Raw genomic sequence first — 116,595 nt, forward strand, 5'->3', positions numbered from 1 at the left:
CCGTTCAAATAATACGGTAAACAAAGAGACATTAATTAAAGGTGCATAATGGTCACAGAGATATAAACCAATTATGCTTCAAAAAGGATATTAAAATGAAGCGACATAAAGTTCGAGTTCCTTCAATGTGGTCGCAAGTCGCATCTCATTAATCAATAAAGCCACCCTTTTATCACATCTTTGCTCACATTTTTCCAGCGTCGCAAAATTTTTGTCGTTGCCTTTGCACCATTCATAGAAGACACTATATACATACATGCAAAAAAGCGGACAGTCAGATAATGACGAGACAAGACAAAATAAGACAAGATCTTATATATTATGTAAGATATGTAAGATATGCGGCTGTCATGTCAAAATACATTTTCAGTCATCTACCTTTTGCGTGCTAGCTGTTTTCAAAAGCAGGTGTCAATTGCTTAAACAACAAAAAAATTATTGCCTTACATATGATATGTACTACGGTCGCGAATAAGTTTATTAAGAAATTTATATCAATAATTGCTAGCTTTTACAAGACTTACGCCTGTATTCAAAAAGCTCACTCACACTCATACTCATCGAGTGTGACATATAAATTTCGTTAAAGCTGATCAATGAGAAAGTTTTTTCTGAATAGATGGAAAGATATAAAGTAAATCACTGAAAATCAAGCCCCTGTTCGGCTGGAAATACCGCCATTGAAACTTTATGAAAAGTTTAAGATCTCCCACTCAATGAGTTTGAGTGTGAGTGAGCTTTTAGAATACAGGCGTTAGTTTCTTCGAATCCAATTTAAACTTTTTCTAGCTAAGTTTGTGATTCGTTGCCTACAGCCCATTTAGCCTGATAACAAAACAAACCCACATTACGGTAAATAAAAGAGCAATAGTTAAAGGCGCATAATGCTTTATAGTACTTAAATATGATGTATTGTATAGTAACGCTAACAAACCCTTCTCCAACTTGAGGCTGGACATCCTCTGGATACATCATTATTCTATAAACTCTATAGCGGAGTTAAAATGAGGGAGAAATATGCCCAAACAGCATGGAATTACTTACAAAGTATGAACAACAAACTTCATTACTCCAAACTTAATCTAACTTTCCATATATACTGAATATGTATTATACCAAGTACAAACCAAAACACGTCTGTGCCAAACGCTATCATTTTTTTTTTCTTTTGCACGTGTACCAAATCTGCCAGCAGCCTGGGCCAGCAGCCTGCACCCCATATTCGCTATTCATGGTTTCATATCCCCATTTAAACAACATACAAATAAATAACATAAATAAGTCACTATAGAAAATAATAAAGTGGTAAAAAGCAATTGTGGATATGCCAATATAATTCCAACGCTATAAATTATGCATAGCCACTGCCTAACTTCAAACATTTTTTAAGTAAATCATGTTGAATCTTGTCACAATTTATTCAATTCTAAAATAACCTTTCTTTTAATTTCCTTTATTTTAAACTTTAAATTTCTTAAAATACATGCTGAGCGCTGTCCCTTTAAAACAAGAACGAAAAAGGTTTCATTTACTGATACAGCTAATATGTATACTTGCCTCTATTATATACGTTTTACTGCATGGGAAGAGAGCTTTTTCTAGTCAAGTCCATAAAACACTAATTAATCGATCCGCAATTAAGGTATATAAAAGCGTAAAGAAACAATAATTTATACTAGAAGTCTACTTAAAGGAAATGTAGCTACAGTCGAAATATTGGCGAACGATTTGTTTACAATTAACGTTGAACATCTGTTCAGGATGCTCCCTGGAGAAGCCAGCGATTGGTCAAAATATCAACTTAATTTAGAACAACCCTTGCATGAATGATGAGAATTAAAACAGCAAAAAAAATCAACTCCCCGATAAAGAGTATGCAGGATGGTTTCAGTATAATTCCACGAAGGTGTTCTTATAATTCTAAAGAATGAAGTTGAACCAGGCGCCCAATTCTATATCGGCCAATTCGCTAAAGATATGGCAAGGAAGAGCGGCAAATTGCTGCGCAGATAAACATGCATGCGTGGCAAGTTCGAGAAAAAGCATATTTTTTCCCAGGATTTGATATAATAGCATGCTTTCCGTGCGATGCATCATTATCACGAATTGGTGTATGCAGCCGCGCAGTGCAAGTCTTTTCTTTCGTACTTTTTTCCGCAAAATGGTCTAAGTGATATACATATACCGTATAATTATACCAATAAGGGTTTTTTTTCACTTTTCAAAAGTTAATAGTTATATTTCAAAAGTTATTAGTTAAAAGTTAATAATTATTTTGTATCTGCACCATATCTACCACAGGAGAGTAGATATGGAAGAGCGGCAAATTGCTGCGCAAATACGCATGCATGCGTGACAATTAAGTTGGAGAAAAAGCATATTTTTCCAAGGATTTGATATAATATCATGCTTTCTGTGCGATGCACTATTAATGAATTGGTGTTATATCTTTTTTTTCCATACTTTCCCCCGCAAAATGGTCTGAGTGCATGATATATCCTACAAGTGAAAGTTATGTTTTTCACTTTTCAAGAGTTATGATTGGACCAACCGAACGTATCCGCCCAAACGCTAATTTCATTCTTTAATTTTTATGCATGTGCACCATATTCACCAACACGGCTGGAAGAGTAGAGTTTTATTATATATATTTCACTCCAAAAAAATATAATTTAACTCGCCGATAAAGAGTATGCATGCAGGAGAGCTTGAATAACTCACAAAAGTGTTATTAATTAATTACAACCGCTCTGAAGAATAGAGTAAAGCGGGCAAACGGTTTTAACTCCATAATTATATTTATATTCTCTAATACAACGAAACTGGAGTTGCATACATGGTATGAACAACAAACATGGATTGACGACAGTGATTATATTTGTATCGGCCAATTCGCTAAAGATACGGCTATGAAGAGCGGCACTTTGCTGTGCAGAAACACTTACATGAGAAGTTTGGTTCAAAGCATCTTTGTCCTCCAGATTTGATATAATATCATGCTTTCCGTGCGATGCACGATGAGTGAACTCAGATGCATGCACAAACGCTCGTTCCAAATAAATCTTCTTTTTCTGCACTTTTCCTTTTTTCGCAGATCTTTCCAAAAATCTAGTAATTCGATTTTTCACTTCCAAAGATTATGATGCTACGAATCAAAGCGTTTATTCATTTCCATGCATGTGTACCAAATTTGCCAGCAGCCTATAATAAGGGACGTATATTCGTAATTAACAGTTTAACATCCATATATAAATCAACATGCAAATATAAAATAATTCACTGTAAATGCAAAAAAAGGTTCACGCGTTTTTAAAGTGGATCATGTTAAATCATGTCACAATTTATTCAATTTTAAATGTAACCTTTGTTCTAATAATCTTCAGTAATCAAAAGCTATATATAGACCGGAATTCACATATCTTAACTTAGGGTACTAATGTTTTCGCCTCTAAGAGCTTTTAAGCTAACTTTAGCCAAACTTGAAAATCCTCATGTATTTTCAAAACAAACTTAGCTATAGCTACATACTAATAAGGTGCATCCTTACATTGTATACTGCACTGTTTTACTTCATAGCCTATATAGATCTGACGCAGAGGAAATATTCCAGACTTGTCGTTTTGGTTAAATATACTGACGAGAATATTTATCTTTATCCATTGCTTACGTATATCTTTAAACAGTATAGGTATATACGACAATTTGGATACGATCCATAAAAATATGTAATTCTATAAAAACCCATTTGTTTCAGTTTACTGGGTGTTAATTATAAATCATTTTCTGGGCCTCCAATATGTGTGCTTCCGCTTTTGTACACAGTATATTTTGGTCTAGAATGTCAATAAGATTAGACCGCTCTTACTTCTTTCCAAAAGTACAAAACTGTCGCACCTAGCTTTAGTGTGTGCTTATATAAATTATAGAATTTACTAAGAATACAGGCATGCAAAATCCTCAACGCCTACTTTAGCAACTATGTACATATATTTCAACGGAAAAAGGTTATTTCGAGATGCAACTCACTTTCTGAATTCAGCACAGCTATTTTAGTTTTTGCTCATGCAGTATTTTTATTTTTATGCTAGTATAACTAAATTAGATATACGAATTCCTAGTCATACAGCTTAAAAAAAAATCATTTAACATTTGCGGATGGGAGATGTATATGAGCGGAAGTGACTATACAGCGCACCATGCGTATTGGTCATGAATTTTGCAAGTCATGAATTTCGCGCGACATCGGGCGTAATTAAAATCTTAGGCAGAATTAAAGCCCTCAACCGGCGTTTCCGCTCGGGATATAGCGATAAGAGAGCTGTTGTATAGAGCCCAATGGAATCGCGATTGAGTTAGAAATAATAAGTTTTGAATGCATTTCATGCATGCTTGCCCTTGAAGTCATATTGATGTGATATAATTATGAACCACTAAAATATCCTGTGTAATTACTCAAAAAGGCAATACATTAAGATCCCGACATTGATTAATTATTTTTCAATTAGGCCTCCTTGTGCTCATTAATTACACGCTCTCGCTTTTGATACCTATACCAGGTTTCCCAAATATGATAGATATAGCCTATTTTTGTAGTTCTGGTGAATGGATATCAGCATCTTGAGCTTAAACAACTGTATTAGCTACTTTAAAAGTGAGCCTAACTGGAAATCATGGTTCAACTGACAAAGCGAGTTTTATTAAACCCTTTTTTGTGTAATCACAAGAGAATTTCCATGGAGATCGATATATAGTTGGTATATTCAGTGTATTGTTACCGATAATCATTTTCCGTTTTTTTGATTCTGATAGAATCCAAAATGACAGAGAATCTCTTTGTTTTTTTATATTATATTTTATGACACCACCAATTATCATACAAATAATTAGCTTCTAGCTTATAACAATTACTAATATGTTGATGATAGTTTTTCCAGCAACGCAATTTGTAGTTTTACAAAAATTCTGATCAAACTACATATTTCCAAGGTATTTCGCCGTGATGGATTAGAGCATGCAAAAATATACGCTTTTCCTTACGTTTTTATCACACGCGTAGCTAAGGCGGGGCCGGAACGAATGAATCAAATTGATGTTATTCTGTCGCAAAAAAACTGTAGGTGATATTGTCGATCAAAATTAGCCATCATTAATGGAACAGAATTCTGTACATAATGTTTTGCACAAATTTTAAATATGTCTCAAGTAACACCGGCGACTTGGAACGCCTAGATTTTTGCAGACCAGACCTCTTTTTAATAAATCCTGGCGCTTCTCGTCATTTTGTCTTAAAATTAGAAATTAAACGATCTGCCTGTGAAATGCGACGATATACCAGAAAGGTTGAATCTGTTCCAAAATTGTGTCACAGTGAAAACTACTCAATCAAAGTAAGGTATTTCTATGTTACAATTGTATTTCCTAAACAACGATGGAATATGGAGATTCAATGTCGCAGAAAGATGTCGCGTTCATTGGACTAACTTTGAAGACATTTCGTTAAGCATTATACCAATAGAAACCCCGACCATGTTTATCAGTGTTACTGGTATGTCTTTAAAAGGTGTTTGTGACTTGGCTAATGACATGCAATCGTGTGATTTTGGAAAAATGAACAATGTTATTGTATATAGCTCGTACATGTTTATTAGAGCATACTAGTCTAACACAAATACTAAAATATGTCAAATATGTCATGCATATACGTATCATGCAATGGAAAAAATAAACTAGCAGTAAAAATTTTTTATCATTTTTAATGAAATTGGTCAATCACTAGTGGTAGCAAAGGATGGGGTCGGAATAAATTTGGGGCTGTCTTAATTAAATTCATTATCAAAAGAAGTGAATCCTTGTTGTGTAGCTTCACGAAGTCATGGATTAATTGCTGCCTGAAAACCAAATTATGTGAAAGATTACATTCACTGCTGAAGACCTAGAAATTACAGTGCAAGCGGTAAACTACATATCATAATTGTCCTTGTACTATATTTCGAATAAAAAAAATTTCGAGTAAAAAAAATAGAATTAAACAATCTCACTTGGGAGAAGGTACGAACTAATTTTAAAAATTCACCAAGTGCATGGTGGACAGTTTAATTTTCGTACCCTTGAAATTTCCGACTATTTGATCTTCCGAAGTCGTAAAGCACACCGTGGGGTTGATAAGTTATGGCTTTTATCAAGCTGGTTTTTCCTGCATGATATATGACGTTTCTGGTAAAATATTTTGATCCGTCTCAAATCTTATAATCGTCTTCGATATGCTGAAAAAAAAAGTTACAGATGCTTTTCGCAACACTAGAAAATTCAAGATGATACAACACCATAAATGAAATGGGACAGCGAACAACCATTATTGCAAGAATGAAATGGAGTTTCAATCCAAAACGTTTTACGCCCACAATCTGAAAGAATCGGGAAAACCTTTTTTTAGATTTGAAAATGCCTTGCATCAGTTACCCCATGTCGGGAAAAAAATTGCAAATATTCTGGCCTCAAAAATAACAAATTCCGTTTGAAAGGCCCAACTCTTTTACCTTCCGAAGTCATAAAACATACCATGGCGTTGATTAAAGCATGGCTTTCCTCATGCTCGGCTTGTCGTGGTATAAGAGAGTAATTTCCGTAAAATATTTTGATGCATTTTAATATTGCCATAATTTTCTTTGACATGCTGAAAAAGTAGTTAACATTCTTTTCGTAAAACTAGAATATTCAGGATGATACCACACCATAAATGAAGTGGGATAACGAACAATGAAACATCATTGCCTGGGTGAATTGGAGTTTCATTCCAAACTTTTTATCTCTTCAATCTAAGAGATTCGCTAACACTTTTTTGATTTGAAAATACCAGGCGTCAGTAAGTTTATAGCGTGAAAAAAAAATGGGAAATGTTCTTTCCTCAAAAATATAAATTCCGCTTGAAAGTTCCAACTATTTGATCTTCCGAAGTTGTAGAACACCCTGTGATTTTGATTAAAGCATGTATTTTTTCATTCTTGGCGTTTTGTTATAAATGAGGGTCCCGGTAATTTTTTTATGCTTTTCAAAGGCTTATAATGTCGATTTGTCCCGCTATATGCTAATATTTTAGTGTTCACTGACTGTGAAAACAATAGATTTCTAAAGACATGAATAATTATATATATAACTCGAAATTTACATAGCGGGACAAAATCGTCAGGCTGACTACGCCACTGCTTATAATCGTCTTCGATATGCTGAAAAAATGGTGAATGATTCTTTTCGCAACACTAGAATACTCATGATGATACAAAATTTTAATGAAATGGGACAGCGAACAACCATATTGATTTTATATTGCTTATCATCACCGGAGGAATCCGATTTATCGAGGTTGGGCCAAGATCATCAAATCAATAACCTTAGGTTTAACCGGATCTAGAGCCTACAGGTATTGCTGTATCCGAACATAACGTGTGTACTAAGCGAACATACTCTCGAATATTCGAGCTGGAAAACACGGAGTCTGTGTTAAAAGCAATTGACTTGTAAACGCCAGAGATTCGCAATTATATTTTAAGGTTGGTAATTACATCGACCGATCGCTCTCATTCGATTAAATAAAAGTAGATTAAATAATATAAGATACAGCAATCATCTGTGCGACAAAACTTTGGTAAAACGCAGAAAAAAAGGTAAAACGCGGAAAAGCGCTGATTTTTACAATTACTTTTAACACTGCATCAGCCTTTTCCACAGACCCCCCGGCACGATAGAAAATGCAGAGTCTAGTGCACACTCCGTAAGATTCCGTAATAAGACTCCATGCCAAATTAAATGTGGGTTTTCACGTGTATATGAATATAGGTATGAATATTTAAAATATTTGGAACTTTAAAAAACACTCGAACGAATCTCTGCTAAATGAAACCAATATCGAAAAGTATTTACATCAAATTAGTTTTGACAGCATCAAAACACGTTTCTACGTTGGCTCGCGTACAAGCAAACTTTGCGTATGCGATATTCTGTATTAATTTCTGGTTATCATCTGTAACCAACCTGATCCTTGCGCTAATTAATTTAATCGTTTGCACGTCAAAGAGTATAAGCAAATATACTATGAATTCCCTTGTGTTTAGTTTAACAAAAAATATGTATTCAGTAGCTGAAACACAACCAAACTGAAAAGGTGACCGATGACATTGACAATGCTTTATTATCGAAGGCAGGCCAAATATTTAATATTCGTTTACATCCAGGCATGGTTTACAGCCGTGTTAATAAAACGGATGCATGTTATGTTAACGTTTACGCTTTAATAACTCATACCTTCATTTTGTCGGGTAAGGGTAAAACGCAGAAGTGGAATGGCGGAAGCGATATGACGGAAGCGGAAAAAGGGGTAAAACGTGGAAGTGGAAAGAGGGTAAAACGCAGAAAAGAGGGTAAAACGTGGAAAAAAGGGTAAAACGCAAAAAAATCTGAAACGCGGAAAAAAAAGAGGGTAAAACGCGGAAAAGAGGGTAAAACGCGGAAGAAAGGGTAAAACGCGGAAAAGCGTTTGCCGGGCGTGAACCTTAATTAAGCCTAGTTTCCACAGACGCCAACGTGGGAAAAGTATTAATGTCGGTGATCATTGTCTTTTATTGATGAGTGAAATCTTTTGTCTTAAGCTGAAATCATTTTCTCCTTGGATGATTATAGACAATGAGTCGGCGACAGGTCGGCGTCATATGGAAACCAGGCTTTAATTAAACAAGGTTCGAAATATATCGAGAATTACAGATATAGCTAATTTACATGCTACAAATGCGAGGTAGCTGAGTAATGTGCTATTACCGATACATATTGGCCAGCTAAGGCGAAGCATACAGACATATACTAGTATGTTTCAATTTTGTAGAGGAGGCACACTATATTTTGAGCCCATCGTATGGAATTAACTTGCTGGAATCTGGATTGCTTGTCTCACGTGTGTGCTCTTTTTATATGTGGTAAACCAGGTAGAGTCCCGGTAGATGAAGTTTTAATCAAAGTCACCATAAACTTCATAAGTTTTAAGCATATAGTTTGCATTTTCTGGACAAACACTCTGCTTCCATCAGGTGTTACTATCACTTTATCTTATTTTATGGGCATTGATGTTTATCAATGTCATGTAACATTGCTGTTATTCACCATATGACCCTTATGAATTGCTGAACTGGGTAGCATTTGGTAGCATTATCTTTATAGGATAAGATATTTCATTACGACTTTACCTACAAACAAACTATATATTTTTATTTTTATTTTTACTCCCGAAGGCTGTATTGATATCAGTAGATTACATTGTTTGTCTCAATAGACTGCACTGTATGTAGCTGCATATGGCTATTAATGTAATACCTATGTGGTAAATATTTGTAAATTGTGCTCACTCTATCAACCATTAAGTGACAGTGTATTCAAATCAGGTTCTGGCTACTACCAATTATCACAATAACTCAATAAGCTGATCTTTTTGTGTGCCACCTGGCACCCGTAGTATGTGTTGTGTCTTGAGCGCTCTACCTGGTCTACCACAAATAGGAAGAGCACACACGTGAGACAGGCAATCCAGATTCCAGCAGGTTAATTCCATACGACGGGCTCAAAATATAGTGTGCCTCCTCTACAAAATTGAAACATACTAATATATGTCTGTATGCTTCGCCTTAGCAGGCCAATATGTATCGGTAATAGCACATTATTACTCAGCTACATCGCATTTGTAGCATGTAAATTAGCTATATCTGTAATTCTCGATATATTTCAAACCTTGTTTAATTAAAGTCTGGTTTCCATATGACGCCGACCTGTCGCCGACTCATTGTCTATAATCATCCAACTGAGAAAATGATTTCAGAAAGCTTAAGACAAAATATTTCACTCATCAATAAAAAACAATAATCACCGACAATAATACTTTGCCCACGTTGGCGTCTATGGAAACCAGGCTTAAGGTTCGCGCACGCCGCACGGCAAGCGCTTTCCTGCGTTTTATCCTTTTCCCCGCGCTTTACCCTTTTTTCCGCGTTTTACCCTTTTTTCCGCGTTTTACCCTTTTTTCCGCGTTTTACCCTTTTTTCCGCGTTTTACCCTCTTTTCCGCGTTTTACCCTTTTTTCCGCATCTTACTCTTTTTTCAGCGTTTTACCCTCTTTTGCGCGTTTTACTCTTTTTTCCGCGTTTTACCCTCTTTTCCGCGTTTCACCCATTTTTCCGCGTTTTACCCTTTTTTCCGCTTCCGCCTTTCCACTCCCATCATTCCCCTTCCGCCACACCGCTTCCGCGTTATACCCTTACCCATTTCGTCTGTGGAGGCTTAAGGCTTTCTAACGCCTAACCCGAATCTTTTCGCAAAACGCATTTTATTTATAAAATGTATATATAATGCATATAAAATAATGTGACTTAGGTAGCTAATAATTTATTTCGCGTCAATCATATCATGACAAATTCATTGAAATAAACGTTCAATCAGAAGCGTTCGAACGATTTACGTTTATGAACGGATTTAACGAATTAGTCTACTTGATGCGCGTGATATGATTGACGCAAATAAAATTATTAGCTCTATATACTACCTAAATCACATTATTTTATACTTTTTATGCACTATATATACATTTGCGTTTTGCGACAAGATTCGGGTTAGAAAGCCTTTAGCCTCCACAGACAAATTGAATATATGAGTGGTTAAAGCCGTAAACATAGACGTAAACATGCATCCGTTTTATTAACACGGTTGTAAACCAGGCCTGGCTGTAAACGAAGATTGAAATAAATGGCCTGTCTTCGTCTCTTCGATAATAAAGCATAGGTAATGTCATCGGTCACCGTTTCAGTTTCGTGGAGTTTCAGCTACTTGGTACCTATTTTATGTTAAACTAAACACAAGAGATTCCATTGTACACTTTTGGTTATGTACTCTTTGACGCACAAACGATTAAATTAATTAAAGCAAGGATCAAGTTGTTACAGATGATAACCAGACATTATAATACAGAATATCGCACATGCACGCATGCAAAGTTCGTTTGTATGCGAACCAGCGTAAAAACGTGTTTTCTTGCTGTCCAAACTAACTTGTTATAAAAACTACTAGTTTGTTTTGATGTTCGTCTCATTTGGCAACGATTCGTTCAAGTGTTTATTAAAGTTTCAAGTATTTTAATTATTCACACTTATATTTATATATACACGTGAAAATTCACACTTAATTTGAATCCCAGTAATGTATTGCGCAGTAATATTTAAATAAAACATTTGATATATTCGAGGGGATATTCATATTCACCTAGTGCACACATTATATACAGCAATACCTGTAGCCTCTAGCCGCGTTCAAGCCTAAGGGCATTACCTTAAGAATATTTCAAAATTTTGTTTAAATATATTTGTCTATGGGTTGCACTGCGGTTAAAATAAAATGATGCATTGCAAGCTTAGGTCGCGGACACCTAGCGTAAAAACAACGCTTATTATACCCTGGTTTATACATATATAGACCAAATCCACTTGATTTTGTGGCATGATCGAAACAACCGTCGTGCTATATAGTGTATTCATTTTAAGTGGATAAAAATCTAAACCTCAACTATATATAATAACATCATTAGGCTAGGGCTATGAAATTTCATATATATAGCATAAAATTTTAAACTGATCGTTATGTTGATTGCATACACCATCGCCATATTTTCTTCGCAAAGCTAAAGCTGCAATATCGCTATTCCTGCCCCTATACTTTTCCATATAAGTTATATATTTTGTGAGCATACGACCACATATGCATGGGTTATGAGGTTTAACGAGTACCACAAGTCATTTACTATTCGCTAATTAATACTTGTGATATTAAATTGACTAAATTCTTGGTGGTCACTATATTCCTTAGGAAATATTTTATGTCATTCCATATGTTAGAGCAAATAACTACATAGTCAATTGTGTAAAATTGCCTAAGCTAACAAAACGCATAAATTCGTGGGGTAATTTTCGTAATCTTCATTTGAAATGACCGGCAATCCGCAAGTTCCGAATTTCCATCCTGTAAAGCAACTTAATCACTCAACCCCGGCAGCAAGAGTGCACAGTATTTTCACTAAAGCATATAGCAATAGCGTAATTATGGCCCATATAGAAACCGGATTTTTAAATCACGAAGAGTGCAAATGAATTTTTTTGCAAAGCATAATAGCAGTGCTGACACCCATATGGAAACGACAATGCCAAATGCATGCACAGGGAGTTTATACTCACCATTTTAAGAAAAAGCCCAATCCTCAACATCTTCGAGACATCTACTTAGGACACAATTTGTGCCTCCTCCTTGTAGTAAAATTAACCATATAACCGAGATTTCCCCAGACAGATCCATGATTAACACATGCATGAAAACGTTAATCCATTTTGTCTAGCAAAATCTTTTTCTTGTTGTGCCTGTGCTATCAAATAATGATATCTATTTCTAGGTAGCATCTACCCACAGTTTTGAAAAATGTCAGCAAAGTTTGTAAACAATTGTTGTTTCAATGTAAGTAAATGCATCCTATTAAATTGTGATCACCAAGCTAACAACTACTCCAATATCATCCCAAGCCATTTTGAAGGACTCGGGCAACCTTTCATCTCATGTTTTTTCACATTGAACTTGGCCCAACTAATAAGCCATATATTATCTATTTTACTCACGTTGACGTATACATTAAATGCAAGAAAAGTGTAAATGATAACAGATAATCATAAAGTATTATATACTGAATGAATTCCGCCGTATATAGTTAATTAGTGATCATACCTTTAGGCACGTGGGATAGTGCTTCGCCGCAAAATTATTGGTAAAGATCTTCATCCGCGCGCTTATGTATTTTATTGGCTTCATTTCATATTTGTTCACTTCGCCGCGCTAGCTGGCACTGGCAGCCTTCAAAATGCAATGTTCATGCATGATTACAATTTAATATTGGGAATGTTAATCAAAATTAGTGAATATTTACCTGTTGTGAAAGCAACTGTGAAATATAAATTCTAATATAACAATTCATAGAGTTTATTTTCGCCGCCATAAATGTGTTTTTTCTCCGACTCTGAGCGCATTTTAGATCAGCGGGCTAAAATATATTTCAGCCCGTCAAATTTATCATTTCAATCCGCAAAATGCACCATTTTCTGATGAATTAATGACATTCCTTAAAAAAGTGAAGATCTGTACAATGCGGCACTAGCAATATATAACGAAAAATCCGAGGGGTCAAACTTAATTGTTGGTAATTATAACCGTCAAATATTGCATTAAACTTATGCTGTGTTGCGCAACAGTATGTCAGCTTGGCAGCTTGCCCTTTGGAGAGTTTTGGCTTGTGCCAGTTGTGCGGAAGGACTGCACGCACTTGGTTAAAGCATAACGCTCAAACTCAACCTCATAAAACACGGAATTTCTAGACGATGTCTTTGATTGTTTATGCTAGATTGCTTAATATCTACAAAACCTAAATGGCATAATATTAATATATTATACAGTAATATCTGGTTTGTTATTTGTCACACGGCCCTAATTATGTTCAACAGATGGTAGGTTTTGTGTTTTCTGCATTATCAAAGTCTAGCCAGGCTAAATTTCAGCGAGTAATATTATGATGTTCATTGCACGACTTTGTGGTTTTATTAGTTTCATTACTCTGATACAATCTCTATAGTTTTTAAATTCGACCCTTTCCGCGTTCCGCGTTTCGGATTCGAGGAGCTAGTCGAGGGAAATCAAATTATAACCAAACAAGACGCCTACTCAGCCTCTCGTTACTCGGCATGCAGCGAAATATAATGCAGTGAGGTAGAATGTTGCCTCTAAAGCAAAGTTCTCATAAGTGGTTTAGACACATGCCCGGAAGACGAACGGCGACACAAGAGGAGATTTCCTTTTAATTTTATGAATATAATTCTGAAAAATCAAAGATTTACAAATATTATGTGTTTCACATTCCGATCATATTTTTACATTTATATACATTATACCCCAAAAAAATGTTCAAATCATGCTAAATCAAACAAACGAAACCGAAATAAAATAACAAGTCATTGCGCGCGCAATCATGCAACCTATGTCTTTTCCAGTACCTGAAGGGTGGATCTCCTCCGGTCGAACTGTCTAAGCGTTGTTTTTTTTCTATGACTACAGCAACTCAAACACTGTCGCGCTACTAAATTACTGTGATAGGTTTTAAATTACGCTCGCGCTTTGATAATTTGTCAAGTGACGTCATGCTCAGTAAAATTATGTGTAGTAAAATTATAGGTTAATATCCTAAACAACCCTCTGGGGCACCGGTAAGGCACGAGCTCCTTTAAGCCCGTTTTCCACTAGGCGAATTTGTTCGCGCGAACTGATAAAAAGTAGGAAACGATTCTACTTTTTCGCGGCGAATTTTTTTGCAAACTAATCACATCACTGGATTACAGATATCGCTTCGCGTCGCGCGAATAAATTCGCCTAGTAAAAAACGGGCTTTACTCCGATTCCAGGAGAACACAACACTTTTTAACTGATCGCTTCAGCTCGCCGTTTTCTCACAATCCCATCTTTGTCTGGAAAGACTTTGACAACCCGATCGAGATTCCATTTTCCTCGGCATAGTTCTTAGTTTACAAATCGCAATCATATGCGATGCCCATTGAATACAGAGAAAACAAATCAAGATATTCACGCATAATCTCCCTTTCCTTAGATCATATTGTACTAAAATGTGCATACATCAATATATATGAAGTAAATTTTGTGAATTGAAAGTCTAAATCAATTTCATGCCAGATCAAGACTTTTTTTATAAAACTTATATGGTTTACAAGTAAGATAATATCAGGCCTGATAATGATATGTAATACGCAAAATTCCTCAATTCATTTCAATATCGGGTTTTGTCTGTTTTCATACATTCAGAGGCTTCCGACAATTATGCAATTTAATTAGCACCTTCCCAAGGCATATTGCTCGTAATGCTCAATATAATTATGTAGCTTTCGACGTTGTTTGTGCGCGTGGTTAACTTTAGCTTTATGGAAGCTACAGAAGTATTAAAGTACAGATTGTAATCATTGCATCACCGGCATGAATAAAAACGATACATTTTTGAAAGAAAGCTTTTTGAGTTTTGACGTGAAATTTGACGTTAATGAAATAATGGCATGCATGCGCTGAATAGTGACAATATGATAATGGTTATAAACAACTGCAATATAACGGCATCAAATCTTACCCAAACTATGCATACTCTTCGAAGCCGGCGATAAAATTACCGGCGCCCGTTTCGACGGTTTCGCAATGGTAAGCCAATTGTAGCTAAGTGTCTTGCACTAGAAAAAACATTTGCATGGTTCCCGTACCTGTGCCAAATTTATTATTATTGTATTCAGAATCTTCACACACTACATGACATCTGTAATAATATATCAGTTAGCTGGATCACAGAAAATTATAGTTCGCTAGCGAAATATTTGCATTGATTCTTTAGAATTTTACTAGCAGAAATAAATGAGTCCAACATAACTGTTCTAAATTCAAAAGAAAATATGCAAATATTTCGCTCGCGAACTATTTATTTGTAAGTGGAAACCCACTCTTATCCTATGTTGAAGTAGAGTCGAGACGGCGCCTTCGCAAGAGTACTCGTCAAATAAATGAAACTAGGAAGCTCTTGGCATGTGTTAGGATGCTTAAGTTCATGCACTTGCTTTTGATTCGGAAAATGATAAGTTTCTTCACTTTTGTCTCATGCCTTATCACCAATGCGTTATGTTCTGCTACTTTAGAAGAAATGCATGATATATGACCGCGCGCATGCTGAAAGGAAATGCTCATTCAGCGAATCAATATCCGGCAAAGCTGACAAACGGACTCAAATGATGCAACCATTTTTGAAGTTTGAATAATCAGAAAGGCATGTGCAACAGGCGTATGAGGACGATATAATTTGCCGTTTAGAGTTGATGATAACTGCGAATGGGGAAGTTGGAAAAAGTAATATCAACAACTTATACAATATTAATATTATTATAGCATGGCTTTGAGGAGTCAGTAGAAAATAAACGGCTGTTATAAAGTTGCCCGATAAAAGTACAAGCAAGCCAATTTATCAGTTTGAATATATATAGGTAAGCGTGTTGCAAAATATGTATAATTTGAAAATATGTATATTCTGTGTGATTTCATGCATCGCCTTTCTAAATTCATTTCTGTGCAAATGGAGGATTATTAAAAGGATCATTGGAACACATCAGTACTTCAAAGGTGCTTTTGCGCTATTATATACACGATAAATAAATAAAACTTTACCTTTTAAATTAAAATTTCTCGGTGACATCAACAACTTTTTTCCATACAGGTCATTTAAAGAAATGTTTTAAAATATATCACAATATAGTATATAGCTATATTTTTCGATATAATATACTATATATTTAAGTTCTATATATTCTATGGTCTTGTTCAATCAGGTGAAGAACTGTTTTTAGAATAAATCATTTGCCATGAGGCTAATCCTTTTGTTCAAATATCAATCTATATAATATGATTTATGTGTTTAATCGATTAATGTTAGGATGGTTGCTTCATTTCTATTAATTGTGAACGAAGCACATCACATATAGACCGGAAAGAAGCACGACCAAGCGTGCCTGCTCTAGGTACAGCACACTATTAATATAGACTTTCCCAGTGGTTGTGGTCTGACAATGTCAATGCATGGGTGTATAATGGTCCAGTATATGAAAAGTACTCTGTCAAACAATTACTTTCCCACCGGGCAACGGTCGCACTGTCTAGCACAAAAATAACCCTATTTTCAATTGTCGGCCTTTATGGGGGTGTGAGAGGTTTCCTATGTTAATCTGCCACGACATTAATTTTTCCTGTGAATTTTTACTAAAGGAATACTAAACGGTTTTCCGTGCAGGATTGCGTGATACTACACGTGGGAAATCCTGCACGCTTCCCAAAAGTCGAGCAATTTTCCAAGAGCAATATCACGCAACCCTGCACCGAAAACAATTCAGTAGGCCTATTTTCTTTATGAAATAAATACAATGAAACGACGGTCAAATTTCCCGCGCAAAGCGGCATTATAAACTTTCCGTGTTGGATTGCCTCATACTGCACGCCCATACCAAACAATCAAATTGCGCGTGTTTCATTGTAGTTATCCCCGAGCGGGTGTGAAGCACCGGGCGAGGGTACTAATTTCGCCCGGGGGTTTTAATTACGCCCGGGAATGCAAATTCGAAATCAAAGTTGTTCGCCATTATGTCATGGACGTTGGGCTTTTTGTCAGTTATGCGCATGCGTGAGTATAAGACGAGTTAAAACTGGTAACTAGCAAACGTTTGCAAGCGTGCGATTGGCTAAATTAAAATTTTGGTTCGCGTCAGCATAGCTGATATTTTGAATTAAAATTTATAAAACTTGTTTAAAAATATTTTTCATTCAAATGATTTCGAAAATATACGAAAAATTCATGCGTAAAATTGATTAAATATATGATGTTTTCGGATAGAAAAACTTTGATTCAAATAGATGGTTAAAAATCTACGATTTTAAAGTATTTTTGAACTATATTTGAACAGGTAAATGGATAGATTTTGTATTTTATTAAAGCATGCAATCATTTTGTAAATTTAACTTGTGGATATATCAACAAACTTACGACACATCTTTGAATTTATTCGTCAATTTCGTTAACTGAATGATTTTGATTGGGAAAGCGTTTATTTTTAAACGTGAATCTGTTTAAAAAGGAATTGAAATTTTGCTAAAAATATTAGTACAGTATTTAAAACTGTTCGTAACACAATTAATGAATTATGGTTATAGTTGAATGTGATAGCTCGAGAATCGACTTAATAATTGTACTTGATATAGGATTTTACCTATACGACTTCAATCATTCAGCAGAAACAAGTATTATAGAATTTCAGTGATGGAAATATATGTTTATTGGTTCAGGCGAGGGGATTTTGCATGCATGTATTTCTACTTATATAATAAATTCAATTACTCCATATACTATAGCACTAAACCACGATACCCGTTACCCGTCGTTACATATTTTATTTTTAACAAAATGGAGTTATGTGACTTAATTTGAATCTTTCAAAGATTGGATTAACTTGAACACAAAAGTCATCTAACTCTAAGACATTTTGCAACTAAAAATTTGAATTAGTGGGATTGATGTACGATTCGGGTATGTCAGATGTTACTGGAAGTTCGCCTGCCAATATTTGTCCAATCGTACTAAAAATGAGTCAAATGAGTTCGAAATCTCGTTTGGATCTTCAGTAATGTTTCCATTAATGTTAAGCCTTGGGATGGAAGTTGTTTTTGATTTCTTATTGGTTATTTTCTTGATCACTTTCCACATGACCTTCGGGTTATTCTTAATCTCACTCATGAAATCTCTTTGTAAAATAATCCTTTTTTTATCCCTTATTAAATTATTCAACTGATTTCTTGTGTTTTTTTTCAACGTTTTCATTTAAAATTCCATTTACTATTCCACAAATGCGACATGCTTTGTTCCTCTTTGCTTTACCGGCAAAAGTCGAAAATATCGAGACAATAAGCGAAGCTTTAGCTTTCAGTGTATTAATTTTGTTTGTTTTGGCCTTTAAACTTTTAAAAGCTTTCATTTTCCTGGGATTCTAGGGGAAAACTTTCGTGCGTGCGTCACACGAACACCACATAGTACACGCACTTACTTGTTCGCGCGTGCTCCGACAAAATTCCCACCTCCTCAGGAGATGAATGACAATAGGAATTTCACACTTGTTGGATGCTCGGGCGGTGGTCGCAGTACCCTCGTAAAGCGCTCATACAGTAATGTCTTCCACGCGTTTTGAAATTTCGTTTTATAGGCCCATATTCAGGCCTAACTATCTCTGCGAGGGCGCGACTACCGTTAACAGAGATTATTTCTTATCCCTGTTTCGTTTTGAGCCACCTGGAAAAATCTGAAGATAACTTACTTTTTTTCAAACAAGCTTCACAAACACAAGAGTAAGTACACCGAAGATTAGAAAACACGCTTTTAAATACTGCTATAATATTAAATGAAGGCATTTAACATAATTTTGAAACAATCTAAACAAAATAACACTAATTTTAAACGGCATTTAAACAGCCAAAATAATGACAATCACACACCCAGTCTTAAAAGTTTGTCGAAATTTGCATCAGTCGACCGAATTTTGACGACCACAATTCATGTAAAAATAAAAAGTTTATAGAATACGACTCTTTTAAAGTCAAGTTAGAACCGCAATCACGTCTTGTGTGATGAGCCAGGATAAAATGTTTAAGCATTTTCTGTGAAAGCTGAAAAAATATATACTCACTTACCCGTAGTTTTCCGAAGAAATCTTCTTGCTCCATAGCTGTCCTAAAAATATTTTTAACAAGCGTTTTTTCTGGCTATCTTTGATCCAGATGAAACCGTTTAACAATGCAATTTCGCGTGTCTAAATTTCAAAAAAAATTGTCTGTTGAAAACAAATTTCGGCAAAAAGTCTTTGACTTGCCACTATGAAAACAGCAAAAACCACTTCGAACGTAAAAATTGTAAAAAGAAATTTAGGCCGGATTTCCATTTAGTGCAAAATGACACAAAATGTCAGTGCAAAATTTCGATCGATTTTGCAGCGCTTTCTTTTGAAATGCGTTCATTCAAGTTCATCTAATTTGATTAGTTCCGATTGTCTGTTTGTATTTCAAAATTGCTGCTCTGACTGGAAAGCCGCCTTTACACCCGCATTTTTTTGACCAGCTCAGACAAAATTCCCACTTCTTCAGGAGAGGTCATTTCTCGCCTATAGTAGCAGCCACTGCCCGCGTGTGTTATAGTGATAGTGAATTTTTTTATCTTTCCCACAAAGAGGCTTTTCAAAGATAATTACAAAATCGATATAGTATGTTATAAAAATTATAAACTAGGCTATATTTACATTAAATAATATATTTGATCTGCTAAAAGGTCAGTTAGAAGTTTCTTTGAAGGCTTTTCTTTAAACTGGATACGTTGGGGCAAAGTTTGAAATGTGCCTCTAAAGAGTTCCGCAAGCATACAGTTCTTTGGTCAGTAGCAGTTTTAAATAGTGGAATGTTTTGTTTCTGGGAATTCCTAGCATTTCTCTGACTAATGTCACCACGTTTAACAAATTGGTCTGATAAATAATCTGGAGCATTGCCAGTCATGCATTTAAACCCCAAAGTAGCATTTCTCAAATACAACTCACTAGTTACCGGTATCCACATCAGCTTCTTTAATGCTGGTGTGATATGATGGAATTTTCATACACTATATACATACTATTCTACATGCAAAGTTTTGTATTAATAATTATTGCAGTTTCTCGATGTTGAATTTTATGAGGTGTTACTCCAGACAATAGAGCAATAATAAAGTCTATTGTTAACCATGCAGACTGTTTTTAATAATAAGAAGTGTGCATTTGTCAAAAGCATGCTTCACACGATTGATTTGCCCTAGCCAAACAAAAGCCCTAGCTTCGTTGCCAAGATACAATATATTCGTCTTATTTGCCCGTTTCATCGAAGCACGGTTTAGTATTGAAGTGCTGTATGTTTCCGAAGCATTTTACTTTGAATACACTCGTAATATTTAACGATCTTAATATGCTTTCAACAGTGTTTATGGCGATCTGCGAATTGCGCTAGTTAATTAACGTTTCAAGTGTGAACATGCCAGGAAGTATGGCCTCAAAATACGCAGGAATTCGATGCTCGTAAAATATATTATTTATTTGTTGTTTGATGCAGAAGACTGTCTATTTACGAAGGTCAAGGTTTCATATTAAAAGTCAGCAATTGTAGCCTTTGTAGTTATGAGTTTAACAGATATATAATATAGCTATATTTACAAGCATTAAAAATATGTTAGGCTTCATCTTCGTACTCGTATTTATATTGCTCAGAAAAAACAATGATTTGTAGACAATCCCGATTTTCGTGTTTAAAAAACCGAAGAAAGTAAGAAATTTCGCTGCGTGCTTGGCATTTTTGCGAAACAAAACATCATGGTCAATGGATGCCCGCTTGAAAGTTTTGACCTCTGCTGATGCTAGTTTTTTTCAGCCATTTTTGATTGCTAAAAAAACTGACGCACAGGTTTTTCATCTCAATAGTATACGTGCGTACAAAAACGCGACAGTGGAAACAGCCCTTACACAGGATCGGCCCTCCATGTTCTGCGATTTTTACGTAAAATTCGCTCATGTGAAAATTTGCTCTGCGCTCCCTTTAGATTTGCCACCCGTGTGTTTGGCTTCAACTAAAACTGTGTGTACGTACGGGAACATGCTCGCTTGTAGCTTCTCGACTCCCGACGGTGTGATAGTCCAGCGAGATATCACTGTTCCCTCATGGTTGCGATTCTATTGTTTTATTTCCATACCAGCTGCACCTTTCGATTTACTCATTTAGTTTCTTTAAATATGTCTTTATATAAGCATTTAGACTTTTAAATGTACGTGTGTGTATGGAGAACGATACAGTGGAAACAACTTTTTTCCTCACCCAGTGGCAGCTCCAGGGTAGGTCACAATAAATGACCCAGCCTAATTTCCAATTCAAAATACGTTAATAAAACAACGCTATTTAGTACTTATTTCTAAAGAATAATTTTACATAAAAATCTACCAATATGATTGCAAGTTACAGCTTTGGTAATTTATTCTGACCTACACCCCGGATCCGACACTGCATGTCCCCATTGAACAGAGTCGCTCCTTGTTCCAAGTGAACATGCACGAATTCAATGAGTTGCTAAAATAGGATACTTATATAGGATACCATACATGTATTACCCTGTATGGTTCATGTAAACATTTCAGTAGATAACCCCCCCCCCATATAGCTAGCAAAGGATGCCGACACAATAGGTTCACGTGAACAAAAATCACGATTCACGTGGACAAAGACCATGCGTTTGCACGTGGGCATGGGTCATGGATCATGTGAACAAAGAAGTCATGATTCACGTGGACAATGACCATGAGGTACATGTGAACAGGGATCATAGATCATGTGGGATGGAGATTTTCCATCACGTGAATAGGGATCATTGAACATGTGTACAGTAGGATGCATTTAGAGTGTAAATGAGATCATTCTTAATTATTTTAATATGTTATAAAATTTAAAGATAATTCACAAATTTCTTCTGCTTTTGCCTCGTTCACGGAGATCTATACCACCCAAGAAGTATTTATATTTTTAATATAGTATAAACCATTTTTTAAAAAAACCCGACTATTCTTACATGGAATATTTCGGTTCACAAACACAAAAAATATAGTCCAAGAAATACTCCAAACATTTTGCTAAATTAGTTCCTTTCTGCCTAGAGTATACGTCCGTCAATTGCAAGTATGGCAGCGCGAATATTAGTTCAAATTCTGTTTTGTGGGTTTGCTGTACTTTAGCACATCATATGCTTCGCCAACTGCTTGCCAAAGCCTAGTTTTGTTTTCCTCTGCTTTTGCCTCGTTTACGCAGATCCACCAACCAAGCGATCTGGGTTCCTTCTGCTGATTTTTTCAATTTTAATTTCCTCTGTATGAACTTTATTAATGTTAGCCATAATCTCATCTCTGGCTAAGGTTTTCACTGTTGTTAAATCGGCACCGTACATTTGTTTAAATGAATGAGTCATTTTAGAATGAGTACATTGGTGCTTAAGAAATGTAAATGAAGAGATTTCGCACGGTTGCACACATCAAGTCAGATCCTGTTTACACTGTACCCGATTCGCATGGTCACGACATCTGTTTAAGTTGTTTTACCGTATATTTGTCCCCCAGAACTTTTTTCATTTGTCAGATCATGCTAAAGTAACCATGCTACCAAACGTTTGGAGGTGAGACTCTCGTTGACATGATTAATTTTGATGTCGTGACCATGCGAATCGGGACGCTTGCGAAATTAAATGCGTGGGAAGAGCACGTTGTGGATGTAAATGAGGCCGGCTAGCAAAATGATATGCATGGAGAGAGCACGTTGTGGATGTAAATGAGGGGCGTGCGAAATTAGACAAACGTGGGTATGCTAAAGGGGAATGTTAGACCACATGAACAGAGTGTGCAAGTGGTGTGATTAACACGTCGTCCACGCAAATAAATAATCCTTGAAAGTAATATGGGTTACAATGTTGTGGAATGAGCTGATGAGCACATGCGCATAACTGCTCATAATTGCTCGTAACTGCTCATAACTGCGCATGAGAACATGCTCAACCGCTCGTAGATATTTTTAATACCAAACTATTAAGTAATATTAATATCAGATTTAGGTAGATTTTGAAGGCAAAATGGGTTGCAATTTGGCGCAATGAGCGTAGGAGCATGTGCTCATAACTGCTCATAACTGCTCGTGGACACATGCTCATAGCTGCTCATAGCCGCTCATAGCTGCTCATAGTTGCTCATAGCCGCTCATAGCTGCTCATGGCCGCTCATAGCCGCTCATAGCTGCTCATAGCCGCTCATAGCTGCTCATGGCCGCTCATAGCCGCTCATAGCTGCTCATAGCCGCTCATAGCTGCTCATAGCTGCTCATAGCTGCTCATAGCTGCTCATAGCTGCTCATAGCTGCTCATAGCTGCTCATATTAGCTGCTCATAGCTGCTCATAGCTACTCATAGCTGCTCATAGCTGCTCATATTAGCTGCTCATAGCTGCTCATAGCGGCTCATAGCTGCTCATAGCTGCTCATGAGTTAATCGGCTTCTGTGCTCATAAAATTCAGTTACTGCTCAATAACAAACCATTTTTACACAATAAGTCCTAAGGGAATGAGCTGCCAGTTTTGCGGGAAACACTTTAGACGCGCTTACAATTTGCGCAGACACGAACGGGAATATTGTCGACTAAAACAGCAAGAAAGAGGCATGTCTCGAAGAGACTCGGACAGTCAAGAAAGGGATTTGCAGGACGATGTCTCGACCACTTCATCTGTAAAGTCTGAAAGTTCGATGACGACTGACTCAGAAACTGAAGAAAAAATGGATCCATGGATACCCCTAATAGAAGAAGCAAAGCAAGAAAGTAATACGGATTTTGAAGAAATGAAAGAAAGCCTTATAAACACTGGCCTGGATGAGCAATCTGCCAAGGAGAAAGCTTACTCGAATATTATGCCTATACTCCAGAAAGAATTGGAAAATATTTATTTGGAACGTCTTCTGTGGATGAGACAACTAAAGAAAGATCCAGTACATAAGAAAATAATGCACACAAAAGATGCGTTTGTTGAAAATGACGATTTTGATCCAAAAGAGGCAATAGAAGCTGCTGTTGATAAGAGAAAGTTTCTTATTAAAAGGCTTTTAAACAATCACCAGGTTGAGGATGAAGAAGAAAATACAGATAGTGATGATGATGATTAGAAATAATGATATACTAAACCATTCTTATAAAGAAACCATGAAAAACGAACAAAAAGAGATAAAAAACAATTTAGAAGACATTATTATAACAGAAAAATAAATGTTAAAATCGTTATTCCAATGATTGTCTTTGTTATTTCATTCAACCAGTATGTTACTTTTCTGGCCTAATACTAGTGATAGTTTAATTTCGACTATTAAAAATTGGCAATGCGAAGTTGAGCAAAATGAGCTATGAACAGCTATGAGCAGCTAATATGAGCAGCTATGAGCAGCTATGAGCAGCTATGAGCAGCTATGAGCGGCTATGAGCGGCCATGAGCAGCTATGAGCAACTATGAGCGGCTATGAGCAGCTATGAGCAACTATGAGCAGCTATGAGCGGCTATGAGCAACTATGAGCAGCTATGAGCATGTGTCCACGAGCAGTTATGAGCAGTTATGAGCACATGCTCCTACGCTCATTGCGCCAAATTGCAACCCATTTTGCCTTCAAAATCTACCTAAATCTGATATTAATATTACTTAATAGTTTGGTATTAAAAATATCTACGAGCGGTTGAGCATGTTCTCATGCACAGTTATGAGCAGTTACGAGCAATTATGAGCAGTTATGCGCATGTGCTCATCAGCTCATTCCACAACATTGTAACCCATATTACTTTCAAGGATTATTTATTTGCGTGGACGACGTGTTAATCACACCACTTGCACACTCTGTTCATGTGGTCTAACATTCCCCTTTAGCATACCCACGTTTGTCTAATTTCGCACGCCCCTCATTTACATCCACAACGTGCTCTCTCCATGCATATCATTTTGCTAGCCGGCCTCATTTACATCCACAACGTGCTCTTCCCACGCATTTAATTTCGCAAGCGTCCCGATTCGCATGGTCACGACATCAAAATTAATCATGTCAACGGGAGTCTCACCTCCAAACGTTTGGTAGCATGGTTACTTTAGCATGATCTGACAAATGAAAAAAGTTCTGGGGGACAAATATACGGTAAAACAACTTAAACTGATGTCGTGACCATGCGAATCGGGTACAGTGTAAACAGGATCTGACTTGATGTGTGCAACCGTGCGAAATCTTTTCATTTACATTTCTTAAGCACCAATGTACTCATTCTAAAATGACTCATTCATTTAAACAAATGTACGGTGCCGATTTAACAACAGTGAAAACCTTAGCCAGAGATGAGATTATGGCTAACATTAATAAAGTTCATACAGAGGAAATTAAAATTGAAAAAATCAGCAGAAGGAACCCAGATCGCTTGGTTGGTGGATCTGCGTAAACGAGGCAAAAGCAGAGGAAAACAAAACTAGGCTTTGGCAAGCAGTTGGCGAAGCATATGATGTGCTAAAGTACAGCAAACCCACAAAACAGAATTTGAACTAATATTCGCGCTGCCATACTTGCAATTGACGGACGTATACTCTAGGCAGAAAGGAACTAATTTAGCAAAATGTTTGGAGTATTTCTTGGACTATATTTTTTGTGTTTGTGAACCGAAATATTCCATGTAAGAATAGTCGGGTTTTTTTAAAAAATGGTTTATACTATATTAAAAATATAAATACTTCTTGGCTGGTATAGATCTCCGTGAACGAGGCAAAAGTAGAAGAAATTTGTGAATTATCTTTAAATTTTATAACATATTAAAATAATTAAGAATGATCTCATTTACACTCTAAATGCATCCTACTGTACACATGTTCAATGATCCCTATTCACGTGATGGAAAATCTCCATCCCACATGATCTATGATCCCTGTTCACATGTACCTCATGGTCATTGTCCACGTGAATCATGACTTCTTTGTTCACATGATCCATGACCCATGCCCACGTGCAAACGCATGGTCTTTGTCCACGTGAAACGAGATTTTTGTTCACGTGAACCTATTGTGTCGGCACCCTTTGCTAGCTATATGGGGGGGGGTTATCTACTCATTTCCTTATCGTAGAGATTTGTTTTTGTCGCCCGCACGCGGGGAGAAAATATGCATGCACTCGTGCACAAAACCATTCAACATGTTGAATTTTTGGTAAAATTAAGCTCACCGCACACCGGAAAAATAGTCACAATTTCTATTCTGTACCAAATTGAAATATTTTGTAATTATTTCTCAATTTTACGACACGAATAACAGAATAACCCAGCTATCATTGGAGAAGCCATCTAGAAACGGTCATCGAGAGTATCCCAACTCAATTAAAATTCACGAATGACTTTTTTGTTCAGCGAGTAGCCCATAAAGTTTTAATATGTCACTCTCGGCATGATATTGTTAAATGGTTTTTATTCTTTCTACGCGAGGTTGGAGATCTTTTTCAATTGATTAACTAATGTTCTCTAATGTTCTTTTCTTGCTTGGCTCTTCTCTTCAAATATTCGTTGTTGCTGTTCTTGCCTTTGGTCGTTGGTTCGGTAATGTTGAGCTTCTCCAACGTTTCATACAGTACTATTGTTTTGGAGGAAATCCAATGGGTTGTTACCTCATGACAGGAAAAGTAATTTTGTGATTCTAAAGGGTCATAATAATATTTACTTTACACGTCATTTTATTTGACATGTTCCCCAAGTAATTTCTTCATATATATTGACCTTTTATTTTTTTCATTGCTAAATTACATTATATATGCGCATTTCGTTACAATATATATGAGAGCAAGAATTCTCCGGCACGAAAGTACACCATAAATATTATATTGTCGTATACATTATTGCGCTTAATTTCACAGTTCAATGTAACAGATTCCTGCTTTGTTTTTTAAAACTTCCTCACGGACATTCTGTCATATGATAAATAACATGATTGTAGATAACGCGTCTTCTAATTGGTCGAAGCCTGGGTTTGGATAAGGCTATGGAAACACTGAAACCATAAAGTACCTGTTCAATATTTCACTCTAATATTTTCTCTTTTTCTATTAACCAGATCTGTTTAGTCTAAAAATGGAGATTACAAATTTGAAGACATTTGTGTTCTACGCTTTTCTTCTCCGCCATTTTCTTACCGGCGTCGATGTATTCATCATTGCACCGACTGCTTGGTACTACGTGAAATCGCTTGGACAAAATATGACTTTCTTCGGAATTGTTATGTGTGCATTCCAACTGGGCTCTCTTTGGTCCAGCCCTATCATTGGGGGATTGGCGGATAAATTTGGACATTTTAAATGCATTATCGTCGTCAGTATGTTTTTGAAGGTCATCTCCTATGTTATATATTCAATCCCAGTCTCGGCCTATTTTCCTTTGGCAGGCAGGTTTTTAGATGGTCTTACTACTGGATCTGTTGGGGTAATTTTTGGGCAAATAACATTGTATACACCAAAAGAATACCGCGCGCAAATTTTTATAATGTTGGATGGATTATTAACCTTGGGAACTCTTTTTGGTCCAACAATCGGCGTATTTTTTACCTTTAATGTCAATATTCTTGGTTGGAAAATCGATGCTGGTAATTCCCCAGGAATTGTTTGTGGTATATTATGGTTTGGAATGTTTGTAATTTCACTTTATCTTCCTGAAGAGTTTGGGACAATGAAAGTGGCAGATGATAACGATGATGATGTTCTTGAAACTCAAGATTCCAATAAAGAACCGAAATTTCGTTCTTATTCTGAAATTTTCTTGATATTTTACCTTGTAATTTTAAGCCTCTTCTACTCAAACACGACAACAATTTATGCCCCCTTGCTTGCACAAGACCACTTCCATCTTCAATTCATTCATGTGAAAATGTTATTCCTCGTGTGTTCTTTATTTTCAATGGTTCTTTTCATCGTGTTCTACATTGCTGCGAAATATTACCATGAAACGCAATTGCTAATTTGTTCCATGCTAATCCAGTTAACTGCGATATCGTTATTAAGCTTTATTGCGTTCAGTTGGGACAGCGCGTTCGGTGTTTACGGTGGTTATATTCTCTTTCCTTATATCTGTCTTGGAATGCCATTCTTTTCATTTTCTTTGGGTTGTTCTCTCTTGTCTAAAATAACACATCCAAAAGACGCAGCTTTTTACCAGTCTTCGTCAGTTGCCGCACTTCAACTAGGATATTTGCTAGGGCGTTTAACCGCATCCAACATTTTTGCCAAGACATCACTTTTGTGGTTTTGTTTGGTGCAGTTTTTATGCTGGGCACTTGGTGCTGTCTGGTTTACTTTAGAGTATCCCCACTTACGAACAGCAGGAGCGGATATATCTTAACACAGTTTGATCGACACACTTCTATAGCGTTGCTTTCAACGATATGGGACCAGTACTGAGATAAAAATGGCGATGACGGAGCTCGTTTTTGAAATTACAACAAAACTTGCCGTATTACGTAATTATTATGTTGTAGCTATTGATTCTCTCTTCTCTTATATAAGTTTTATGACGATGAAATTTGTGAAAGAGACGACTTTTGCGTGACTAAACGGCCGTTATCTAATTATACGTGTCATTTAATTCACATAATAAAATTTACAGTCTTAATCTGTGTCTTGTTTGAATTATATTTTGATTCTCAAGATGTCTTGTTTATTCGGAATTTGCTTTTTACTTAACTTTTTTGAATTTCAGCTGGTCATGGTTTCTAATTGACATAATGTGTATTAAAGTGAATAACTGTGCAGATATAGCTATTATCGTATTTTTATGAACCAATCAGTGGCGTAGCCAGCCTGACGATTTTGTCTTGCTATGTAAATTTCGAGTTATTATAATTATTCATGTCTTTAGAAGTCTATTGTTTTCACAATCAGTGAACACCAAAATATTAGCATGGCGGGACAAATTAACAGGCTGGCTACGTTACTGGAACCAATTGAACATGTTATTAACCTTGACTTGAAAAATGTGTTAATTAGAAGATTTTTATTGGTTTATCTGTTCAAAATACAATGGACATATTATGAGGAAAGCACCAGTTTTTGAATAAATCTACCTCAACGTAGTTAATGAGTTGTATTGCAGTTTTATGTGGTCTCCACACCATTTGGCCTGATTGACCTACATTTAGGAATATTTACACCGCATAATAATCTACTAAGCTTTGAAAAGAGAGTACAAGATGAGGAACACTACTAGACAGAATCAGGCTAGGATTGCCAGATTAATAAATAAATTAGCCAAATTTTATCACCATAATCATTGCTTCCATTGCTTGAAACAAAGAAATCAAAGGGCTGAATAAAACAATGTTTGGCTTTTTTTTTTCAGTAATCTGGCAACCCAAGACAGAATATGTGACCTTCCACAGGAAAACATACGTTAACGCTATTTCGTTCGTTTTAAAATATCGTTCGTTATCCGTTCGTTTGCCGTTCAAACGCTTGAAGCGTTCGTTGAAACGATTTTCGAGATCGTTCATCGTTCGAAAATGCCCGTTCGAACGCTTGGGAAAAAACGTTTGAAAATTGGTCCAAAAGCGTTCAACCGTTTGATTTACCGTTCGTTGAAACGTTTGCCGGAATTTCGTTCAATCGCATTGGATTTGGTTCAACATATTAGATTAAACATTTGCAATGTTACAACTTTGTAGAAGAAGCGCAGAATGTGCTACACAGAAATACTCCCAGAAACGTATTCAGTTCCTTAGTAGAAGGCTTGTAAAGGAAATAGTGAGGTTATATCGTTTTAGCCTAATCGAATGCTATTTTGTGCGCTTCATGTTATAGTTAATGCTTAGCGTCATGCAGACATGAAGACTATTAACATTCAGTGCATGCAATTATTTCATTCGCGTCAAATTTCACGTCGTAAGCTTTCTTTTAAAAATTTATCGTTTTTTGAATTTCGGTAATGCACTAAATGGTTCTTTACTATACTTCTGTAGCTTCCATAAGCCAAATTTCACCGCGCGCACAAACAACCTCTCAAGCCATATATTAGCATTACGAGCCATATAAATATGCCTTGGCAAGGTGCTAATTAAGTTGCATAATTGTCGGAAGTCTCTAAATGTATGTAAACAGACAAAACCAGATTTTAAAATGAATTGAGGGGTTTTGCGTTTTACATATTAATATCGTACTTGTAAACCATGTGTATATAGCTAATTTATTTACATCTGATAAACTTATCTAGCTGGGCCTCCGTACGAAGCAGCTACTGATTAAAATCTATTCAAAATTAAGGACCACATCCTAGGACGGACATTTCAGCTTGAAATTCGTTGTTTTTAATGCAGTCTGACATAGCTACAAATTATACAACAATTGAAATACCCTAGCTAATATTTGAAGACATAAATACAGTGACCTAACGCGCGTTCGGTAGGGTTACAACGAGAACTAAGAGATCCCCATTTATTGGGGGCCAGGATAGATAACGAAACATCATAGTATAAGTAAAACGTGATTTATGACAAACAGCGAATTAAGGGACCCCGCAGTACCAAGTATACCTCAAGACCCCATCCTCAGCTCTGTTCGTTACGCCACTGCATGAATATCATAGCAATTCAAATATGTACGTGCATCTAGTCTAAAACTGGAGCCGGAGCAACAAGATCCTCAGTGCCCCGCTTACAAAATTGTCTTATTTCCTTGAAAAGGTATCTTTGTCTCCCCAGATCTAAGCCATCTGGCTCGATCGTTGCTTGCATGCTGAAAGGTGGCAATTGCATAAATATTACTCATAAATATTATGGCATAAATATAACTCATGCATTGTAAATATTTATTTAGACTCTTAATTCACAAAAAATACTTCATATATATTGATATATGCACATTTCAGCACAATTCACTCCCCATGTATATTTTGGTTGTAATTTAATTTCTCTCGACTTGCTCCTCGAATCGGAAACGTGGAACGCGGAAAAGGCTCAAATAGTATAAATGGTAGAGACTGTATGAAAGTAATGAACCTATATCAATGATGTTCATTGTGTGACATTGTTTATTACAAAAAAAATTCCGTGTTTTGTGAGGTTGAGTTTTGCGCTATGTTTTAAAGTGCGTGCAGTCCTTCCTTGCGCACAACTGGGCTGACACAAGCCCAAAGGGCAAGTTGCCAAGCTAACGTTTACAAACATTTAAGCTTAACCTTTCAGATATTTTGCTACATATATTTCGCTATATATAATTCATCAGAAAAGGAGCATTGGAATTTATCTTGCTTGGACAACATATCAGCTGTTGAGCAACAGGAAAATTTTCTCTAATTTTGATTTGGGCTCCCTTGATTAGAAATTACTTTCCGGATATTAAGTTGCAATTATGCATGGTCATTGCACCTTGAAGCCTGCCAGCTAGAGCGGCAAAATGAGCAAATTTGAAATGGCGCCTATCAACTGTTTATGCGTGCATGAGCGCACGGGTAAAGATCTTTACCAATAATTTCACGAAGACTGTCCCAAATATTTGCTGGATATTAGCATCTATGGAGAAGTCAAGGCGTTTTAACGCGTGCAAATATAAAGGCTAATACCAGGTATGAACACTAAATGAAACATTAGCTATGATATAAGGAAAGTCATGACTGGGCCACTTTATCAGGCGCGCTTGCAATTATTTTCCTCCAAGCATTAAAATCAGGCTTATCGATGAGATCATCAACATAATTCGTATAACGGTTGGCTCGATTTAAACTAAAGTTTTTTCTCTTGAGTGTATTTGCTTGGCTAAACTGTAGCTCTCTATTGACCATGCATATATCGAAATATGACACGCATTCGAAGTAAGATTTCATATAGATGATCATGCAATTGTATATAACAAGACGTTCTCAATTGCATTTTATGTATATGTTGACGCGAGTAAAATGGATTCGGATATAAATGCGCACTGCAATATAACCCTTTAGATTGCTTATCATGGCCGGTGAAATCAAGTTGGGCCACGATCATCCAATCATTCCGAATAAACATGACATGAAAGGTTGCCATGCAGACCGTGAAAATGGCTTGGCTGAGGTTAGAAAAGTTGTTAGCTTGGGCCGTGGTGGTTACAATTTATAGGATGCATTTACTTACATTGAAACAACAATTGTTTATAAACTTTGCTGACATTTTTCATAAAAAAAAAGGGTAGATGCTGCCTCGAAATATATATAATTATATGATATAAAAAGATTTCGCCAGACAAAATGGATTAATGCTTTCATGCATGTCTTATAATCTTGATTAGTTAATTTTACTGTAAGCAGGAGGCACAAATTGTGTCACAAGTAGATGTCTCGAAGATGTTGAGGATCGTTTGTTTCTTAAAATGGTGAGTATAAACTCCCCTGTGCATGCATTTGGCATTGTCGTTTCTATATGGGCGTCTGCTATTGCTATATGCTTTAGTGAAAATACTGTGCAATCTCTTCTTGCTGCCGGGGTTGAGTATTAAGTTGTTTTGCAGGGCGGAACTGAATTCGGACCTTCGAGATTTCGGATTGCCGCGGTCGTTTGAAATGAAGATTTCAAAAATTATCCCATTAATTTACGCGTTCTATTTCTTTAGGTCACTATTGTTAGGCTCATGCAGGTAGCATAGGTATCTACAAAGTTAACTATGTAGAAGGTCGAATATTTGGGGGGAAATAAAATATTTCCTGATGAATATAGTGACCACCAAGAATTTAGTTAGCTAATTTAATATCACAAGTATTATCGATATATTGGTTCATAAGTCATAACACATGCATATGTGATCGTATGGTCACAAAACATATCACTTACAAAACATATCACTTAGCTTTGCGAAGAAAATATGGCGATGGTGCATGCAGTCGATAAAATAGATTATTATCATAATATTCTTAAGGTATAATGATGCCCTTAGTTGCTACTAACAGTACTGTGTATAGGCGACATTCCGCGAAAAGCTTGACCGCAGCTAGAGGCTATTGCCACACGGAACATATTGTGTGCACTAGGTAAATATCCAAGCTTGTATTTTAAATATTCTATTACCGCGCAATGCATTGCTGAAATTTAAATGGGGATTTTCACGTGCATAAATGGTTTTAAGACATTTAATGCAGTAGGCTATTTATACCAAATAAGTTTTGACAGCATGCAAGCATACGTTACTACGCTGGTTCGCATACAAACGAACTTTGCGTATGCGATATTCTGTATAACTGTTATTAATGTCTGGTTATCATCTGTAAACAACTTGACCTTGCGCTAATTAATTTAGTCGTTTGCGCATCAAAGAGTATAAGCAATAGTGTAAAATAGAATCTCTTGTGTTTAGCTTAACATAAAATATGTATCCAGACTAATCCAGTAGCTGAAACTCAACTAAACTGAGACGGTGACCAATGACATTGCCTATGATATTATTATCGAAGCCAGGCCATTTATTGCAATCTTCGTTTACTCTCGGTTTAGAGCCGTGTTAATAAAACGGATGCATGCATGATGTGTTTATATGTCCTTAACCACCCATACATATAGTTTGTCCGTGGAGAGATTTACAACATGTGTAACGTTGTTGCAAATAAACACGCGCTGAATATTTTGATGGGTATAGTTGCAGATGATGCATTGATTAATTTGACATAACGATGATAATTTGTACTAATAACTGAAGGCTTTCTAACGAATAAACCCGAATTTTGATACAAAATGCAAATGTATATATGTATATAAAGTATAAAATAATGTGATTTAGGTAGTTTAGCTAATAAATTTAGTTAAACATTCAAATGAAGGTATAGCTATTTATATGTACACGCATACTTGCGCCAACACATGTTACGTGTTTGAAAATATTTCCTATTAGTCAATAATATCTTGCGTCAATCATACGCGCAACAGGCGTTCAGACTAATTCGTTAAAACCGTTCATAAACATATATCGTTCAAACGGCTTCAGATTGAACGTTTATTTATCCGTTCGTATTTTCGACTTTAAACGTTCACATTTTTAGCTGAATTCGTCAAAACGTTTTTTGGGTTCGTTGAAACGTTATGACAGATCGTTCACTACCCGTTCGTTATCCGTTCGTTTAGCCGTTTCAACGAAATATCGTTAACGTACGTTTTCCCGTGGAAGGTCACATATTATCTAGTCTATAATATTAGGTAAATAATTATACGGTCTATTAATGTTGCAGACGTGATTTAACATAGCTAAACATGGTTTTTATTAATTACTTGAGACAGTGCATATTAAGGACATAAATTCGAAAGCTTACTCAAATTTGATTGGGCGATGCCTGCATGGTGCTTAGAGTCACAATTTCTATTCACCATAAAAATCAGCTCTTTGTTCTATAGGTAAAAATAAAGACTGTGGAACAGAACGAGTATTTCATAAAAGTATTAAAAGTTAAAAGTTCATTCCTTAACTGTTGTACTCGACCAAGGTCGTACGGTGTTAGCCGGGTTTTTTAAAAAAAAGAATCGAGGGTATTCAGGGCCTATATTACCCTAATCCATCTCAACAGAAAGACCAATGACTGGTAACGTCTGCGATGAATTAGAGAATTTTGATATGGACACATTTCAGTACGACTCGTATGTATACTTGATTTTGCCAAACGAAGAATTGTTCTAAATAATTATATAGTAGTTGACATCTTCGACTCGATTTTGTCCGTTAGTGTTTTTGTTATTCCTATAACAATAAAGAGCTCTGATATTCATGTGGAATTACCCATTATATTTCACTATTTTCTTCAATAAAGGCTGCACATTTCCAATCGGCTTTCCATCCTTTCTTCAGTTATTAACTCCAAGCATCATTATATAAATGAGTTATGCTTGACTTAATTCCTGACCTGAAAAATAAAGGCTTAGGAAGTTAGTGGACGACCTCCACCCTAATTCAATGCGTTGAAGGGAGGAATGTATTTCGCCCTCTCCCGACCGAGGTGTGCGAACGAGCTGGGTTTGGGTGTGCCATGAGATATTAACCACGTTTCCAACTAACAACGTATCCATCCTCGTACAGGAAATATGTTTTTTTACTTTTTGGAGACGTAACCTGATTAATATAAACAATTAAAAACCTTAAGACATCTAAATTATACCTAGGTTTTTCAACATTGGTTGGGGTAACGCCACGCGAAATTTTCATAGAAGCATAATTTAATTTGAGAGATATGGGTACCAAAATAGTTTACATCGAAAGGCTTACATCAAATAAAAAAATTCAAGGTAATTTGAGGTAGCCTCCTGTTGAATTGGCGCTGTTTTTACAGGTTTTGATACTTGACGTTCAACGAATTCTTTGCAAAACATGACCAACGACATCGCTATTCAGTAACATTTACCCAAAAACGTAAGAAACACCTACGCACAGGGGCGCAACTAGAACGAAAATTTCAATTATTCATAAATTATAATAATTATTTACTTTTGACCGACGGATTCCATTGTGAGCTATCGCACTTACAAAAGAAATCCGTGGGACAGAACTGCATGAATATATTAATATTAAAAATGGACCTTTTGTATAATTGACCAGCTTATGATTTAGATAACAAGAAGGAGGTACAGGTACAGGTACAAAGAAGCACAGGTACAGCTAAAAAGAGCATACCTTATTTAAAATAATTGCGAAGTTTGGCTGGAAAATGTTGTGAAGTATGGAAAATATACACTTGCGAAGCTGGCAATTTTGTATATATTTATTACGGCCGGGAGCGTGTAACTAATTTAATTACACATTTCCCGCCGTAGTTAAAAAGTGTACGATATTGCCAACTTCACATGGCTATATTTTCCATGCATACTTTACAACATTTCGCAGCCAAACTTGGCATTTTTTCTAAGTTTAGTATACACTTTTAGGAAATTTCCTTTTTGCTGCCTGAATCAAAAGTTGGTCTATTATGCAAAAGAGGTCCATTATCCTTCCATTCACGCCACTGCATGAATGCATGCCTACTGTGCAAATCCCTAGGCCTTTACCTTCAATCAATCTTCTTATAAGCCTCTGATTTGAATTTTATTGGTTTCAGGTAAAGAATATTCTTATATATACAGTATGAAACATCACAGTACTAGTTTAAGTAAGGAATTAGAGTATAGTAATTGATTTAGTGTTAATCGATATCTGTTTATTTCATTCTGACTAACCCAGGATCAGCTATATATATGCTGCTATATATGTCACACTGTATGCACTCATGAACAACTTCAGTGTTTCGTTGTCTCATTGTTAAATAGACACTTTTTTATGTAGAAAAATGAAAATACCAAACGTAATTAACTTTACTATAATAATATAGATCGAGTGCTTTTGTCAAAACTGCGATGACGTCCCTCAAGCAATATTATACATGTCGATCAAGCAATTTCAGGATATTAAAATCTACCGAGTAACATCAAAATACTTTAAGAGACTTTCATCAGGATTTAATTGCAAATTTTGGCAAAATTAAGCAATCAACGCCATCGCATTCAAAAATGCAAAATTCTCGCCATATTGTTTAAAAATCTGTATAATGATAATCAACATAAGAGCTTAATTTCAAATCATTTCTAGGGAAAGCCGGGTTTTTTTGCTTATATCTGTACATGCATTCATCAATCTGTTTAAACCTGTGTTAGGTTGTGTGTCATTATTGTATAATGTTAATTTAAAATCACGAAAATCAATAAGCTAATCAAAAAAGTTAATAAATTAAAAAAGTACCGATATATATATATTTAAAAAATAGAGTCGCTTCCGTCAAAAGAGGTTTACTATCAAGTATGCGTGTCGCCGAAAATGAAGCGTTTCAATCAAAGAGATTTCTCGTTCGTAAAATTTCGTACCGTTTTGTTTTTCACACTTTTTGCTAAAACGGATGCAGAATACTGCGGGCCAGAACATGCAATAAATAATGGAATTCCTTTTCGCTTGTTGAAAAAAGGTATATAGCTCTATTATTTCTTAAACATGAGTATGCTAGCTCTAATTTTGATATAATTTTAATTGATATATATGTCACCGAGATAAATCGTACACTCGGGCACTGTAAAAATATCAAACACATGTTGATAAGATTAAGTGATCGGCCAGTGATTTGGGTGTTTATTTAAAAGTTCTTATGAACTGAAAAAATATGGACAATATTCACCTAAATTAAAGTGAGAAGAAATTGATGCTTATAAGTTGAGTTTTTGTTAAAAAAACAAAAACAAAACAAGATACACGAAAAGAAATACATCACCGAACGTCATGGTTCCGTGAATTTGTGGTTTTGGTAACATTTGTATTGCTCAAGTTCTATTGCTATATATTTCAATGAGTATATATAAAATTATTGTTTCTGAAATATACGTTAAAAATATTAAATTTATCCTGCGTGTTAAGAATGATAATTATTGAGTGAGCTGATATTTAAATGCTGAGAAATCCTGAACCAATTTCACGGCTCTGAGGCAAGGTCAATATCATATAATAGATTATATTGTAGTGCATGTAGTGTAAAATAAAAAAATTCATCCCTTACGAAGGCTGTGAAAAATACGGAAAAGAAGCCAGAAACCAAGGCCTATAATTTTATGCCCTTTCCGTATGCGCATCAAATTAAAATACAATTAAGCCAAATTACGACTTACCTTAATGAAATGGCATTGAAGATTTTGTAATGAAAATTTTAATTGCTCATATGGAGACCAACTAATTGAGTCGGTAGAATCTCGAATCAATCAGTGTCAACTGGCTTCTGTATTATGTTCAAAGATATATAACTCCATCACGGCATGCAGCTATACACATACACCACGCAGGTCCAACTTAGCTAAGTTTCTCCCACTCGTGCAGGCTCATATTGTCAGCGGACAACTTACACAAAATTGAGAGCAAGGCGTAAAACGAAAAGCTTTTAATTTTTCATGCGAAGACCGCTGGAAAACTGAGCCCTCTTTACCGGGAGAAAATTTGCCGAATATGACCAACGTGCACGTGCTACATGCTCCATCTATAGTATAAAAATAATAGCAGGCAGGCAGGCAAGCATTTACGACAGGCAGGCAGGCAAGCATATACGGCACAACGCAACGTGGGATGGGCGGCAGAGGATAATTTCAAAAAGCACATTCATTTTTAATCTACGATTGAAATTATTAATAATAGATAATATATGTTAATATTTTTTAAATGGAATTGCAAATGTTTATGTCGATTGACTAACAATGTCGTACAGACATCAATCAATGAGTGTAAACTTGTCTAAGAGGTGCATTTATCCAAAAATAAAACAGTCAACTATAATGTATTACCCGTTATAAAAAAATTATTCTTAATCTCTAAAACTCGTTAAGAGTAGCATGCATGCATGCATGGTAAAGTTTTTTTTATAGATAGGTAGGTAGATATATTCAATTTATTTAAAAACGATAGAATCCTCAGCATTTTACTAAATTATCTGAACTTACTTACAATACTGATTTACAAGATTGCCGTTTGGTTGCTGTATTTTTTTATACTTCTATTAAGGTGACTCCCTACAGTTGCTCGAAATTTTTAGATGAACATTTCAAACGGGGATATTCAGTATCCAAACGTTTGACTGGAAGAATAAAATTTATATACCTTTCTAGCAACATACCTAGAGCCAAAATCTACTCATAACTTGTGCCTGGCATTGGTTGCTATAGCAACAGAGACGTTTCAAAATTGCCGCTAAAAAGCATTTAATCATGTTTATATCGCAAACGAGTTCAGTGACCCCCAATTTTTTCCTCATCAAAATTTTACACTATTAATAGATGGTTTATCATCATGTAAAGTTTTGAAAAATTTTTGTCTAGTGCCATTTTTTTTTCTAATGCAAAAAAAGTTTTTTCAGCCCTTTGAAAAATCGCACTTGACAGAATTTTTTTAAACTTTACTATCGCTAAAGAATAAATAGTGCAACATATTGATGAAAAAAAATTGGGGTCATCGAACTCGTTTTCGATATAAACTCAATTAAATGCTTTTTAAGCGCCATTTTGAAACGTCTTTATTGCTAAAGAAACGACTGCCAGGCACAAATTCTTAATAGATTTCGGCTCTTGGTATGTTGCCAGAAAATTTTAGTCTTCTAGTCAAACGTTTAGATGCTGAATGTCCCTGTTGAAAATGTGCATTTTAAAATTTCGAGAAACTGTAGGGAGCGACTGTTTGGGTGAGATTTGCAAGGTGTATAAAAAAACTGCAACCGCCTAATATTCGTATATGCATGTTCGCTTCTATTCAATAACAAAAGACCTTAGGCCCCTGCATGGGAATTTATTAGGGCTGCAGGTTTTTTATACGCCCTGTAGTTACCAGTGTAATTATCAATCCGCGGTATCTTAATTTGAGATTGATTGTAATCAATCTTGCAATCGTGAGTGCTCCTCATAGTCGCGGCGATCACTTAAGGCCCACACAGACAGTACACGAATTGGCAACGCGGCGCGAATTTTCAGCGTTTTATATTTTTCAAAAGCAAATAAATTTTAACTTATCAAAATTTTCTTGTAAATGGCATTAAAATAATAAATTTTGATTGGTCTAGCGTCCATAGATTCTAAATTTTAATCCCAGAATTTAATTTATATGCTTCTGAAAACTGAAAATTTGCGCCGCGTTGCCGCTTCGCGTCCGGTCTGTGTCGGCCTTAATAAGCCTGTTTTCCGGATGGCAGAACATTTCGCGCGAAGCCGAAATTTTCTTTGTCTTTCTAACATCGTTGTTTTATGATTCTTAAAAGTCTATTCTTAACTATATGCAATTGGGACTCTAAAAAAACAGCTTGTTATTGATTAATAGTTTACCGTAGTATTTATTCTTTGATTTTAGATGCTTGCTCAATACCAACCAGTTTTCGTATATCTGAAACGACGTACAATTTGTCAGGAAACTGCGCTCAGAAATGTTTGCAGGAACCCTTTTGTACTGGATATAACTTTAAAAATATACTCCAGAAAAAAAGCTTTAACTGTCAGTTAACACACGCACTCACGTATAACATGAGCAACGGTAACAAAGACGACAAAGGCTGGGTGTTTTATCATTTGCTTGGTCGTAGAAAGGTAATCACAGGTGATTTATTTTACGCTGTGATGGTTTATGTATATATTATCCATAATACTTTTTATATATGTAGACGTTTATGTAGTAAACGAGTTTCGCTATTCTGTGCTAACCTGTATAGTATTGAGAAATCAAGAATTCCTGAGGAATTTAATTTTCCTCGTAACACTTGATCTAAACAAAGAAGTTTTTGCAATTCAGAATGTTCTTTTTTTACCTATTGACTGACCGCACTTACAGAGAGAAGCTCAGTCTTATATAGTAGAAGGTGAATCACCAGTGCTATATATGTTGGCTAAGGGCATGCATGAGGCTATCCCAAATTTGATCCCTCCACAAGCAAAGAGGAAAGGGTTCCACCATCCCACAAAAAATATGGGAGATCACATCGCTCTGAAAATGAAATATAAAGCAAGAAAAAATGTAAATCAGACTTGGATTATGACTGATGTGATTGCTTCGCATATTCTCACTGAAACACGACTATTGTGGAATATAGCTTCTAGTATAACACACGCCAATTTTGATAGGTCCCCTGCAATAAGATAAAAAATTGTAAAAATGGTGGAAAAACAGTCATTCATCTGAATGATGGACCTGGATCAGATCCCTACAAGTGTAAATGTCCAAAGCAATACGAAGGAGAATTTTGTGAAAAACGTGAGTAAAATACATGACTTTGATGCATGACAAAAAAAATTCAATAGCCATGTTAATGTTATAGACAAAAAGTGCATGTAATGAGTGGGTGTATGCACCTCGCTAAGACCCGTCCGCGCTATGCCGGATAAACACGGTCACGACATGGGTCTCTGTCCCCAAACATTTAGTTGAGCATGTCGAGGGAAACATGGTATAATTGTACTTTTAGGATAAAACTGGCTTTGACATACCTATTTTTTTCTCGCGGCTGTGCATGCTCACCCAGTATAGTCTAAGCATGCAGGGCCTAACATACACCATCTAAATGGTATTAGAGATAATTAAAATAAGAATAAACTGCATGTGTAGGTAATTCGCGGGAAATTTGAGTTTAATTTTATCTGGATATTTTTCATAAAGAATATAGAGTGGAAGTCAAATGTGTCCAATGTACACAATGTGTTCAATATACAATGTGTACTATGTGTTCATCAAAATTAAAAAAAAATGGACACAAATTTTGTATAATATAAGAAATTGTTTTTTAATTTCATCAATTTTTCAGTTCCAAATCCTTTCTCTAAGTCAAAAATATTATCTGGAGAAGTTTACGAGCATCAACAATTGTTACAAACATGGATCGTGGGAAGTGATTCCGCAGAGCTTTGTTGGCGAGCAAGTAGAGACGGATGGGATGCAGCTACCTTCCACACAAGATGTGATAACAAGAAACCAACTGTGACTTTCATAAAAGTTGGTCAATATGTCTTTGGTTTCTACGTTACCGAGTCCTGGGATGGTAATATTGCATGCAAAACTGTCAAATAGTAATGCTATATTATTATTATTGGAGTTATCAAGTTTATATCGAAAAACTTTTAGAAAGATAATAATCGAATTGTAGAAGCGTTTGAATATTTTTAATATTTTAATTTACAGGAAGTGGCTACAAACAAGCTCCGGGTTCTTTTATTTTCTCTTTACGCAACAAGGAGAGCCTAGCGGCTTTTAAAGCTCCATTGAAATACGAAAATAGTAAAAACGCAATGTATCCTTTTTACATGTATGGACCAGCAGTAGGAGGAGGCCATGATATTTACATCGCCGACAACGCTCATTCTTCTACCTCTTCGTACACTAACTTCGGGAGCAGTTATGAACCTCCACACTACGTCAATGACAGAAAGACCATCCTGGCAGGAGCCCGCAAATTCTCTCCTTCTGAAGTGGAAGTGTTTTATCTTCCATGAAACCGAATTATATTATCACAAACGGCATTTAATACATGCACGTAAGTTATTATTGGGCTAATCATATAGAAAAATTTTGACAAAAAGGCCTCGCCGCAGACGTTTTTCAAAAGTCATGCAGTAAATATGTGTAATAGCAGTAAATATTGTGTCCGTGAAAACTTAATGTTAAGGCATTTCGCCCTTCTTGGTACTTTGAGAATATAATTAGTAATTATAGGTAAGAATATAGTTATAACGTTGGGTACAGTCCTAAATTAAATAGAAAGTTTAATCGGGAAGCCATGCATATTATATTGCTCTCTAAAAAGTTATTTCCTGCTATGGTATTTTACAATGTTAGAAAAGAAAGGCCACTGAGTATAAAAATTCTTTTGTGAAGTAAAACATACCTACGGTGTTTAGAAAAAACTTGCAAACACCATATTGATGATTGCCCAAGTGCATTCATTAATAGCTATTCTATTGAAATTGGTGATCAGCAAGTGTATGATCTCTCGCACCAGGTATAGAGACACGATAACAACCGTAATACATTAATGCAAGTTTTCACACTGAGATACAACTGAAATTTATTTACACTATTATTTTCATTTCCTCATTTTCAATTATTTTCCCATTTTAACTAGATATGAAATATATGTGCGTCATTACTGTACATTGGAATATATAAAAAAGTATCGTTGAATTACATGGAATTCGTTTTAACTGAATTAATTAGTCTGCATTTGACTACGCGTTTTTTTCAGTTTCTCAATATTGGCAAATTTATTCAAAATTTATTCAATTATCAATCAAATCAATGTTGTCGTCTGATCCGCGTTTATATGTTATTATTATATGACAAGCGTCACTTCCGGTGAAATGGAGCTATGTTATTGGCTGAGAAGAATCTTCACCGGTCCATTACTTTTAGGCGGCGTTAACGGCGATCCATCACGAGGTGAAAAACATGCAGAGAAATTCCGATAAAACTTATGGCTAACAAGATAGGTTCGTATTACGCGGGGTTATATCTCTCTCAAATTACCGCAAAATATGGCCAAATTTTGTAGTTTTTTGCCTTTCTTCTTTTATACGTGACCGGTCATAGCCAGGAGGATTTCGCATATTAAAAGATACTATAGACCACGTTTTGAAATGTAATTTTGCGGCATACAGACGCATTTGAAGTCCGTCATTTTTAGTTGTTTTGTGTCAGTTGCGCAACATTTTACTATGCGTGGTTTGTTTATACTAACGCGTCGCGCTTATGTTTGGGAAATTGAACGCTTGACCGAAATGTGCATGTCAGTGTAATTGGGGACAGCAAAGAGTTATATATCTTTAAGGATTGGAATAATTTATCGCGTTCTACAGGAGAAATTGATAGTTTCTCTGCTTTTAAACGTAGTATTAGTTCTCAATTGAATTGTTGAAAACTGTTTTTATATTTATAACTATTGCTAGCATATACTGTGATTCTCAATGTAATATACTGTACGTAATGTATTATTGTAATTATAGTTCAACAGGACCTCCCTGAAAACCACTTATGTGATGGGAGCTTCCTCTGTAAATATTACTCTAATAATAAAAAAATAATAATAAATTCGTTGCTGCCGGTGTAAGTCAAAAACCGATATAGAACCTCAAAATGAACGACTGGATCCGGAATACAATTTCAATTCCAGGTACATGACCAACGATGCTTTTCGTTATGTGAATTTCAAAAGGAAGTCTAATTTATAATATTCAAGACAAATGTACCAATGGAAATATTTTAAAAGCTTGTGATCATTATGTTAATCTATCCAAATTTGAGCTGTCATAATGTATATAAACTAGTATTTTAAGCACTGTGTAGACATTGTTGATAACTTTCATCGCACATTGATCCAGTGATGCAGCAAAGTGTATAGTCTTTCAGGCATTTCATCTGGAAAAATATGTAAAATAAAATGTATTGTAATATAAAATGTACTGATTACATTTATGATACTTATCATGCGGATAATTATTTAAACGAAAATACTAAAAATATTCATCTTAATTCTTTCGAAGAGACTTCGCGCATGTTCCGAAATTCAAGCAATAATTTGGGAGCGGTGTAAATATTCATTTTTTTCTGTTCTGGCCGACAGATTTCTGAAAAAACGCGTATACGTACGAATTAAGGAAATCCATGTTCGAACGGCATACGGCATAATTATGGTTCAAAATGGCTAAATTTATAAATTTGCGTGTCGAGTGGGAGTATTTAATTTCATCCTTTATGCATGGCGTAGTTTAACTAGATCTAGTTAGAAGATAAGAGCTAAGCAATTTCAGTTCCCAATATTTCCAGAAAATTATAAAATTTTGGAAAGAATAAAGCATGCATGCAATGTAATAAAGCAGAGAGTGTTTTTCTTTTGCAAATTATCGCGATGAAAATGATATTTCAATTACGTCACCGTTTTCAACTCACCGTTTTCAGGAGGTTATTGTGGAAAGAATCCAGTGCAAGTTTTTCTTTTTCTCCTGGAGCTAAATCATAATAAAAAGGAGTGTATAAAATTCACGATATAGTAATTATCAACATGCATTAATGACATTAACCAAGTTGCTTTTTCATCTGTAAAAACTCTCGAACTCTCTTTAGTTGATAGAAACCCAAAGTTAATAATTCAGTATTCTTTATATAGCATGCAAATTAAGTAATGTCTAAAGGTTTGATAAATCACAGAAGATTTTTACCTGGACACGGATTGGAAGGAACGTGTGCTCCAATTATTGTACAGCGTATTTCATTTCGTGCCATGCAATAATATTTCCCATTATTCGCTTGTCCAAATTTTGGAATAACCAATTCACATATCTTTTCTGGACTTCCCGATGAAGGTGGGCAGTTTTGGACAGGCACGTGATTTTCGTTGAAAAAGAAAAAAATAACGGTGGGGTTCAGAAGAGCAGGGTTATACAGTTTTGAGTTTAAAACTGGTGCAGTAGCCTTGCACCGCACCGTCACATGGGAGCCGTTGTTTTGCGGATAACTGTCCTTGGTTATAACCTCCAACTCAATATTAGGGTGGAAATCTGAAATTGTATATTAATTGCTTATTATTCAATAAATTCAGTGGCGTCGCCAGCATTGATAAGTGGGGTGAGCATACTCATATATTCATGTTCACAGACCGTTAAAACAATCAATTTGAAAAAAATGAATATTGTAAAACACGAATATATGAATAAATCTCCCCCACTTATCAAACTGGCGACGTCACTGGATAAATTGAGAAAACATGGCCTAAAAATATCAACAGAAAAGAATGCAAAGCAATGTTCATTTACAACAATACAATTAGTTACCCTATTATTTTGCTTTTTATACACCTATATTGCATACGCGAATGCACCTCGGTAAAATGTATAATGACAGTACTGTCCAGAAATAACCTAACAAAAACCGCGGTTAACCCAGGTCAAACTTCGGTCTGATCACGGTTGAACCGAGGTCAGATCAAGGTCGAACCGCGGTGAGACGGAGGTTTAACCACGGCTTAACTTTGTTTGACAGACATTTCTTAAGATGTCCTCCATATGATTATTGTGTTGTCCTCAGCTGTTTATAATAGGGAGGTTAAGATCTACTTCAACTACCAGTACAGATACAAAAATACATGACGTATTACTGTTTGGCAGCGCAGAAACTTTAAAGCGTTAAGATTGTGACTTCCGTAAGAAGTAAATAAACACGGCGGAGTATAGCGGCTATATTCACATCAAAAACTCTAATCACAATCCTTAAGTCTCAACAAACAAAGCAGAAACATTACACAACTAAAGACTAAATAATATTATTAGAAAAAACTGCAGGAAATGACAATAATACAGTAAATATAATTCGGTACTTCGCCTACCTATCCACTTCCATTTTCAGCCCCAAAACGGTACTCGCGACTTCCGGTGTTATCACATTTTGGACGATTGTTACGTCTGCGCATGCGCGTGACTGAATATTGGTATCAGTACTCGTAACGGAAGTCGATCTTAACCTCCCTAATATTCCGTTCGGAAGTGAACGGTAACCGCGATCGTATTTTTCCCTTGCGGTCGTCTGTGTATTGGTCGACCGCAATCGAACCACGACCGAACCTCAACCTAACCGCAATCGCAGTGTTTAAGTTATTTCTGGACAGTACTGCATGTTATTATGGAATAATTTAATTCTATCTGTGATATTTCTTCATTCTGTTGAATAGAATATTATGCATTTAAACAAAATTAATTACACATCATCTGAAAGAGAAATACCTCCAGGCTTAGGATTTTCCTTTAAACACTGCTTCCCTGTAGCCATGCTGTATAGAAGTCCCAACAATATAGAGTATTTTATTAACATCGTCGCAAGAGCTAAAAAATAAGATAATTGCTACAATGCATTCTACTTATAATTAAGGTTTCCATAATCAATATAGTTTTTAAAATCGCTATCATTTTTGCAGCTATTTAGGTAACGTTATCGGTTTTTCTGAAAAATTTTCTAGGCGATGCATTTTTTTTTAGAAAACAATCTTCTCTAGTTCACCATACCAAGTTGACGCCGAACGAATACGCAAATTTGTGTGTATGTGGCAGGGAGTGCCACACCCTTAGTTTCCATGGTTTAACACAAAGTTTGTGGGTAATAGGGCGCTCTAGCGTAAGTAACATAGGTACTAACCCCTCTCATCCCCAAAATTAATATAATCACGTTACGCATGTGCCCTCTAGTGAATAAGTATCGTTTACGACACGAGCGGCCGTGTTGTATTGCATATAATACTATCACGAGCACGCTGCGCGAGATAACTTGTGAAATGAGTTTGTAGCAAATAAGATTTTGATAGATATTTTTAATAAATATCAGTTTTAAACACTGTTGGTTTTATTTTTTCGATACCTTATACTGTTACAATGAAACGATTATCATGAATTTCACAAAGTACATTACCGAGAGAGATGTTTTATAGACAAGTATGATCTACATTTGCAATCGTAACTATATCGTCTATATGTATACATATACTTCTAGAAATAAAATCTTTTCAATCTTTGAAGGTTTAATTTTACCTTTTACAAACGATTTATTCGTCATAATTTGTCTAAATCAGCATTGCAAATATAATGATGTATTAATTTTACCATTAATTGCTCCAAGGTCATGAGGTGAAATACGACTTTTCGTCCACGTTATGATGTAATTGCGTGCGCGAGAAATGTCCTAGTTATATATGACTAGTTCTTGTTATATTGGGCTTGTATGGTTTGATTAAATACCTCCCCCCTTCCTTTAAGAGGGAATACATTTTCGCGAGTATTGCAGCAAGGTGTAGTCCTCCGAGGTGCAAAATTGGTGCACGCAAATGATAATTCGAGCCGCCTAAATATCATACAATCTAAATACACAAAAAGATTAAATTTACTGTTACATACTATTTTTCTCATCGGTCTTTTCCCATCGAACAAAGTCCTTTTGTTAACTTGATTTAGGTACTCGGAAGAAATATTTTTAATGGAATAATATTTATGCTAATTCTTTGGTCTTAATTATCTCCCATAGACTGCGACTGCCTGCTGCAATGCCGACATATGTGACAATGTGCTTAACTCGGAAAATTGTAAAACGGCATGCAAAGCACGTATTCAAGGTTCAAATTAAAACATCATTATGAATGTACAAACCTGATGCGAGACAAGATGAACGTGTATCGTTCATGTTATATACGTTGGTAACACGATATACAGGTCGGGCAATTTACAGCCCTATTATGAACCTAGTTCCCCGCAGTCGTTCGACGTTATGATTATATCAAATTTGTTTATGCTCTAGTATACTAAAATATATGTCTAATACTGACATTGCCGATGACTACAAGTCTGTGGCGGCAGAAATTAAAGGTTTTGTTCCTTTGATCTATCCTAAAGAAATTTTAACTTTTCTTTCAACCAAAGTGCTAAGGCATGGATCGGGCCTTGATGTATAACATTCCGTACAAAACATAACACTCGACTGGAAAACAATATTTGTAAACTTTTTTACTGTGTGCCGAATTATATAAGCCAGATTATACGATTTGGATACAACGTTCGTGCCTGATACGCAGAACATTGAAACACTTTTTCACACAATCGCTTTGGAAAGACCCTTTCATTTAATGTATCAAAAAGAAGGTTCTAGATTGTGTCAGGATGACAATGACCTTCTGCATGCCCCTCCTTAAACGATGGATAAAGGTTTTTAGTATTGCTCACAAAAATGTAGTCAAAATCGGTATTTATCTAAGGTTTCAATATACGTATTTAAGCGTAAATAGGCCGCGGTAAAATGCACAAATATCTTACAGTTATCGTTTCATTTCGTAGTGGCCCATTTTGATGTCCTGTTTTTCTATTTTTATAGCAAACACGGTTGAAACATGCAGTAACTGGCGAAAAAGCTTGCACGTTATCCTGAATTATAACAGTTAGTCTGTTTATGAAATAACTGACAGAATCTGTTATAACAGAACTTGTTCACTTACCTCTTGTATGCCACAGGTCGGTTATATCAATATTTTTAGGATTGATCTGTAGGCGAATACCACGCTTTATGACGATTTTAAGAATGTTACTGCCCTTAAAAATGCACGACAAGATATAATATAAATTTAGTTCTTACAAGTACTTAAACCTCTTTAGATGTTTTTTGTTCATCCTACACAAAATCCTTTGTAATATTAAGTAAAAACCACCCACATCAAAATTTAAAATACTTAATGTATAGGCTGCATGGGCGTTCTTTCTTTAAACAATTCAGATTTCCGCCATAAATTATCAGGTTTTATAAATAATTTTTTTGCCAGTATGCATTTCAAAAAATTTGAATTATGAGTAAATCAAATGCGATCTTCTAGGTGCAATACTTTGACGTAAACAGCAACAAGGTGGGAAAACTGTGACGTAAAAGACTCACTTGTTACGTGCATGCATGCAATTAATACAAGTACATAAATGATACTCGAGGATCCTCCGCCGGGTAGTAGTAGACAAATAAAGACTATATATAAAAATCTTTGTCTTATCCATAACATTAAAGTACCCTTTCATGCGTGAAAAGGCTTCTTTTAGATAAACAGGCCTCCCTAAAACTTATAGTAAACATTAATTGAAAAGCAATTCCTAAGTTCATAACAAAACTCAAGAAGTCATGTCAACTATTTACATGTGTTTACTGAATTGCTGCATGCATTATAAGGTCAAAACTTTATTTGCGCATGTATTTGATACAATATCAGGCATTCAATAATCAAATTTGGTCAGAAAATATGTTCAATGTTTTTAAATATGTGTAAAAGAGAGCGAACATACCTAAAAGTAATTGAGCAAGATATCGAGAAACGGCAATTCACTTCACAATATAAAGGTTTAATGACTATTATTATACACAATTATTACTTTTTTCTCACCGAATTCAAAATAAATCTTTATGCAAGTTTCTAAGATTTTAAGAGGGTTCTTCCCTTCTCCCACGTCGTTGTGCCGACAGTTGTTGAAGTTTTCGCCCAATGTTCTGATGAACAATAGCATTTTTAAATTTTAACGGACCAGACTTGAAAGATAAACTTGCAGTATTTTAGAGCAAATAAAGCTAGAAGGCGTGGTTGATATTGGAATTGCTTTTTATTAAACTATTTTGTGTCGAGCTGGTAAATAATTTTTCATAATTTAGCTCAAAGGTGTTCCGTAATTTCAAATGATGTTTTCTTATTGGTCATTTAATTGCTATTTCATATTTAATTTGTTATTTTATTTAAGTAAAGTTTTTTTATATTAAATAAATGTTATTGGAAGTAGGTAACTACGTTAGAGCATATAGCATGGGAAAAATTTAACTGATAGCGTAATAGACAAAACACTTCTCGACGTTTCGACCTGAGGGCCTTCGTCAGGAGAGTTAGTGTTTTGTCTATTTAGGCAGTTGTTATATACCACCTTTGATGCTAAGTTGTTTAAAGACGCTGCCACGCTGCTCCCTGGTTATATTGATAATATAATAATAAAGATATGGCAATTCTTCTAAAGAATAACAATATTCTAAGTGAAATAATATTAGCTAGATGGATGAATACACGAGTAATATTACAACAATAAAACATTCAAATAAAATACAATTAATGGCAATATAAAGTAAATATAAGCAGTTGAAATAATTAAAATAAAGATGTTTATTTAACGAAGTAAAATCTGAACCAAGCGAGACCAATAAATATTTTATTTGCACCAATTGTAGGCTGGAAATTACTATAGTGATAATTTCGAGGTATTCAAATTTGGATTCTTCAACTCCCTCCGTTTAATAATACTGCATGTTATGCGAAATTCTGGTAGTAACTAACTTAAACATATTGATTCATCGCAATAGTTGGTATGGGAACTTTATAGCTCTACATAAATAAGGGATGTGAATTATATTGAAATAAATATTTGAATATTTGAAATAAATTCTCTCCATCACCATGGAGCACGCTGGTAAACACACTACGGCTTAATTGCATGTTAGGCAAAATTAATCACTCAGGAAGTTCAATTGAAGATGGCTTTTTGGCGTGTTCAAGTTTAATTGAGGGGGCATGGCTTTTTAGCGCATTCAAGGTTTATACCTAATAAATCATAATCCGACGCCGTATACTTTAATAAGTGTTGATTTTCACGAGGGGGCGTGTGAATAATACAAAAAGTTGAGAATAGAATAATATTCACTATATATAGATTAAAGATAAAAGATAAATATGAAGAACTAGGCATGCATGTTAATTATTTTACACAACAAGTTAGATGAAAACTGGCGATACAACGCTTAAAGTGGCTAACTGAAGCAGCTTTTTTGGCTTCTGTCGGAAGACTATTCCACAGACTTGACGCACTGTGATTGAAACTCCGTTTTGAAATATCAAAGGCCAGCTTCTCATTAAAATCAAACTCAAATGCTAAAATCTCCAAGCAAAAGACACCTGATTCAACTACAGGAAGCGCAGTAATCACCTCAAAGCGGGTGCGAGCGCTATGCGAGGGGGGAGCTAATTCCGCCTGGTGATTTTATAACTACCCCTGATACTTATACGGAATTCGAATAAAATTAATAGCAAATCCAAAGTTATCCAAATTCTTATCTAAAACGCAAACTTAGAAACAAATTTCTCTTAAAGTAATGTAACCTAATACAACCCAACGTCGTATACTTTAATATGAGAGTTGATTTACACGAGGGGGCGTGTGGATAATGCAAAAAGTTGTGAATAGAATAATATTTACTAGATAAAAGATAAATATGAAGAACTAGGCATGCACGCGTTAATCATTTTATAATACAAGTTAGAAGAAAAGCTTGCGATACAACGCTTAAAGTCGCTAACTGAAGTAGCTTTTTTGGCTTTGTCGGAAGACTTGACGCACTGTGATTGAAACTCCGCTTTGAAATATCAAAAGCCAGCTTCTCATTAAGATCAACCCACAAACATTTTTTGGAGGTAACAGATGTCAGAATTTTATTATTTCAAGTGACGCTTGAGCGTAAATTGCCAACTTTAGAATTCAGGTTGGTTCTATAGAACCTATAACCATAAGTTTGGTTTTAGATGACCGCATTTTGCATTTCTATATATACATGCAATTGCCATTTGCTGGTATAAAGCATCGTTTCTCGCAGTATTGAGGAATATGAATATGTTATTTTTGCCAGATTGGAGGTCCGTATAGGGAAATATTTCCCAAGTTCTCAAAAACAGCCCGAGACCAAAGGCCGAGGGACGTTTTTCAGACCGAAGGAAATATCTCCCTATATAGCTACGGACCGAATAAATTGGTAAATGCCTATGCTTTTAAATCTCGCGCTGTTTGTACGGTTTCATACGGACCGCTCGCGTTGCCAGTCAGATTACAGGAGTCACTAAAATATGAATTTGGACCGCAAGAAAAATAAATAAATACATGTTATTTATACAAGATCCGAGGTCCTTATAGGGAAATATTTCCCTATACGGACCGACTAAACTGGTAAATACTAGATTTTCTTTTTTTTTAATTACCGTTTAAATTTGTTTTTAAAAAATCTCGCGCGGTCCGTACGGCCTCATCCGGACCGCTCGCGTAGTCAATCAGATTGCAGGAAACGCTAAAATATGAATTCGAACAGCAATAAAAAAATAAATAGCGTTATTTATTATTTTTTGGTTAGGCCACCGAGTTTGAGTTGGGCGTATTAGTCTTCAATAGCTATAGTATCATTCACTCGTTTTATCTTTATTGGATTTTATGAGTGGCAAAGTAATAACGTTGATTTTTAGCACCTCAATCGATGTAGGCAAATTCTAGAGGTTTAAAGGGTCTAAGTTCCGAGCGGAATAATACACACCTCAAATTCAATCCAGGAATAGTTGATGGGAAAATTAATGAGTCAACAGTAGGTCCAGGAATCGAGCCTACGCTTTTGCTATGCCGGTGCAATGCTCTTGCTACTGAGCTTCAGAGGTAGCTGACATGCAAGAGCAGGCGTGGTTAATGTGTATAGGATGGTAATAACGGAAATAGGCGAGGGTAAATTGATTGTGATTTTTTCCTATACACATGCATTAACCACGCTTGCTCTTTTCAGCTACCTCTGTAGTTCAGTGGCAAGAGCATTGCACCGGCATCGCAATTTTTAGCCCGGAATAAGAAGAAAAGTTTCAAAGCACTATAAATTCAGTGCAATCAACGTTGTCCTTTCTATACCTACATTTCGTATAATCCCCGAGCCGTTGCGGAGCACCGTGCGAGGGTACTAATTCCGCTCGGATATTTACACCTGCGATAGGCAAATGAGAAATCAAAGTCGTCCGCTATTATGCAATGAACATCACGTCATGGACGGTCTTCTAGGTTATGCGCATGCGCTACTGGCGTAGAAAAAAATATTGAGGAGATTTTCCTCGTTTTTCCTCGTCTCCATGACACAGCTATCCCATGCCTAATAAGCTAATATAATTTAATATATAAATAAGAGATGCATGCCTGCGGAGGAAACTAATCAAAATACTGTATCCATGTAGCCTCCACTAAAACCCCCAACCCACATAAATTTTCTAACAATCATTTTACCATCCCTATGTATGCTTAACTAACTTCGTTTAACCGAGGCTAGGGGTTGATGCATTCATGTATTTCTAGTAAAACTTAAATGTTATGTTTTTTAACATGCAGAACCAAGGCATAAAAGAGGATCAGCATGCGTGCATTCACGCCGCAAACATCTGCATTCATATTAAAATGTTTTAGAAGCAACCACATAAATAATTATTTTATTGAAAAAAATATCAAAAGTCATATCTGTTTGGCGAGTGATACCGATAGTGTTTATCACCTACTTTAAAAATACACTTTTTGCCGACAGTTATCGGCTGCATACTTTCCCTTCTTTCCGCTCTTACGCACCTTAAATCCGATTCGCGCGATGCCGAGTGAAAAAAACTGCAATCCGCTCATGCGTTTGGTCATAAAAAGTAGGAACGCTTTCTATACGTTTTATCAGTTCGTGTGATGCATCGCAAGGTGCACCTTTTAAATTGTCAAAACGTCAAACCGGGCTATATATATATAAGAATTGGCTTTTATATATATATTATAATTATCATGCATGACTATCAAAGATTCTACCGACACTCTACGGCGTCTCCTGTTCCACCATATTAGTGTGTAATATGTTAACAATTAATTCAAACATGCAATATATTGACAACGATCCTTAAGGTTTATTCGAGTTGTGGCATTCGTTTTCGAAAACCGTGTCGTCTAGCTCTCGAGCAATGAAATATTATCCGGCTGATCATGCACGGAATTTTAGAAAATATATCAATAATAATTTCAAATCTAGAAATGTATTGCCGCTTATAACTTTCCCAAAAAAATTGTGTTAAAAGTGGATCAAAGATCAACGGACAGTTATCAACAAATTAATCTATACTGTACATGTATATATTCAATAATCGCAATATTTGCGTGCAGGGATGCTAATATTTACATATAATAATCCTGAGAAATTAATAAGATCCGCCTATTTCGAAACATCTAGTCCATTACAAACGGCCTGCCGGCACAGTGTGTAATTATTGCATAAAACGCAATCGCGGAAGCATATCAAAGGAATTATAATTAATGTAAAGAAAGTTTGATTGAAAGATCGTTAATGCATCATATATAAGCTGTTTCTAAGAACTTCATTTCATTGTAAAGGTTTTGTCGCGGATGTACGTTGAAAGGGAAAATGAGGAGATTGGTTAAAACAGTTTTCTCGTTCCTACTATTTTTGATGCTGTTTTTCTTTGCAATTTTTGCCAAAGCGGAAGATAAATTCTGCAAGTCAGATAATGCAGTGAATTCGGCAACGTCTTTCCGTTTGTTGTGGAAAGGTACGAAATTTACATTTATAATTCTATCGATGTCTCAGTTTGTAGCCACCAATGCAAGCTAGAATTATAAAGTGCATCATTACCAAAATAGTCTGTACAAATCAAACATAAATTTAATACCCTGTATTTTCCCTACATGCATGCACTTATGGAACACAGCATTTCATTAATAATTATAATCCATGGTTTAAATCGCATGTTTATTATGTGTAGAGTTTTACGCCACCGAGAAAAATCGTATTTAAAACCCCGTAAAGTACGATATTTTTACGTGTAAAAATATCATTTTCGGCAAGCCAATCAAAAACTGCGTAGGAAATATGTGCAAACAATCAAAACATCTGTTGTAAAACGTTCCGGTTTTTTAATTTTCGACTTCCTGCATCCCCGTGTTTTGCCGCAATCAAGCGAAAGGTTTTTGTCAAAAATACTTTTTACCGACTACAACTATAAGCGCACTTTACCGAACATGCATTGTTATTTTAAATGAGTGCCCTTCAATAAATATTTGTTTTTGAGTTACTAAGAATTGTCGTTTGCTTATAATTTGTTCATATAATAAACAGAATATTACATGATTGCTTGGAAATATGGATTCGGTCTTTGATAATGTATAAAAGATGCATGCCCGACCATGAAAGAATTGTCCGATGTTTCCCTGCGGGAAAAAAAATTGCAGCGCCGTATAGTTAAAAAGATAATTTCAAATAACTTCTAAAACGTGGTGTACTGCAATAAATCGGAACATTAAATATAAACATTAAATTCATTCCGATGCATGATTCAACTTTGTTGAGTGCTAGCTCAGTTTTTAGTTTTGACTGACATTATTTTTTTTTATTTTTTGCCTAAAACATGTTTCACTCGGATGGTTTTTATTTGCATGCAAAATTTCCGAGTATATTTTATTGTTAGGAAATTAAAGGACCTTAAATGGCAACATTCGTTAATAATTTAACCCCATATGAAAAGCAATATATTAGAAACAGCTTTTTTTGTTTATTCATGCTTGAACGTTTAACTTGGTATTCTCTAATTTTATATAGATGTATGCTCTCTCCCGAAAAATTTGCGTATAAATGAAGAAACATGTAATTTTTTAAGCAGCTGCGCCCTGACATGTTTGCAGGAACCGTTTTGTGCCGGGTATAACTTTAAGAATATACTCCAGAAAAAGAGCTCGAACTGTCAGTTAGCACACGCATTGAACTATAACATGAGCGTCTGTAACAAAAACGACAAAGGCTGGGTGTTTTATCATTTGCTTGGCCATAGAAAGGTAAGAACTTCTGTACTTGACGACCCCTTTTCGCGGACCCCTTTTTCGGTCGATGAAGTAAAAATTTAATTGTCATTTCGTAAACACTTCGTATAATAAACGCGGTTCTTAAATTAAATTTATATCAATCGTTTTGACAAAATGTAGAACATGCACTAATGTTCTCTTTTTATGAAAGGCCCATCTCTTTCCTTGTATATTCATTCTGCTTATATATGTGTATGAGTGGTATTATACTCCCTATGTCTATGAAGACTCATCAATGTCGTATCAATTAATAGGGGTGTCCCACTCATGCATGAGACCGAGCGAAACGCAGAAAATCATTTTGAGACAAAATCGCTGCTGATTTTACACCATGCATGCATCGACAAAAAAATGAACTTATTGAAGTAGTAATTGAACTGAACTCCGATTGTAAATGCATTCACCATAGTGTTATATCTACAATACATAACACTGTAAAACGGAACAAATTAATAATAAAATTGAAAAATAATAACATAGCATTATTGCCTATCGTATAGCATGATCATATGATATATACATGTAGCGTCATAAATATAAATTATACCATCATGCTTATACTGTAAAATATTAAAATTCAAACATCATAAGATGCATGCGATTCCATCATATTGTTTTTCAACTTAACTTAAGCCAATCCCTGATATCGATAGGTACCTTCCAATAAAATGAAGAATTGTAAAAATGGAGGTCACACAGTCATCGATCTTCGAGATGGACCTGGTTCAGATCCTTATAGATGTAAATGTCCACAGCACTACAAAGGGGAACTTTGTGAATATAGTAAGCTATTTATATATACCCTGTTTCACGCACGTTTTTAACTGAATAACAAGACGCCGTTCTGGCGTTAACTCCGGCGCACGTGCCAGTCTTCAAGATAGAGCTTCTGAACATAAACAATACAGCTCGCGTATTGTTTTGCATACATATTCGCATTTAGATGCCTTGCGAACCTAAATGTTCGATCGCGAAATTCAGAAGCACATCGCAGTATAGAAGTTCAATTGTTCAAAAATGTAAGTAAACCGCATGATACATTCGCCTTTGGAATTCGCAGTTATATAGTTATCATTAAATCTTCGATCCTGTCCAAACTACGCAACGTGTCAATGCGCACATACACGACCACATCATCTTGTTAAACGGCGAAATAGCAGCGACATCATTAAAATAGGACCGGAATCTACATGTATTAAATATATTCTTACCCCAATTCAATCTAAACTTAATCGAACAGCATGAAAAGAACAGTTTATTTGTTCCTCTTGGAGGAATTGCCGTATCATGCGAACGAAATCGAATCGCGCATTGGAAAATTAGCCAAAGCTGTGCACCACAACTCTTGGGAGATAAGACTGGGACGTTGATAAATACGGTCACATACACATTTCAAATACAAGTATATTTCGCGCCATTACACACTTGCGACGACGAAAAGTAAAACAAAAACAAAAACAAAACAAAACCGGGGCGAATTTTCAACTTCGTCGCTGACGCCGGAGTGATAACGTCTAATGATATTTTAGTTGAATGGACGATATAATGTGGACCAAACTCATTCATGCATAAGCTCGCTGTTTCTTACCATATGCAAGGTATACTGTTGTCGCTTTTTCACGACAATATGTTGCCATGAAGTTTTATAGTCTCTGTACGGATGTAAGCTAGTTTCTTCTTCCCGTCGCCGACATGAGTGTCACATGTGTACTAATTTGTACTTCACCCATGCGTATAGTCCTCAAGTTTTATTAAAATACAAAAAAGGCCGTTCACGGCACACAAAAATTCATATCAGAAATAAAGAATACAAAGTAAACACTGGCCATGCACAAAAACTACATTACTTACACATCAATTCATTAACTTTCCGAATCGAAACATTCAATGTGAATATCAGCGATTTTATAAATTCTTTGCGAGAATATATAATTATAGGGGTCTATACAACTAAAACTTTGAGTAATATCTGAATATTTCAAAGCTGCCCTATTGATCAAGATGTTGGCAAACAGTGCGCTACGTGTGTTTGCGACGATTTTACGTTTTATACTTCTGTTCAAAGCATTTTGTAGTAAAAGTAGAAAGCCATTAATTATGATGTAAGGTAAAATGCAAATTGGGGCACAAGAGACGGCAATTTCTGTCGCTAATAAACGCATGGTCATGGCCAGCCTAACGGTTTTTCCTGCTATGCTAATAATTATTATGGTGTTCTTTGACTGTGAAAACAATGAAATTCTAAAGGCATGAATTATTATGATAACTGGAAATTTTCTTAACGGGACAAAATCTGGCTACGATACTTTGCTTGCTATGGTTTGAATTAAAGAAATATGATGAATTTTTATGATGAATAAACATGAATCTTTCGTGCGTTGAAATAATCAAGAAGCCGGCCAAATAACTTCCAAAAAATTGTAATGAAATACTTCTCTCTACAATTAGCTCAATGTCTAATCCCGGTGCCACTAGGCATGGAGAGCGAGAAAATACCTGACGGGAAAATCACTGCGTCATCGTACTATGATGAAAGATACCTACCCCACTATGCAAGATTGAGAAGAGTTGGTAAAAATTGCAGTTGGGAACCTCCCTACAACTTTAATTCAGCCACGTGGGTTCAAGTCGATCTAGGGAAACTGGCCATTGTTACAGGAATAGCGACACAAGGAAACTGCTACACTAGTCCCACAGAATGGGCAAAATCGTATTCGGTTTCGTACAGCAAAGATGGAAATAATTGGAAATATTTTGAAGAATCAGGAGGTGTAAAGGTACAGTAATAAATAGGCCAGGACATGCAGTTAGGAAAATCATTAGAGAATTTCAATAATAACGTTACAGGTCATTATATATCACAGTATGCTTTATTTTACATACTTGTAACAACCAGCTTGTTATATTTCTAACAACTAAGTGTTATTCCCGGCGGAAACTAGCGTAATGATTGGGATGGGTTCGAAATCAATATTCCTCCCCAAGGCCTTCGCTGCCAGACGATTGTAATTACGCCCGGGAATGCAAATGCGAAATTGAAGTTGTCCTCCATTATGTCTTGCACATTGAGCGTTTGTGTCATTGTGCCTATCAGTCAAGCAAACCATTGGAAACGTGCGATTGGCTATGTTAGAATTTTGGTTTGCGCCAGCATAGCTGATATTTTAAAACTTTGGAATAATATTTTTCACTCAGGTGATCTTCAATGGCGGAACCAGCCTAACAATTTGGTCATGCTATGCAAATTTCAAGTCATTAAAATTATTAAAATCTTTAGAAATTCATTGTTTTCACAGTCAATGAACACCAAAATATTAGCATAGCATCACTAAAATTGTCAGGCTGGCTACGCCACTGGTGATCTTGAATACAAAACAATTGACTCGCAAAATTGTATAAAGGGAATGGAAAGATATCTTCGCATAGAAAATCCACGATTTTGAAGCTTTCTTAGAGTGTTTTTGAAGAAGTAAATGGGTAGTATTTTTATGTTAAAGGACGTGTTTTGCACGTTTGATACTAGAATTTATCAACAAATGTATGATAATCTTTGAGTTTATTTTTCACCAATTTCATTAAAATTATTCTGATTGGGAAGGTGGTTATTTCAAACTAAGTTTAAAGGTGAATCTGATTTAAAAAGGCATTGAAATTTCGCTGAAAATTTTAGTATTTAAAACCATTCGTAGCAATATAATAATTATAGTTGAATTTGATAGCTCAAGAGTCGCTCAATTTTCTGGGACGTCGAACATTCAGCAGAAACGAGTACCATGACATTTTACTATTGGAAAAATATGATCTGTTGAAAAACACCACAAATGTGTAGATCCAAGAGCGTAAAAACCCCCCATTCTTTCAGAAATTTTCATAGCAGTATATTCTCGCACAAACGTTTGCTAGCAATGTTTTGGGTATTTTATATTCTAATCAATATAATATGTACATGTAACAGTGCAACATGATAATTTTCATTTTAGGTTTTTCAGGCAAACAGGGACAAGCATACCATTGTAACCAATGTGTTTAAGAATGCCACTCAAGCCCGGTACCTGCGTATTTGGCCAAAAACGTGGTCGTATTATCCAGCGTTGAGGCTCGAATATTACGGATGTTATCTGTAGGACTTGTGTTGCACAGATGATTTTGAATTTTACCATCTTATGTGAACAGAGAACCTAGAGAGACAATGTAATGATGCGTAAATTAAGTCGTCCTTAGTTTATTGGACGGCAACACGACGACGACGCGGCTGAAATTATTCTTTAGATAAATGCTATAGCAAAGTTGTTGTTGTATATTATTAATTGTACCAATTTGAGTATAAGGCGTTAAGAACATTGTACTGACATGTGTTTAAGGACAATTCTATAGAGCCTACTTCGAGGTATAGGTCTCCCTGGGTCCTGAAATGCACCCGTTCTAGGCAAGACGTAAAAAACCTCGTTTTCCCGTTGTTAACAAAACGAAGACGACTTCTAAAACCCATCATGGTCTTTAATTATTCATTTCTTTTCAATGACCCATGTATTGATAGCCGTCGTCGTTGCGTTCGCGTCCTACATGCTTAAGGTCGCTAAAGTTGCCATTTTACCGCGTGAACACCTGAACCAGACGATTTCTTAAACGTTTGGTTCAAAATTCGTCGGGTTCCCGTGTGAACGTACGTAGTATACCTTTAGTAGAAAATATAGTAAAAAATAATATAGACCCACGCCTTTTAGATACACTCCTTCGGAAATATGGCTCATTTTCATAAATTATTATAGGTTAAAGTTTAATAAACTATTTATTATATTGTTATACTACTTTAATAATGTTGAATAAACCATTTTTATTTAGATTTACAAGACTAAATATCAAAACTTTAACACTCTGCACGTGACAAAAGCTGTAGCCAGATCGCTTAATTGGAGGGGTACATGTATATCTTTAGATATACTCATTTTTACACATCAGAGGAATAATAGCGCACAAACTAAATCAGTCCAGCATGAATACATGAATATGCACCACCCTCCTTCCTCCAATTAAAGCTCGAAGTTCACACAGTCCTTATTTCAGTGCGAGGGATGTTGGTTAGATTAAGGTTGAGTTTGGATTGAGACAGGAGACTATAGTTGATATAAACAGTTGTCCGAACAATGAGATTGTTAAATAGTTTTTTTTTTATTTTCTTATACGCTAGGTAGTAGGATCTTTACAAGGTTTTAACCATTTTTTCTAAATGTTTTCTTTTAAATGTTCTCTCTTTTGCTTCAAGTCTTCGTTGTTACTGTCGTTTCTTTTTTGTTTCTTCTTTTCTTGTCGAGCTTTTTCAACGTTTCATATGGCTTTTACTCCGTTAGTCCACGGATGGTTCGAGTGCTTTGCGCCTCTTTTTATGATAAAATTTGAGGGGATCTTGAAGACGCGCTAGGCAAAGTGATGTGATTCACACTATCCAATCAACGTTGTATGTTACAAGTGTGAGTTGGCGTTGGAAGTTCGGTCCAACTCTCGCATTTTGTTTATAACCCGTGCAATAATCTGGTATTAAGTTTAACTGCTTTTGAATATGCCTTCACGTGGCTGTTGTTGAATACAACACCACCACGCAAACGAATATATTTATATTCCTTCAAACGGCTGTTGAACATTTGGCCTTGACACTTGGCCTGTTGAACATGCCTTCGTATGGTTAATGGCTTTTTGTTTTGAATACTTAGCCATACGTACGGCTGTTGAATATTTCGCCTTAAGGCCGTTGAATCTGCCTTCGTATGGCTGTTGAATACTTAGCGATACAGCTGCTGAATATTTAGCGTAACATCATGCACCACACAAATGAATATATTTATATGCCTTCACACGGCTGTCTACATGGCTTCGTATGGCTGTTGAATACGCCTTTGTATTGCTGTTATAAATACTTAGCGATATGGCTGTTAAAAAATAAAAACTGCTTTCCAGGCCTGCGTACACAATAGAAAGTCTGACCTCCCTGATTTCACAAACAAACTTGAATTCTTAATTAGATCCCTGGAAATGGACAGACATCTACCAAAGCAGAAAGCAGATCGGGATTTATGTCGACTATACATAACTCGGCTGGAGACTAGGCACGAGAAATTAAGAACGTCATGTAACGTCAAAAATAGTGTGCTGCCTCGCTGAGGCTCGGCAGCAATAATGGCCAGATAAAAGTCTGGCAGGACTGGATTACGCTAAAAATAAACAAATAATCATGTGATGTTATTAGTGATTAAAAGTACTAGTGATGTTTGAAAATTTGGCCAGATTGGACTCGCCCCGCTAGCTCGTCTAAGTTTTCAAACATCACTCGTTCTAGTAATCCTCAACTGTACAGTCTGTACTCGCCATCGCACATAGTGAATATACACACCTGACCACTCATAAAAATGCATCGCCGCTGATTTTAACATTATTCGCCTGTTTTTAGACACGAAGCCGTAGTTAGGCTCCTTTTATTTAACCTAAATTAGCAAAGTTGCAATCTTTTTGTATAAACATCCTATTATATAGAAATTCCTCGTTAATATTTAATACATTCCGTTATCCGACATTTGCAAAAGAAACTTTGCCCTGCATTATATTTCCAAACATGCTTCGACCACAGGCACCTGTCACAGGCTATAATTGTGATGAGTAAATACAAACAGGGCTATTTGTAAATCGAACTAAAGATCTCTTAGTCACGGAAAAGGAAAGGGGGAAGGGGCAGTAGGCGTACAGAAACATTTGAATCTAGAGACGTTGGGCAAATTGTTATCGATTTGTACTAATGCGTCGGGTAATTTCTTTCAGGTTGTTACGCCTATTCTCTCAGTGTCAGCCACGGATGACTTGCTACCCAGCCATAGTGGTATGTAGTAACAAAGATTTTATCAACCATTAAAACAATTATCACCCAGCGTGGGTGGGTAAAGCCGGTTTTCCACTAGCGATATTTTTCGCGCGAAGCGACTTTATTCCTTTGTATTTGAGCAATTTGTTCCAGATGGTTGCAGTGGAGAGCTCTGAAACAAAAGTAAAATGTCGCTTCGCGCGAAAATTATCGCTAGTGGAAAACCGGCCTAACGTTGTCTGAGGCACTCAATGGCATGGTTACAAGTCAACAATAGAGTTTTATAATGCGTGCTATAGCTTGTGAGTAAGAACGTATATATATTTATATAGAGAGCCGGTTCTCTGCCAAATCATACTGTTGAATTGAATGCAGTCTTTTTTCATTTCGAGACATAAAGTATTAAGCACAGTAGTAAAATATTGTGAAAACAATAACTAAGCAGTTTCTACCGTACTGATCAGTTGGCTACACAAAATATCCAGCAATCCAATTAGCAATATTGCATTTAAATAATGCTCTGACTTGATCAGGTTTCAGATTCTTAGCTCAAGCCGGGTTGAAAGTTCAATCAAATACGTGCAGGATGCCAGGATTGAATTTGAAGCACTGCATGCACACTCCTAGAAGCTTAAGAAAACTGAAAAAGTGTCCTTTATATAGCTACACGAATAGAAATATCACATATTTTAGCGAGCTGCAAACAAGCTGTCACTGAGCAACTTGTGTTTGCACTGCGAACTTGTTGATAAGTTGTAACAAACTTGTTGAATCATAAGGCTTATTTGTTGCAACACGTCTGCTACGGACATCCAGGGCCATCGCTAGAAGCCTAATTGGGGCAGTGCATATTCGTATATTCATGTTCGAAACAATATCTAACAAATGAAAACAGTCGTTCCCTCCTTGGGGTGCCAAATTACTGAAAAAGAAGCCAAAAAACATTGTTGTAGTCGACTCTTGAAACAAATGAAACAACGATTAATCGATTATGGTAATAATATTTGGCTAATTTATTCGGTAATCTGGCAACCCTGAACGCCCCCCCCCCCCCTCCCCGCCCAATTAAGCTTCTGTAGCGACATCCCTACAGACGTCAACTTAACAATTTTTCTACAATACAGTGATGTCGCCAGTATCGATAAGTGGGGTGGACATAGTCATATATTCATGTTCACAGACCGTTAAAACAATCAATTTGTTATATCGTAGCAGACGTAGCTATATCAAACTTGTCAGAACAATCTTCGGATATTGCAATCATGATCAGGCTTCCTACATGTTGTTAGCAGCTTTATTCTAACAGGAACCGTTATTATAGCAACTTGGAGAAAGCCGAGTGAGAATTCGCCTTTGTGGACAGCTTGTGAACAAACAAGTAATTTACAAACTTGTTACATCAACTTGTGCATTTTCTCGTGTGTAGGTTTATGTAAGGTTTAGTGCACGTGACGAGTGACACGCTGTCAAATATCAAGACCACAAGATATCTACTTTCGGTATATTCGTATTACAGGCATATAATTATACCACTTTACGCTTCAAATTTAACTTGTTTTATAGATTATTAGATATCTAAAAGCGATTTTGTGAGATTTGTAGAATAATTCTAATGGTTCCGGGCTGGAATTTTAGGTGTGTAAAGTGTTCATGAATTCCATCCGAAATTAAGTTACATAATATTTATCAAGCTTCAGGCTTTGGAAGTACAAAAGGTCGTCAACGTACATAAGGCCGATGCGCCTATGCCGGAATTTCTAAATTTATCAGCTACCCCCCGGTTTACTAGAATATATTGATTGCCGGATAGTTTATACTAAAAAGGAATGCTTTTATCGGCACGGCACGGCTAAAATTGGTACCCGTACCCAATTTTATAAATGTTCAGGCTACCAAAACAAAGGCCGATGGCCGCGATGAAATGGGTATGATTGGCACGCTGATCACAATGTCCTTGTTGAGTACTTCGTCAGGAGGTAGCCACCGTGGCAAATTTTATTTTTGAAGCGACGTGTTCAATCTAGGCGCTGACGAGCACCACATTCAGGCACTTCGTCTGAACGTAGCCTTACCAGATGGAAGAAAGATCTGTATTGGACACAGTGAAAATTACTGACTGGCCCGCCCCTCTTTAAACAGTCTGTTTGAATATGCAAAGAAAGAAAAATTAAGGACTTTTAGCTTTTCGCACGAATTGTACAACTTGGAAAGCCAGAAAGCTTACTAAAATTAAACATTTTTTTATAAGAACTACTCCACTCAAGATTGTGAAACGCTTTTTATATAGCAATGCAATACAATAAAATGTTTTCTTGAGTTCCTGGGGGATCAGATAATTAAAACTCGTTCGTTGTTTACTGTCTTAGTCTCACTTGTGTTTGCTCAAGATTTGCATGCTAACATTTCGATACATGCTTGTCTGCTATGCTCTGTTACAACCGGGTAAATATTACCTTTAATATACAGTTTGAATACATTATGCAAACTATAGTATGATAAAACGTAGACAATGACAAAGCACAGCACATTAAGTTATTTGGCACTGTATAAGCTGACAGGCCGCTTGCTTCCTGTACGTCAACGCTTGCTCAATTTAAATAAAGGTGATTAGCATATTAACTATATACAATTTATACCGTATATTGACAATGTATAATTAACTTAATGCGCCACTGGACACACGCTGATTATAATATCTCATAATGAATATGCCGTGGCAGAATTCAATATCTTCGTGATTCGCGGCTAAGAAAATTCATTCGACTGAGTTTACTATCTCACGGCCTCGACAAGGTTGACGTTGATTAATGACAACGCTCACTTCCTCTGCGAGGGGCATTATTATTCAGTGGGAAGTCATCAAAATACAATTACTTCGTAGGAAACTGTTTGCTTTGAGTATTGGATTGTTAAATGTTATGTTGGCATCAAATCGACAACAACTCGAATTTCAACACCTGAAATCGTCGAAAATAATGCTGTAAGTTTATATCATTCGTAATCCACGTTGTAAGCGAGTATTGAACCAATCTCGTGACCTGTTTGCTCTAATTTGCCCAATAGTTAACGTCGTGCCGGAAGCCAGCGGGATCATCAAGTCGGTATTTGAGTAAAATTATCGTGTAATATATATATTTATATAATCATACAACTGAATACGACTACAATCTGTACAATGGTGTCTGCCTGGACTGTTGTCGAAGCTATCTGCCTTGTGTGCGTCTTTATCGGAGCTTTGTCTGGGAATATGGCGTTATTCTTAATCGTGGCAAAAGTACGAACTCTCCAAACGAAGGGGAATGTATTTATACTGAACCTTGCTGCAGCGGATTTAATGGTATCACTCGTTAATCTACCTATAACTATTGTGACTGTGATCGCAGAAGACTGGATACTCGGAAACACAGTTTGTCTAATATCCGGCTTTATAACTCTGCTAACTTTCGTCGCTTCGTGCATGGCATTATCCATGATTAGCATCAATCGGTATCATGCCATAGTTCACTGGACGACATACGAGAGCACCTACACACGTCGAAAGTGTGCATTGTATGTCTTTATAACATGGACCATAACAATTATGCTATCTCTGCCACCGTTTTTTGGCTGGGCAAGTTTCGAATACGATCATGGGCAAAGTTATTGTTTTGCGGAATGGAGAGTGAGCAAATCGTATACAATATTCATGATCGCAGCTTGCCTAATGGGACCATTGACGGTCATGAGTTATTGCTATATCAAAATCATTCGTTACCATAGAGAAAGTGAAAGGGACGTTATCAGAGCGTCGATGACCACAACAGCATCGACCTCGACAACTTTCAGAATCACTCCTGATTTCGAAAGACGTCCAAGTAAAAAACGTCTGACCAAAACAATCGTCACATTAATTGTTGTGTTCGGAATTTGTTGGTCGCCATTTGCACTTATCATGATAGTCCAGGTGTTCTCGAGTGCATACGTGCCACGCGCGGTTGACTTTGGCTCCCTTGTCTTGGGTTATCTCAACAGTTTTTTCAACGTGATTGTGTACAACGTTACGAACAAAAAAATCCGAAAGGAATTCAGAAACTTATTTTACTCTGTCCTGTTATCGAAAACGAAAGACAGTGTTGATAGGTCGAGATCGTGCAGTATGAGCGCATCAACTGGGAATTATATATAGATCAGATTAGCACACAAGCAGTAATTGCTGTGTATATTACTTCACAAATATTTAAAAAAAAATGCTCGTAGGGGGCTTTCTTTTTAGCAGCAAAAATGGTCAAACCGATAATATTATGAAATCAAATAGAGTATTTCGTTAGTTATAAATGTTATTTTTCGTGTTTGGCTGATGTCAATAAACGCTATACTTGATTGCAGAGATGTTGAAACACTCCAAATTCAAGAAATCTGTTTTTTCTGAAATTCAACACGACCTGCCTGGCCATTTTTACCGCGCATAAAGAACAGTGTATTTCGCAATTCTGAAGCCAAAAGAACGCTTTCTTCAGCAAACAAATGGCTATATAGCCGTAAGGGCACATAAGGAACTTGCCCTTAATTAGTAGAAATAAATGTTTATTTCAAAATACTGGTCGTAGTGGATAATAGTCTGTACTGAGTTAATGTATTTTTAACACCACGTTTTAACAGCAGGCAATAGAGACCAAGGTTTCTGGTTAAAATCTTGGGCATAACCCGTTGAGAAATCTGAAGAAAATTTCAGTTGCACCTTATAATAGAAAATTTACGAGTGAGAACATTTGAAATAACGCTTACAATTTGGAATTTAATTTCTGTCTCTATTTCTACTCCTACAATAATTATTTCTCTCCCTTTTCCTACTTTCCATTTTAAGTATTAAAACAATCCATTTTGAAATTGCAACTACTTATTTCGGGGATCTCCGAAATTCAGCATTCGAAAGCTGACTTTTGGATAACACATCTCCTGTAGAATCCTATCCCTACATTTTTGCTCCCCTATTCCCGCTTCCGTTTTGATTGTATAGTGCATACTACATACTGAGCAGCAATACAAAAGCTTGTCGGTGGTTTTCCAATCTATTATCATGATAGATTGCGTGCAGTTTTGACAACAATGCAGAATCAATGTACTTTGTCCTTAAAACGCCACTTCGCCCAGCTTTGCCCAGCTTTTGCCCTTTGCCAATAACACTCCCTTATTTACACTCTTTTTCGATGTCAACAGCTGAAATATAAGTTAGATAAAATGCCTAAAAACTATTATAGTTATATAGCTAATCAACTGTGACACATGTCAAATAATAAACCTATAATTCAAGAACATGATTAAAATTTCTATAAATGCTATCCACCTGCAAAGATATTAGATTTGTCAGTGTGCTGTAATGCTGTAGATAATATAGGCCTAGCCTACTCACTGTATGTGAACTATATTCTGCAATCTGATTGGTATACGATCAGCTCGTATGCGGTGAGTAGCAAAAACAAAATGGTAGACATTTTTTTTTAATGAGTGATGGAGAAGAGATTATAACAATTTAATTGATATGCATGGTGAGTGAAACTGACTGGAGCTCTTCACATGTTAAAAAAGCGATACATTTCACATGTATTATCATTGAGCAATACATTGATATATATATACAATGTTTAAATCGTTCATAAAATGCTATCGGGCCTATTGGCACTCGCTCTGACACTCTCGTATAATTTTAAAATAGCTTTTAGTGGAGATTTTGCTTGTAGCTATATCGCCTATAGTCGATAGAGCACGCTAGGCGTATACTTTTTCAGTCTCTGAAGCCTTGATTACCTCTCAGAGATATTTTGTTTTATGTTTTGGCGAATAAATGTAACCATTCAAGAAACTTAGTTTATTTATATTTCCGTGATCTCATGATCACGATTTAGTGTCAAATTTGTGATATCAAGTGATTAGTTGCCATATTTAATTACACAAAATTCAAGAGTTGATTTCCGCTAATATGATGCGGTCCAATATTTAAAATCAACAGACAATCGGCTAAAAATATTCTGACAGTCAAAAACAGACGTTCAAATTGCGATAATATATGGAAAGTTGATTATATTTATAATTTCCCGCTAAATGGTTTTTTAGTAATACTATAACTTGAGCTCGCTTAACTCGAGCTAAATCCGATTTCCCTTGAATTTGGCAGTGTTTTTTATAGCGGTAATTCACTCCGCTTAACTCGAACTCGCCTAACTCGAACCCCTCGCTAATTCGAACAAAATTTTGTTTTCCCTTGGTCAAATATATCCGGTTAACTTGAACTTTGGTTTCGAATCATAGATCAGCAAACTTTAAAATGTGAGAAGACAGCATTTTGACAACTGGAAACTATCGAGTAACAACAAGTTAATGAAAATGTATTATTGATTTTAAATTTCAAAAGATTTTCTGTAGTGCCATGGTCGTTATTGATCTAGCTTTTTTAGTTCCTTTTGTATTCTTTCGATCTTTTTAATTTTAAAACGTCGTCCACTCTCCGTGACCATTCATATTTGTAGGCATGATATCTCAATTGAAGAATGATTCGATTGTACACTGGCGGTTAAAAAAAAACTGCTCAAAACAAGTTAAAATGCTCTCAAATGAACGTAACTGTCCCTGTAACACTATATACGAGTAAATATAGACTAGATTACATGCTAAGCTATATGAAATATTAATATTTTGTTTCACTCTCCTTTGGCCTTATAATTGATGACGCCTTACACCGGCGTGGCATACTTTCTGTTAAGGTGGTAATCTTCACGGTCAAAAGAAATTCATCCTATGGACAGCCTTTACAGCAAGGCATAAATCATGGACGCTTTATGAATGAATTCCTTTCTTGCACCATAGCCGGACAATCTTCTGGATTGTCTATGCTTGCATTATCCCCTTGAGATTGTCCCACAGATTTTCAACAGGGTTAAGGTCTTTTGACTGTGCAGGCCAATCCATTTCTGTCACTCCCTCTTCCTGAAACCATTGTTTGACAATATCTTGGAAGTGTGGGAGGTTGCATTACATTATTGAAATATTGCTTAAAATGAGATAATTATACAAAATGCCAATGAAGCTCTCTCCAATATTTGCTTCTTTTTTATTAATTTGTATCTAAACAGTTCTTTTTGACCGCTAGTGTACAATAGAAAATAGATTGTCACGATTCCTGTTACATACGATAATAGCAACATTTGAGCAGTTTTTTTTGACCGCCAGTGTATTTTATACCTTATTGTATTACTTATAATAAACGTAATCTGACACCAATTCCGGTTCACTCGAACCCCGATAACTCGAATAATTTTTCTTTCCCCTTAGAAGTTCCAGTTACAGCGAGGGAATATACTGAACTTTTTAAACTGGAAAATTTTGAAATTGAAACACTGATGTAAATAGGTTACATGATTATCTCATTTGCCTACTCATCGTATGTGATCTATATTCCGCAGTCTGATTGGTATATGATCAGCTCGTATAGGGTGAGTAGGAAAAACAAAAATGGTAAACATTTTTTCTGAAGCCGGAGTGATAGGGAAGAAATTAAAACAATCCAATTGATATGCAGGGTGAGTAAAACTGACTGCAGCTTTTCAAATGTTAAAAAGGTAATATATTTTTACATGTATTAACATTGAGCAATACACTGATATCGCGGCACTCGCTCTCGTATAATTTTAAAATAGCTTTTAGGGGAGTTTTTGATTGTAGCTATATCGCCTATATAGTCGATAGAGCACGCGAGGGGCATACTTTTTCAGTCTCTGAAACCTTGATTACCTCTCAGAGATATTTTGTTTCTATGTTTTGGCGAAAAAATGTAACCATTCAAGAAACTTAGTTTATTTATATTCCGTGATCTCATGATCACGAGTGAGTGTAAATTTTTTGCTTAGTGATCAGTTCCAGCTGATCTGTGTATAAAAATCAACCAATCAGAAGCCAGATCTTGACAAAACTGAGTTATCATTTCCTTCATTGCAAAGGACTTCGACACTCGAAAATATCAAGTAATTTTATTATATTTATGTGAAAACACGTTTATTTTTTCCCAACTGCAAATTAGAATTTAAATTTTTCACCCTTTATACTATTAGTTGGAAGAATAAGTACAAATAACACCAGGCACATGATAACTAAGTTTTGTCGAGACGCTTTATGACGTCATGATCTCAGATCAGCTGGTTAGTCGCCATATTTAATTACACAAAATTCAAGAGTTATTTTCCGCTAATATGATGCGGTCCAATATTTAAAATCAATCACCAAAAAAAACGGACAATCGGCTGAAAATATTTTGATAGTCAAAAACAGACGTTCAAATTTTGATAATATAGAAAGTTGATTATATTTATAATTTGCCGCTAAATAAAACAAACAATAAAGACAACATGCAAATATACAAATAAGCGTACTATGATTATGTAATATCCATGACCTATTGCTGAAATAGTATATTGCTTAAATATATAGCTCTCGACCCTGTTGTTATATTTTTCAGCATAGTTTATATATATATATATATATTAATATATATATATATATATATATATATATATATGACAATATTTGATCTATTAATTAATCATCGTGTATGATTTCTATATATACTTAACATAATATATGCCTTTTGTATTTATCAATTATCACAGCATATGATTTATTTATTAATCATAGCAAAGTAATTTATTTATATTTAACAGAGTATATATGATTTATGTATTTATCACAGTATATGATTTTTGTATTCGTCACAGTATATGGTTTATTTATTCATCCATAGGCAGCCCGGTCAATGCGGGTACCGCATACTATCTTATGCATGTATATAATTATATGATTATATGATTTATTTTCATTCTGATCACTATACCAGAAGGTAAATGCTAATTTGGATTTCTTTCACGGCTGTATAATCGTCAATCTCTATTAACAATGATCTGCTGTTAAGCTGTCATATACACGAATTCAACTTTGACTTGGAAATTAAAATTTCTCTCTTCTTCAGTTTATCCGATTGAAATTACACAAAAACACCAAAGAACTCCAAACTAAAAACTGATGTCCATGCAAGAATAGCTTCGATTACTTTTACTTTTGGCTGCCTTCAGTATGAACCCGTATTTATGTCTTATCATGATAAAATTATAAACCAAGAGTTGCATCTAGAGTGTACCTATCGCCAAAATATCTGCAAAAGTGTTACTCCGGCAAAATTAGAAAAAAATCAAGTTCTGCCAGAATATACTTGAAATTAACTTCTGAATTACATTAACAGATTATGCAACATAGAAAAGTGGCATTAAAGATTCTTCAGCTCCCAACAGGAAGCGGACTTTAAACAAGGAAGGGCGAGTTCCTTTAGTACTGATGACACCCATGAACTCTTTCCCATGGAGTTTTAGGTATTTGTGGTAAACCGCAAACAGCTATAGCGGTTTGACGTTGACATTAATTTCGTATTTCGTTTGCACCCATTTTGGCTATTTACATACTTTGAAATATGCACGTACTGACTAATATGCACCATTTACATACTTTAAATGTTTTGAAACTTCATGACTTTACTGAATAGTTTTGCTGTTGAATTTCTTTACTAAACATTGTTTAAACCAGAAAGACATATTGCCAATTAAACGTATTATTGAATATTGATAATTGACAGTTGGTGTACTACATTGCCAACAAGCTTGGATAGTTCGCGGCCATAAGACCTAAAACAAAATCGAAATAATGAAACACTGACGTAAATAGGTTACATGATTATCTCATTCATATCAAACTCTTTCCTTATTGAGATGAACATTTGCTCAAACTAGTGTCCAGTTTTTTTCTATTACAAAATGCGCGCCTTGTAAAACAATATGGTGTCTAGACCAAAGCGCACATTATGCAAACCTCAACGTTTTGTCCACGAATTTGCGGTTCGATGTGGAAAAAAATCATTTAAACGGCAGGCGAAAGATAATAACCTTTACGACGTTGAGATCAAAAAGATTGATCAAGAAAATAAACGTGTTCGTACGCATTTTAAAGGATACGATTCGCGTTTTGATGAATGGCGACCCTATGGGCTATGGCAAAGTTAATATATTTCCCGTTTCTTCAGCATGAAAAGCCTCGTGTTTTGGCCGCCGCGTCAATATAGACGATAGAGCTGATAATAACAATAACAATAAAACCTTTTGATTAAAATTTCGCCCTTACACGCGCAGGTAGCCGATGTGAACGATATTAATGTCCCTTATTCCAGCATATTATATGTATAATATATACACAATATATCAATAAGAAAATCATTAATGTGTACTGCAGCAGCGTAGGCTATTGCCGACGCTATTTATTGCGCGCCGACGCAAAATATACACAACTGTGGTATTAAACAGTACTATATTAAAGCATACAAGGTGAAAATATAAAATTCTCTTGCCTGCTTATCTCGTAAGTAAACGTCGGGCCTCCATTCTGATTGTGTTCACATCACCAACAGCAGAGACTGCATTAATGTGTGAACAACATATGCAAATGCCGACCAATGTCGCAAAATACCTACAGTTCATGGCCATCGGTCCGAAGCTAATTCACGTTGAATATGTACGAAATTCATATCAAAATACGCGCCAAAACATGTAGATTTCAATTCCGAATGTAAGGAAAAGAAACATTGTATAGTGGAAGCAGTACGAGGAGTTTTCCCGCAACTTCCGCTCTAAACGGCGATTTTTGACCAATATTCTTATATAGCCCGCAACATTCAACCCCCAAAGTCCGACTCCGGGATACGACGAATCTTTACCAAAAACAATAAAGAATGTGCGGCATAGATCTAAATTTAATAATCCGTGTGTAAGTGAAAGATAGCTTCAGTTTCTAAGGCACACGAACAGAAAAAGCGCTTATTTTGGACGAGTTTGTATTGCGCACTGCTGGGGGTATCCTCGCTTGTAACGCGATATAGACTATTTGTATAGCGAGAGTTTGATATGTGCAAAAGCGTTTTGCTCATTGGCTCCGAGAAGGTAAGAGCCAGATGCATACTGGCATTATGTACCTAGCTAACTTCCCGAGAAAACTCAGATAGAGGGCAACAGTCACTGAAAAGGGGGTGGCCAGAAGCAAAAATATGAGGCACGGCGCAGGAAAATCACCGATATCCCTGTAGGCCAGTCCGTCATGTATCTTATATGTTTATTTAAGATAGCCGCCGAAAAATAATGTTCAGTAAAATTGGCAATGTTTCCGCGTTTGCCAGTTGTTCAGACTAAAATGTTCCTTTTCTGAACAAAAAAATAAGTAGTGCCCAGTGTCGATTATTCTTACAGCCACATACAGTCATCATATAGGCATTGCCACGCTCAAACCACTATAAAAAACTTATTTGAAGTATTGCGAGCTATAAACGTAGCATTTCATTTGCATTTTGTTTCATGTTAAAATTGGTATGTTTACGATCTTCCAATGTGTGACGACGGGTGTTCTGACTGTGAAAAGTCTCAAAACGATGTGGTAAATAGCGAAGTATGTTTAAACCAATCCGAGGAAAGCGATGATGAAAAAGTTTTAGAAGTTTTCGGTTAGTATAATTCATAAAATGATCAGGGATATTATTCACCATTGACTGATTATTCACTCGTCACCCAGCCAGGCCCACACGGCACACACTGATAATTTATTTTGTTTGGTATTAGAAAGTTGAGGAGTTGAAAGTTTTTTAAGTGATCACATCCAAAATTTCGTGTGGAGTTTTCCGGGGTAAACCTGACTTTATACAACTTGTTTGCAAGTACGGTGATTTCTAGAAAAGGGGAGGGGGGGGGGGGGGTGTTAAGCTTTTCTTCTGGCATAGCTTCACTGCTTCAGAGTAAAATTTATTTACCATGTGAAATTTCAAAAATATTATTCAATGTCTGTCTTTGTAAATGAATATTCACAATCTGAGTATTAAAATTCATTATTCAAGATTTGACATGAATGTCTGGATATTGTATTAAAACAAACAATAGGGGTATGTGATTAAAGTAAAATCTTCCTATGCAAACATGCTATTGTTCTCACAAACATTGAAACTCATTCAAGCCTTAATTTGCTAAATCTTCTCAATTAACATGCTAAGATCTTTGTATGATCCTGAGCACTACATACGGTCTTGGTTTGATCTTGCCAAGATCTTGGTATAATCTTGCTACAATCTTGGTATATATGATCTTGTCTTGGTATGATCTTGGTATGATCTTGCTATTATCTTGCTATTATCTAGCTCTGATCTTCCTATTATCTTGCAATGAGCTTGCTATTATCTAGCTCTGATCTTCCTATTATCTTGCAATGAGCTTGCTATGAGCTTGGTATTATCTTGCTATTATCTTGCTATGATCTTTCTATGATCTTGCTACAATCTTGGTACAATCTTGGTACAATCTTGTATCATGTTGCTATGATCTGATCTTGCTACAATCTTGTATGTTCTTGCTATGATCTTGCTATGATCCTGCTATGATCTTGCTATGATCTTGCTATGATCTTGCTATGATCTTGCTATGATCCTGCTATGATCTTGCTATGATCTTGCTATGATCTTGCTATGATCTTGCTATGATCTTGCTATGATCCTGCTATGATCTTGCTATGATCTTGTTATGATCTTGCTATGATCCTGCTATGACCTTGCTATGATCTTGCTATTATCTTGCTATGATCTTGCTATGATTTTGCTATTATCTTGCTATGATCTTGTATGATCTTGTATGATCTTGCTATGATCTTGCTACAGTCTTGCTACAATCTTGTATGATCTTGCTATGATCTTGCCTAAGATCTTGCTATGATCTTGCTGCTATCTTGCTACTGTCTTGCTATAATCTTGCTATAATCTTGGTATGATCTTGGTATACTTTAATTTTGGTGTGATCTTGCTATGATTCTGCTAAGATCTGGTACATGGTATATGTATTATAATTGCTAATATGAAAATTTATTGGTTTATATATACTTTATTATGGAAATTATATTATATTCCATGGGTAATTAGTATGATAAAATAATTTTAAATATCTGTGTGTTTGGATCATCCAAACAGAAACTCTTAACTAATTGTTAGTAGTAATACTGTAAGTGCAAAGTTAATTAATGATCCAATATGAAATAGCTGTTTTTTTTAATTTGAGGTCTGTGGTAATCAATAATTCTTTGATTGAATATTTTTAATTAATAATTACTCATTGAAGGGCATTTAATCAGGCAAGAGTGCAGAGATAGATTTATCGGTGGACATGTGCATTCATGCTGGTCCTCCCTTAGCCAGCCAGTTGATATTTCTGCAACAATGTGTTAATAAGTTTTATTTAAATTTAAAGCCTATTGTATCACATACATTTCATTTCTGTCTTTTTTATTTTTCAGATCTTATTAGAGATATTCGGGTAAGTATGTTTTCCTGATTCCTCATTAAAAACAGTAGAAAACTTTGGTTGCACAGGCTTTTGTTCATTCCTGTGAGAAAGTTTATTTTAGCACTGGAGTCCCAGCCCATTTCCTTTGCAAATTACATTCTCTCACCAAACACTGTAAACTAACATAATCTCATTGGTTAACTAACATAATCAGATTGCATATTTTGTTATATGGTAGTTGCTCTACAGTATGCAACTATCCATAAAAATGAAATAATGCAGATTATTTTATAATAAAATTTAATTGATTTTCAATTAAAAGTATAATTGCTCTAAATGCTTGTTGAGGGCTAGAAGTATTTAGGTTATAGTGAATGTACATGTAAGCTATTTTATTACCGGTAACTTTGATTATTGGCCTGTAGGACCCAGAGAAAGACCAAACTCTAGAGGAACTCAATGTTGTAGCAGAAAATATGATTCGTGTTAGGAAAACTGGTTGTGATGAATATCTTGTAAACATCTCCTTTACTCCGACAGTTCCTCAATGTTCATTGGCAACCCTTATTGGTAAGATTTTAACAATTAGTTTTGTTTATGTGTAGGAAATCATGGTTAGAATATTAGTTTGGTTGTTTATTTTTAGGCAATAACAATTAGCTATTGCGCCTTGTTTTCCACTTGGAATTCAACGCCTGCATGCCCGCACCATTGAACTGCCTGCATAGGATTACGTATGAGAGTTTTACTGCTTTCACATGGAAACATTTCCCCCCTTACCAGTTACCCCCCATGTGCAATTTCGAGGGTGATGGCTCATATCTCCAATGAGTAAAGTTTTTTACCGTTCTTTAAAAGCGGAGTTGTTCAGCTTAACAAGGTAACTCTAATTTCTTCACCTTTAACTAAGTGCTGCATTTCTTCATTTGGTCAATCTTTCTACAACTTATTTTTTCTGAATTTACCTCCAAGTTATTTTTCTCTTCGAATACTTTAAACCCAAGCTTCACCTATCTTCTCTTTGCCTTTTTTATTTAATGCGCATTAGCTTTTTAGTTGTCCTCTTCGCCCGCAAGGTCTTTATGTATTGTATTTGAAAATTTGATACCTTAATATAGTCACGCTTAGTAAACATGGAGGCCCTTTCAAACCAACCGTTACGCGGCGAAATCGATACGCTGCGACCTTACTGTTTGGAAATTTGAAGCCCAAAAAATCTCATCGGCCTCATCTACTTTTACATTAAAAAGGCTTATTCGATATCACCATCTAAAGCTGCTGGTTAATGAATGGCCCTCATTAAATACATATACATTAGCGACACACTAGTTTGTCGGACTTAGCTGAAGAAGCGCCAAAATAAGTTTGAATGCGGTTTTTTATCCAATCTATCAAAGCTAGATCACCCTCTTCTACAAATGACTCGATCCTCAATTTACAATTACTAGCAACTGGGGGCCTTTGCACATGGAATTTAAAACTTCCGTTTTTGCTCGGAAACAAGGGAGCATTTCAGCAATATATTGTATCCGTATATGTCTTATCGTATCCGTATATGTTTTTGCAATACAACCATTTCACTGACAATAACGATTTTACATTCTTTGCGCAACTTTTGTGACAATGGCAATGGCAGTGCACTTATTTTGGGTAAGATACTGCTACCATGTGCATAGATCCCAATACTTAACTATATATTGTACTCTTATATCCACCTTTAAAAAGGGGTATTGCGGGATCATTCTTCTGATCCCTACCTTGTGCAGGTAAACAGCTTATGTCAATGAAGGTAGCAAAACGGGGGGATCTTCCTCTAAATCGTTTTTTTCCCCACATTTTCCTCCCTTTATAGCTCTTATAGAATATCAGTGGAAATTATTATCACTGACCGCGATTGTTGGCTACACATGCAAGTTTTATCCATAGTCACAATGTCGGACCTTAAACAGTGCATTGATCTGCATGTTATACAGGAAAGGAAAGGTTATTCATCTCAATTATGCATATTTAGGGAGATCGACTTTTAAAAATTATTTCTTGTCTACCCAAAGGAAATTCCCCCTAAAATGCTACGCTACGAATTCGCCAAAATAATAACCGTTTCTATGACTCGATCGTGATAATTATGGTAACAAACACTGCATAGTGTACGGTAATGTCCGCAAAACAAACTGCACTTAACACTCTCGCTATGCCTCTAATTATATAAAAGTGTAAACGCTTAAATTTAAAACTTTTTTGGTTATAGGCTTATGTGTTCGGGTAAAGTTAAACACAACTTTGTCGTGGAGACATAAGGTATGATTTATGAATAAAAAACCCAGGTTATTTTAGATGATTCTTTCGGTAGAAATATACGCATGCAAAATCCTTTCGCCTATTTGAAGCAATTAGGAGATATTTCTCTCTGCGCATGAAAGGTTATTGTACTTATAACCATTGAATGATAGGCTTTCCACAAATTACGCTCTATAAAAGCTTTAAAATCATAACATGTTGACGCGAACGAAAATGTTAATTTAGCCAAACGCATGCTTCCCAATCTCGTTCCCCGAGCCCGCGATCTCCTCTGACGAGGAAGCAAAGGCTATGGGTTAATTAATTGAAACAACTTCAATAGGCCTTTCTTATAACGACGTCAAACGCGGAAAGTCTGATGTTACACGCAGTTTGATTTGCTCGATAGTTTTCTGGAGTTAATCAAACTTCGTGTAACATCAGACTTTCCGCGTTTGACGTCATTATGAATAAGGTCTATTGGCGGACAACTGCATTGCATTTGCATTCCCGGGCGGAATTATTACCATCGTCCGGCGCTCGGGGATTAAATATTATACAGGGCCAAAAAAAGGGTTGTAAACCGACATTAATTAACTGATCGGAATTTTAAAACGGGCGAAAAATATAATTATTTTGTCATACCCGCGAAGAAGTGTTACTTTCGAATAGTATTTATGATTAGATTATTTACTTTTGAATAGTATTTATGATTTAGAAATATGATTATATTAAGTTGTAACTTTTACTACAGCACTATATTCAGAGCTCTTCTGTTAGGTTATTTGTGTTTATAGGTTATTAGGTATTTATATATTTGTCTTTGTATTTGTGTGTGTATAGTTGGACATCTATTTGACGAAAGGAACTCATAACAGCGAAATTGAAAGTATGTACATTCTTATATGCTGATATGCATGCCTGCTGGAGGTTGATAGGTAGACTATTTTCAATCACTCACAATAGCAATCGTACGGTACTCGTACCGCCTTTGTTACAGAATCCGAATAATTGCTAGTGGTGTGGGTTGTACGAGGCGTTTAGCTTAAATGGTGGTTAAGTTCAAAATAGAAACAACTGAGCTGAAATATTTCGATGTAAATAATTTAATTGTCAATGAAAGTACGTAGTAAATGCATAAGATACGAGAAACTCGTCTTAAATTCGCAATTAGACGGATAAATGAGACCAGTTTCTGAAATATCAACACAATTAAGGACGGAACAAGGCGAAGCGAAAAAAATTGTCGTAATAATTCCGATACACTTTTTAGCATTACCTGACCCATACATCACACGTATATAAATCTATCCCATATATCATATTAAGACGGGTTTTTACCATTGAATTCGATTCATTGGCCACACATGCACATGTTAAATAATTACACAGAACATAAACATTCCTATACGTAGAGATGGTGATTCATTACTAGTGTTCAATAACGTTTGTAACTTTTTAGTTAACAAACAGATCAATGACAAAGAGAGAGTTGCAGCAGCAATGGAGAATCCAAATCTTAGAAAAATTGTCGAAGATTGCCTCAAAGAGCCCGAGTAACTGTTTTGTCCCTTTCGTCTTTGAACATCTTCTATCCACTGCTCTAAGAAGATGATAGATATTTTTCAGCTGAAAAAAAACTTATTTTAGTTGAAAATTAGCTTCACGAAAGCTAGAAAGATTTCAAGAATATCAGGTTTTAAATTCAAATTTATATTTAATTACACTTCTAGCGATAAAAATTAATTATCATACGTAGCAAACTTAGACACAAAACTTGCCGGCTCCTATTTTGGATGTGAAAATTCCAAATAGCATCTAATATTCTGTGGCTTCTCGCCGTATTTTTTACAAAAAGTTAGCCTGCATTAACTGATCTGCATATATTAGTTTGTCTGGATGGCTGGAGATTAAAATATGTCTGCATGAGATAAGACCATTAAGATTATAGGTCTCAGAAAACTGCATGCCAACACTTAGTTTCCCGGCAAGTAAATTATGGCGAATGGTGGCGATGGTGAATGGTGAGTCGTTCCTGTACGTGTAACCTATACAGGTCATAGCTTCATAGATGTAATTTAAATATTTAACTAGAAATACATGCACGCAGTAACCCTCGCCATTTCAAACCAAGCAATTAATAATTTCCTGAGCTTGCCAGACTAAAGGCAAAGCTTATTTTATGAAATTACTCAAATTAGTCGATAGAGAGTAAATATGAAGTAAACGAAAAAAGTAAATATAATTAAAAATTGCCCGTTATTTTGCTGCATTATCAAATCAGGCAGTTTATGGATTCTCGCACATTTAGTAAATGTTAATAATTCTGTCTAAATAGTTCAAAATCTTCAAGAACTAAACATCAAATATTATTTCTCGAAATTTCAAACAGTAGTTGCGGTCGACTTTAAATTTTTTTAGTTGCGCTTGCTCTAACAAAATACAAATTTTAATTTCAAAAACATTGGTGTAGTAGCTTTTCATAGCTGTTTATGTCTTTGCAAAATGACATAGCAAGCTAGTATTTGCTCTAATATTTGTGCAAATAAACTGCATGCATGCTGACGGCAAATACGGAATAAACAAAATAGACACCTGCCTTTTCAAGCTCACAGATTATGAATCATTCCTCGTTCACTGTTTTGTCCTTAATCTCTTTAAGTATTTTTAAGCGTTCATTTTTATCCTGTCTTTTAAATAAAGTTTATAAAGTGATTTTACGAAAACTTTTGCGAATGAATGACAGTTAAATTGCTGACGTTCTCATATTTCGTTCTTAGCCAATCAGAAAGTTGCTGATTACCAGCACACTGGTTCATATTTTGCGCATGCGCACAAGTGCCATGATCCTTGAACGTCCATGGTCCATGACATACAATTCGGCAACTTTGGACTCCGATATGTTCTGTCACAATACCCGGGTGTACAATACTCCGAGCGGAATTAGTACCCTCGAAGGCGAAGCCTGAGTTGACTATTCGCTCATAGACAACGAAAGCGAGTTGCCTAATTGTTTTAGTATACACCCTGTACCTAGATATATTAATTTCGAGAAAATAATCGATACACCGCAATTACACCGAAAAATGATTTAATTAAGGTGGCTCGGAACAGTTTTCAAGAATTCTATTGTTCATCACTTTGACACGTTCAAACAACGCATTTTTATGATTTATTCCAGAGATATTCGGGGTTTTATATATTTTGATGTCTCTACTTTTGAATCGTATTAGTTTTAGTAACAGATCGTCCATTGCTATGGTGACATACGTGTACAAAATTCACTCCAAAATGACCAATTGCCTCGGATAGTTGGAAAACAAGCACGGTGACCCCCAATTTTTTTTCGTTTATTATTTTACTTAAAAGAAAAACTAACAATTAGCAAAATATAAAAAAATTCTTTAATGCCAAATTTTTGAAAAATGTAAAAATGTCATTTTTTTCGATAATTTTTTTTGCCATTATAGAATTTTTTTATATTTTGCTAATTGTTAGTTTTTCTTCCAAGTAAAATAATGCACGAAAAAAAATTGGGGGTCACTGTTCTTGTTTTCCAACTATCCGAGGCAATTGGCCATTTTGGAGTGAATTTTGTACACGTATGTCGCCATAGCAACGGGCGATTTGTTACTAAAACTAATACGATTCAAAAGCAGAAACTTCAAAATATATAAAAACCCCAATATCTTTAGAATAAATCATAAAAATGCGTTGTTTAAACATGTCAAAGTGATGAACGATGGAATTTTTGAAAACTGTATCGAGCCATCTTAACTTAATTTTATACGGTCGCGCGAGCGAATTTTTCCCAAACGTTCACCATCACGAATAGATAATGGTTGAGTAGCCAATCAGAATGTAGGATTTGTAATAGACAATAGTTAGGTGTATACTAAAACTGTATAGAAACACGGAAATTTTCCCGCCGAACTTGACAAGCGAACTGATGTTATGAGAATTTGTAATTGAATCGAACTCTAATATATGTACAAAATCCTTTCATTGAGTAATTATAAAAGAAATTGAAAATATTTTTTCCTGTGTTTCTATACAGTTATAGAAACACTTAATTGTGGGAGTTTGGGAGAACTCGAAAAACGTGGAAAAACTCGCCCGTCCCACTGATTATTTCTCGTTCTCCCGAACTCCCACGCGTGTTGCTATAACTGTATAGAAACACGGAATATGTTTTCTGTATCTTAATGAGTAGACAGCTAGACAACATGCTGCTGTTAAAAAATGAGAACTTTATTTTCATAAATAAATATTTGCTTCCATTTTTTAATATCTACATATTCAAATGTCTTAAATTTTCGAAATATGCATTACGGTCTGCTATTCATGGTACCACAAATCGCTTGATTCTTAACTTGAACAAAAGTCAAAAGCTGAAGAAAATCTGAAAGTATCGAGAGGAAACTCGGCAACACGATGAATGTGTCTATAATCATTGCTATTATCGTGGCATGTTGTGCCATGTTTTATGCCTACATTCTTCAGCCATATATTGCCGGTTGTGTCTGCACAAGTGAAGCAAAACTTGAAGGAAAGACAGTCATCATTACGGGCTCCAACACAGGAATTGGAAAGGAAGCAGCGTTGGATCTGGCTAAAAGAGGCGCTCGAGTTATCTTAGCCTGTCGTAATCTGACAAAAGCTGAAGCGGCTCGGCAGGAAATCGTTGCGAAAACTAAGAATACAAATGTTCTCTCCACGCATTTAGATCTCGCCTCTCTGACATCCGTACGTGCGTTCGCGGCAGACATAAGTCGCAACGAACCTCGACTTGATGTGTTAATTAACAATGCTGGAATTTTGGGTTCGAACACGTTAATGAAAACGAAAGATGGTTTTGAAATGACTATGCATGGGCGTGAATCATTTGGGCCACTTCTTGTTGACGAACCTTCTTTCCCTCTCGAGTAATTGTTGTGACTTCCCTAACTCATCGATATCCAAAAACAATCGGCTTTGACTTTGAGAACATAAACGCGGAAATATCTTACAAATATTTAGACGCCTATGGTAGAAGTAAACTGGCGAATATATTGTTTGCAAGAGAACTAGCAAAGCGCTTAGAGGATACCGGTGTTACGGCGAATTCCCTTCATCCTGGTGTAATACCAACTGGAATAACCCAGAATGTTCCAGGTTGGTGGCATGAGATATTTCACTCACGTATTTTGTCGTATTTCACAAAGACGACAGAACAAGGCGCTCAAACTATTATTCACCTCGCGGTTGCGGAAGAGTTAGAAGGAGTTAGCGGCTCGTATTTCGCAGATTGTAAACCGGAAATTCCTTCGGATTCAGCACAGGACGACCAAGCAGCAACGAAACTGTGGGAAGTCCGTGCAAAACTTGTTGGATTGGATAACTAATAACGTTTAATAATTAAGGTATAGACTATAGTAGAAGGATAATAATCCAGGCATGTTTTTTCTTAACGCAAATAATGGTTATATTTAAGATTTTAGCGATGAGAAATAGTCCGCTGAAGTAAATTTTCTTTTTTGTGCATTCAAAGTCCGTCATTTGACTGCACACGCACACACCACCCTCGACATGTTCATAATACTGGAAAACATGAATACCAGGCATATTAGTAAGCACTGACCTTAGTTTTCAATTGATGCAGTAATATAGACTAGACGCTAAATGTATATTATTCCAAAGACCTAAATAATTTTTTAGTTTTAGTAAATTCGTCTGTAGTATTATTTGAAGTAGTTAGTTAATCGGTCTCTAGGCTAAATAGTGTTACATTTTCGACATGTAATCGAACTAGGAAAAGAGACAAGGACAGTTAGAAAAAAATCAGTTATCTAACGAAGATTGTGTCAATGCAGGATATTATAATAAGTCGTTAAAATATTTTCATTAACTGCCTTCACACTATTGGGAAAATAAAAGTTGGTTCTCTCCACGTATTCGATCATATAGTTTCTCAATTATAACTGTAAATCTTTTTTATCATGGCAAGGATTTTTTTTCACAGTATTTCAATATCTAGAAGTGTTCGTTATTAATTGGAGCACCAGGAGGAGTTCGAGAGGGACAATTTTTCCGGTCCTAGAATTCAACAGGAATAGAACTAAACTATTTTTTTACATGTATTTAGTCCTCTTTATGTAAAAGGAAAATAATTTTTTGTTTTTTATAAATTTCAAGTAAACTATTTTTAAAATATATGTAGTCCTCTTTCCGTAGGAGGAAAATAAATGTTTGTTTTTTATAAATTTCAGATAACGTAGCATATTATATTTGTTATTGTGAAAAATCTAACCCCAAAACAAAAGGGAAAACCCTGGGTACGAGGTTGAGCGAATGGTATCTGCTTGCTGTACACTAAATTTTAATATTTTTATGTGATACAGCAGTGGTAATATATCTTTCCTCAAAATAACCCTGGCCTGCATGTGTTATTGCATTGCATTAATATACTCTGACTTTTTGCCTTTAGGAATTGGGGCCGACAATCTTTGAATCCTCGAAAAAATTTATTTAAACCCCAAAGAATTATAATTTTACCGAGTCATAAAAATCTTCTGTGTGGCTGCGCGTACTTGCTAACGTTCTGGCTTCTAATGCTAGTTTGAAATACGAGAGTCGCGAACGTGAAAAACAATTATCGTAGATGTGGTGGCCAAGATGTTTTTAAAGTGTTGAATACCATAAGAATTTTTCTCATTTTTATCAAATTGAACATAGGTATTCAATTACGTTGCCGGAAAAGCAATATTGAGGCATTTGAGGATACTTCGGTTGGCCGCTCAAGAATTAGTCTTGCGGCTCGTTTCTCTGGGTTTACTAGGCATGTTATTAATTTCCTCAGAGTGTGCAAGATAGTGCACCACAGCAACAGCATAGTAGATATGGGCAGATAAATTAGTTCAAAGTAAAATTGAATACGGCGTTGAAAAATAAGGTAACTGCGCATGCGTTTTAACAGATAGAGTCTGGAGTTTATTATATTGTAAATAATGTGAATTTGCTTATCCCGATCCCATTTCAAATATTGGTCAAATGTGACTCCAGATAGAATAGCGGAAATAATCTCCAGGATAATATTGTTGTTGATCTCAATTAATAGTTATTGGGTCAAGTTCTGGAAATTTATTGGGTTGGGAATATATTTTCATAATTTTAGTATAATAATATTAATTATAGGATTATAATAATTATAGAGACATCTTCGACAGATCGATCTTCGAGCACAAACCCTCTCTTCACACGGCCCGTAAGATAATGTTATATTTCTGCCTTTCCTTTACTGGCTCACCGCTCACACTCCCTCCAGATTCGCACTCAAATCACCCGATTTTGCAATACTGCTCATCCGCATCTGAATATACGGTTTGTTTTTCGCTCGTCTACACGCGTATCCTCTTTCGTTCCTTTTAAGACGCTCATATACAATCGAATCGCTTTTGCCCGTCCACACGAAGCTTATTCGAATCGCTTTTGCCCGTCCATGCACGTAAACGCTAAAACGAAGGAAATTTGATAGCGCCAGGCGTAGAACATGCGCATTTCCAAGTAATATGAGCGCTTCCAAACGATCGCAGGGCTCGAATGGCAATAATGTTGCGCGCCTAGATAACAATTATGTTAATTTGGCGGAATTTAAAAACAATTCCGCGTATTTGCTTTGGGTTCGCTTTATGCTCGCTCTTTCTTGAATTAAAATGAATAAATCACCAAAATCATCATAATAGTCATTCGCTTTTAAAACACTCTCCGTGCAGGTTTAACATGGTAACATGAAGCCGAATGCATGCTATTAGACTTGAAATTATGACATAGGCCAAAGTAAAATAGCCAAGCTATTTCAGTTCACCATCTTGAAGAGACACAAAACACGCGCCGTTTATGGCCCGTTTTAGACTGGAACCGATTATCAACGTCATCAAATTCGAAAACTTCCGTTTTCGCCGTCCCCATGCAGGAAAACACGAAACCGGCGTTTTCGAAAAACTCCACTCTGGAGAACCGGTTACGTGTGGACGCAAGGCAAAACGGATAAAAAACCTCCGTTTTTTAAAATACCCGGATACGTGTGAACGGAGCCTTATATGCATTCAAATTTCATGTTGTTACCATTAGTCTAAAGATGTCGTTATAAAGGCTACACGTTACCATGCAATATAATTCTCTCAAATAATTTTAAACTGTGTTGAATGGCTTTGCTAAAAGCACAGTTAATGCTGGAAATGGAAGTACTCTTCTAATAACTGAAATGGAACTCTTATATAAGAATACTGAAAGGATATGTATTTAATATTTTGCTATCATCATTGGACGAAACTCACAGCAGTCCCGTCGACAATGGTTAATTCGTGCCTTATCCTTAACTTTTTGTAAACGAGACTTGACTTTCTCTGCAGCCTAGGCACTTACTACATTTTTTGAACAACCTTATCAGCCTAATCAGCCACTGCCAATTTCCCCTGTTTGACAAAAATTCCCGGCGAGCGTTCCGCTACAGTTTCCGTGGATTTTGCCAGTTTATTTAGGTCGGTGTTCATGCGGTCTGCAAGGACAGCAATACTAATAGCTGTGAGTTTTTTCTTCTGACACCATCCAGGGTAATTAATTTAGGTATTAGTGATAGTACCTAAAGGCTGCAGCCATATTTGTCGAAAGCGGACCATTGAAAAAGTTTAATAAAAATAAATTTCAAAAGGACTTAGAACAAGCGATTTTACAAATTGAGTACACATCCTTTTACATGTCTGACGTTGACAAAGGAAGGATATTTTTCGTCAATTCGTGCACTATTCAGATTCAGAACAGTAAGAACCCGATGAAAAATTAGCCTGGAAATGATGTATTCGAGCAGTTGTAATTCAAATAAAATATACGATATATTTCGAATTCCTTCACGAAAGATCACCACAGCTCTCGACCAATAAAAACGCGTGAAATCGTTTAACTATTATATAAGAATTACCACATTATCGTTTAAAAACAATTTATTCGGAATATTGATAAAAACTAATATACATTGCTTTAAAAAGATTGGTTAAAACTAAATTTAGCCTTCTAATTGACATACTGTATTTGAGCAGGCACGCTCGGGTTGGAATTGGAAAAATTCAGAAAATTATACATGAAAATATTTTGACTTATCTTAAGGTGTATATATTTATAATTTCTATATCTTCAGAAACCATCTTGCAACGTCTTTCGTGTTGAATTTTCCCCAATCGTTTTCTCCGTCCTAGTAAACACACTTAACGTTAATATCGTACTAGATTTCCCGCCCTTATTCACAGACCAGTACAATTAAATAAAAAAGGCCGATTGTACGAAATCTAGAAAGCGCTAATCGCCGGTTAGCGTTTTTTCAATCGTTCAAAAATAGCCCGTTGTTTGGTATATAATATGGCTTTAGACTTTAGTATTCCTAAGTTGAAAATTGTTTTTACAAAATGTTAGCATAAAAACTGTAGTTTTATCGCTTAAATTTATTAATGCAACATTTGATGTATATAAGGTGACGTCACGGAAATATAAAACACGCGCAATGAGGCCTGGAGATTAGGCTAGTTTCAACAAAACCTTGCCACACCCTGGGAAATCGGAATAAATTATTGAAAAATTTTAGTACTCAGGTTGCGGCGTCGTGTCCTCCGATAAGACAATTTCTCAATCAACTAAAAGCGTTTTTAAACAATTGCATACCTTTATTAGCGTTTGGCTAATCTCTGTCGTTCAAATCTCTGCTCCATTTCCTCTAACACTTAAAAAATAGATAATAATACCGACTTAATATCGTTGTTTTCGATATATATGCTGCGCAGATATCGTAGACAGAGGCAAGTATATAAGAGTGTCGATGGCTCAGCTGATAGGTAGATTATCGCTGTGCAGTTACGTACACAGACAAGCGCAGCGGTGAGGCAACCCATGCATCGTACATTTGAAGCTTTCAACACTTTGAACACCTTATAACCACAGCCACATCGCAATTTTGAAAAAATGCCAACGTAATGTATGCGGGAAAACAAAAAATACACTGAAAGTTCACATGTATGTACTCACGTTTAGGCGTATATTTCACAACTAGTCGGACTTTTCCTGGAATAAAAAGAGACACGGAATATTAATAACCGGGTATATATTACTTCTAGATATCCGAAATAAAATATAAATGTTTTAACCAACTTCGACTGTTGAGTATAAAGAATTTGCCCACATTAGAACAACTTTTTAAAAACGAGCAATATGGTCAAAAGGTTTTAGTCTATGGCTGATACAGGTAAGCTAACCATATACAATATACGACAACCAAATGCAATTTTAATTAATCATGCGCGTCATCATATGTATATCCATGTTCTATAAATAGTTTGTAGCTGCATGCATTCTATTTAGCATAGATGATCTATTTCAGGGTAGAAAGATTAACATTATAGCATATATAGGCGACAAAATTTAGCAGTTCAGGATTTGTGGCTAGGTCGACGGTTTTGTTTTTAAGCGTGGTGATTTTCAAGACTTTTATCCCCCCCCCCCCCATGGCGGTCATTTTACTTTAAAACAGTTCGGATAATCTGTCCTATATAATCTATATTTCTTTACAGCTTTCAAACTACAGCTCCTACACATATAATGCATACATGTAGATATGATATGTATTACCTTCCGCAGCTTTAAGAAGGTCCACAGCTTTCTCGTGATTCTCGCCTTCGACGCTCTATAAACCAAAACGACATTGCGTAAAATGAAGACGTGTTAAAGATAATAAATATTCCATTGAGATCCTCATCGCATTTCGTTTCATGAACGACTATTCCCACTACGCATATTAGATATCCAAATTTTGTTTGTGGTAATTTTCAAGCCTTTTTTTCACTGATGTGCACTAATTTTAAACCTTTATGAAAGCGGACACCACTATTTAAAGGAAGTGTGTGCAGTCGAATTTGGGCATCGGTTCTGCCGAGAATTTGAAAATTGCTTAAATTTCGCATGTTTCAGGAAAAAGCCTTTAAACCGTAACGATGTAAACAAAAGGTTTGTTTACATCACGACTGAATATCATCTTTAATGTTGCGCTTGGCAATAAGATGGCTTATCATCATATCGTAATGCTTGCTTCTTAAAATACAGCTTCTACTCCTAAGGTGATAATGAACGACGTTATGTAGAAAATGAAAAAAGCCTTACCACGCCATTAACTGAAAGAAGTTGATCCCCTCGTTTCAAAGCGCCGTGTCTAAATATCACCGTAACAAAAACAAAAACAGAAATTTAACAATAATACAAAGAAAAATTATGGCGGTCAATCACTTAAATCTGTGTAACCTGCATACAGAAAATACCACTGCACTTTATTTTGCACGGATACGCTCAACCAAATCTCACCTGATAACCAAACCCTATACCTGATAACAGAATCTTCGCATATACCCCAAAGTTTATAGATTTCGTTTAAAAAAATTTCCTCGACAATCGACGCTTGTGTATAATGACTCTCCTTGTTAGAGTAAATACTTTTCGATTCACCAAAATCGTGTCAAATGAATAAGAGGCGTACACAAATGACAAGTTATGCTTTGAATGGTTTGGCGCTTTCAAACAAACACTCTCGAATATTTTTGCATTAAAGAAAATCTGCAATGAAGACCATAATTTGTACGTAGCTGCATACGCGTAAAGTTATAAAAATTAATCTTACATTGATTTGCATTTTTATACGTTTGTCCCTAAATCTCGGCACTTGCGCAATGCTAGAATTTGCATTGAAATGATGTACTCGTTATTAGAAAGCATAAATGTTGCATCCAGCTCATATGTCACCGATGAACGAAGTGCTTTGGTACTTCGTCACCAGCCACAAACTATAGGGAGATTTAGCAATGAGACCGAGTACGACTACGAGTACGCGATTCGTTATTAGGGAGCTTTAGCAGTGACTACGAGTACGACTACGAGTACGAGATTCGTCATTCTCGCGCGTTGTTTGCTTACGCCATCAGCCAAAACTCGTAGTCGTTGGACTTTTGAGTACGAGTTTGTTGGTAAATTTCGTACTCGAAAGCCCAACGACGAGTTTTGGCAGATGGCGTGAGCAAACAACGCGCGAGAATGACGAATTTTGTATTCGTACTTTCGTAGTCACAGAATACGTCGCAAACTGACGGTGACAAATGATAGTCTCATTCCAGGCTTTACAGCGAGAAAACTTTTATTTAGTGCAAGTGCGTGCAAAAAGCAAGTGCGCAGGGAAGCTTTCGTTTATGACGAGCTGTAAAGTTCTGGAATGCATCAAACACCTGTGATCGTAGCAAAGCAGCAAGTTATTGTTAATTATAAAAGCATTCGAATCGCAGCGCTCCTAGACATATAGCACAGAAATTATTAGTCGCATGCGCACGTCCAATTCGGAATCAGCAACGAAGTGTAACTTACCTGTCAGCGACTCCCCCCGGAATGATTCGGGATATATATATTGGCGATGATTGTTCTTTCCCGCCCATTACGTTAAATCCAAGACCTTCATCGTTCTAGGAAAAAAGTGCAAAAAATATCTCAAACTATGTTTTCTAGATGAACACGTAATTATAGGAGAGTCCTGGGAGTAAACATTATATACTTAGCTAGGGTATAACAACTGTGTAAAATAGACAAAACCACTTCTCGACGTTTCGACCTGAGGGTTTCCTATATTCTTTCCTGACGAAGGCCCTCAGGTGGAAACGTCGAGAAGTGTTTTTCTCGATTCGAGGTAGTAGTTACCACATTTGATGCTAAGTTATTTGAAGACGCTACCACGCTGCTCCCGGGTTATATTGGAACGTATATATACTTACGGGGTTAATATTACTACTAATTTCATTATGTGAGATGTAGGTAAAGAGATTCACGCAAAACAGAATGTTGGAATCAATCCGTTCTTCACTCTGTAACTCAACTTTATGTAATTTGATTGGGTGAACTGCACGATTCTTTCCACTAAATAGCTTTATAGGCTATGTGAACACGGTAGGACAACACGGTAACATTTTCGAGCGTTTTCATTTTCGCTTTCATAGCTACCAAAACGGTATCAAACACCGTGAATTTACAATAGAAGATGAAGATAATTTAACATATTGAGCATATTTCCCCTTAGATGGGGTGGATAAGGCACAAAAGCGATAAACAAAATAAAAACGATTTTGACAACGCTCGAAAACGACGCTCGTGTGCACATAGCCATAGTTTGACGTGTTACTCTTCAACCGGAAAACGCGGCTCGACATTCAGATTTCGCCGTTTCACATTTGTGGTTTACGGAGAGTTGGAAATGTAATTTCACGTAGCTCATTTGCCTCAACGTTTTGCCCTTTCAATTGTGTCTCGTTTTACGTAAGACCAGCCGTATTATGCATAGTGGGTATTTAAATTTTGTGTTTGGTAATTTTCTTTATAACCTGTTTTCAATAAGCTTGACAGATTCTCTTTAAAAGCAGATACAAGTACTGTACAATATAACCTTTAATTATCCCGAGACATCTTCCATTTTTTTCCCATAACGTTTGTGCAATTTTCATTTATATGCATTCGTTTTCAAGGATCACAAACCAACACCTTAGCTACGCTCGCTTGTTCGTTTTGCGATCCTTCACAACTCGTGCTGACAAAAATCGTACGTAAACTAGCCAATCATGAAGTAATCTCTTTTTACTTATAATCTAACTGCAGGTCTGGGGCCGGCTGTTCGAAAGGTGATGAAAGTAATCCACTGAAATTTTTCAACCGTCGTAAAAATGCTTTAAAATGTTATAAAGCTACATATATCAACTTCATTTTAACTTTAAAAGTGTGAAGTTGGCCATGCTAAAGAGTGGATATTTTTTTAACGTTCGAAATAATCACTATCCATGCAAGGGTTTCCTATATCCATCTTTTGAACAACCGGCCCCTGGCTGACTTAATGTAACAAAGCCCCGGATCATTACAACAGATGAATATCACGGTACTGAAATCATGCACTGATATGTACACAATACAGTGTGTGTGTATATAGCCAGCTGCTACTGAAGAAAGCGTTGAAAACTTCATAATAAATATATGGGACCTCATTGAGAGATGAGGAGTAAGTATCTTACCTTAGGAATTTCCACAACTCTTGGATAAGCGTAACCTTCGCTCGCCGCAAACGCAGCCACTGTTGCCTAGACGTATAAGAATAAACGTAAATATTTCATTTGTTGTACTGTATATAGAGCCTTTTATAATTCGCTCGTTATTTCATATTTCCTTTCAATCTTGTTTTACATCATAATGACTACGATTATATTGTTATCGTGGTACAGTAAATAAGAAACATAGTAAAATCGATTTCCACCTCAGGTACAGTGTGTATGTGTGGATCAAACTCTTAACGCAATACTGCAGTTAAACATTTGCAGAGTAGCCTTCTGCATGAAATGGTTTTTAGGTTATAAGGTAGTTATAAAAAGCGGTCTCCATGGAGTGGCTCCCAGATGTGGTTAGAAAAAGCAAATAGTAAAAGGAATTTCCATCGAAAAGTTTCCAATGGAAACTCGTTGTACCATTTGCTTTTGCGACCGAGATGTTCGATCCCCAAGATGCAAGGTACCCCACAAATACATACAGTATGTAGGTAAAACTTTATTTAATCAATCCCCTCATCCTAATCCGTAAAAGGAAAATGGTAAGCACTCCAGTTGTATAGCGTTATTCCTCGCGGATAGAGATTTTTCAAACGATGCTTAAAAAGCAATAAATCCACCCTAATCCGTACCTTGGCTGTCGCCGAGGCTCGAACCTCGGGAGATCCACCAATGTCTACTGTGTCATACACATGCTCGTATACTTCGCGAATTGACGTACAAAACTCACTCTCGAGGACTCTTTGCAGTGCTTGTAGTTTATCTACCGGAACCTCGCCACCTTTAACAATAAAAATTTTATCAGCGGGTCATATTGTAGCTATGTATGGATTTGTTCACTGGTAGCAAATATTTGCAACAGTCGTTGAACCATCAATACTGTTTCAACTTGTTAAGAACTACGTTAACATGTTGCAACAACGCTGATCATTCAACAAGGTTCAACGACATTGTTAACAAATAATGTTCAACCGGTGCAACACAACATTGTTCAACCTGATCAATTTTTGCCTGTGTAGTATGTACAGTACTGTATAAGATGCCTGGAACCGGTTGTATCAAGCCCGTTTAGCTTAAACGGTGGTTAAGTTCAAAATAGAAAGCAAGTCTATCGTTTTATTCAACTAACAAAATAAATGTTTTTAACCTTAATACAAAGATACTGTTTACAACTACATATTCAGTGCATAATATTCAAGTTGACTCATTCAAGAGAGATGTAAGAGTGTTATTTAAATTTGACTTATCCACCGTTTAAGCTAAACGGGCTTGATACAACCGGCCCCTGGACTGTAATAAGGGGCAATGAGTTTTTAATTGCTGATTAAGGCAAATGTGAGAATAAATTAGTGGGATTTGCAGGCCCATTCCCAAAACGACTTTGTCGCTTTTATTAACTTTAACTTCACTTATGTGGTACAAATTGCCGAATCAACATGCAAGTTTGAAATCAAAATTTTACATTAATAGTATATGATTTGAGGCATTAGGGATCCACAAATTGATCTGAAAAGTCAATACTTGATACTATGAATTTTGACGCTTCTCAGGAAGAACATCAATTTAATGGTGATGAGAAATGCATCATTAAATAAATTGTTTATGTATGTATGTATGTAACTTTCCTTTCCTCCTCCAGAAAAGTGAGATAACATAAATGCTTGAACACATAGTGGTATGTGTATACTGTAAAATCATTGTGATAAAATTGTTTCTTTGATTTTTAGTTGTTGTCTGGTGTTACAGGGTTTGATCTGATCTAGGGTCACTCAGAAGCAGTACTTTATTTATTAATTGTACATGTATGTGTACATGTAGGCTATGTTTTACATCTGGGGACTGAAATTCAGGACACAGCTGGAAAGATGGGTTAAGGGCTGTTGAACACTAGTTAATATTCAAACAGGACATTTTATCTTTTAATACTCGGCAAAGGTAAATTTTTTGCTTGCAGGCTCTGAAGGTTCGTACAGTGCTTGTACTCAGTGGAATCTGACAAAACACAACCACATTATATATTTCAAGTTCCATTCTATTGTATGCCTTATTTTACGAAAAAAACATGAATTTACTTACTTTGTTGAAGTTTCTCAAGAAGCTCAATAGCACGATTCACATCTAAAGTAAAAGCATATATTATATCTTATGATTTTATTTAAAACAAGGCTGCAATTACTTTCTGCTACGGTAATTTGTTTTTTAAATCTTAAGTGGAAATGAAGTCCATTCTGTGCATCGGTTCTGCCCATAACAATGGAGGGGGCCACTCTATAAATATTTGCCCAAATTTTAAAGTGTAGAGAACCTAAATTCCAAAGTGTAAAGAACCTAAATACAGTCATTAGCACATATTAACACAGCCATTGCATTTTAAAAAGTATAGAAGTTCCAAATGTAAACAAACCGACTTGACTGCCATGCACTTTAAACATTATTTAATCTATTCTACGACAACATTGATGTATAACAATTCCACTGGAACTCACATTTTACATCATTTTTAACAGGGCAGTGTACTTAATCTCCCGACCCAATATAACAAAGGGATATTTCATACTCCCAGTTTAACACAAGCCGTTAAATGTTGATATCATGATGATTTTCAATATATAATATAATAATAATTAATACATGCAGTGATGGCTGTGATGTTTTAATTCATTGAAGAAGAAATTAGATGGACTGGCCACTTCTATTTTACAATATGAATTACAGAATTAAAAGCCACAAAACTGAAAAATTGATTAGATTTATGAACTTAAAAACTGAAAAATCTATCACACAAAGCCCATATTGCTTGACATAGCTGCAAACACTTCTCAGCTGCCATATACTGTATATACTCTGTCATATAACAATTTATATTAACTCAGCATGTGGATTACCCTTTAGTTGCTTCCACATGCTAAAAGCCATTAAAATAAAATGATCTTCTGTTAATTGGGACAATAATATTACGAAGTGGAGATTCATACAGTCAGAGAATGTAATTTAATTGTAAACACTATAGCAGAGAAAGTACATAGCTTTAAAATTTTAGCAATAAATTTTAGCAATGTTAGCAAAATAAATTGTTTTAAATGTTGACTTGCACCACAAGAAAGGAATCTGGAATAGATGCCATGATATACCAGAGTAGTCAACATACTAAATGGCTTCCATTGTTAAGCGAATCAAGTGGAAAATCTAAAACATTTAGAACTGTTTACAAATCCTTGAGCAGCTGTAGAATAAAATCAAACAGAAAATACAGCTTAGGGCCTGTGTGAAAATGATTTGAAATGCCTAATGATAAACCATTGAATACGATATGTCATAAATTAAAAAGTATCGAGGTTATGTGGACGAAAGGTCGATGATCAATCAGTGCAGGTCTAAGAGACAGACATACACAAAAAGTATCAAAATATAGCATACAGTAGTTAGTATACTGATTGTTACAAACCTCTAACCAACGTTAATGGTGCTGCTTCAACTTGTTGTGCCATCGTCTACAACTAAGCTTCAAGTATGCAGAAACAGCTGTTGAAAACTAGCTATTGAAAACTCGAAATAATCGTTGAATATTTTCAAATCTGTGTTTCAAGGTTTAGACGATTCGATTTTCACATAAAAGATTAGGCATAATACCTCAAAGGTCACGTGACTCATTTTAAGCATATTTATTTAACCACTATTAAGGTGGCTCAGTAGAGTATTTCTAAGGGCCTGTTTATATGATCCCGCCTAGCCGGGACGGGACAGTTTCCGAGATCCCGCTTGTAATACAAACACTAATTAGTGTTTATGTGACCACTTTTCCATCCCGCCTAGGCGGGATCCCGGCACTTCTTGCCGGGATCCCGCTTAGACGGGACGAGAAATTGCCATATAAACACTCCATCCCGCTTGGCCGGAATGATTCGCGATTAACATGTGTATATATTGGCATATTCGTTTTCTACAATAAAACATGCCGTCGAAGGAACCTGCACTACAAAATGAACTGCATATAAACACGCCATCCCGCCTAGGCGAGTTTCCCGGCTAAGCGGGATGAAAACATCCCGTCCCGGCTAGACGCGGGATCATATAAACAGGTCCTAAAAGAGGAAATTATCTTGTTGTAGTTTCGGAAAAAACATTTGCAGCCCACAATCAAAAGTCTCAAATTGAGACGACTCACGGATGCACGATTATAGCGACAATAGCCGATTAATTGTTGGCTAGTAGATTCCCAGATAAACAAGTTTTTAATACTAAGCGCGCGAAGCAGGTCCATGGGTCAAAAATGGTATAAAGATTTATAATATGTGCATCGAGATTTGAAGATACGAACAAAGTGATTATTGCATATATTTGGTGATGGTATATTCATTATTGATACGGATATGATATACGATTTTGAGGCACTTCACGCGATGTATGTAGGTAAATTCTTAAAGTTTTCTTGGCGTCATAATCAGTTCGCGTGGAATCATAAACAACTCAATTCAAGCAAGGAACAGTTGAGAAAAATTAGTCAACTATCGGTCCTCCGGCAGGAATCGAAGGCTACGCTTATACGATGCCGTGCAATGCCCTTGCCACTGAGCTACAGGGTAGCTGAAGTGTCACGAGAACGTAATTGATTTCAGTACCCTCACCTATTCTCGGCCAACCCAGAATCAAGGTAAAAGGCCCTGGGAACGAGGTTGATTCTCGGCATACACACCAACCACGCTTTCTCTTGTCCTTTCTACTGGCTTTGGTGGATATACTAAATTATGTAAAAAAGACGGGCAAGATTTCCTTGACAATTTTTCCTTGCCAAGTTTTATTTACTCGTGTGCACGCGAAAAAATTGACAATTTTTCCTTCACAGGGAGCCTTGTCAAAAACTTAGCCATGCCAGCTTTTAAACAAGGAAAAATGCTGGAGTGTATGACCGTCAAGGAAAACTTGACAAGGAATTGCGCAGTAGGGAACAGCGCAACAATTTTCGAGCCAGTCGAGCGGGGTTTTGAAGTTTTTCAATTTCTGTTTGTTTTGATATTCGGTCGTATATTCATTTTATCATGGGTCATATTATACTCATATTATCGTAAAACTTGTCAAGAAAAATTTGTCAAATTTTTGGGGTACACACGAGCAAATAAAACTTGCTGAAATGGCATGCAGTGTAAGTGTGTATAAGGCTGTGTCCATTGTCATTTAGTCAAAACAAAATTAGACAAGTCTTCGAAAATAGTTGAGATTGCATGGATAGTGTTGCAGAAGGGGTATATAGATATAAAAGGGCATAAGTATATATCTATATTTCGCGCGCAAAATTTCAGCATTTTGTTTCAAAAAGCATATATTGTACTGCATTGGAAAAGCGACCACCTTTCAACATTTTATCTATATCAATTTCATTTAAACTTAATGCTCCCGAGGGAAATAGTGAGTTTTTTTTCCCAAGAGTCTGAATGTTTCGAGGGAGACATTGAGACTGGAGTGACTGAAACAAAACTCACTCTTTCCCGGGTTAGTGTACATTAAGTGCCTTGTTATATAGGAACAAAAACATACGTGTTACGCAACAATTTCATGCATTTCAAAAAAATCCACTTTACTTTGTTATGACAAGAAGCGGGAAACAATATTTCACTCGTGTCCCTGGCGGGAAACATTGCATCATTTAAAGTTGTGTGACTACGAATGAACTAATAACATTTTAAAATACGCAGCACCTATATAACAAAATAATGTAATATATATAGATGCATGTGCTATAGCGTTTATTACTGTCATTTTACTGAGTTAACATGTTGATTATCGCGCGATAGCATTGCGTAAATTACTTTGCATTATATTATTTGGTGCGAGATTTGGTGTTCCATGACAGGCACTGATTTAAAAACACTATTTTCTCAATTACTTTGTATAAAGAAATTTTTTGGGAGAGAAAAAACATAGTTTCCACTATATATAAATAAATAAAATACCCATTTTAATCTGTGCATGTGCATGATCATAACAGCTGTACAAAATTTTTGCCGTGCAGTTAGTTAAAGGTTAATTGCCCTCTCACCCAACTTCGCCATTTTTATGTCAGCCATTTAACTCGTTGCCTAGACGACATTCAAATTGTCGCTATAAACAGTTGTTCGCTATACCTTTCCTCATGCACCAATATTTCCTATATAGTTTCGTCTGCAAGTAGAAATACACACTGAGAAAAAGTTCTAAATAATCATGTCCTTTTCCCATGCTCAGCTGACACAAAATTTGCAATACTTTCAATTGTTGTTGCCATAGCTACAAATATATAAACCATACTTGGGTAAAAGTTAATATAGAATTTGTGTTTTGGATCAAAAATATAATATATTACAGTGGGGGGAACGTATATTTATTATTGTAAGGTATTTTAGCTTCACGACGTGGTCACTTATTAGGGACCTTAAGCATGTAGGATGGGAATACGACGACGGCAGCTATATCAATACCATTAATGGTTCATTGAAAAGAAATGATTAATCAAAGACCTATCTGATCAGTCTTGCCAGTGTTAAAACAGCTTTCCACCGTCGCGTTTTTAGCACGTACGTATACAAGCACGCAAAAGTTAGAAACAGCCCTTAGCCGTGGTCCACCTTCTACATGCAAAACGTCGTTTATCAGGTCCTGTGTAAAACGTTTACATTCCAAGACCCAGCGAACGTTAGCTACCACGAATCCTTAAGGCTCTATGGAATTGTCCCTAAGCGTTACCACAATGTTTTCAACCTCTTATTTCTCAGTACATTGGTATACAGTTGATAATATCATGCAACAAACGCTTTATACTATAACATTTACTGACAGGAGTATACAACTTTTTTATTACATGGATGGGGGTATTTTACCGAGAATTAAAACGCTCGTAGAACTCATATACAGAATGATACTTTGATAGGTAAAACTGCCATGGCACTTGAAAATTCATCATCGCCGTCCTCACGGACTTGGACATAGTCAAATGGGTCTCTTCAACATACTTTGCAAAGACACTTCGTGCTGTAATGGGCTGCTGTTAGGCTTTGTAGAGGTCTTTGAGGATGGTGCCAGACTCAGCAACTCTCTTTTGTTGAGTGTCAAGTACACCACTCTCTGTGTCCTGAGGTCGCTTGCGGGACCTTCCAGCGGTAGATGATGGTATTAGAGTGACTTCATTTAAGACATCCTTTATATCAGCGCAGGCGCTCTCGGCAGCATTAAGATCTCTCCTGTGAAGCTGAATGGTTTCCTTCACCTAGAAAGACCAAAAATATCATGTGAGAACTACCTCAAATTACTTGGTCATCACGCTGCTGAAGTAATATATGGCTGTCTACATACACTCTGCATGGGCTCCGGTTGGTGGCGAGTGACAGTCTTCAGAAAGGCAAACTTTGAGAGGATCCACTGTTCTCTCTCAGTCAGGTTTGGAGCACTATCCCCGCCTTCCTTCCTGTCAACAGTCTTCATCTGGTGCGCTTGCTCTTCCCAGATCTTCTCTTTCTCGTCATTACGCCTATAATCTGTCATCTTCACATTCCACAACACAGGATTGTCCATGCATGATAAACTCCAGCCTCTTCTGTGGGGCTGAGGTTGCAGGGGGCTTTCTTGGCCCTCTTCCTCTTTTTTTCTCCTTGCTATCAGCCCGCCGGAAGGAGGTGAAGTCATCAATGGTTTCAGATGATAAAGCCGATGAATTATAGGAGTCTTGGAAGGGTTGTGTTGGGGACTTTGAGAGCTCAGAAACATGTCGCGCATTATTTAAAGATGTTTCGGGAATATCGACAAGTGTAGGTGCATCATCATCAGGTGGTTCAACTACATCTGCAGGTACACAAACACGTTGCTCTTCAGCTTTGGCTACGGCTGATGATGGAGTCCTCTTTCCTTTTCTTCGTCCGCGGGTAGATGATGTCTTCTTATTTAATTGGCATGGCGTCTTCGTCTTTTTTCACTGCAGGTTTAACCTTTTCTCGAATGCAGACGTGTGAAAAAACTGCTGCTTATATACGATTAAAGTGTGTGAAACGACTGTGGTATGCTTGACATTATGCGCATTCGAAACGCTTCTTGTACGCTATTCAAACGCTGGCATACGCCAGCGACAGGCTACTCATACGATACTCATATTATTAATAAGTTAATTTTATGCAAAATGTCCTATTTTTACGGACTTTTTCGTGCGTATCAAAATGAACGAAATGATCTTCATATATATACGCGACTCATAGAACCCCGAAAGTTATTGGCTCACGATTAATGAGAATGAGGCTGCTGCACAAGCATTGGATATTTACGGTGATGTAATTAAATTTTTATTTCAAGGGGACGAAGCTTGAATTAGTCGAAGCTAAAGCACGCCTAAACTTATACGCTTGGTAATTGCAGCTGGCGTATTATTGAGTTTATTGTATTCTATAAAAGAAAAACCCATCCTGTCAGCCACAGCCATATAATAAGGTATGGAAATATGAAACCATTTCCTTACGAGCGATATCGATTTTGTTTCCCAAAACTACCGCAAATGTTCATGTGAATAATTGTGTTATATATCCGTGTGCGCATACACACGTAAAATATCTATAGCTATCGCACGCCGAAATATTAAATAAATGACAGCTATATACATGAACAGTATGTGTATGTGTATGCAGTTGAAATTTTGTACGCCAAATTTAAAAAATATACCCGTTGCATACAGAAAAGCTATTTAGAGAATAATTTGGCAGGTGCAAGTATATTTTAACTATTCGTAAATATGAATTACGGGTAATTTGATCAAAACAAGCGCAACAGCATTAAATTATGAAATTTATATTATGTAGTTAGTCTTTCCATCTCTTATTTAAGCACTGATGGGAATTTGCATGCATTGAACATTTCCAGTTTGTTGAACATGAAACATTTCAGCTATTTCAGTACGTCAATCCATGGGTACCAATTCATGCATGGGTATAATTTTAGGCACGTCTCCCTACAGACATGATAAAACGGTTGGATGAAATATTGAATCATTACTAACACTATTAATTCTGTTAAATGGAAAATTTTTCACCGTAAAAACATAGAAGGGACATTTTCCCCATGACGTATGTATATGGCGGTCACTATACCGAACGCATCTCTCGTTCATACTCAGTCGAACAGTGCTCATAAATCCTTGCGTTATTCTGTGTTCTGCATGTTGGGTGAAATATCGCTCATTCATAGTTTAGACTGCAGCCTATAGCCATTGTCTGTAATATATAGAGGCAAGTCGACGACGCTAAGACATCGTGTCTCCGTCACTTACCAGTGCAGTCAATAATTAATATATGTCATTCTGTTGCCTTGGCAATCGAATAAATCGATAAAATACAAGTTCGGGAAACCTCTCGTCAATAAACCTGTTAAAGACGAGGTACAAACTACAAAGTAGAAAAACAGGTACGCAATGCGTACATGTGGGCAAGGCTGCCGAGAGAAATTGGGGGCCTTGCAGGGGTGGATCCAGCACTAGTGCACTAATTTGCATGACACAAGAAAACTGCTAAAAATAACAACTTTGCTTTGTAATGCAAATTAGTGCACTAGTGCTGGATTCACCCCTGGGGCCTTTTTTTTCCGGGACCCTATGCAAGTTGTCCTCACTGTCAAACCGCGAGCAAATGGCGACGCAATTTGAACATTTCGGAGAAAACATATGAAGACGTGGACCGAAAAAGGAGTATTTTGACTTTCTCCCACAAACTACTCCTGTAATTCTATCCGCACAGTTTGTCTTTCTTCAGGAAAGAAAAAAAATTTTGCCGAATCTAAAGCTAATGCAGCTCCCGTGAAGATAACACGATACTATGAAGACAAAAAAGAAGGCTCTTCAGATATATTAATCAGTGATAATTGCATTGTGGAACAGTTAAAGAATGAAAAATTTTCATTTGAAAAAGAAGGATTGATACATAATCTAATATTAATTTGGCATCAAAAATATGGTTTCTCATAGCAACTTATGCCTCTCGTTATCATGCGCAGCTAGAAAATGCATAAAACTAGAAGTTACTATCGGAAGGAAAGTACTGCGGTGGAAACTGGAAGCTAATGTGAGTCTTATAATTTAGTAAGTTTGGGAACATGACTGTCATTGTATGGTGTTGTCATTTGGCAGGATTAGTGACGTACAGTCACATGAAAGAATATTAAAAATTTGAGAGATTAGTTAGATATATAATTTTTTTATGAGTAACGTCATGACTTCAGCGTATGTCTATTTAGCTGTGTGATCTATATAACACAATACACGCTTTTTTCAATATTCAAAATAAATTCTTATCTTATAAAATTCTTTTAACAATATCATTAACATAAATTCACAATAAGTATTTCTATCAGAAGTCTGCCTTTGAGAACTTATGTCAAATATCATTTTACAGTAATTGACGAAAAAAGTTAAAGTTACACATACATACACATACATTTTATTACATTAAATTAGTTAACATGACATGACACATCACATATGGCATCACATCACATTACATTTATTTACCTAAGATTGCGCATCACAGAAATCACAACACATCACAATACAATAGAGAATTCTACTTACTACGTTCATAAAATATTTCAACAATTAACACTGAATGTCTGTATATTGTGCAAAGTTGAAAATACTTATTCTCGAAACACAGTTCTCTTGTCATCACTGTTATAATGACATGGTTATATACCATTCGTTCATTTGGATTACTTGTTGAATTGTGAGTTAGTGTTTTATAGTAGAACAGTCTTAATAACCAATTAAAGGCCATATTATTTGTAACTATCAGGTCCATGACCTTAATTTGTTTTCCCACTGATACCACAGAGCATTCACTATTAGGTATGTATTGGTTGATTACATCTCCAGTCATCAGCCAGATATTTAATATAGTAGCCATAGTTACTGGTTATAAAGCAGAAAGAGAGTTAAGAGATCCTGAAGACAAATTACAGCCATAAGGTGGTGGCTATATAAATGATACTAAATTAAATTAATGTAATTTTGTCTGACAATACTTGAATGACTGTTTTTCACACCATACTTTTATGAAATTTGTATTATTTGTGAATTGTTGAGTTTGTTGCTTCGACTTCAGAACTGCAGTACACGTATTCGGCAAAACAACTAAACAGCGTGCTGAATGTGCCTTCGCATGGTTGGTGAATATTTGGCGATACGCGGGCTGTTGAATCTTTATCGATCTCGTACTAAGTTGAACTGCTTTGAATACGGGCAGTTTAACACATATAGTGAAATAATATTTATGTGAAGCGAGATCCCGGCACTGCCATGCAAGCCCGGCTAAACCTCATATGCATGCATGAACAGGCCTTAGGGCTCAAGTTAAGCCCGCCGCGGACACGTGAGCTATATCAGCTGAGCTGAAGACAAAGCGTGACTGTTAGCTCAGCAAGTTACTCTCGTGTGTGGATAGTTTTTCGTGAGGAGTTCGCCTCGACAGGCAAGTTTCTCACGTGTGCGGAAGGTTTTCGGCCTGAGCTAACTGCCTCCCGAGGTCGTTAGCTCAGCTGATAGCTCTCGTGTGCGGCGGGCTTTATTAAAACCCGGCATTAATCACCTCGTGAATAACGTTTTTTACTTTTCACGAGCCGGTTGTATAATGCTCTCAACTACATTTGCGTAGTTCAATCGTTTTTAACTCAGAAATACATAACTCGATCTGATTGGACAGTTCTGTCACTATAGTTAAAAGTTACCCGCATAGTCTACATGCAGGGTGTCCCAAGCAACCCAAAACTGACTATTAAAATCACTTTGCCTTAAAATATAGCCTTGCAAAGTTTGCAAATTTGTATACTTTTTCACAGGGGTGGATCCAGCACAAGCACTAATTTGCATAACACAAGAAAACTGCTAAAAATAACCACTTTTTTTTGTAATGCAAATTAGTGCACTAGTGCTGGATCCACCCCTGCTTTTTCATTACAAACGGAAATTGTTACCACATTCAGGCCAAAATTTCCATTTGTCCTAAAAATATATTTATTTATGTACGCTATATTTTCCGTATTTTACAACATTTCGCAGCCAAAGACTGAATTTCTACTAATTTCAGTACCCTTTTTCAGCTGCGGGGATTTGATTGCATTTCTTTGCATTTATTAAAAAGTAGTCTATAATGCAAAAGATCATGATCTTCGACATGTCCCCTTCTCGAGCAAATTTAAAATTTTTGTATTTGGTATTTTAACATTGCGTTTAATCCCCACGGGCAAAAGTTCGCGAACAGGTCATTCAAATTTCAACATTAATTTCAATAGATGATTTGAATAGTTTGAGGAGTTTTTGGGACACGCTACATGTATAAGATCAAAACACGCAGGTAATATAAGAATTCCCTTCTTTTCAGATAAATTTTTCGTCTTATAAGCGGATTGGGTGATCAAAAAATGTTTCCTTTGCTGTATCTATTCATTTCATGTACGCTTTTGGTTCATCTTCATAAATCATGTGGCCAAGGAAGCACGGATATGATTTGTTACAATTCAACTCTTGAAAGTAGGGATCGTCTAACATTTTCATATTAGTAGGGAAAATTAAAAATCATTCTTGCGGTAGAAGACTAAATCAAAAATAAGAAATAATCAGTGGCAAGAGCATTGCACCGGCATCGCAAAAGAGGAGGTTAGATTCCTGCCGGAGGACCTACAGTTGACTCATTTTTCTATCAACTGTTCCTGGCTTGAATTTGAATTTAAAACCTTTTAAAAAAACCACTAGAATAATAATAAATATATTAATAATAGGTATACATTAAACTAATTTTTATTATCGAATGCTTTTCTCTTAATAAACTTCCATTTCCACAATATAGTTCAGTAATGGCTGTGAAGAACTTTCAGCGGTCCATTACTTTCCCGTAATGGACCGTAACTTTCTCGTAATGGCCGTCAATCCATTACGAGATGAAAAACAGAGAAATTCTGAATGAAAAAGACACAAATAGATACTCAAGAAAAAATGCCTATTCGCATGTGCCCGACTTTTAAACTCAAGAGCACAGCGAGAGTTTATCTACACGGTATAGGGGGTAGAACAGTGGAGAAGATCCGCAAATTTGATTTAGGGGTAGTTTCTCGGTGTGCCCCAGATATTGTTATTCTGGAGATAGGCACGAACGATTTGTCCGCTTTAAGGCCCGAAACAGTCGGTTCACGCATTGACGACTTGGTTGCTCTAATGCTAGATCAATATCGCGTTGAATTGGTATGCGTATGCCTGATTTCCCCGCGAAAGAACAACCCTCTTTTTGAAAAGCAGCGTTTAATGCTAAATAATTACCTACAGGTAGTTTTAGACAAGGTACCGAGAGTGTTTTTATGGACACACCATGGCTTTATACGACCTTCCGTGACGCCATTTCTACCTGACGGGGTCCATTTTAATAGAATCGGGCAATATAAATTATACCGAAGTTATCGGGGGGCAATTCTTCAAGCAATTAAAATCTTATAAAATTCTTTCTCTATATATATATAACAAGTTGCATGTCGTACGTTACATTTACTTTTCTATAACCTTGAAATTTGACAAACTTTACTCGTGATTACTTCTTATGAAGCACCTTTATCTATTCTATCTTTATCTCTTATCTATATGAGAGTTCTCACACTGTTTGTGAGTTTTGTTGGCCATATGATGAACGGTGCGGCGATCTTCGGATCTGCCATGTTCATCCTGCCGACGTTTGACTTTGTCTTTATCTCTCATCTATATGAGAGTTCTCACATGTTTTGTGAGTTTTTTGTTGGCCATAGGGTGAATGGTGCGGCGATCTTCGGATCTGCCATGTTCATCCTGCTGACGTTTTATAATCATTCTTTCACACATTCCAACTTTCAATTACGACAAAATTAATAACGAACGAATCCTCACTATTGAATGTTCGCCTTACGGGGGATAGTTTTATTTCTCGCACAACGACAAAAATTTGGGTGCGGTTGCTTTACTATCTTTAACTCATCACGCCATAAGTATCTATTTCTGCTTTTAAAGTTTTATTTTTTAGAATGCCACCTGTGCGTCGTTTTAAGCGTGTCGCCGCTCCATCAGCCGTTTTGCGAGAGTCTGTTCAGAACCAACCAACAACATCTCGCCGAACTCGAAGTTCGCCCAATGCTGTATCTGTTGGTGCCACCCCATCAACGTCAACTGTGCCCGTGAGTGATGTGGCTTTGCCCTCTCTTTCGAGTGAGCTTATCTCAACACTGGTGTCTTCGGTTACCGAGGCAGTCGCACAAAAGTTAGCTGGCCTCTTACCAACCTCTGCGTCTTCAACATCCACAATGGCGTCTGCCCCAACAGATTCTACCTCCGGAATCGAAATCTCCAACCAGGGTCCCAATGCAGATTCTCTGGTCAACGACGCGCTCACGTCTATACAAGAAAACCTTACAGGTCAGACCACTCCTTTTTCTCTTCCATGTTCAAGTGCTCCGGGTCCACGGGAATCGTTCCACTCTGCCGCTTTGCCTCTTGATTCGCGGATTCGGATAAAAATAAAGTTTAAAATATGGAATGAGGAGTTTGTCGATATAAGTACTTTGTCAGGTGGCCCAGACGCGGCCGCTAAATACGAGATTAGTGTACGGACCTCTGACAACGGTCAACCTGCTTCTCTTCTTCTTGAGCCGGCTGCGAAATCCAAAAGGGTCAAAACTATTAGCGATTGGCTTCGTTCGTTTCATATTTTTGTTTCCATTTATACACAACGGTACCCTCATGAGTCCCCCGCGCTCATGAAATATTGTCAAATCATCCAGGATTTGGCCAATAGGGGTCATAATTGGTTTTACTACGATGAGAATTTTCGATTTTTGCGCCAAACACAGGCCACGCGCGTTCCCTGGGCGACCGTTCACTGGGAGTTATGGTTGAAATCTCAATATCCCACTACGTCTAAGCCGAACACGCAAGGCAACAATTATACGCGCCACCCTTCAAAGGTGTCTGTTCCTCGGGGATATTGTTTTAAGTTTCATCGCGGAACGTTTTGTGCCGGTTGTGATTTCAAGCACATTTGTTTTAAATGCAACGGATCGCACCGTGCCGTGAATTGTAATTTTCGTGCCAACAACAGACCATCTCCCACTGATCGATCGCCTAAGCCTATTTCAACAAAGTCGGTTGCCAACACCCGTAAAACTTCATAATTTACAAATATTGTTAGAAGGTTATCATCCAAGTATTGTTGATACACTAATTTCCGGATTTACTTCGGGTTTTCGCATTCATTTCTCTGGCGCAGAACAGTCGTTTGAAGCAAAAAATTTACGGTCTGCTCTTGACAACCCAGAAGCGGTTGACCAAAAATTAACGAAAGAGTTAGAGGCATCTCGCCTTGCTGGGCCATTTAATTGTCCGCCCTTTCCAAATTTTCGGGTTTTGCCTTTGGGCCTGGTTCCTAAAAAACAACCGGGTGATTTTCGCATGATTCATCATTTATCGTTTCCAAAGGGAGCATCGGTTAACGATGGTATACCCGATTTCGAAACATCTGTGCGGTACGCTACCGTTGACGACGCTATTCAACTTTTTAAACAAGCGGGCCGGGGTTGTTTCCTGGCAAAAACAGATATAAAAAATGCTTTTCGAATCATTCCTATCATATAGTGCTCTAGACATCATGGCGTATGGACGTGTATTTGACAACTCCGTTATTATTGAAGATCATTTTAGTTTTAATCAAGAAATTGATGAACATAGTATGGTGACATCAACACCTGCTAAACAATCAAATCTTATCGAAATAAATGACGAATTGGTTTGGAATGGTTCGTATGAGAATCTGAAATTGTTTATACAATCCGACTTGGGAATCGAAGGGCAGTGGAAATCTACCGGCGGAGAAGTAAAGAAATTCACAAGTAAAAACTATGTATTGAAGTGGCATAGTAAAACGAAGCAAAAACTTGTGGTATTTCAAGACGACGAGAATCAAAGCCTTCGACAAAAACTTGTAAAATTCGCTTCGTTAAATAAAGCCAAGAACCGTGACGAAGATTATCATGACGAACATCTATCGTGTAGCAAAGCCGAAGAAAACTCAAACCCGGTCAAAATCACTCAAAATCCATCGACCAATGTCAACGAGCATGAACGCAAAAACTTAAATAATGCGGACAATTTTTCAATCGAAACGCCTCATGCTAAAAGTGGACATAAATTCGACAATTCTCAGTGTTATTGCTGTGACCTAGCGCTACAACTCAAGCGTATCGAAAGTGATATATTACAACTTAAAAATCGAGCAGACGAAGATACACAAGTATGTAAAATTAGCGCGTGTGAAAACGAAAAGGTTCACCTGAGAAACAATTTGGAAAAAGCTAACAGTATAATAAAAGACCTTAACACCAAAATTATTAATTTAGAGCAAGAGAAAACCGATCTAGTCACCGCTCTGACGCTTCAACAAAACGATTATCAAGCTTGCCTGAATAATTTAAATCAAAAGAATACTAATTCAGCTGAAATGTCTAACAACTTTCAAGTTGTACAGAAGGACAAAAACTGTAACAGAAAGCAGCAAGCAAGTGAAATCTCATCAACTTCCCACACGCTCAATGTAGATAATCGATTTCAAACCTTAAGCGATATATCGGACAACGAGACGCAAACAGAGATTAGGGCTGGCAATTATCCCAAGGGTAACGAAATAAATCCTACAAATGACCAAGAAGAATCTACCAATGTGCGCCAAAAGAAGGGAAAGAGTCCTGAAACACACGAAATTGGATCGGATATCTTAATTATAGGAGACTCGATAATTAAAAATATCCAACCTAGAAAGCTTTCAAAGAAGAAGGTGCATAAGTTTACTTATCCAGGAAAAACTGCAGATCAGATTGAAATGGAGATCAACTTTGATAAATTAAAAGCAATCCCGTCCCATGTAATTTTGCATGCTGGGACAAATAATCTCCCTTTGGAATCCGCTGCCGAATGCTCTCAAAAGATTGAAAAGCTTGCCACAAAAGTAAAATCGCAATTTCCCTATTCGAAAATTGGTTTATCAGGTCTAACAGTGCGACACGACCTCGCTTTGTCCAGAAAGATTGACGAAGTCAACAAGGAACTTGAGCTCATTTGTACGAAACTAGATATCTCATTCATTGACAACTCAACCATTGATGACACATGCCTAAATGGAAGCAAACTTCATCTAAATGCGAAAGGCTCGGCCATTTTAGCCGTTCATCTTATCAATTTTCTTAGGGGAAGCAGTGGACCAGCTTCATCCCAGAAACAACGTTATCAGGATTTTCAGAGTTCCACGATTCAGAAACTTGGAGAATTGTTGAAAATAATCGTACAACCACAGAAGGACATCCGCAGAAGGAAACGTTAACTGATTTAACGTGTGGCACAGCATCAGGTATTTTTGATCATCCATTGCATGCAATAAGCAAATTAAAAGGTATTAAAATAGCAAGTTTGAATATAAATAGCCTACTAAAACATATAGATGAGCTCCGTGTGCTTTTGACTAATTCTTAGCAGAATTATGATTCAATAGCAGATAATGAAATTAATATAGCTGGATATAACATGATCCGCAATGATAGAAATAGATCTGGGGGTGGCGTAGTCCTTTACATTAGAGAAAATATATCCTTTTCTGAAAGGAAAGATCTCCTTCCAGAAACGCTTGAAATGATATGTATTGAAGTACGTAGACCACATAAAGTGGCTTTCTTAGTAAGTGTTTGGTATAGGCCGCCTAATTCCAATAACGACGCCTTTAATGAACTCGATTTATTTCTGTGTAAATGCGATCTCGAAAATAAAGAACTAATGATTGTTGGAGATATGAACTGTGATCTTGTTAAAGCAGTTCCAGACTCCCATACGCGGAGACTCCAACTGTCATGTTCTTTATACCAATTGGATCAATTAATCACTGAACCAACACGAGTGACCGCAGAATCGGCAACTTTAATCGACCTTTTTTTAACAAACAGATCTGAAAATATAATAAATTCTGGCGTGATCCATCTTGGAATATCGGATCACAGTTTGATTTTTGCAGTTAAAAGTATTAAAGTACCGAAATTAAGGCACACTTATAAAGAAACCCGAGACTACAAAAATTTTGTTGAAAGCGATTTTATAGAAGAAATATCGCAAATCCCTTGGGAAATTGTACACCAATTTGACGATCCTAATGTATCCTGGCATGTTTGGAGATCCCTTTTTCTCGAGATACTTGATAGGCACGCGCCTATTCGGTGCAAGAGAATAAGAGGCAGCTCGGTGCCTTGGATAACATCTGACGTTAAACGATTAATGAGAACCAGAGATTTTCATAAAAAGCATGCAATAAAACATTCATCTACGGCACATTGGAATAAGTATAAATCAGAACGGAACAGGGTTAATGCTGCAATGAAAAGCGCTAAAAAAACTTATTTTCGAGACCAAATTAAAGAATGCTCACATAGTAAAGATGTTAAAAAAAGTTGGAATCTGATAAACACCCTATTAAATAGAAGTAAGAAATCACCCAATGTTAACGAACTTCATATCAATAATTCAGTTATCGTAGACGACAAACAAATAGCTGACGCTTTTAATGAATATTTCGTACAAATCGGTCCTAAATTAGCGGCTGAAATGTGTGAACCTACAAACAGTTTAGATTCTCAGGATTGCTCCGATAGTTTTTCTGGCCCTCGATTTGCTTTTTCCTTAATTAGCCCAATCAATGTTGCCATAAGTCTGAGGCAACTCAAAATCTCAAAAGCGACGGGTTTGGATAATATACCTGCTAAAATACTTAGGATATCCGCAGATATAATAGCACCATCATTAACCGCCATCTTTAATTTATCTCTTAACACATGTACTTATATTGATGCATGGAAAATGGCTAGGATAACACCAATTTTTAAATCTGAAAACAGACAAAAGTGTGACAATTACCGACCTATCTCAATTCTACCGATAATAAGTAAGATATTTGAGAAGGAAATTTTTGATCAGTTATATGACCATTTATCTCAAAATCTCTTGCTCTCCAAACATCAATCAGGTTTCCGGCCAAATCACTCAACCATGACAGCACTGATCCAAATGTGCGATCAATGGTTAGAGAATATGGACAATGGCATGCTAAATGGGGTTGTTTTTCTTGATATCAGAAAAGCTTTTGATTCAAGTGATCACTCTATTTTACTAAAAAAGATGAAAACGCAATTTGGAATTCATGGAGATGAGCTAAAATGGTTTGAATCTTATTTGACAAAGAGAGAACAAGTGTGCCTTGTCAATAGTCAGGTTTCGTCACCTAAACAAATAATATGTGGAATTCCACAGGGCTCAATCCTTGGCCCGTTGCTATTTTTATTATATATTAATGATATGCCAAAGTGCCTAAAATCGACAACTCCCTATCTTTATGCTGACGATACTGTAATTTCTGCATCATCACATGACTATGATACTCTTGTCCAAAATCTAAATGAGGACTTAAAAAACTTGCATAGTTGGCTTTTCAAAAATAAGTTACAACACCACCCAACTAAAACCAAGTTGATGTTTATTGGATCACCGTATAACCTTAAAAATAAGGTTGGTGAAAATGCTGTAATTTTTGACGACAAACCAGTACCATTAATTCATTCTTTTGAAAGTTTAGGAGTAGTAATTGATGAAAATCTAAGTTGGGTAAAACATATTGATAAAATATGCAAGAAAGCAAGTTCTGGTATCGGAGCTATAAAGCGTGCTAAACCGTACGTCAACACCAATACGTTACAAACCATTTATAAAGCACTGATCCAGCCGCATTTTGACTATTGTTCTACCTTGTGGTCAAACTGCGGTAAATTGCTTCAAGATAAACTGCAGAAATTTCAGTCCCGCGCAGCAAGGGTGATAACTAGTGCCACCTACGATGAAAGGTCACTAGATATTCTTAATACCTTGTCCTGGGAAACACTCGAAAATAGAAGGGAAAAATCCAAGGCTGTATTTATGTACAAAGTATTAAATGGCTACGCCGCCCCAAGTCTAAAAGAATCTTTCTGTAAAAAGAGTGTGAAACAAAATACTTATAATCTTAGAAGCAGTGAAAAGGATTTAATTCTTCCAAAACCCAGAACGGAATATCTAAGAAGAAGTTTTAAGTACAGCGGCGCCATGCTATGGAACAACCTTTCACCTGCAGCTAAATCGGCAGATACTTTAAACTGCTTTAAACGAGAAATAGCAGTAAACTAGTGGAAGATGCTGTGCCACACGTGTCAAATACGTTTATGTATTTTATATTTTTAACTCTATCTTTTTTTAAAGTACTTATACTACATTGTATTATTTGTGTGACGCCCCTCGTGGAAATCAGCTATATATAAATATGCTGTCGAGGCTAGCGTGGGTAAATAAAGTTTTTAATAATAATAATAATTTTTTAATAAATAATAAAAAGCCCAGCGGATTATCACCTCTTAGGCATAAAATGGCGGAGTTTGTATTATTACGACCGGGCAATGCCAATGGGTTGCTCCAGTTCGTGTCGCACTTTTGAGATTTTTAGTACGGCTATCGAATGGATCGCTAGGGAAAGGCTTAACATCGGCAAACTCCTTCATTTGCTCGACGACTTCCTGTTTGTTGCACCGGATTATTCTGCTTGTAAAACAAACTTACAATTATTCATTGCTCTTTGTGATTTCCATTATTTCCATTCCACTTATTAGAGGAGTACATGATTTTGCGAGGTACCCAGCCCGGAGCTATTCTTCTATCACAACTGGGCATTCCAGTCTCATGTGACGAGTTTGCCAATCTTCTTAAAAAGGCTTTCCGCGTCTGCGGACTCGATACTTCCAAATATAAGTCTCATTCATTTCGAATAGGCGCCGCTTCCCACGCAGCTGAACACGGGCACTCGGATGCCCAAATTCGAACTATGGGGCGTTGGAAATCGAACGCATTCCTCAAATATATACGTTTTTCTTCCCTATCAACATAGTTTGGATGAATTTTCGAGCGGAAAACCTGCGGGGAGTTTTCTGCTCGAATTGTGCGGCTATTTTATTTCTTCCTCAGCTTGCACATGGTCAGCAAGGGCGATCGTTCGCTTTTGGGGGGAGGAAATAAAGTGCTTATAACAGGGTGATGGAGAAGCTTCTTCTTGGCGCGGTAATGTTGTGACTCTGCTAAACTAATATCAGTTAAGTGTAGATTATCAGCAAGGGTGATAATCATTGTAGCTTACCAGCAAGAGTGATGATCAGTGTCGATTATTGAGCAAGGGCGATAATCTATGCCTTTTCACGGGCTTTGTAAGCGCCTTTTTGCCCATGTTCGTTTATAAGGTCGCGCAGACCGCTGATCCTGTATTATTGTATAACGAAACTTTCTGCATGCATCCCTTTCCTTGGGGTGGGGTCAACTTGCTTTGCTTCGTTGTTTTGGCGGTAATTTGCCTCCACCCTTTTCTGAGCGTGAATATTTGGAATTCTATTGCAATGTATTAATAAATATCGTTTTGTTTAACAGAAATAAAGCGGCTAGGAGAACCATTACTCCTAGCCAAAATTATCCCAAAACGGCGTAAAATCTAATGTGTCTTTATTGATGCTCAGAAAACTGAGCTGCGGAAAGGGTATGCAAAATTCATGGCTGGCAATATATCTATGCGTAAATAAATCACATTACATAAAAGCTATATACAAGAATTAATTGCCACAGAAGAGGGACATGTCGAAGATGATTGTGCTTGAGTTGTAAATTTATATATTCCCATCCATGTTTGTGTAAATATTGGTAATTAAAATCATTTGTAGGTTCAAGTTATAAATTTTACTGTCATTATGCATAAAATGCTTATATCAAAGATTTATACACTTGTGGTTCCCAACAGGGTGCTTATAAGCAGTCAAATAACTATTGCATTGTTATGGATGAATTCAATAGTTTGGGGTTTTTTGGGGACACTCGAGCTCTGTATACATTCCGAGGATGTAGGACTTCATGTACACCCGGTATAATTATTAGGTATTATAGATAGTACTTATGCGGGTTTCCCCTAACTATGCATGACTGTCTCTCTCCATCCGTCAACGAGGAACGAGGTGAAAACATTTCACTGTGATAATAAAATTTCCGTAGGAATTCAACGACAGCTGTATTCTGAAGGAGGAAGGAAAAGGTATAAATTCATCTTTATTGGATAAAGGATTATAATTGCGATTAGGGAAAATATTGGAATTGATTAATGGCAGTACTGGAGTGCAATTTGATGTAAAATGAAACATGGCATTAGCAACTGCTAACAACTATTGCAAAAGCATAATAATTGTTATTGTTCAAACCGGTTATAAGGCAGCCAACAATTAACTACAAAATTTTTGCGAAGATTCCTAGCGCGACAAAAATGTTTTTCAAAATATTGAGAAATATTTTCGTTTTCCTGGAAGAATAAAAATGTTTCACATCACGCACTACGCCGTATACAATACGCGAAAATTTGACGTCTTTGGTACCTTTGTTCGCACTGTATTATATAGGTGATATTTCGAATTCCACAATCCTGAAAGACGAACCTGAAAGCTTTCTTATCAAACTGAGCCAATGGTTTTCATTCAACAAGCTGGCACGTTGTTGGAGAGCTTCGCTAAATGGCTGGGATTCACATAAATTTCATACACGATGCGACAACAAAGGCAAAACATTAATTTTAGTTGAAGTTGGAAAGTACATTTTCGGTGGATACTCGACTCATTCTTGGGGTGGTAAGTCATTGTGTCCACTCGCAATGCCAGTTAACGCAAAATTTAGAACAACGCATAAGAGGTAAATTTCTCTCCCTATTAGACAAGCCATGACCCGTCAGTTATCACATGCGATTTTACTGCCAACCTAAGGGCTTTTTATCGACAGAACTTGCTTTGAATTATCTTCTTTTTACAATGTGTTAAACCATAACAAATGGCTTGTGCGAACGATAATGTTTCAAATGTGTACTTCTTGACCAATATTTCGTTCAACAAAAGTTCATTTTCAGTCACTACAAGCTACACACTTAATTATTAGAGTTAACCTGTTTCCTCGATCAAAAGAAAGAAAGATCACACCTTGATAATTTTTAAATTGCACTTGGTCTTTTGTACGGATCTCGCCCTATATGAGTTTTGCCTGTGAAAAAATATATCATTTTGACATTTTTTTATGTATAGATCTTGCGCCCGGTAACAGAAGTTCCATTACAATAAGCGGGTGCAAAATGAATGCATGAAAAAAGGATTTCACTATCGCGTAATTGCATTCTATGTATTTTAGGCAATAATGGATACCGGAAATCTTCAAGCAATTACGTATTTTCTCTTCGCAACAAAGACAACTTAAGTCCATTTATATCTGCGGTTGTACACAGCAATCAAGCAATTTACACTCACCGGAATTATGGACCAACGTTTGGTGGAGGACATGATATATACATCTCAAACAATGCTAACAAGAACAAACATTCATACTCCAGTTTTGGTCATACTTACCGTCCACCATCTGGCTACAGCTATGCCACCAATCGTATTCGAGAATTATTGGCCGGTAGTTACCATTTCACTCCCACCGAAGTTGAAGTTTATTATTTTGTGTGACCGTCAACTCAACGTAAGACGTTGATTTAATAAATATTTTACTCAATGTAATTTGAACTAATCTAAATTGTCTTTAAACTTCTTAAAATACTTTCAAACCTTAATATACATTTTAATTTAGAAATAAAGGCATCAATGCCAAGACTGAATCCAGTATTTTGGCTTCTAGAATGTATTATCATTATTATTCCATATTATTATTCTAATAATTATAATCGTAATTTTCGTGAAAAAGTTTTTTTTACTGATGAGAAAAATTCCGGCTGTAAGTCTGTGGAGTCATTGTTGACTGGACACAAATAGAACTATTTTATCAAATCAGTA

At 36.2% G+C, this 116,595-nt stretch overlaps 6 protein-coding genes and 2 pseudogenes across 7 annotated transcripts; 6 read left to right on the forward strand and 2 right to left on the reverse strand.

Moving 5' to 3' along the window:
- The first annotated feature begins 40,324 nt into the window (after positions 1-40,324).
- On the forward strand, positions 40,325-42,280 carry LOC114533326. Its single transcript, XM_028554835.1, has 4 exons — positions 40,325-40,387; positions 40,919-41,048; positions 41,596-41,829; positions 41,970-42,280. The coding sequence occupies exons 1-4, from the start codon at positions 40,325-40,327 to the stop codon at positions 42,278-42,280; spliced, it is 738 nt and encodes a 245-aa protein (XP_028410636.1).
- Positions 42,281-44,001: 1,721 nt separating this feature from the next.
- LOC114533384 lies at positions 44,002-46,620 on the reverse strand. The gene is made up of 4 exons (XM_028554900.1): positions 46,556-46,620; positions 44,999-45,337; positions 44,730-44,788; positions 44,002-44,198 (listed from the first exon to the last, which is right to left on the reverse strand). The coding sequence occupies exons 1-4, from the start codon at positions 46,599-46,601 to the stop codon at positions 44,112-44,114; spliced, it is 531 nt and encodes a 176-aa protein (XP_028410701.1). The 5' UTR covers positions 46,602-46,620; the 3' UTR covers positions 44,002-44,111.
- Positions 46,621-58,465: 11,845 nt separating this feature from the next.
- On the forward strand, positions 58,466-60,459 carry LOC114533327 (lactadherin-like). Its single transcript, XM_028554836.1, has 2 exons — positions 58,466-58,788; positions 59,992-60,459. Exons 1-2 carry the CDS (start codon positions 58,489-58,491, stop codon positions 60,133-60,135), a joined length of 444 nt encoding a protein of 147 aa, XP_028410637.1. The 5' UTR covers positions 58,466-58,488; the 3' UTR covers positions 60,136-60,459.
- Positions 60,460-65,541: 5,082 nt separating this feature from the next.
- Positions 65,542-67,652, forward strand: LOC114533365 (melatonin receptor type 1C-like). Its single transcript, XM_028554875.1, has 2 exons — positions 65,542-65,838; positions 65,922-67,652. Exon 2 carries the CDS (start codon positions 66,034-66,036, stop codon positions 67,021-67,023), a length of 990 nt encoding a protein of 329 aa, XP_028410676.1. The 5' UTR covers positions 65,542-65,838; positions 65,922-66,033; the 3' UTR covers positions 67,024-67,652.
- Positions 67,653-74,256: 6,604 nt separating this feature from the next.
- Positions 74,257-81,463, forward strand: LOC114533368 (cytosolic iron-sulfur assembly component 2A-like). 2 transcript variants are annotated; one of them, XM_028554877.1, is made up of 6 exons: positions 74,257-74,415; positions 76,242-76,261; positions 76,657-76,801; positions 78,480-78,529; positions 79,352-79,397; positions 79,971-81,463. In XM_028554877.1, the coding sequence occupies exons 1-6, from the start codon at positions 74,301-74,303 to the stop codon at positions 80,066-80,068; spliced, it is 474 nt and encodes a 157-aa protein (XP_028410678.1). In that variant the 5' UTR covers positions 74,257-74,300; the 3' UTR covers positions 80,069-81,463. The 2 variants fall into 2 exon arrangements, with proteins under 2 accessions (XP_028410678.1, XP_028410679.1); XM_028554878.1 differs by lacking the exon at positions 74,257-74,415 and adding an exon at positions 74,762-74,847.
- Positions 81,464-82,628: 1,165 nt separating this feature from the next.
- LOC114533367 lies at positions 82,629-83,938 on the forward strand (annotated as a pseudogene).
- Positions 83,939-87,480: 3,542 nt separating this feature from the next.
- On the reverse strand, positions 87,481-96,250 carry LOC114533300 (protein lin-7 homolog C-like). Its single transcript, XM_028554810.1, has 10 exons — positions 96,086-96,250; positions 94,717-94,758; positions 93,273-93,421; positions 92,614-92,679; positions 90,932-91,026; positions 89,687-89,735; positions 89,159-89,213; positions 88,559-88,594; positions 88,199-88,256; positions 87,481-87,734 (listed from the first exon to the last, which is right to left on the reverse strand). The coding sequence occupies exons 1-9, from the start codon at positions 96,126-96,128 to the stop codon at positions 88,204-88,206; spliced, it is 588 nt and encodes a 195-aa protein (XP_028410611.1). The 5' UTR covers positions 96,129-96,250; the 3' UTR covers positions 87,481-87,734; positions 88,199-88,203.
- Positions 96,251-106,674: 10,424 nt separating this feature from the next.
- LOC114533328 lies at positions 106,675-108,281 on the forward strand (annotated as a pseudogene).
- The last annotated feature ends 8,314 nt before the right edge of the window (positions 108,282-116,595 follow it).

This window comes from Dendronephthya gigantea, unplaced genomic scaffold (assembly GCF_004324835.1).
Source record: "Dendronephthya gigantea isolate DGI-Jeju-01 unplaced genomic scaffold, DenGig_1.0 000089F, whole genome shotgun sequence".
Taxonomy (NCBI): Eukaryota; Metazoa; Cnidaria; class Anthozoa; order Malacalcyonacea; family Nephtheidae; genus Dendronephthya; species Dendronephthya gigantea.

Bases quoted from the DNA above. Each gene is read 5' to 3' on its own strand.
- LOC114533327 (XM_028554836.1), top strand. From the start codon at position 58,489: ATGGAGAGCGAGAAAATACCTGACGGGAAAATCACTGCGTCATCGTAC. The intron at 58,789-59,991 runs GTACAGTAATAA...TTTTCATTTTAG, and splicing joins AAGAATCAGGAGGTGTAAAG to GTTTTTCAGGCAAACAGGGA.
- LOC114533365 (XM_028554875.1), top strand. From the start codon at position 66,034: ATGGTGTCTGCCTGGACTGTTGTCGAAGCTATCTGCCTTGTGTGCGTC.
- LOC114533368 (XM_028554877.1), top strand. From the start codon at position 74,301: ATGTGTGACGACGGGTGTTCTGACTGTGAAAAGTCTCAAAACGATGTG. The intron at 76,802-78,479 runs GTAAGATTTTAA...TTTTGGTTATAG, and splicing joins TTCATTGGCAACCCTTATTG to GCTTATGTGTTCGGGTAAAG. The intron at 78,530-79,351 runs GTATGATTTATG...GTGTGTGTATAG, and splicing joins CTTTGTCGTGGAGACATAAG to TTGGACATCTATTTGACGAA.
- LOC114533326 (XM_028554835.1), top strand. From the start codon at position 40,325: ATGAGCAACGGTAACAAAGACGACAAAGGCTGGGTGTTTTATCATTTG. The intron at 40,388-40,918 runs GTAATCACAGGT...CAATTTTGATAG, and splicing joins ATTTGCTTGGTCGTAGAAAG to GTCCCCTGCAATAAGATAAA. The intron at 41,830-41,969 runs GTAATATTGCAT...TTTAATTTACAG, and splicing joins CGTTACCGAGTCCTGGGATG to GAAGTGGCTACAAACAAGCT.
- LOC114533384 (XM_028554900.1), bottom strand. From the start codon at position 46,601: ATGGCTACAGGGAAGCAGTGTTTAAAGGAAAATCCTAAGCCTGGAG. The intron at 45,338-46,555 runs GTATTTCTCTTT...ATACAATTTCAG, and splicing joins GGAAAATCCTAAGCCTGGAG to ATTTCCACCCTAATATTGAG. The intron at 44,199-44,729 runs GTGAGTTGAAAA...ATATTTTTCCAG, and splicing joins ACAATAACCTCCTGAAAACG to ATGAAATGCCTGAAAGACTA.
- LOC114533300 (XM_028554810.1), bottom strand. From the start codon at position 96,128: ATGGCACAACAAGTTGAAGCAGCACCATTAACGTTGGTTAGAG. The intron at 89,736-90,931 runs GTAAGTTACACT...GGTGATATTTAG, and splicing joins CCGGGGGGAGTCGCTGACAG to ACACGGCGCTTTGAAACGAG. The intron at 88,595-89,158 runs GTAATACATATC...TTTTTATTCCAG, and splicing joins CCTTCTTAAAGCTGCGGAAG to GAAAAGTCCGACTAGTTGTG.